The 144179-nt window shown below is 47.2% G+C and overlaps 2 protein-coding genes across 2 annotated transcripts; both read right to left on the minus strand.

Annotated features, from left to right (window-relative positions):
• Positions 1 to 4952: 4952 nt before the first annotated feature.
• Positions 4953 to 80490, minus strand: LOC142578471 (uncharacterized). Its single transcript, XM_075687855.1, has 5 exons — positions 80249 to 80490; positions 42963 to 43115; positions 10442 to 10792; positions 9284 to 9488; positions 4953 to 5193 (listed from the first exon to the last, which is right to left on the minus strand). The coding sequence occupies exons 1-5, from the start codon at positions 80488 to 80490 to the stop codon at positions 5068 to 5070; spliced, it is 1077 nt and encodes a 358-aa protein (XP_075543970.1). The 3' UTR covers positions 4953 to 5067.
• An 8112-nt stretch (positions 80491 to 88602) lies between these two features.
• LOC142578473 (uncharacterized) lies at positions 88603 to 143820 on the minus strand. The gene is made up of 6 exons (XM_075687856.1): positions 143735 to 143820; positions 133490 to 133831; positions 118301 to 118504; positions 101497 to 101639; positions 96246 to 96396; positions 88603 to 88623 (listed from the first exon to the last, which is right to left on the minus strand). The coding sequence occupies exons 1-6, from the start codon at positions 143765 to 143767 to the stop codon at positions 88603 to 88605; spliced, it is 894 nt and encodes a 297-aa protein (XP_075543971.1). The 5' UTR covers positions 143768 to 143820.
• Between the last annotated feature and the right edge of the window lie 359 nt (positions 143821 to 144179).

The following is a 144179-nucleotide window of genomic DNA, read 5'->3' on the forward strand; positions in this document are numbered from 1 at the left end:
TCTTTTTCTATAAGGGTACGTCCTGTAAATCTGAGCACAGGGCGCCGAATGGGGCAGGAATGTGGAATTTATTTGAAGCGCAACCAGGAAGCTTACAGCTGTTTTTGCGTCTGCGTTTCGCAACACATACTGATGCAAAACTATATGCGCAGAAATACAGACGAGATAAGTGCTGCGTCAAGAACAACAGAGAGAGAGAGAGAAACAACTTCATGTAGACGCCTGCAGAACGACACCATGACTAAATGGCTCCGTGACGCGGGCCCTGACGTCTTCTGAGCGGGTGGTCTCTACTCAACTCCAGCGCGTGTTACTCCCGCGGTCGGTCGCCCTGAGGGGCAACGTTCCGTCGGTTTCGCTCGGCCTTTGTCTTTCAAGAGCCGCCGAGACCTGCTGGACGGCCCATGTTTGGCTTTCGTGGTCGTAGCTTTCCGCCGCAGCCACGAGTCGTGGCGGAATCGTTGTACTTGTCGAAGCTTCGTCGGGGAACTTGGTGCAATCCCATAGGATGTGCGTCAGGGTGGCCCTCTCGCGCTGGCACACGCGGCACACATCACTCACATGTAATTTCGGGTATAGATGAGTCATTAACACTGGGGTGGGTAACGAACCAGTTTGCAGTTGTCTGAACAGCACCGCCTCCGCTCGGCTCAGCCCCGGGTGCGGGGGTGGGAAAGTCCTTCGAGCCAGGCGGTGGAACTGTGTAAGCTCGTTGAACGTCGTCATGGAGTCCTTGGCACTACACCAATGTTGGACGGTCGGTTGCAGTGACGCGGTTGGTTAGCGCTCGCGCCACTGCTTGTGCCGTCTCGTTGTGGTTATCATGCTTCTCCGACGCATCGTTGCCCGCGTGTGCGGGGAACCAAGGGAACCATGCAATAGTGGTATGAAAGCCGACACTGAGGCCTCAATGCAAGCGCAATCACTGAGCAGCATTTAAAAGAAAAGAATTGAAATAAAATTGAAATAAAGAAGAGGAAAAGAAAGACATGTATTCCGAGGGCATAAATACATGTAATATGCAATTATAAACACCGTTTGAGCTGTGTGAACGCATATCACAGCGCATGAATTACTACGAATGACACCTTCCGAGAACTATCGCCAGCAGTTTCCAACGGCATCCCCTTGATGCGGTCCAATCCACTTCGATCGCAGCGCCGCCACAGTATTTTACAGCGAAAGATGTACATGACTAACCTTCCGTAGTTTCTTGGGCCTTCGGCAACACAAACGGACTTAGCGATTTCTAACAAATCCATACGGGTGCAGTGCGGCGCAGATGTCAAAATGCAGAACAGATTAGAGTGCTCGCCGTGAATAATGGCGTGACGTCAAGGTTATCGCAGTGAATAAGCAGGAGAGGTATCGGCGCGGAAAACATCTGCGTTATCGATGGGGTCGACATCTATAGTTCGTACACACGAAGTGTGTACGAACTGTGCGCACGAGGAGTGCCAAAGGGAACCGCAACGAGAATGCAAACGGCACCAGCGCAGAAACGACCACCGACGAAGAACGTTCCCGCGATGCGGAATGAAAATGACAATCGCGAACCCGGGCACCTCCGAACGAGCAATGACGCCAGACTCGCAACGCAAAAAATGACAACCATTCTACTCTGTGAAGATGCAATGGCAGCGAAAGCACTTTGCTTTTCGTTTGAGAGCTCTGACAGTCATCAGCTTTCGTTGCCATTCCATCTTCAGAGTGGAATGGGTGTCAATTTTTTCGTCGTTGGGCGCATCACTGCAAAGGAAGCGCCGCCCCACCTGTTCGTCCCACTGAGCCGTATTCTGCTATACTAAACATAACGTATCCGACTTCACCGGCGGCACGCTGGGAGCGCTGGACTCGCCAATTTCGCTGTGACAGCTATGCAATCCTGCATGGCTTGCCACCGCATCTGCACCATTGCCCCCTCGTCGCCTTCCCCTTCGTGACAAATGCAGCATGCGGTTCCTGCTCGTTTCTCACGCTGCGCCAGAAAGGATTTCGTTCGGCTATTTCGACGTGTCCGATGTAGAAATACCTTGAAGATGGGGCGATCTGAAATGATCGCTCGAGAATATTGCCGTTGAATACAACTTACCGTTGAACGTTACCTTTGGTGTTCGTGTGCCATCGAGGCCTATAGTACTTCTAGACACCCCGAGAAATCGTTTGCTAAGCAGATTTTGATGGCTAAGTAGCTGCGCTGTTGAAATGTAGCTTCTTCACCTGCGCCAACTGCCGCTTACATGCATTGTGTGCGTTGCATGGTCCGCGTCGCACTAGCCTGCTGGGCCGCAGCGCACGCTTTCGCTCTGAAAGCTGGGACAGGAAAGATGTGTTCAGGCTTCCGCTACTCAGCGTTGTGCACGGCACAACACTTAGTAGCAGAACGCATTCTTGCCACAGCTAAAATTACGAGCGCAATAGGGAGAACGCACGCCGAGAGAGAAGCCCGTCATCTTACTAGTGATGAGCGAGCAATTCACTAGGTTGCTTAGGCGCAATTTGGCGCGACTGAGAGTTCAACACTTGTGCACGGTTCAATATTCGTCATATCCGCATTGCTACCGCTTTTCGCCATGGTGTACGCGTCACCTGCATAGGCGCGATTTATTAGCTGCTACTAACGAAATTAGGCATTTACCAGCTCTGCGGCTTTGCCAAACTACTATACGCTAGGCATTTGTGGTCAACTTAGCCCAAGCGAACATTTGTTGCAATTGGCCTTTTACGCTGGCGTCTCTCGCTGGACCAAAGTGAAATTCGCCCGCCGACGTCGTTCCCTTTCTGCGGCGCCTAGCGAAGCAGTTTTCTTAGTAGGTGCTATCGCAACTGAGCCAGTAGCCAGCGCGGAGGCACTTCTGATGCATGTTGAACCCGCACTCCGTAGGCGACAAGACGTCACAGTCTAATCGGACGCGAAAGACGTACCATGTAAGGAAAGTGCGTCGTCACCTCAGCGGAAGGCCTGTTCCGCCTACACCGGGCTACACCTCGTTAGAGCTTCTGCTGCGCCTAGACTACCGAAGCGCTCACTATCGGCGCTCGTTAGTGTCACAACGCAATACTTCGCTTTACCGCGCCTGGATGCCGGCGCCATTCCAGCTAAGACACAGCAGAATTTACGAGTACGTGCCGACATCACATCCGTTACAGGAAGCTGATGTTGGACTCCGGTATAAAATACTTTCATTAGATAATGCGTGAAACGGGAAGGATTCGTGCTGGACATTACCCAATTCGAAAAGCCTTCTCCTTGCCTGCCGTGTTCCGGCCGAGAAGTCTTCTGACACAGACATTTTGCCAGCTTTCAGCTTATTGCGCGATGAAAGTACGTTTTCTCTAAGTTTAAGACTCCGAAATTTCATTATACCCGAACAGCACTTTACATTTGAACGGGGCCCGATACGTCGTGCATGCTCGACTGAGTATGGTAGCAAGTCACGCAAGTCACTTCCCATCGCAGACGACAAGGTGGTGAATGTTTTCTGCTAGGTTTGGAGCAATGATTCACGGGAATTAAGTACCCTAAGCGAAATTAGATTGCAGTACGAAATATTATATTGCTTCACCTTGATCTCTCTTCCAAGTCGTCTGCGCGTGCATTTAAGGAATCTTCCAATTTTTTTCAATTGCTGCGGTGTCTTTTGAACATTTGCAACATCACTGGGAACATTGTCAAGTGTTTCAGATTTATTTCAAGTGCTTCAAGGCGGCACTTAGCTTAGCTTAGATTTATTTCAAATGCTTCAATGTCCCATACCTTCCTTGCGATAGCTCGTTGGCTATATTTGACGTCTTTCGCGTCCCATTTTAGGTGTCTAACCATTCGCAAACTCAGCTCTTGTTTTGTTTATGTTCTTAAGCATTTACGAGACCACACTAATCTCTTCTAGCAGCTTCAGCAACACTATTCGAGGCTGGAATGTCTTCGCTAGAATTTTGAGGTATTTTACGGAACTGTATCGAATAAGTAGTAATTAGGCGTTTTCGCAGTCTTATTGTCTTCAGCATCTAGAAAAGTACAAATGCTTCGAAATTTAGTTTATGAAGCCAGAGAAGGCGTAATAAACAAAGCCGCAACAACGTCTGACACCGCAAGCACGAGGATCAGACATATCCATGTACTGTCATTGTCATGGTGGATGAGCGATCGCAGCGCCAGAATTCCGCGTAGTAATTATTGTAGGAGGCTATGCACCTCTGGCTAAAGCTTAGCAAAGGTGGCCCTAAACCAAAGGTGGCTTGCTAAGTTAATGAAAGCATCAACTGGGATTTCTTAATGTTGGATTCTTCTTGAGAACCGGCGGCAAAATACATCTCGTCGCTATCACCACGACGTTGCAATTTCGTACTCATGTGGCGTCCTGTCCTCATTTTATGCTCGTGGCATTGTCGTTTTGTATCTGCCGCGTCATTGTCCTTTCATTTGCAAATAACGGCATGGAACAGCAGAGAACGGGGTTTAGAACGGACAGGCCCGTCTTCGCCAAGCCGAAATCTGCTGATGGGGTCCATTGAACAGTAGCAGTCGAGGAGGGCACTTGCGACAGCTTGATTTCTCAATGAAGTCATGCCAAACTGTAGAAAAATTCATGCGGCTACTTCCCGTCATTGGTGCTTGAATCACTGCAGCGCCAGATTGGGCTCTAGTAGTTCTAGTAGCAACCTCTGAAATAACGATCGAGTCAATGGACGTACATGAGCACTGTGTACTTGTTGAGCGCTCCAAGTCGCCGTGGACTACAGACGTTATCCGATACTCACCACGATGACTCCGTGGCCCAAGCAATTTGCTGCTGCTGAGAACAAGGACGCGGCTACAACTTCCGGTCGGGGCGGCCGTAATACGGCGGAAGTTGAACGCTCGTGCACCGCTCCTTTGTGAAACACAACAAAGAATTCCTGATCGTCAAGTCTAATGCGCAGACGATTGCCTCGATCGCATCAGCTATAAAGCAGGAAAAAAAATATACTTTTTATTCAATGGCGTTTTCTGGTTTGTTCCACCTCGTACCTTTACCAAATGGTATAATGTTCCTGTGACAGAACGGACTCTTGTGCGTGAAAATGTTACCACAACGTGCAGGTGAGACCCTGTTGTCCTTTCAAGTCGCACGAGAACGCGTCCTCGAACCCTTTCAGCCCCTGCGACGACGCCGTGCAACGACCCTGTCCACCACGTCGTGCGATGCAATCCTGCGCATAGGCTAATATTGGGGTTCACCCGACACACCTAGAGACACACACAAGCTTAAATACGAGGCAGTTAAACGCAGCAGATACGACAAAAGCTTACCATAATGTACAATAGAGACTATTTTTGAGAATTCAGGATAGATCACACAGGACTGCGAGCCTTACTTCGCGTCTGTAGTACTTCGCTATCACTGCCCATGCTTCGCCCCAAGGCGAAACTGCGGCTGTAAAGGTAGTGAGGACCCTTTATTCGAAACAATGCTGATATTCCCATAATAGTGGGGCAGGCTGACTGCTGAATGGTCGTCTCCGGTTTGTCAAGCGCCATCTCCTCACCGCCCAAGATCGAGGCGTGTCCTAGGTGGTGACATTACCACCCTTTACTCCGGCAACCTCTCATCTACTATCTACCGTACGGTGAGCTGTTTCGAACTGTCTGTTTCTCAGAATCACGGCAGCTTTAGTATTTCCAGCCCAGTGTTTGAGCAAAACGAGAACAAGGATGTTCGGATGTGATTTATATGCTTGAACGTTCCTTCTGTAAGGAACAATATATCGGTGAAACGGAAGAATCGATGAACGTCAGATTAAATGGACATCGCGCGGACACAGCTAAAAAGCTTCCCAAAGCCGTCGCCGAGCATATCAACCAAGCAGGTCATACCTTTTATGAACTCTATGTCTTGGAGTCAAATTTCCGTTCTGAACGAGAAAAAAATACAGTGAATCATACCTTATTAATAGGTTCAAGACATTGCAACCAATAACCGTAAACGTTTCAAAGGGAGCTTCAGAATCTATTCGCTATGCTAAATTGCAAGCTATAGGCAACAACACTTAGTTCGGTTCCTTAGCGTCATTTTTTTATTGTCGTTTTGTTTCCGTTATTTCGCATTTTATTAATTAATTTATTTATTTATTTATTTCAGTATATCCTTTTCTTTTTCAAGAGCACCTGTTTCTACTTTTTCGTCTATATCTCTGCCAGAGACACGATGGCCCACGACCACCAGCGAAACAGGTGATAGAGGGCTGCTGTGCACGTTGTTGACACGCCGGCTGACACACGGGCGTTGACACGTGATTGACAGACGGCCGTGGTCCTGGCCTTGTGCACAGCACTCCTTTATTCTCAATTCGACACCTTCGCCGCTAACACGCCTTCGCTCGTTGCCGCACCCGCCCTCCTTACGCCCTTTCCCTTTTAAAACCCCACCTATATATACTGTGGTGAGGAAAGCATGTGTCGCCTTGAAGAAGGCAAGTCCCCTTGACGAAACGTTGGCTCTTGCTTTCACCTTGTTTTCGTTTTGCTCATCGTCTTGAATTTCCATATCACGCCTTCTCCGTGTTTTCCCTAACCTAGTGCGTTTGTCATGTTTCTTACGGTCATGTGTTGTTGTAGTTTATATTTTTGTAGTCTTCTTAAATGCAGTTTTATTCTTGTAGTGTTCATAAATGCAGTTTGGTTTTCATGACGAGTTCGACTACTTTTCTTCCATCCTTTTCTCATCGCGCGGCACGACAGCCAAGTGTAACGAAAATCCCGTTATTTCTTTACATTGGTTAAAGGCATCAATTCGTCTCTCTGGGCTACGTCACTCACAGACATTTCACAATATGCCCGATGTAGCCTGGAAAGTCTGCAGTATATACAAAAGTGTGTATCAAATACACTAACAAACACAGGCAAGAGCGACTCTGAAGTGTGTACAGCATGCAAAATTTAACAACCCGCCGTGGTTGCTTAGTGGCTATGGTGTTGGGCTGCTATGCACGAGGTCGCGGCATCAAATCACGGCCGTGGCGGCCGCATTTCAGTGGATGCGAAATACGAAAACACCCGTGTACTTATATTTAGGTGCACGTTAAAGAACCCCAGGTGGTCTAAATTTCCGGAGTCCCCCACTGCGGGTGCCTCATAATCAGAAAGTGGTTTTGACAAGTAAAACCCCATAATATAATTTACAAGAACAGCTGCATTTTATAAAAGAGTGCTGTTGTGAGCACAACATAAGAGATAAATTATTGAGTTGTTCACATGATGCTTGCGTGTTTAGTGCAAGTTAGCGGCTGCCAGCAAGATTGTCGCTGCTTTTAAAAGCACAAGCCGACAAATCTGCGTTCAGTTTTTCAAGAAATTGCTATTTCATAAAGAGCTAATTTGAGAGACTGAAGATGGCGTTCCGTTGATTTTGCGAGCTCGCGGGGTGACAATCTTGTTTGCCTCAAATAATAGCTGGTGTCTTTTATTCAGCAGGTAATATCGAATTGTTCACGCTTCAGATATCGTAGCTGGAATGCCTCGAGGGGGAAACCGGGCTTAAACAATTGTTCACTTTACAGTGTGCTTAATCTAATAAAGTAAGGTTTCGTGTGGTAAAGCCCATGTAACATATCAACCCTGTAGCTCTTTCTTGCAATCCTAATAACAGGTTAAGGTTATTTTTTGACGTAGTATCCCGGACCACAAACCAATAATATAAGCAGCAGTGTTTCACAAGTATCAAACTTGAACAAGAACCGCTTTATGTAATTGCGCTTTTTCTGTAGAATCCTTTTCAATGCACCTGCGCCACAATCATCCTATATCTTCGTGGTCCACAGCTTCACATCCGCCATAAGGCGAAGAAAGAAACATTACTTTCACCATACTTGGAATCTAACTTACGCCCCAAACGGCAAAATACACCTGGGAGCTGGCCGTGCTATGCACCAAGCTACCACCCGGGCTTTGTAACCCACAAACGCACAATGGTGAAAAAAATTTCCCTTAATGAGGATCCGGGCTGAGGTAGCCCACACCTCTGCTGTCACCTGCAGAACGTCACCTGCCCAAACTGTACCAACCTCTGACAAGACATCGATGTGCACTACAGCGCAGCCGGAGAAGGTAAAGTTGCAGATATAATGCGCCTTGTTTGAATCGCATCTAAATTATTGTGCGCTTGTATGGGCTACCACCACGAAACGTAACCTTCATGCGTTTCTTCATATTCAGAAACTTGCACTTTGACATGTAGCGAATGTAGCTCATTTCCATTATACTGCGCAACTTCTTGATAAATATAACATAATTTGAGTAACCAGTTTTTATGAATACCGGCTGCTCTATCCTTTCTCCTTCAGCTCCAAAAATTGTAGACCTTTTTAAAGTAAATTATCTATCGCACTAACTAAGACACACCCTACCTTCACTGTTAAATAAATTTTGGAGCGAAAATGTTATCTTAAGAACCTTGACTGGAAAACAAATTAGAGCGTATTTTTGTAAACTAGACTGAATACACATTAAAGTGAAATGTAATTTATATTTCACATTCTTTATTATATGTAATATCCGCTCACACTCAGTATTTCATAATCCAATGTATCATAATGTTGTACGTCCTAGGCATGTTGACTCCAGCACTTACTTTTGAAATGTTGTCTTTTCGAATATATCATACAATATGCATCGTAGGTTTGTCGCTCACTAAGCGTAATTTATTTTTATAACTGCTTTATATATATCTGAAAAGATGAATCTTTACATGTCGCACATTTTTTATGCTACACGGTACTTGTGTATCCTAACAGATTAGTGTTTCGTATGTTGTACATTTGTCGATAGGAGACTTACTGCTGACATAATAGAGCCTTCGGGCACATTCAAACTGTATGTCGCACCTTTTCGCCTGGAGGACCCCGAACAAATTGTTGGAGATGAAAACATTTCTGATTGTGATAGAGGATGACTCTCTTTACAAAGCATGGAAGTTTCTGCATAATGCAGGGCTACATCTATTCATGTTTTTTTTTCATTGCGCTTGAAGTCAGGCAACTTCGAACAAAAAACAAGCGATCATGTTTGGTAACTTGTGCGGTGTGACGTGTGCCACGCATACTTCGAGAGCGGTGACACCAGTGCGCATATTTTGGAGGCCACAGTAGGCAGTATTGGTGTGTACGAAGAGGTGTGCATCGTGAAGCTGCCCTCGTGGAAGAAGTCTCGTGTGAATGCCTGCTGTTGTCGCACTGAGCGGCTTCAGAATCGGAGGAATCGCCGAGTACTACTCTTCGAACGGGGCCCTGAAAAACAGTCGCGCACCTTCAGGCAGCCGACGGTGTACATGATCGCCTCCGGCTTGAGCCCAGCGAGCTGAGGCAGACGGCGCTGGTGGCTTCCATTCAGCGCGGACAGCGCGTGACCAATGCACGAGTAGGCAAGCAGGTTCGGCAGGAGCCAGTCGGCTTCGCTGCCCGAGGCCGAGGCTTGGCACCCGGCGGGCAGGAATGAGTTCGGCACCAGGTACCTGTATTGTCAGGCAGACATTTCTTGTATTTCTTTCGTTTCTTTCAAGTATTTGAAGTTTCCGGTGTGTATATAGAACGGCGATATTGACAATGTATCACGTCCAATCAACAATTTCTACTTCGTTTGGGTCACTTCTCCTGCGTTCAGAATTGAATGGAAGACCCTAACGCAACCACCAACATTTCCAAAGTATTCACGTTACTCAGGCCACGATGCAAGATCCCGCACTCAAGAACTGGCCACGATATCTCGAAAAATTGCCATCCATCGCCGAGTATTACAGCAGCAGTATTTCGAGCACGAACAAACAATTACCGCGTGTGCCATGGTGCCTCAGTGGATGCAGAGGCCTGCTGCCTTGACTGAGGTCGCAGGTTCGACTCCCGTTGCGACTGCAACACCGACCGCACGAACACTCCTCAGTTCTCCGCACAGTTGCGATCACAATAATACAGATGGTATGCTCACAATGACAAAAAAGTTGTTTTCGTAACGGTAAAATCATACGCTTGTTCGTGCAGCATAGTGACTGTGCAGCACGGAATCGACTTTTAGGAAAAGCCAGCTGTTTTCAGTGTGCATGTTGTCGCTTCGTTTGTGTTAAACAATACCATTGAATCGATCCCTACCAAACGTGCTTGCAAGATACGTTTAATATAAATAAGCATGTATTTCAAAAGAAGCACCACATGTCTAACTGAATTCCGGCGTTCCTTCAAGCGTAGTTCAGGAGGACACGGGGACAATTTTGTTCATCTGCCGTAATTAATCGTACACCCAATGCGCGGTGCTCGAGCGTATTCTGCATTCGACACACATCGGAATGCAGGCGCCGGGATCTAACCAGGAGCCGAAGCGCCATTGGAGAGTTTGCACTCGTGCCTCTCCCCGCCTCCTTTCTTTTCCCTGTCCTTCGCGCTCAAAAATACCGTGAGCGTTGTTCGTGAGCACCTCTGAGCGAGCCGCCTGGCGATCAAGTGTCCGAGCCCGCCCACGTTGAGCGCCACCGGACCCTCAGGCACGAAGAAGGGCAGCGCGAACAGGGCTGCCGGCACGACGACCGTGCCATCGGCCCCCACGTCAACGTCCAGCCCGAACACGTCCACGTGGTCCTGGTCGGCGGACAGGCGCAAGGCGCGCTCGTTAGCCCCCGCCACCCAGTCGGCAAAGAAGGCGTTGGGCAGCTGCCGCGACACCGGAAACGTGGCGTAGAAGGCATCCAGCCGTTTCACGCTGTCGGCATACGGAGGAAAGCCCACGATCACCCGAGAAGGCGTCGCGAACGGCGATATCGAAGGAGTCCTGCAGAGGCACGAAATGCCGTTGAATGTGGTGTGTGGTAATGAATTACTCGAGGGCACTTTCTGTGGCAATGGAGGGAATGCTGTACGGAGGCAAACCGTGCGGAATATAAGAGCGCGGTCGAAAAAAGTACCACATTCTCATCCGCGTCATCTTAAGCTGAGGACGGAAATAATTTAGCACATTGTTGAGAACACCAGAATGAGACATAATACATCAGTGAGTGTTACATTAGACTTTTTTCTGCTTTTCTCTTCAGCGTCTGAGCAAATGTTGAACTGTCACACGTGGATGCTACACTACGTCAGTATTTCTTGTGCTATCTTTCGTATTGAAAAAAAAGAGTACACTTCAGCCTTCCAAACCAAAAACGCCATCAAGCGCTGCCGCAAAATTTCGCACAGTAACGCACGTCCAGAAGTTCCGATAGTTTGAATTTCGTAAACAGGTTTGATGTGCGTCTTGGATGTGCGTCTTGTACGTACGTCTTGGATACTCAGCCTGCCTCTATGCTTACCTCGACTACTGCTGTTTCATAACCACCCACAGCTATAGGCCTGCTTTTGTTCTCGCTAGTGCCATCAGCTCCGATCTAACGCCACAGCAGATGGGGCAGTTACTGGTGTTGTTATCCAAGCATACCGACTCCGACATCCACTCTCCTCTTCTGCGACAGACTTCTGCGACGGCCCATCGCATACACACAGATATTACTTCCATCGTGCGCCGGCGGCCATATCGCGTTTCTTCCACCGAACACCAGATCATGGTCGCCCACGTTGTCGACATGCTGAAACGTAGCATAATCCGCCCTTCCTCAAGCCCTGTCGTTTTGGTGCGTAAGAAAAACGGCTCAGTGCGATTTTGAGTAGACTACCGTGCCTTGAACAACATAACCCGCAAGGATGTAAATCCACTGCCCCGAATCAATGATGTGTTAGATTCATTCCAAGGCGCTGAGTATTTCTCCAGCCTTGATCTACGCTCCGGATACAGGCAAATCTCCATGCACGAAGCAGAAAAGGAAGAAAACTGCCTTTGCCACACAGGATGAACGTTAGGAATTTAACGTAATATCTTTCGGCCTGTGTAATGCTCCCGCCACATTTGAGCGGATGATTGACACCGTACTACGGGGCCTAAAGTGGAAGACTTGCGTATGCTACCTTGACGACATCATCATATTTTCGTCGACCTTCCATCAGCGCTTGCAGCGGCTCGACGAAGTCCTGACATGCCTCTCAGCTACTGGCCTTCAGCTGAATACAAAAAGTGACACTTCGCCAGCAAAACCATTAAAGTACTCGGACACCTTGTAAGCAAAGAGGGCCTTCGACCCGACCCCGACAAGATTACCGCTGTCCTCCGCTTCCCCAGGCCTCAACGCACCAAAGACTTTCGTAGCTTCCTTGGTCTAGCTTCGTATTTCCGGCGCTTCTTACGTAACTTTGCCACCATTGCGGCGCCGCTCCATCAACTCCACCCTTCTGGAGCTCCCTACGCATGGTCGGACCAATGCCAAACTGCTTTAGACGCCCTCAAGCATGCCCTCATGTCCGAACCTCTGCTTTGTCATTTCGACAACACCGCATCCACTCGTCTACATATTGACGCCAGCGGCCACGGTATCGGCGCTGTTCTTCTGCAACGTCAGCAAAATTCCGAAGAACGTGTGGTTGCATACGGAAGTCGTACGCTAACAGCTGCAGAGAAAAACCATACGATTACCGAGCAAGAGTGTCTCACCGTTGTTTGGTTTGTCCAAAAATTTCGGCCTTATCTGCACGGCCGCCACTCTACGCTCGTTACTGATCACCACGCCTTGTGCTGGTTGGCGACGCTAAAGAATTTAACGGGACGTCTCGGCCATTGGATACTTCGTTTACGTGAATACGACTTCGACGTCACCTACAAGCCTGAAAAAAATAACACCAGGATGCCGATGCTCTCTCTCGTTGTCCCTTACCACCCTCTTCAAACGTTGCTTGCTTACCACTTTGCGTAAGGAAACCGCAGGACTCGTCGCTTGCATTCACTTCGCTCGAAGCTCTCAACCGGCTCCCATCCAGCCATTTTCATACGTTTGCCTCTTGCCAACACGTAATGACTCCTACTGCCATTCCGTTATGGAACGTATTCGAGGATCATCTCGCACAGCTTTCACTCGGCTCCGTCGGCAGTTGAAGAAATTCAAGATCGAAAATTTAATATTATACCGGTACGTGTTTCATCCCGAAGGACACCGTTCGGTTCTTGTTGATCCCCGATCACTTCGGGCCCAGGTACTGGAGACCTTTCACGGTGATCCTACTGCCGGTCACCTTGGTTTGCATGAGTGAATTCGGAGCCGCTTCTGTTGGCCTGGACTTGCAACCAGCGTAGGGCAATACATGGCTTCCTGTGCGCTCTGCCAACACCGCCAACGATTGACCTCACCTCCGGCTGGACTCCTCCAACCTGTCCCGTGTCCTGAAGCTCCTTTCGAAGTCGTTGGTATCTCGCTCTATGTACCGGCACCCTTAACCACTGGCGGTAAACAATGGATCGCCACAGCTGTAGAGCACTTGGTACGGTACGCTGAAACAGCCGCACTATCTTCGGGATCCGCAGAGGAGCTTGCAGCCTTTTTGTTGGGGGGGGGGGGGGGGGAAGCCATCTTTTTACGGAACGGAGCCCCCATGTCCTTTTGAGTGATCGCGGCAGGACCTCTCTGTCTGAACTTCTCGAAGATGTTCTCAGTACGTCCAATACCACGCGTAAAACGACTTCCAGCTACCACCCTCAAACTAATGGTCTGACAGAGCGCTTTCATCGCACGCTGTCCTACATGATATCGATGTACCTCAATCCTGACTACACCAATTGGGATGTAATTCTACCATTCGTCACTTTCACATTCATCACGGCCGTCCAACGCACCACAAGGTACTCGCTCTTTTTCCTTGTGTATGGTCGTCAACCGGTCACTATCCTCGACGTTTATTTCTTCGGCATCCCCGTGCCCTCGCCCACATCAGTGTGTCAGCAGTTCGTTTCGCGCATTGCCCGGTGTCGCCAACGTGCCCGCCTCAACACTGACGCCAGTCAACAAGACTGCAAAATTCGCTATGATGCCTCTCACCGTGTCGTTTCCTTCCACCCTGGAGACGAAATGTTACTGTGGACCCCAGTTCGCGCTCCTGACTTGTGCCAGAAATTTCAGTCCCGCTTTGTCGGGCCCTACATTGCTCGGGAACAGACTTCGCCATTTAACTATCATGCCACTCCAGTTGTTCTCCCTTTGGATGGCCGCTGCCGTGCCACAGAGATTGTCCATGTTCCGCGTTTAAAGCCTTTCATACGGCTTTTGCCGTCATAACCAGTGGCCAGGTTGGCGGCTTCCACGCCCGGGAGAGATTGTGTGAGCATAATATCACCCCTTCATCTTCTTCATCTGTATATATTCATCATCATGACCAGCGTCCTCGTCTTCAGCGCGCGACCTGCTAAATAAAAAGTCGAGGCTTAACAGCTGTCTCGCACTATCTGTAAGTGGGCGCATGTCTTGTCGTATGGGTTCTTTGTTCACGCCTTTTGGATCTTTTCAGCTATTGAGTTCATAAAGTGGGATTCAGGAAGTAGCTCATGAAAGATCTTGCCGTCAATTATCAGAGTTGTTTGGTCTGTTTTAGTGCAAGAAAAAGTCTCAAAGTCTCTCTGAAGAAAATGACTGCCGTAGGACATGTTATGGGCTAGTTAGGGTTACCTCATGACGAAATGTAGCGCGAGGAGACGAAGAGATAAAGGTTACAGGCGCTTCTAACAACTTGTATGAAATGTTGTTACAAGTGCATGTGACGTGCAACTGTGTTTCATGTTTGTGGTTGTGCGCTTGTCCAACATTTTCTCATTAGGTTGGCACTACGAGCATTTTAGTTACCTTAGTGTGCGATGTGCCTAAGCATGCAGATAAATTGTCGACTAGGCCACACCAAGCGAGCTCACATTTCGTGACGCCGCGGGTAGCTAGTGCATCAACCACATGTGTTAACATCGCCAGCCGTCTTTCGCTTGTGACATTTTTCCTTGCTTACTCCAGCCTCATTACACAGCTGTTAATTGGTAAGCAAGACAAAAATTTCATGAACAATGTTCACAATTGCACTAAGGAGCGAAACAATTAACCTAACTTCGGCACCTCTCTAAAAAGACCACATAGGTTGCCTCTTGTATGCATTATAAGAAAGACGAAGCGCGCTTACGGATGAAGGAACAGCAAATGAGACGCAATGAGGAAGACGAGTAAACACAAAAATTAACCGTAAGAGTGAATGATGTGCCCTTTCGTCTCCTCGTTACAATGGTGCAGTAGACGCACAGGCAGGATTAAGGTGAACGAACCTTAAGCACAGAGCTTCGGAAGTCTCTTCCTACTCGACCGCCAGGTCTCTAAGGACCACACCATGATTCCACAGCTGCATGTAGTGCACGCCATCCAGGCAATGAATCCCCAGAGGGACGCTACGTCTCGGCTCGCTGACTTTGTCCTTGGCTCCTCGGGCGGATTCACAAGTGGACGAGTCCAGCACTACTCGCATCCACCATCGCAGCAACCCGCCAGAGCGCTCGGGGATGTCATCCAAGCCCGCACGGCAGCTTTCGATTTTGGAAACGCTGGGGACATTACTCAGGCGATCCCTTAGCTGTCACATCAGTGCAAGATATGGCCCACTGTTTTACTTCAGCCGTCGGTAACACAATACAACCCCTGCTGAAACAACAGTTCCAGGAATCCACGAATAGCAGGGCAAGCCTACGCTGTAGATGTGGAAAGTTCACTCCTTAGATGAGCGTAAAGCTTTGTCCGAGGACGTTAAAGGATTGAGTGCGGAACGGAAACTTCGGAATGCCGCCAAATCGTGGCATCTGCACAAGAGTAACACTTACTCTTAGTAGGCAGAATGCAGCACAGCTTTCGTAACTTACTTCAGCTGCTTTCCTTCCGCCTATCCCGATCCGTTCACACGCACGGGATATCGGCATCTAGTCCCGCAGGAAGACGTAACTTCATATGTTTACGACAAACTGAGCCTCCTATACAAATGCAACCTGGCAATACCCTCTCCTGCTGCTGGACAATACCTCTAGGCCTTCCACCATGGGTGTGTTCAGATGAGAGCCGACTTGGGGGGGTCCCGAATATTTTTATTTTTCAGCAAAATGAGGTGGAATTATTACATGAGGTGACAAAATGTCTCTATAGGAAAGAATATACCTTCGTTTTGCGCCACCTAGCATAGAGTTCTTGAAAAAAAATTGTATTTCTCAGGAGTTAGGAAAGAGAATTTTAACAGCTTGCAGATTTTACAAATTTCAAGGTCTATCACTCTGGAAATACGCATTTCTCCCCGCCAAATATTTTTCCGAAAATCTACACTCCTAATGCTTTGGCCCACCTTGGGAATTTTTTCTTGAACATATTGTGGGTTTGTTACATTTATCTTACCGTTGGTCAATATTACTAGTGGTGCAGATTTACGGAACACATGTTGGCGGTGTACAATACGTTAATTTGGAGTGATAGACTTTCTAATTTGTAAAGTCGGCAAGTTATTGAAACGCTCTTTTCCACCTTTAGCAAATATATATGATTTTTTTCAGTTAAATACGTGGTAAGTTTAGTAAAACGATGGTTGATTTCTTTTTAGAGAGGCATTTTCCCCCCTCAAAAAAAATTTCGCTGAGAACTGAAAATAGTCGGGACCCTCCTTACTCTGTCCTTTCCCACCCCATCCTCCTGCAGAAGCAAACAACATGAGACGCCTTTGCCTGGAAAGCCGCAGAGCTAGACCCCAAAGCAAGGCACGGAGGTAATAGTTCTGCGAAAACCTTCAAGGTGGAGAGACGTTATTAATAAAGGGAAAATAAGACATCCACCCGTTCATATTGCAAATTGATAGTCAAAGGGCGGACCAGGACGAATTTTCTTCCAACTGCGAGGCTTTTCTTTCGAGGAACCCGTATGGGTTTCCTTTGTAGCATTTGCTACGAACGGGTTGATGTCTGATTTTCCCTTTATTAAAGCAAGGCACCGTATGACTGGCGCTGTGCCGGACTATTGGTTCGTCGCAACTGCACGAACGGGGACACGCGATAGCCACGCCCGCAGCTACATGGGCTGCAGGCGTTCGCAGTAACACAGAACAGACTCCTTTCCCTTGCTATAAGTCCATGCCAACGGAATCGGCGACCTGTCTGCTCTTGTGGACACAGGCGCCGAACGGTCCACAATACTTCGGCGTCATATGCCATCCACGCTTCAGTCTCGGACGCAGTCCACATCGCACTCTATCAGGGACAGGGTTCTACCAGACGGCACGTTACACTTAACGATACCGACAGCTCCTCGCAGCAAGTTCATTCCTGCCGTACCAATCTTCAAGAACCTTCCTGCTGACGTCATCTTGGGGAATGACAGTTTGCGACACGATGATGCCGTGATCACCATTTCCCAAGAGCGTATCCACCTCAGCCGTCCCGACTTCAGTGCCCTCTCAACTAAGTGCCCGGAGAGTAAGCATTCTAAGTGCCACCACATTGACGATGTCCACCCTACCGCAGAAGCTAAGGCCACAGGACTCGATTGATGGCAACGTGTCGACAAACAGCAGGTCCTGCAGCTTATTCTCCAAAGCGAGCGTGTCCAAGGCTCAACAATATTTCACGTATTTGCTGTTATTTGTTCACCCTTCCATGAAGCAGGCAAGCAGTTAAAATTTGTTCAAGAAGGTGAAATTTTGTTCCATCACCAGTGGAAAATAACAAAGAAGAGCAGAGTCATCTTATCGTAATCCCTCGCTCTTGAGACTCCCGCGTTTTCAACCGTCACCCACACGACTCCAGATGGGGGACACGTCGGTCGGCAACCCACGCTTCGAAAGATACAGCAGTGATGTTGGCGGCGCAAAATGAAAAATGACGTCCGTTACTACATAGCCCATTGCGACATGCGTCGGCCGTGCAAGCTACACAGGGACAGGCAGGGACAGAGTCAGCACTATGTTTTCAGACCACCTGACCTAAGTTTGCGATTGAAAGGTGCGGTGTCGTCGCTTCCAGAATTCTGGAACGTGAAAGAAAAAGAGAGCTCGCACACAACGAGAGATCAGCGCCACTTCTGTCCTTCACGGGCGTGCAAGAAAGGCACAGAATTAGAACGACGTGCTAAGTGTACTGACCGAAAGCTTCGTGACAAGTTGGCCTTCGTGGTAAATGACCACCTCGTGGAGAACACGTAGCGAGTCCGCCGGCCTCGTACATTACGCCTTAACCAGGCGATAACTACCAGTTTTGCCAAGCACGGGTCACCCATCAAAACAAGGGTGCCTCCCACTGAGCGACCATCCTGTGTTTTTTTCCCATGTATTCGCAGTGTGGCCGAGTATAAGTAAGAGGAGGGGCGCATACGGATGGACGAACAGGGAATGAGAGACAATGAGGATGAAGACTGAACACAGCACTAAAAGGAAACAGCGCACGGTCTTGTTTCCTCACTATATATATATATATATATATATGTATATACGCGCACTCGGGGTGTGTCACGCATCTTGAGCCAAGAATTTTTCCTAAGTTGTTAACTATAGCTTATGGAAACCAAGGACATCTGGTTTGCCACCGTGTAGGCTCCTTAGAATATTTCTTATATTCCGCTTAATTAGTTAAGTATGATTCTTGCAGGAGGGGATTAAAAAACGACAGATCCAAATTTTCGAGGCAACAAACATGCTGCGCGGTAATATTTTTCCCGCGTTTCACGAAAGCTCGCGAAATGTCAAATAAAACCACGCGAGTGCGCTCAAACGCTAGCGTATTTCAGCGCTCTCAGCCATGGTTCGAGCGAAAGAACCATGCGCGTGGTCTGTGGCGACGTGAGTGGCCGAGGCGCAAAGCATCGGCTTCACAGCGCGTGAGCATCTCTGACAGTGGGCCTCTGCGATCATGCAAACTTCCGGTCTGGCTAGCCCTAACAGAACAGCACTTCACAGTCATGAGATCCAGCTGTCGGGGAGTCTCTCCGAGGTTTCGTCATTCGAAAGCTCCGTGACCGGCAGTCACTCTCCTGGTTGCCGCCGTCTACTCTTAATTACTCGTAGACAGCTCCCCTACCCAGCGAATTCATTAGCGTGGCCCCCTAAATGCTGCAGCCTCAGGGGCCACGTCGCCCGACACAACCATAACGCTTGCAAAGTGGAATCGCTGCCTGAGCGCATAGAACGTGTTCGCAAGCACAGTTCAGGTCACGCTCTCGCTCTTCGTGCCCCTCAACTGCTGTATTTAAGCTAGCTCATTGCCTGCGACATTTAAGCGGAATTGCCACGTGGACACAAGCAAAATCGCCGTCATGCCACCTCGCTGTTTACGCAGGAAGAGGCCGCCGGTATCTTGAAATTTCGTGAGACCATCTACCTTAGGCGTGTGTAGGATCAAGCGCGTTATACCGTCTACTAAACCTGCACGCCCAAAAGCAAACGCTCGAACTTGTCATAGAAGGGACCATCAAATATGTCGGCGAAGCTCCGATTGCATACGACTCCTGCTACCAGCATAAGATAGCCACGTACACTACCATATTGTCACCTGGTACTGACGGTGAATGATACAGCGGCAAAACTGAATGACGAAACTAACTTTTGATTGGGCTAACTTGTGCCCGCAAAAGCAAGTTACACTGAAAGCATAGCTATACCGGCGAGCACAGTCGGCGATCGTCGAAAATCTGATCTGCAGGCTGAGCGCATCGGCTTTTATGCATAAAGCATCGAAGGTACCAGAACAAAGACTGTTGCTCCCGTCTGTTCCGAAAAGTCCTACAAAATTCGAATCGCACATGCAGTCAGATTACGCGAGCATCGGTAACAACAGACAGCAGATAGAACCATCGAAAACATTCGTGAAACTTCTGATACATGCGGGCGCCTCCCGCACTGAGCGATAACATTTGTTAGGCGGTGAAAGCGGTCAGCCAAAAAAGGTCAACTAGTACAGGTTTCATTGCCGCCCTCTAAAGGAAGCATGGTCCCGATGCTACAAACATAACAGGGGAGCGAAATAACAAAAGGATACTTTTTGTACAGTAACAAAACATCCAAGAAACAGTGTGCAAAGTAATACAGTCCAAACAAAAAGAAAGCCCTAAATACCTCAGAATACTTAAATTACCTAAGAATACCTAAATTTAAGAAAACAAAAAGTTGTGCTTAATGGCAAAACATCCCGTGAAGTTGATGTGTCCTCTGGCGTGCCCCAAGGATCAGTCATAGGACCACTTTTATTTCTTATCTACATAAATGATATTTGCTCCGGTATTTCATGGCAAACCAGGTTATTTGCCGATTATTGTGTTTTGTACAGGAGTATGCATACTACTCATGACTGCAATGTTTTACAAAACGACCTGTACAAGGTAAATGAGTGTGCAACAAGTGGCACATACACATTAAAATGAAAAAAAAACCGTTCATATGCGTTTTTCGAGGAAAATAACCACTCATGACTTCTGTTACTCTATAAATTCCACCATGATAATATTGGTTAAGGAGCACAAGGATCTCGGCGCTTATTTCACACCTGTTCTTTTTTGGAACCGTCACATTGATCATATCACAACTAAAGCGTGCCGCGTTCTAGGTTTCCTGCGCAGAAATGCAAAAAACTTGCCACTGGAGACAAAGGCATCATTGTACAAATCAAATGTCCGATCTGGTCTGGATTGTGCGTGTGCAGTGTGGGATCCGTGGACGGCAAGTGACGTGCACAGTTTAGAAAGAATTGAAAGCATAGCCGTTCGCTTTGTTTATTCAAATTACACCAGAAATTTCAGTGTTTCAAGAGCAAAAGAAAGCCTCGGTTGGGAGCCACTGCAGCAACGCAGGAAATATCTCAGACTGAAACTCTTTCACAACATATTCCACTCTCGAACAGGTATAGATCCCGGGAAATATTTCTCCAAGCCTGATTAAGTTTCTCCACGGCTGTACGAGAAAAATAAGGTTCAAGAAATAGCCTGCAAAACTGAAGCGTTTAAAGTGTCATTTTTCCCAAGAACCATAAGTCAATGGAACAAGCTACCATCCGATGTCGCAACGATTCTCTCAAATGATGTATTTTCAAGCTCTATACGCCCACTGAAGATAGTGTTTTTGTGTGTATGGTGCGAGTACGAAAGCGTACCGGGTATGTGTTTTGTTCTGCCTGCTTTATTTATTGTTTCTTTGTTTCCTTCTCTCCCCCGCTGAATTGCCTACGGGCGCTATGGGTATTGTGATAAATAAATAATGAATGAATAAATAAATAAATAAAGTTCAGCTATGCAAAGTCCCAATGTTCATTAGCGCTGGTAGAATGGCGTAAGTCGCCCAACATGGACTATTTGAAGCCGTCAGTGGCGCCGATGTGATAGCGAACTGCCATCTGACACTATCTCATAGTCGAGTGCGCCAATGCATCGGATAATCTTGTGCGGTCCTGTATAGTGGCGTAAAAGCTTCTCGCTACGTCCTCGTCGGCGTGTTAGGTCCAAACCCAAACAAGGTCGCTGGGCTGGTACTCGACGTAGCGTCGTCGAAGGTTGTGGTGTCGGCTGGCGGTTCTCTGCTGGTTCTTGATTCGCAGGCCGGCGAGCTATCGGGCATCTTCCGCGTGCTGGAGATAGGTGGAGACGTGGATTCTCTTCGTCGGCGACGTGCGGCAGCATGGCGTCAATAGTCGCTGTCGGGTTCCTGCCGTAAACCAGCTTGAACGACGTGATCTGTGTTGTTTCTTGCTGCCGAGCCTCTTGCTCCAAGAGAAGAGGGTCGGCAGTGTCGGGACCCCCAAGGCTCGGTCATCTCGCCATTGTTATTCAACCTCGTTATGATCGGGGTGGCCAAGCGACTCTCTCGCGTCAAGGGCGTCCGGCACACCATCTACGCCGATAACATCAAGCTGTGGGTTCCGGGAGGCAGCGATGGTCACATTGAGAGCACGCTGCAAGAAGCCGTCGACTCGATTGAAGACCAGCTGAACGGTTCCGGTTTGATCTGCTCACCGAGCAAGTCAGAACTGCTGGTGTTACCACCGAAGTACGTCAGACGAGGCCATCAAGTTCGTGACGAGGAACGGCCACGTGATCCCGGAGGTCGACAAAATCCAGGTGCTCGGCATGATTATAGAGAAACGACGGGGCAACGGCGAGACTATTTCCCGCCTTGCAGCCAAGATTACCAACGCAATACGTCTCATCAGACGGGTTGCCAACCGCAAGGCCGGGATGAAGGAGGAAAGCTTGATTCGGCTTGTGCACTCCTTCGTAATCAGCCACGTCACCTACGTTGCAGGCTTCCATAACTGGATGCAAGGTAAAAGGAATAAAATCAACGCCCTGATACGCCGAGCTTACAAGGCGGCGCTCGGACTATTCGAGTGTACGAACACCAACAAGCTCCTGAGCCTGGGGGTACACAATACCCTCGACGAAATTGCGAAAGCGCAACGGACAGCCCAGCTGGAGTGGTTCTCTATGACCGAAGCCGGCAGGCGCATACTTCAATACTTGGGCTTCATGCCCGGAGCGAAAGCGGCGAGTAGCGACGTTTCTGTCCCGGACGGAACCCGACGCCGGATTCGGGTGGACCTCATCCCGAGAAACATGAACCCGGAGTATAACAAGGAGAGAAGAGCGGCGAGGGCCAAGGCCCACATCGACTTTCACGCCAAGGACGAGCACGCAAGGTTCGTGGATGCGGCAGAATACCAGAGAGACTGCGCGGCGTTCGTAGCTACCGTCATCGAGGCGTCGTCCGGCGTGACGAGGGCAGCGGCGAGCTTACGAGTCCGCGAGGCGTGTCAGGCGGAGGAGGTGGCCATTGCCCTAGCCATTGCCGACCCTGGGTGCCAGACGGTGTTGTGCGATTCGCGAAGAGCAGTGCGGAATTATGCAAAGGGCAAAGTGTGTGGTGAGGCTGTGCGCATTCTGTGCTCGGCTGACCTGCAACGACAGAATCAGTATGTTAGAATCAAGTGATTCCCGGCGCACGCGGGCAATGATGCGTCCGAGAAGCACGATAACCACAACGACACGGCACATGCAGTGGCGCGAGCGCTAACCAACCGCGCCACTGCAACCGACCGTCCAACGTGGTGTAGTGACAAGGACCGCATGACGACGTTCAACGAACTTACACAGTTCCACCGCCTGGCTCGAAGGACTTTCCCACCCCCGCACCCGGGGCTGAGCCGAGCGGAGGCGGTGCTGTTCCGACAATTGCAAACTGGTTCTTTACCCACCTCAGTGTTAATGACTCATCTATACCCTAAATTATATGTTAGTGATGTGTGCCGCGTGTGCCAGCGGGAGAGGGCCACCGTGACGCACATCCTATGGGATTGCACCAAGTTCTCCAATGAGGCTTCGACAAGTACAACGATTCCGCCGCGACTCGCGGCTGCGGCGGAATGCTACGACCACGAAAGTCAAACCTGGGCCGTCCAGCAGGTCTCGGTGGCTCTTAAAAGACAAAGGCCGAGCGAAACCGACGGAACGTTGCCTCCCAGGACGCCCGACCGCGAGAGTAACACGCGCTGGAGTTGAGTAGAGACCACCCGCTGAGAAGACGTCAGGGCCCGCGTCACGGAGCCATTTAGTCATGGTGTCGTTCTGCAGGCGACTACATGAAGTTGTCTCTCTCTCTCTCTTGCACCGCCGTGTTGTAAGCGTAGGTTACGTACGGCAGGACGCCATCCCAAGCCTTGTGTTCGACGTCGACGTACGTTGCTAGCATGACGGCGAAGGTTTACTCAGGCGCTCCGTAAGGCCATTCGTCTGCCGCCGATAGGCAGCTGTCCTCCTGTGGCTTGTCTGGCTGTGCTGCAGATGTGCTTGGGTGAGCCCTGCCGTAAAGGCGTTCCCCAGTAGGTGATAAGGACTTCTGGGGCACCATGTCGCAGCGGGATGTTCTTTAGTAAGAATTTCGCCGCTTTGGCTGCGCTACTTTTCGGCAGAGCTTTCGTTTCAGCGAAGAAGGTGAGGTAGTCCGTCGCCGCGATGATCCACTTGTTTCCAGATGATGTCGGAAAGGGTCCCAACAAGCCCGTCCCCATCTGCAAAAACGGTCGGCAAGGAGGCTCGATTGGCCGTAATAATCCCGCTGGCCTTGTCGGTGGTGTCTTGCATCGATGATAGTCCTGGCATGCCTTGACGCAACGGGCGACGTCGGCGGACAAGCGCCGCCAGTAATACTTATCCTCTATTATCGATAGCGCCAGGGAGTATGCGAGGTGCATAGCGGTCGGATCTTCATGTAGGGCATGGAATACTTCTGGACGCAACGTTGAGGGAACAAGAAGGTATAGTCGGTGCGGACTGCTGAGTAGGTTGTTTTGAAGCGAGAATGAATACAATCCTCGCTTTAAAAAATGCCCTATGGACAACATCGGTGTTCCCTTCCAAAGACTCGACGAGGCGTTATAGCTCCGGGTCGGCACGTTGCCGTTCATAGAAGCCTTCCGCACTTAATATACCAAGAAAGGCGTCGTCATCCTCGTCATCTTGCGGCGGTGGGTCGATGGGGGCGCGTGATAGGCAATCGGCATCGGAGTGCTTTCTTCCGGGCTTGTAGATTACAGTGATGTCATATTCTAGGCAGGCTGAGGCTCCACCGTGAAGGTGCAGGTGAAGGTGAAGGGTACTTTAAATTCGGTAGCAAAAACAACACGTAATGGTCGCTGACGCCTTTGAATGACTTGCCATATAGGTAAGGGCGGAATTTTTCTGTAGTCCAAATGATGTCGAGACATTCCTTTTTAGTCATACTGCGTTTAACACCGACCAGCTAGCGTAATATATCACCCATTCAAATGCGTATTTTGTCTGGACTAGGACGCCACCGAGGCCTAGGTTACTGGCGTCAGTGTGGATTACGGTATCGGCGTCCTCGCCGAAATGAACAAGAACCGGTGGAGACTGCATGCGTGGTTTTTCTTGAAATGCGTCGACCTGTGGCGTTTCCCACTTGAACTCGACATCACATTTAATTAGATGCGTCAGTGGCTCAGCGACGCGTGAAAAGTCCTTGACAAAGCGCCTGTAGTTGTCCCACATACCAAGGAATCTACGCACTACCTTCTTGTCGATGGGCTGCTGGAACTTTGCGAAGGCAGCTGTCTTCTGCGGGTCGGGGCGGACTCCATATTTGCTGCTGAGGTGGCCCGGGAACAGAAGCTCATCGTAAAGGAAGCGGTACTTTCCCGGCTTGATGACTTGAAGGCCTCTAGTACTGTCGTAGGCCGTCTTAGGTGATCGCCGAAATATCCAGCGAGGACGACGACGTCATCCGAGTAAACAAGACAGTCTGCCGTTCCAGTCCACCTAAAACCATGTCCACGACGCACTGGAACGTTGCAGGCGCCGCTCATAGTCTGAATTACATGATCTTGAACGCATAGAGACCGTCTGGCGTGATGAAGGTGGTCTTTTCGCGGTCTCTCCCGTCGACTTGTATTTGCCAATAGCCAGTCTTGATATTCATCAACGAGAAGTATTTAGCGTTGAAGAGCCGATGCATTCCCTCTTGTATCCAGAGGAGAGGGTTCCCGTCCTTCTTGGTGATTTTGTTCAGTCGACGATAATCGATGCAGAAACGCAGGGTTCCGTCCTTTTCCTTCACTAAGACCATAGGAGATTCCCACGGGCTTTTCGGTTGCTGCATGATGTTGCCGCGCAGCATTTTATTCATTTGTTGCCTTATAGTCTCACGTTCTCCGTGGAAACTGGGCAAGGCCTCTGGCGGTGTGGTGGAACGCCCTCTGCGGTTATTATGTGATGGTTTGCAACTGGTGTTCGTGGAATCCTGGATGACGTCGGAAAGAAGTCTTTTTCGGAGCTGTTACTGCTTACTCACGGGGAGAGTTGGCTTTATGTCGAAGTCTGGGGCGGAAACTATGGTCACCGGAGTAAATGCGGCAGAATCTGAGAGGACGAACGCATGGCTGGTTTGTTCAGTTTCTTCTATGTATATTCTGGTCGCGCCCTTGTTGACGTGCTTGAACTCCTGGCATCACTTTTGGTCAGCATCACTTTCGCTTTTCCTCCATGTAGTCGTACGATCGCTCTTGCGACGCAAATTTCACCATCGAGCAGAAGTTGATCACCCTCAATGACGCCTTCTATATCTGGGGCTGTTTCTGTGCCGACGGAAATTACAATGCTGGAGCGAGGTGGGATGTTCACATAGTCTTCGAGCACACTCAAGGCGCCGTGACTACGACAGGTCTCCAGCGTATCGCTTGATCTTCCGACAGCGTTATCGACTTCTACTTCAGGTCGATGATTGCGCCGTGTTGGTTCAGGAAGACTATGCCGAGATTGACGTCCCGTGAACACTGTTGGAGGATAACGAAGGTGGCAGGGCAGGTCCGGTCATGAACGGTACGAATTCACAAGGTCCGGTATGAATTCACATTGAAATATTTAGCGCGCACAAACTCATGTGCTGCCTGGGCGCCAAATATTGCACTATGACCTGTCATGCAGTCTTAAGTTTCTTCATCTGGGTGGCAAGGCGTCCACTCATCACGGAGTAGTCGGCTCCTGTGTCCACTAGGGCGTTGACTGCGTGGCCATCGATAAGGACATCGAGGTCCATGTTTCTTTGTGTTGCCTTGCAGTTAGGCCTTGGCGTCGCATCACAGCTGCGTCTTGTTGACTGTGAGTGGAATGTCACATCGTCAGGTCTTTTTTGTCACCGTATTGTTTACCTCTAGGCTTCGTATTGTATTGTATTGGGTTTTATGGCGCATAAGCAACTCAGGCTATAATGCGCCAAGCACATGGTATAATTTATTTCAAAAATTTCAGCAAGGACTCTGAGGAGCCCAACAAATCGAATGAAGACTTCAGCCTTCTTCTCAGGACTGAGAAAATGGGTGAAGTGCATAATAATATGCGTGAAAAAATCGGGTAAGAATTTTGAGACTTAGTAGTTCTGTGATACACTATATTTCGTTTAGGATCGCTGCGTCTTTCAAAAAACTAAAAGCAGATGAAGTTCCTACAAGTGGTTTATCTCCTAGAAGTAGACTGGGATGGAAGGGAATGCGTTGATTGTAAAATACAGCAAAATATTTTTTTTTCCTTAGCCGTTCCAGTTGTGTGCACGAGAATAAAATGGGATTTACAGTGAGTTCATGTCCACATTTCTCACATAAGGGTTTGTGCTGTTCTGTCAGTAGAAAGTTATGTGTAAGGTGTGTGTGTCCGATGCGTAGGCGGCATAAAATTACTTCTATAAAACGTTCCTGATGTCTGCATGATCTCCATTCTCCTAGAATAGGTTTTACTAAATGTAGTTTGTTATTTTCTTCGCTATTCCATGTACACTGCCATTTTTCTTTAAGCTTGTTTTTTACTAACTTCATGCAATCTGCATATGGTATATTTACAGTACTGACATCCTTATGGCAGGCTTGAGCGGCGCACGCGTCAGCTCTCTCGTTGCCTCTAATTCCATGGTGGCTTTGTATACAACAAAGCTTAATTTCGTGTCCTTGTGTTTGAGCAGTTATTATGTTACGGATTATATTCCCTATTAAAGGTTCCCTTACGTTTCTGGCTTTCAGTGCTGTGATTGCACTCAGCGAGTCCGTGTAGATAATGCTGTTTTGAATGTTCATCTCGACTATTTTTGATGCAGCCACCGAAATGGCATGACATTCGGCTGAGAAAATTGACGCGCACTGAGGCAACCTGACTACCTTTTCCCATTTATCTTGCACTACAGCACTTCCGACGTAAAGTGATGTTTTACAGCCGTCAGTATAAAATGCTGTGTGTTCTTTGTACTTTTCGTCTAGCGCCAAAAATTCTTGTATTATATGTTCACGTGGAGTTTGCTATTTATGAAATTGTGTCAGTGTGTAGTCACCTACACAGGGAAAGGTGTGCCAAGGTGGCAGTGGTTCGGGTCTCAGGGCAACATCAGGCAGTGTGTCTAGAATACCTAATTCCTGGCAAATTTCTTCAAATCGGAGAATAAGGGGTCTCATCGCATTGGGTTTGTTTTAAAAAGCTGCTTAGACGGGCACTTCATAACTATGGAGTAGCAGAGATGTTTTGGTAGTGAACGGGTTTTTAGGACGTATGCACATGTGAGCATGGCTCTTCTATCTCCGAGGGCTGGTTCGTTACATTCGACATATAGGCTGTTTATGGGTGATGTCCTCTATGCTCCACTTGCAAGGCACAGACCTGAGTTATGAACTGGATCTAATTGCTTCAGGTAGGACGGTCGAGCTGAGTTGTATACTATACACCCATAATCGAGGCAAGAGCGAACTATACTGCGGTAGATGTGTAGAAGCCAGGTCCTATCAGCCCCCCAGCGTTTATGTGAAAGCACCTTTAATATGTTTAATGATTGGGAAGTTTTCTTCTTCGGGTTCTTTATGTTTGGCAGGAAGGTCAGTTTTCTGTCAAAAGTTATGCCCAGAAATTTGTGTTCACTTTTTACCGGCAATTCCGCTTCGTTCAGGTATAGTCTAGGATCTGTCTGTAGGACACGTTTGAGGGAGAAAAGGATGGCCACTGTTTTCTGGGGGGAGAACCGGAAACCATTTCGGTCAGCCCACGTTGAAAGTTTATTTATTGTTAACTGCACTTGTCTTTCGCATGTTGCTATGTTTGAGGACGTGCAAGCTATCTGAAGATCGTCGACATAGATTGAATACATAATTGACCTTGGAATTATTTTACTGATTGAATTCATTTTAACAACAAAGAGGGTCGTGCTTAAAACACTCCCTTGTGGCACTCCATTTTCTTGAATGAAAATTCTCGACAGGGTTGAACCGAGGCGTACATGGAATAAACGGTTTGACAGGAAGTCTTTTAGGCAGTTCAGCATCCTGTCATGAATGCCAAGTTCAGCCAAATTGTGAAGAATTCCGTACCTCCAGGTTGTGTCATAAGCTTTCTCTAAATCGAAAAAAAAACAGCAAGAGATTGTTGTTTGTGTATAAAGGCTTCACGGACAGTATTTTCAAGACGAACAAGGTGGTCTGTAGTGGAGCATGCCTTTTTGAAACCGCACTGATGGACATCGAGAAGCTCACGGAGTTCTAGCACGAAAGTTAATCTCATATTTTCGATACTTTCAAAGGATTTTGCGAGGCAGCTGGTGAGCTCTGTGGGCCTTTGACTGCTGGGAGAGGTTGGTGGTTTTTCGCGCTTTAAAAATGGAACGATGATGGCCTTCTTCCAGGCTTTGAGTTGTTTACCCGATACCCACACCTTATTAAAAAAACTTAAGAGTGCCTCTACGGCAGGCTCAGAGAGGTGGGACAGCATTTGATAGTGTATTCCGTCAGGGCCGGGTGCAGTCTGTTTACCAGCGGACAAGACTGTTGATTTCTTGAACTGTAAATAATATATTATATGGTTCATTTGTATATCCACTTGTAGGGAGTCTTTGTTTCTCGGCTGCGTTTTTGTACGTAAGAAATGATTCTTTGTAGTTTGATGAGCTGGTAACTGCAGAAAAATATTCACCTAAAATGTCCTTCCTGTTCTTCGATGTTTGTCTGTATACCAGGGGCTGTTAGAAGGGGAATTGTGAAAGGAGAGTACTTACCATCTAGCTTTCGTACCTTCTCCCACATTTCTTTTGATGTGGTTGAGCTATTTATGGAAGTCACGTAACTTTGCCACAAAGTCTTTTCGGTTCTACGGCGGATATATCGGGCTTGTGCTCTTGCCTTTTTAAAGTCTATGAGATTTTTCTGCGTGGAGCACCTTCGAAAGTTTCCCCATGCTTTGTTCTGTTTCCTTTTTGCTAATCTACATTCTTTTGTATACCAGGTTTTGTGGTTTTGTTTCACCACTCCAGAAGATTGAGGTATGGCCAGGAGCGCGGCAGAAATAATGTAGTTTGGGACAATTTCATTAAGTTCATCTATACCTAAATTATGTGGATCTATTTTTTCTAAGCTGGCATTTTCTTGAAACAGCGCCCAGTCGGCCAAATGGAGCTTCCAACGTCGTGATTTTGTAGGAATGATTTGCGGAGATGATGTTATGTTGATAAGAACAGGTAAATGATCGCTACCATACGGGTTGTCCAAGACATCCCATTTAAAAGCATTAAAAACAGAAGGCGAAGTAAGAGACAAATCTATGGAGCTCCATTTTCCGGAGCTTGGAGAGCAGTATATGTGCTTGCCCCTGTTGAGCAGGCATATATTATTACAGAGAATAAAATCTTCTAAATTACGGCCTCTAGCGTCCGTTTGTTCGCTTCTAGGCTTCGTTGGGTTGGCGGCGTGTCGTTGATATATCGTCGAGATAGACTTTTCGGCGTCCTCGTCGGCGGCGGAGGATCTTCATGAGTTCGACGAATAGCAACCGCAGCTCCACTCCCTCGGTTGCTGCTTTTAGTTTTCGGGATATGGGCTCGCAGTCCGGCCCTGGGCTGGGCTAGTGTATGGTCTCTGTTGCGGCGACAGGTAGCGACCTGGTGACGGCGAACGGGACGGTCGTCGAGAACTTCACTGAGTGACGGCGAGGTAGTCGGCGACGTCATGAGGGCACTCCCGAAGCTGTCGATGCGGCACGGTGACGGCGAACCCTCGCAATCCCAAGTCGAGGTATGGACACCGGCGGTACACATGGCCAGCTTCTCCGCAATGGTAGCAGTGCGGGCGCTGTTCGGGGGCACGCCAAATATCTGTATGTCTCGGTGCGCTTCGCTGGCCGACCGGTGGGCGGGGTGGCAGCGGCGAAGATACCAGCGTCTGGCGACGGAATCGCGGCGTCATGGAGCCCTGGCAAGGGCGTGCAAGGGGAATCCGGCGGTGGGCGACGGTGGTGCCGGTCATCGCTTGCGTCTGAGGGCGCGTTGATTCGGGGACTCCAAGTGACTGTTGAATCTCCTGTCGTACGACGTTAGCAATGGATGCTAGTTGATGCTGCAATCTTTGGAACACCACATGAAGCTCCTCTCGCACGACCTATAATGGTTTCGCGCAGCTCGTCGGTGCCGACTGGTGGAACTTCGGCGTAGTTCGCTGGCAGCGTGCCTTGGCTGAACTGCCTGTTCCTAATATCGAGTGTTTTGTCGATGGTTGTAGCCTCGGAAGCAAATTCAGCAACTGTCTTGGGCGGGTTGCGCATCAATCCGGCGAAGAGCTCTTACTTGACATCCCTCATCAAGAAGCAAACTTTTTTATCTTCTGGCATATCGGAGTAGGCGTTCCTGAAGAGGTGAGTCAAATCCGTGAAAATCTGGATTTGCACTTGTTGAGAAGTTGCACTCGAGCTTCTAGCAGAGCTTCAGACTTTTTTCTTGCGCACCACACCGGTAAAGGTCTGCAAGAAGCCGTAACAGAACAGGTCCCATTTTTTCAGGGTCGATTCTCACTTCTCAAACTACGTTTTGGCGGCCTCTCCTAAGGCGAAGTATACATGCCGCATTTTATCGGGCTTCAAGCTGTTGAATGTGCTGATTCTTTCGTAAGCCTCCATCCAGGTTTCTCGACATTCAATCGATTAACCATAGAATGTTGCTGGGTCCCGAGGTTGTTGCATCAGAACGGCGGACGCTGGGGCAGCCATTGTGTTTGTTGACTTGGGCTTGATCGCTCAGGTCTTCTCAGGAAAAGGTCCGTATTCTGGTAGCAGTACTTGCTGCCTGTGGCTAGCTCGCTGGTCCTTGGCGGCGTTGGTGTTGTTTTCGCGTGTGGGGCTTAGATAGCGGCTTTGCTGGAGCATTCGGCAGGTGAGCGCACTAGCACCTCCACCAGATGTCACGTTGTGGTCACGGTGATGAACGCAGCCAAACTGTAACTAACAAAACTAGAGTTTCATTAGACGAACCTGTGCCCTCAAAAGCAGGCCACGCTCTAAGAAGATTGATAGCGGCGAATACGGTCGGCGATCGTCGAAAATCTTCTCTGCTGGTCAAGCGCGTCGGCTTTTATACACGAGTCATCGCAGGCTCCAGAGTAATCGGTGGTGCCCGCGCGTCTTTCCGAAAGTTCTACACAATTCGCGTCGCACATGCAATCAGATTACAGAAGCTTCGGTGACAACAGAACCGTCAATAACATTCGAGAAAATTCCGATACATTCGGGAGCGCCCCGTGCGGAGCGATAGCACTCGTTAGACTGTTAAAAGCGCTCACCCGCAAAATATAAGTCTACGTGTCAATATATTGTTACAAGCGTGAAAAGCTTGCACGATTTGGGTATGTGCGCCAGCAGTAGTGGGACACGGTGTAAGAGAGGAGAGAACAAGACGTTCGCCTAGTGATAACGGAACCTCAGCTAGCGCCCAGGACCGTCGGTTGCGTCCAAATAAACCCTCTCTAAGCAGAGAGTAGCCCTTAACAGAGTGGTGGAAGTGCGGGGTACACGCCGTCGCTGTACTAGGGAGTCGCAACGACTTCAACTTCGCCGGAGCCGCCGTCTAGCTGGTCTCTCGCCGACAAGCCCTCATGCCACAGAACGGAGGACCAGACCCAGTTGAAAATGACAACAGAGGTTGTGTTCAGTACTACAGAAATTTCTGTAGTACAACAGGATTTTTCTGTAGTAACTACAGATTCCTGATGGAGCGACAGACTTTTCTGATGTACAACAGACATTTGTTGTTGCTGCTACAGAAGTACAGTCTGTCGTATGTCTGTTGTTACAACAGAAAGCTGAAGCTCTACAACAGATTTTTGTAGTACTACAGAAAAATTTGTCATCACTACAGGCACCCTGTTATCCCAACAGAAATGCTCCTGAAGTAACCCGAAAAACTTCTGTAGTGCTACAGAGAGCTGTTGAAATACTACAGAAACCTATTGTGGAAACAGGCCCCCAATTGTCACAACAGAAGTGTTCCTGATGTAATGCGACCAACTTCTGTTGTACTACAGAAAAATGTTGTTGTACGACAGAAACCTATAATTGCAACAGGCCCCCAGTTGTCATAAGAGAAGTGTTCCTGAAGTAATGGACAAACTTCTGTTGTACTACAGAGAACTGTTCCACAACGGAAACCTATCGCCGCAACATGTACCCAATGATGACAACAGAAGTGCACTGAAATTGTGTGATGCGACAAGCTTCTGTAGTGCCCGGTTGAAAAAGACAAGAGGAATTCCTGTCGCAACTACAGAAATTCTGTTGTACGACAGAAGTTGTTGACATTTCTTAATTGGGAGACATTTCTGACGTTATGACAGAGATTCTGATTTCGCAACAGAAGCCTTCTGTCGCGACAACAAGAGTTCTGAAGTCGGAACAACAGCTTTATATCCTGACAGCGACTCCGACGTTATGACACCAATTCTGACGTCGCAGCAGAAACATTCGGTCGCGGAGGCCAAGAGTTCCGAAGTCGCAACAGAAGCGCTTTCCGTCGCGGTCCTTTAAAATTGTATGTTTTCGCATCGGTAGTGTACACTGTACTTTTCTGTTGCGCGGTATTGAATCGCGCTTCTTTGAAGCCGGCGATGCTGATGGCACCGACACCGGTATTAAAGTCGACGTGGCGAATAGTTATAATTGTGCCGTGACGACGCGGCACCAGCAACGCCCTACCGGCCTCCTCAAAATCGGTGGCTGATCAAAATCATACCATCTGCGGGAATGGCTGCGCATCCGTTCTTTTTTGGGGGGTAAGATGTGGCACACAGGCCTGTGGACTTACATGTGCTGTTACACTGACACATTAGTTAATTACCCAGGAATATTTCACAAGCTTATGCGAAGCGGAAAAGAAGATTTGGGTTGTTCCACAAAGTTGCGTGAAAAGCTGTCTCGCTCGGGTCTCATTAATCTGGTACAGTGCTGCCGTGAGAAGCCAGTATGCTGTCAGAAAGAACTCTCATCCACGAATGTTTATGTAGCTATTTTGCATTGAACACACGAATTATATGCGCGCTCAAAAGTGTAAAGAACGAGAGACAACTGTCGAAACTAGCAGTAACAACCCTAAAAGTCAACGTTGTCTATTTCTGAATTTCTTATTTAATATGGATATCGTACATCAAAATCGATGTTCTAGCACTGCACGATGTACCTGTCGATGGTATGAACACTCTTGCTCTTCTAGAGATGCGGCACTTGACGCGGTGGAGTGATAGCGGATCTTGGCTCTCAAAATGCAAATGTAAACATCAGCGCATCAGCACGTCGTACTATTCACATGGCCAAAACGTACACTCGAAAAGCATGGCAGGGGTGGTGCAGTGGTAAGATGCCGGGCTCGGAATCGTGAGGTCGCATGTTCGAATCCTAGGCGAAGACGTTTTTTTTTTCTAAATTTTATTTACTTTTATGTTTTTCTTTTATGTACTAACCAATTTACATAACCTTACGGACGTCTCTGTCAATTTTTAATTAAATATTGATCAAGAACTACAGAACTTTCTACTACAGGACGTCACACTACAGACAACAGAGCTACAGGCAACAGAACTACAGACAACAGAACTACAGGCAACAGAACTACAGAACCAACGTCCCAAAATACGACAGACTGCAAAAATTTCCTGTTGTGTTTTTCAACTGGGGACCCAGAGTCAATTGCTACCGCACAAAGGTCAACGCCAGCTGCTGCCGCACACCATTACATGGAACTACGCTCGTTCGTGGGAAAAGTGGGAGAAGACGTGGACGAGTGGATTATGCACTACAGTCGGCTTAGCCGATTTAATCACTGAAACTCGGTCACGAAGCTTGACAACGTCGTCTTCGTTTTGAGAGAAACCGCACTGATGTGTTACGAGAATCACGAAGGGTCCTTAACAACACGGGAACTCTTTGCGGAGGAAATAGGAAAATGTTTTGGCGATTCTGATGCCAAAAAGAAACGTGAGGTGAGAACACTTCGTCAAAGAGCTCAAACGCCGACAGAGACATGCACTACCTGTATAGAAGAAGTTCTCAAGTTGTGAAAGATCATAAACTCACGAATGTCTGAGGAAGACCGAGTCAGACATTTCAGAAACGAATCGCAGAAAACGTCTACAATTTTCTAATAGGTAGAGAAGACCTCGCGTCCGTCTCAGTTGTCTTGCGTCACTGTCGTACTTTCGAGACGTTGAACACACGTCGTATTGCGCCCAAATTCAGACGACGGTCAAACGTGGCGACTGTCGCCAGCGTCGATACGAGTCCGTCCACTGACCTTGCCTCTACTATTCAGGAAATGGTACGCGAAAAACTGCGGCGATACAATGAACTAGTGTGCCACACAGTTCAACCGCCGGCTGTGTACTCAGTATATCACGCACCACCCGCATCACCATGCGCTACTTTGGCACCGTCTGTTTGTGTCACGGACTTCGATGTGGCTGGAACAACGGAGCCACATCCGAAGACGCATCCGTCAGAACAGCGATATGGGCAATGCTTTCCCCCCAGCCGTGATGCACAGAGGCGGACGGCCCCTGTTCAGCGTGCTGACGTGTCGTGCCAAGTTCGACGACCTCTGCCGGCCGAGCGCTTTGAGCGGCAATTCGTCGAGCGTCCTCTGCCCTTCTGCTACAACTGTGGTATCGAGGGCCGCATCGCCAGGTACTGCAGCGTGGCCCCACAACGCCGCCAGGTGCCGAGGTACGACCGATCAACAATATCTGGCCAGCAACGCCTTGACCATCCGTACACATATCCACGCGGTATTTCCATCGAGACCCTGGGAAAGCTGCGAAACCGTTCACCGGCCTCCGATCAGAACTTGACACCACCGCCTGCCCTTCGCCTAAGCCGGTCAACGTCTCCCCGGCGCCGCTAATCCTCGCCTTCGCCGGGAAAATAGTCAGCGCGGCCGTTGGAGGTGAGCCCGCTGGAGTCTTCGATTATTACAGAAATACCTCCGCCAATTTGCAAGGTTAAAAATAAGGTTTGTGTACATGTAGACGGCGTCTCAACAATGGCCTTAGTGGACACCGGAGCGAGCGTTTCCGTAATGAGTTACGCATCGAAACGCCTTCCAGGACGAAAAGTGCTGTTTCTTGCGACCATTTCGATGTGCTTCGCGTAGTGAGTGCAGAACTATTGTGCCTTGTAGGTGTGTGTAGTGCAGCAGTTAGCTTGGGTTGTGAAACGTTTAACGCGGAATACGTAGTTTTACGTCATGCTACACATGACGGGAATCTGCGCCTCGAATTTCTTAAGCTGTGTGCGCCAATGTCGATTGCCGAAAGGGAGAAATCACTGTAGAATCGAGCCTTCCTGCCGTATTTATGGAAAATTCGCGGTGTTACGAAAGTGCCCTTTGTGTGCCCGCAGATACCGTCGTACCGCCGTTGTCTGCCAAATGTGTCCCAGTCGCCTGCTCTCCTGCAACCGTCAGAACATTTGACGCTACCGTAGTTCACCCTAGTTGCATTAAGAAGAATGTTCTAGTGCCGCATTGCACACGGTCGGTTATCGATGGTCTTATGGACAATAACTTGATCCAATGAATCCAGAATACTACCGGAGGGTCTGAAAATTGCGGCTATTCGTGAGCATCAAGAATCCCCAGATGGCAAGGATGAGCTCCATTCAGAATGCATGTGCGACGGACACTTCCGTGATGGCTATGATAAACAAATCGCTCAGTACTAACCAACGTCAGAAACTGGCAAATATTCTACGAAAACACATCGCAGTGTTCGACTTTTCCCAGCAAGAGGCTCCGCCATTCTTTCCCTCTACTCATGTACGGCATGGCATAGACACGGCATTTTACCAGCCTCTGCGACAAAAGCCATACCTGGTGTCACCTTCAATGTCATCAATGACCAAGTCCGTGACATGCTAAAGAAAAACGTTATCCAAGAGTCGAGTAGTCGGTGGGCAGCCCCAGCAATTCTAGTCAAACAGCAAGATGGCACATGGCGATTTTGCGTTGTTTAGCACCGCTTCAACGCCGGTACCAAGAAAGAGGTATACCCTTTGCCACGGACTCATGATGCTATAGATTGCCTTTCTTCGGCCTCCTACTTTTCGAGTGTAGACTTGCATTCCGGATACTGGCAGGTTCCGATGCACAAGGCAGACAAGGAAAAAACGGCATTCCTTCCACCAGATGCACTTTTCGAATTCAGTGTGATGCCGTTCGGGCTGTGTAATGTGCCTGCAACTTTTGAGCGCTTCATGCACAACATTCTGAGTGGTTTGAAGTGGGAAGTCAGCATGTGCTATCTGGATGATGTCGTGGTTTTCGGACGCACGTTTAGTGAACACAACACTCACCTCACTCTTGTACTAGAGTGCCTAGGCAAAGCACGCTTGGTAGTAAACTCCAAGAAATGTTGCTTTTGGGAACGCCAAACACTAGTTCTAGGCCACCTAGTGCGCAAAGAGGGCATAAGACCGGATCCAGCGAAAACGACTGCGGTCGAAGCCTTTCAGAAACTTCGCTCAGTAAAAATCTATGAAGCTTCTTGGGTGTTTGCTCACACTTCCGTCAGTTTATTCGCGGACTTGCTGACATCGCGCACCCGCTGACGTGTCTTCTTCAAAAAGGCGTTCGCTTTGACTGGACCCCAGAATGTGTGTGTGCTTCTCGTGAACTGGAGTTCCGTTTGACGTCCCATCCAGTTCTCATACACTTCGACCCCTTGGCTCCCACAGAACTGCACACGGATGCTAGGAGTATTGATGTAGGCGCTGTTCTTATTCAACGCTTCGACACCAAAGAACACGTCATAGCGTACGCGAATCGCTCTCTAGGCAAGCCCGAGCGCAATTACACCATCACAGAACAGGAATGTCTCGCAGTGATTTTCGCAGTGCAGCGCTTTCCGTCATACCTCTATGGACGCCCTTTCAACATCGTCACAGGCCATCACTCTTTGTGCTGGCCCGCCAACCTGCGTGATCCATCTGGTAGGCCTACACGTTGGACACTCCGTCTGCAGGAGTACAACTTCACCCTTTCCTATAAAACCGGTCGACGGCACGCCCACGCCGACTGCCTGGCGCGGCTACCGCTTCCCACGACGGACTGTGACGCGAATAACTTTGACTTTGCTAACCGCAATACATTGAAGACTGAGCAGTAAAACGATGACATTTCAAAACAGCAACTAGCGCCCCAACAGAAATCAAAAGTGAATCGTGTTTGCACATGAAATGAACTGCTATACAAGAACTATTCTACGACAGATTCACTACATCTATTGGTGGTCCCGAAACGTGTGCGCACTTCTATCTAGCGGGCGTTGCGTGACGAACCAACTTCCGGTCATTTGGGAGCAGCTAGAACGCTTTGCCGTCTTCAAGAAAGATTTTACTGGCCTAATATGCATGAGACTTATCAGGCTTATCAGACGATAGCTTACTGGTATCCTGTCTAACGGTAACTCCGTTAGACAGGATAACAGTAGGCATCGCAGCAGACCGGGCAGATTGTAGGCATCGCAGCAGGATGGTGGGCAGATTGTTCTAGAAAAACTGGCCACACTGTATACACAATGTCTCATGACCTGGAGCCTAGGGGAATCTTGGAAGAACGCTAGCATAATCCTAATCCATAGGAAAGGGGACGCCAAAGACTTGAAAAATTATAGACCGATCAGTTTACTGTCAGTTGCCTACAAAGTATTTACTAAGGTAATCGCAAATAGAATCAGCAACACCTTAGACTTCTGTCAACCTAAGGACCAGGCAGGATTCCGTAAAGGCTACTCAACAATAGACCATACTCACATTATCAATCAGGTGACAGAGAAATGTGCGGAATATAACCAACCCTTATATATAGCTTTCATTAATTACGAGAAAGCGTTTAATTCCGTCGAAACATCAGGAGCGATGGAGGCATTACGGAATCAGAGTGTAGACGAGCCGTATGTAAAAATACTGAAAGATATCTATAGTGATTCCGCAGCCACCGTAGTCCTCCATAAAGAAAGTAACAAAAGACCAATAAAGAAAGGTGTCAGGCAAGGAGATACGATCTCTCCAAAGCTATTAGCAGCGTGTTTACAAGAGGTAATCAGAGACCTGGATTGGGAAGAATTGGGTATAAGATTTATTGGAGAATACCTTAGTAACTTGCGATTCGCTGATGATATTGCCTTGCTTAGTAACTCATGGGACCAATTGCAAAGCATGCTCACTGACCTGGAGAGGCAAAGCAGAAGGGTGGGTGTAAAAATTAATCTGCAGAAAATAAAGGTAACGTTTAACAGTCTTGGAAGAGAACAGCAGTTTACGATAGGTAGCGAGGCACTAGAAGAGGTAAGGAATACATTTACTTAGGGCAGGTAGTGACCGCGGATCCGCATCATAAGACTGAAATAATCAGAAGAATAAGAATGGGCTAGGGTGCGCTTGGCAGGAGTTCTCAGATCAAGAACAGCAGGTTGCCATTATGTCTTACCAGTACTCACGTACGGGGCAGAAACCTGGAGGCTTACGAAAAGGATCCTGCTTAAATTGAGGACGACGCAACGAGCTATGGAAAGAAGAATGATGGGTGTAACGTTAAGGGGATAAGAAGAGAGCACATTGGGTGAGGGAAGACAGCAGAAACGGGTGAGGGAACAAACACGAGTTAATGACATCTCACTTGAAATTAGGAAAAAGAAATCGGCATGGGAAGGGGGAAGGTAACCCATGTTCATTAAGGGTTACGGACTGGATTCCAAGGGAAGGGAAGCGTAGCAGGGGGCCGCAAAAAGTTAGGTGGGCTGATGAGATCAAGAAGTTTGCAGGGACAACATGGCCGGGGTAGTTGGAGGAGAATAGGATAGGTCTTTGACCCGCAGTGAGCGCAACCACGCTGATGACGATGATGATGATGCATCAGACCACGCGGCAATACGTGTCAGGCTGCAATGAAGGTCAACGTCGCAAAAGTCTCACAAGTACTCCTCCTGGTACACTACACCCTGTACCACCCGCAAAGACTCCATTCGAGCAAGCCGGCATCGACCTTCTCGGCGCGTTTCCACGGTCCTCTAACGGAAATCGCCAAAATCGTTGTGTGCACTGACCACCTGAGACGCTACTGTGAGGCGGCTGCAATATCATCTGCTACGGCACCCCATGTGTGCTTTTTCTTGCTACGTTTTATTATTCTACGACACGGGCCTCCTAAAGTCGTTATTAGCGATCGTGGGTGACAGTTTACTGCAGATATTGTTCAAGAGAGGCTTCGTCTATGTTGTTCAAATTTTCGACACTCTAGGCCGTACCATCCGCACACAAACGGCCTTACGGAACGCACCAAAATTCTCACGAGCATGTTGTCCATGTACGTCTCCACGGATTACAAGAACTAGGACAGCGTTCTACCTTTCGCTACTTCTGCACTTAATACCGCCCAGCACGAAACTACCAGCTACAACCCCTTCTTTCTCGTTTACGCTCGACCGCCATGTTATGCCCTTGATACGATCTTCGCATTTATGAACCACAATGATGCCTGCATATCTGAGACCATCTGTCGTGCAAAACAAGCCCGCCGCCGTGCTAATTTGCGCACTCTTGCTTCACAAGATTGCTCCAAGGCACGTTACGACCGCCGACACCGACCCGTCACATATGAGCCAGCTGACTTAGTGCGGCTGTGAACGCCTACCAGAAAACGTGGGTTGTGCGAAAATCTACTGGGGCGCACTATGTTGGACCTCGCGTTGTCTTAGACCGTATAAGCGAATTGACGTACCGCATAGCGCGTCTCCTTTCAAATGGTCGACGCTCCTCAAAGACTGAAGTGACTCATGTTGCCCGCTTGAAGCCCTCCACCGCTCGAGATGCTGTTTGACTTACCCGCTGGGCTTCGTCTGCGCGGGGGGATCTGTTATAAGCGTGAATGTTGTGCATGATTTGGGCATATGCCCCCAGCAATAGTGGGACACGGAGTAAGAGAGGGGGCAAGAAGACGGTCGCCTAGCGATAACGGAACCTCGGCTGGCGCTCAGGACCGTCGGTTTTCTTCCAATAAACCTTCTCTACGCGGAGAGTAGCCCGCAGCAATATATCCCGTTGGGAGATGTCTGTACAGTCGTGCATTTGTGTTTTTTTTAATTTTCGCCCCACCGTACCGTGGTAGTATTCAGTAGACTAGGTGGAGTCTACTCAGCGTGAGAAAAAGGTTGAAATGCAGTAGCTTGTTATATACTCTGGATTCAAATAACGAATATTAAAAGGAATTTGCGCGGTTAATAGCAATATTAGTCTTTAGCATGCATGCTAACAACGAGAATCCATGGAATTGGCAAGCCGTGACTTCTTGCCTTATGCACACAACTGGAAAAACTTTGCACTTTGCAATAGCGAGATGGTTTTGCATTTATACCACGATTGATCACTTGTAAGCACGGTCCCTAGAGTGGACTCTCACAAGTTGCAAAGACAATGAGGTCTGGATAGTGCTACTAAGCTTAGATATTTAGAAGGATATACCTAAGCTCGCTTCCCAAAGGCTCGCCAGACGCTTAGGTTGGTACACAGGCATACATGCGACAACTTACTATAGACGCTAATGAGGAGGAGCCACATTTTTTAGAAGCCCAGTGCGTCACATGCCAGCTGCTGCGGTTTAGCCCACAATAATCCGCGCCATCAGCCGAGAGAGCTGTAAACCACGACTAAAGAAATCCTCGGCGCGGCAGCCTCGTTCCGACCCCTTATCTGTTCTTCCACCGTGATTGAGAACGCTGCGATACGATAGCGCATGAGGGCAATCACATGGTTTTATTTCGTATTTCTCGGACTTTCTTTTTAAACGCCGGATAAATTACCACACACATTCTACGTTGCCACAAAAAATAGGATCGGTCGTTTCTGAACCCCCTATAGAATATCACGAAACGCACTTGAAGCTAAAGTGAATATAACAAATTTCAAATAATTGATCCCAGCTAAATAATTATTCGGAATATAAAAAAATATTTTGAGGAGCGCCACAGGATGGCAAACCATATGTCGTTGGTTTCCCCCAACTGCGGTGCGGAATTTTTTTTAATTCTTGGTTCAATTACGTACCAAACCCTGCCTATACACATTCCATTACTTAAAGCCTTTCTCTCGCTCGCTCTACTTCTACACATCGCAGTTTCTTGAACTACGTTTGCTAGAGCATTTAAAGCTGACAAATACGACATATATGGCTTTGCAGCCCGCGAGAAGTTGTTGCATTGTTTTCTGAAGTTTAGGAAGACTTATATTTAGAATATTTAGAATTTCTTGGCATATTTCTGAGCGTATATGCGAGACATCACTAATGTCCGCTCCAGATGTTTCAATAGCTTCAGCATATAGAACTGTGTGTGTACGTAACTGTAAACTTGATATTTAATCAATCTTTAATGAAAACGGTGGCATCAGTTAAAAATGAGTCCCCTACAGTTGGCATATTTTCACATTACTTTTAAAGACAATTATCTTCGTCAATTTGCTAAAGTAAATTGCAAAAATAAGAACAAACAAAAATGATGTCACCGTTTCGAGGAATACCCCGGATGCTTCTATTTAGACCGTACAGAGTTTTTCACAATCGCCTGTGACACCATAGTTCTAGTCAATTAGCTGGACTACTCAAAGAGGCGGTCATTTCTTGTGCGAGAAATTGAAATGCATACTGGAATAATTAACAAAGATTTAGTAATTACCTTAATAATTGATTACTTTACGACACATAATGCTATTTACGAATTCTAGCCGGTGAATTCGCAAGGCCTGTCCGCTTGAAACGAATTTTCGGGATGACACCAGTTTTGAGATATTAATTCGCAAGGCGTGGGGGGAAATACATACGCCTTCCAGTTACTTTCGTGCTTGAATACATAAAATGATGGTTTGTTAAAGAGTAAGCGGAATAATAGGGCAATTTTACGGCAAGTTTCGTGGCACATAACTTGAAACCCATGTGATTCGCATAATTTCTTTCAAGTGAGTATGCCTTCAATACTCACTAGCCACAATTGGTACACAGCAAAATGTGCCGTCCACTAATTAGGTAAAAAGTTAATTAGTAGTTCTTGCTAATTAGCAACATATGCATCTCGGTTTCTTGGGTGAGTAAATTTCTCCGCTAACATAATTACAGTTGCCACAGCGGATATTTCGAAATTCTGCATGATGTCAAAAAATAACAACCCACATAAATAGGAAGTTTTGTTGAGAACTATCTTAAAGTATGCGTGGCAGAGAGTCCCTACTTACTTTTCCTTGAGGCAACTGGCGAGGACGTTGGTCATTGTGGTTATCTGGTGGCGAGCCTTGTCCGTGACTTGTGACAAGCGAATGAGCGCAGCCAGTGCTGGGGCCATGGTGTGCGATACCATGTCAACGCAGGCCAGACCGAAGGATATGGCACTGATCGAAAAAAGAAATTATTAAACCACAATGTTATGGCCGAACAGCGCACCAAACGGTGCTAAAGTTGATGCACGTCAGTAGTAGGCTAATGCTGCATGTTAAGAGGAAGCCCTACCTCGTAGTCAACTCGTATTTCTATATAGTGCCCAGGAATTAGAATGGATAGATAAATGTATGGATACTTGATAAAGAGATGGATGCTATGCACGTCCCCTTCGAAAGGGGCGGTGAATTGCGCCACCAAGCCATATCTTTTTACAATTTTCAAAATGTCTTACCTATCTTATTATTTTTATCATTCACCAAATGCGCAGAGTAATTAAAAATGGTGATAATGAATACTTATTGGCATCGGCCCTCAATCGGGGCGGTGACAAGTATTCACCCAGCCTGCTTCTGTGAAGAGGAAGCTTTAGCTCGGGTCCAGCTCTGATGCGACAGATCCATATGCACGTGAAACAGTTTTCTAAGATAATTCCAAGACCGATCTTAATGGAAGTTGTTGCATTTCAGAAAGAAATTTAAATTCTAGTGACGGCTGAAGAGTAATCTCAGTTTACTGCCGCAATTTTTTAAAAGGAATTTTTTAAAACTGGTAGCTTTAAAAAATGAAGCACGATGCTTGCAAATTTATAGGGCTGCACAAAAAAGAGATATCGAAGTTGTTGGAGCTGCATTAGTTACACAATCCAAAGCGCGAAAATTTCATGTGTCAATTTATATCATATATTTATTTTGTCGGTTTTAGATGTATTCTAAGGTGTAATTTACAGAATTCTGATATACTTTCCCATTGCTGAGCTAAACAGTTGTAAACATGAGAGGTTTGCTTCCTGTGCATTTACAAATTTTTCAAAATCGTTATGAAAAATTGAAATGAATAAAAAATTCGCAAGCCGGAGTCATTAGATTTTAAGTTAATCTTCTAAATGCCACCAACTTCATCAAATTTGTTGCAGTAGTTACCAATTAGTAGAAAAACGATTTAGCGAATTGACGAGTGCAAAAACGATTTCTCAATTCCCATGCAGTTGATAAAAAACCCCGAGCTGACGCTTCCTCTTAGGCAGGTATCGGATAGGTACATGGTACATGTTTCTCTGAGACAGGTACATGCTTTTTATTCTAGAATTTCGCATGCATCTCGATAATCGCTTTTATCTTCCTGAAAACATACACATCGAGTTTTTAGATCTACCTATGGCTATGACAAATACAGTGCTATAAATTACTTGCTCGCTATTTTTCCACTAACGGATAGATGGACGGATGCTATGCGCGTCCCTTTCCAAACGGGGCGGTGGGTGGCGCCACCACGCTCTTGTTCATATTTAGCCTAATGTGCTACCTATTTTGTTCAGAAAAAAATAACACACAATGAATTCCCCGAACCAAACTTTCTGAAAAACTATGGGGAACTTTGTTTTTGTAAGGTTGTTCGTGGTCTCCCTTCTTTTGGGTCACCAAACCTCCGATCGCCTTTTGCTAATCTCCACTGCGGACATGTTTACTTACTCCTTGCAATTCGTGAACGTAAGCGCTTCAAGGAGGCAAGCTGAGCCTAAGCTGACATTTGGGTGGCTACCTTCGCATTCTAATAAAAAATTGTTCATATTTCCCTAAATTTACCGCATCAAACACAAGCTTCTTTTTTCGTTGTTTACCTCGCGTTTTAACTACCCGTTCTCAGGTATCCTGATGTCGCTTGGAAAAGTAAATGGCTTCCCTTTGAGTTTTCATAAATTGTTTCTTTCCTGATTTCGATTTTGCCTCTTGTGTACTTATTCACAACAGGTTTTATTTCCATTGCCGCAACCGAAGAGATTGTCTCAGCCTCTCTGTCCGACTGTGCGTTTGGCGTTTTTTGTTGTCATGTTGGCCACTATAGCGGTCGCATACTTCCTGGTAAGCATCCTGGTTGTTTTCTCGACTATGCGTCTATGTTTTTCCTGTACAAATACCTGAACATTTTTGCGACCCATTAAGTTGCTTTCATGTTCCGCAGTCGCTCTTGCAAATCAATTTTTCTATGAGGTTCGCTCATTTCAAACTTGTCCAGTCCACATCACTCTGTGTAGCTTGATTTGTAGTCTTCCTGCGAGAACCCAATTCAAGGCGTCCCACTGACCATTGGTTGCCATCCAGTCCTGATTGTAGCTCCGACATTTACGCCTGATTTGCTCGCTCCTCCCTAAAGCTTCGCGAAGCTTCGCCTCTAGCGGCCACTTCTACAAACATGCACGTTTTATATGGGAAGGCGTCATTTTCGTCGAATTAGTTTAATCACAATCGCCATCCTTCACAAATCTCCCGACGAAATATGTTGTATGTGCCTAGATAAACGACGTCTGCAAGCGGTACCGCATTATTCACAACATAAAGCTCGTTCCAGTGCGTGCGATGCTTGAGGTATGAGAGTCTGTGAGAACATTGAGACTTTGGACGCGTTTTTCATCGGTAAAAATCAATTTCCGATAAAACTACTACAGCGATTGGTAAGTTGCCGGGTATTTATCGACTTAAATGATGTAGCTTTCAGCTAGTTACAGTAGAACCTCTTCAAATGAAAAAACATAAGTCGTTGCAAATTATAATATTTCATAACATGGTTGGAAATTCATTTGGTAGATATATAGACTTAGTTGCATCGGCAGTCACGCATAAAAACGATAGCCGAGCGTTTTTAACCACCGTGACTCAATATCACCGCCATCGCCAGTCGACATGTAGAAGCGCGGCTGCGCCTTTCATGGTTCTATCACTTTTTCACAGCTTAGTTCGGTATACTTCAGCAAGGTGGCGTTACCTAATGCATGTAATTTAGGGACAGATCTTGTTTTGTTTCTTTCTCTCTGCACCAAATGTATCGCACAAGAAAATTGATGCCTGGTTGCGTGAACCGGGAACGTGCTTGGACACTGCTTGTTCTCTTCTATATATTGCTACGGAACAGCCGCCACAGTGTGGCTGCACTGAGGAGAAGGAAGACGACGTGGCCACCGCTTGATATAGCGTCGCCATCATTGCCACCGCTTGTCTACGTGTAAATATATTGTAGACTCGTACGTCAGCTACACGTAACATTAATTTGGTGGAGGTGGACGTTCCCCGTACCCGTCATGGAGCTTCGCAGCGGTCGCAACGGCGACAGTGCAACTTCGGCTCCTGCTGGCAGCACTTCCTCTCCGCAACCGTCTCCGCCTGCAGCCCCGACCTACGTCGCCATTTCCCCGCCTCGGGATCCTGGTGTTTTCAACGGAGTCGGCAGTCCTGATGTTGGCGACTGGCTCCGCTTATACGAACGTGTCAGCACCAGTCACAGGTGGGATTCGACTATTATGCTCGCGAACGTTGTTTTCTACCTCGACGGAGCTCCACTTGCATGGTTCCAGACTCACGAAGAGGAGATCTCGAGCTGGGATCTCTTCAAAGAGAAGCTCCGCGACCTTTTTGGCAATCCCTTCAGTCGTCAAGTCAATGCCAAGAAAGCCCTAGCCACACGTGTACAGACGTCGACCGAGTCCTACGTGTCCTACATTCTCGACGTCTTGGCCCTTTGTACCAAGGCTGACCCGACCATGTCTGAGGACGATAAGGTAAATCACGTCCTCAAAGGGATTGCTGACGACGCCTTCAATTTACTGGTGTTTACCAACGTCACCAGCATCGATACGATCCTCAAGGAGTGCCGCCGTCTTGAGCATGCTAAAAGCCGCCGGTTATCCCAGTACATCACGCGACTTCCCAACACAGCTGCTACGTCATCCTGTGACGATCTCTTCCACCAGCCGTCGCGATGTGACAACTTGACCCGCTTTATTCGTCGTGAGGTCGAAGCGGCACAACCGGCGGCCCCTTCATTTCCGTCACCTGATCATTCTCCGGTGACAATCTCCTTGATCCAGGCCATCGTCCGTCAAGAGTTATCAAACGTCGGCCTGCACTCCATTCGTTCCGCATGCTCGGAACCTCTCTCTCCACGCACGGCCCCACCGCGCCCTTCTTACTCTTATGGACAGCGCAACCCCTCCGAATGGCGAACCGTGGACGACAAGCCGATCTGTTTTAACTGCCGACGCATTGGACATGTCGCTCGCCACTGCCGCAGCCGCTGGACTTCCCCCACACGCTATTCTCCTAATTACCACCCTCGCCCCTCTAGTGCGTCCTTTTCCTTCGCCCCTTCTATGCCCACCCCATCATCTGACCCTGCGACGCCTTTGACACGACCCCGCTACTCCTGCTCGCCTTCTCCCTCCCGTCGTCAATCTCGCTCGCCCCCGTCTCGCCGTGCTCCTTCTCCGACCTACTCGCCGCTCCCCCGACCGGAAAACTAGACAGCGCAGCTTCTGGAGGTGAAGCTGCAAAGACGACATTGGCTCAAAATCCTCGCTTCACCTTACCGACGAACAAGAATCTTTTGGACGTTCTCGTCGACAATGTTCCTGTGTGCGCGTTGATTGACACCGGGGCGCATGTGTCCATTATGAGTGCTGCTCTTCTCCGTCGGCTCAAGAAAGTTCTGACGCCTGCCCCGAACCGACTTGTACAAGCCGCCGACGGAGGGACTGTCGCTATTGCTGGCATGTGCTCTGCCCGACTCACCATTGCTGAGAGACACACCGTCGTTCTCTTCACCGTCATCGAGCATTGCCCTCACGAACTCATTCTCGGTCTGGATTTTCTTGCCCATCATTCTGCCCTCATTGACTGTTCGGCCGGCTCACTTCGCCTTGACTTGCCTCTTCTTGCCGACCCTGTGGACCCGCCTCCCAGCCATCTGAACTGCATAGATTTTATTTGCCTACCACCTCACTCTATGACACACGTTGACTTGTTGTCCTCACCAGCTGTACCTGACGGCAATTACGTGGCCGCACCAATTCCGGCCGTTATGCTTACACATGGTGTTATCGTGCCGCACACTGTGCTGAAAATTACTGGTAACCGCACCTGCCTTCCACTCGTCAATTTCGCGCTAACCGCGCAAGTTCTGCCTCAGGGGATCTCCTTGGCTATAATTCGCGCTTTGCAGGATGATGAGGTCGAGCCATTCACAGTGGAAGATCGTTACAGCTCAGCCCATACCGTGACGTCATCGCACAGTACTGACGTCGACATGAAGAAGATGGTCTCCTCTGACCTTACACCTGCTCAAGCTGCAGCCCTTTGCCGCGTTCTTCAAGGCTATCGCGACATTTTTGACTTTGACAATCGACCCTTAGGTCAAACGTCCGTCGTGACCCATCGCATAAACACTGGCGATGCGAACCCTATTCACCGTCGTCCATATTGTGTTTCTGCGTCAGAACGAGCTGTTATCCAACAGGAAGTCAAAAAGATGCTTGCAAAAAACATTATCGAGCCTTCCTGTAGTCCCTGGGCTTCTCCCGTCGTACTTGTCAAAAAGAAGGATGGAACGTGGCGTTTTTGTGTAGATTATCGCCACCTGAACAAAATCACAAAAAAGGACGTGTACCCTTTGCCACGTATTGATGACGCTCTAGACTGCCTGTACGGTGCCACTTATTTTTCTTCTATCGACTTACGGTCCGGGTACTGGCAGATATCCGTCGACGACATGGACAGAGAGAAGACTGCATTTGTTACCCCTGACGGCCTTTACCAGTTCAAGGTGATGCCTTTCGGTCTCTGTAACGCGCCCGCCACCTTCGAACGAATGATGGACTCTTTGCTTCAGGGGTTCAAGTGGTCCACCTATTTGTGCTATCTGGACGACGTCATCGTTTACTCACCCACATTTGACACGCATCTAGACCGCCTTTCCGCGATTCTTGACGTGTTCCGCCGCGCCGGTCTCCAGTTGAACTCGTCAAAATGTCACTTCGCTCGCCGCCAAATCACCGTCCTTGGACACCTCGTGGACGCCAGAGGCGTGCGACCTGATCCGGACCAGATTCGCGCCGTTACGACCTTTCCTGTTCCGAAGTCTACCAAGGACGTCCGTAGTTTCGTAGGGCTGTGCTCATATTTCCGACGCTTTGTGAAGGAATTTGCGACCATCGCCCGTCCCCTTACCGACCTCTTGAAGAAAGACGCCCTCTTTTCTTGGGGACCTGACCCTGCCGCATCTTTTTCGCAGCTCACTACTCTCCTTACCGCGCCTCCAATTCTGGCCCATTTTGACCCGTCTGCTTCAACGGAAGTTCGAACTGATGTCAGTGGTCACGGCATAGGAGCAGTATTAGCACAACACCAGCGTGGACATGATCGCGTTATAGCCTATGCCAGCCGACTTCTATCACCCGCCGAGCGCAATTATTCAATCACAGAGCGCGAGTGCCTCGCTCTTGTGTGGGCTGTTGCCAAGTTTCGCCCATACTTGTACGGACGCCCCTTCTGTGTCATCACTGATCACCACGCGCTCTGCTGGCTATCCTCGCTCAAGGACCCCACGGGACGACTCGCTCGCTGGGCGTTACGCCTGCAAGAATATACCTTCTCCGTGGTATACAAGACGGGACGCTTGCACCAGGATGCCGATTGTTTGTCCCGCTACCCCGTCGACGACCCGGCTGATGCGGACACCATCACTTGCGTTTTCTCTGTGTCCAAGTCGCTCGAAATCGGCAATGAGCAACGCCGCGATCCTTCCTTACGAGCCCTCATCGTCCATCTGGAGTCAACGCCTGGCGACGCCTCTCTCCGGATGTTTCTCCTTAAGGAAGGGACACTATACCGCCGCAATCTCGATCCACACGGCCGTGACCTTCTGCTCGTAATTCCATCCCACTTGCGGTCGACTGTCCTCCAACAACTTCACGACGCTCCCGTGGCTGGACACTTGGGCGTCTCGCGCACATACGACCGTGTACGCCGTCGCTTCTTTTGGCCGGGTCTCGCTCGCTCCGTGCGACGCTATGTTGCCGCTTGTGAGCCCTGTCAGCGCCGGAAGAAGCCCTCCACACCTCCAGCTGGATGTCTTCAGCCGATCGACATCCCACCGGAACCCTTTTTCCGTGTTGGTCTAGACCTTCTTGGACCGTTCCCTCTCTCGGGCTCCGGAAATAAATGGGTCGCCGTCGCTACTGATTATGCTACGCGGTACGCAATCACCAGAGCCCTCCCGACAAGTTGTGCTACTGACGTTGCTGACTTTCTGCTCTATGACATCATTTTAGTGCACGGTGCCCCGCGCCAATTACTCACTGACCGTGGCCGCAGCTTTCTGTCGGCAGTCGTCGAGGACATCCTCCGCTCCTGCTCGACTAAGCACAAGTTCAGCACGTCCTACCACCCACAGACCAACGGCCTCACGGAGCGCCTCAACCGGAGCATCACCGACATGCTATCCAAGTACGTCGCGACCAACCACCACGACTGGGATCTTCACTTACCATATGTGACGTTCGCGTATAATTCATCGCGTCACGACACCGCCGGCTATTCACCATTCTATCTCCTATATGGCCGAGAACCCGCGTTGCCCTTGGAAGCATTGTTGCCCTCGGCCACACGTTCAACCACTGAATACGCCCGCGACGCGATCGCACACGCCGACCACGCGCGCCTGCTCGCCCGCACCCGTCTCGAGGCCTTGCAGGAGCATCAGAGACGATTCTATGATTGCCACCATCGCGACGTACAATTTACTCCGGGTTCTCTGGTGCTTCTCTGGTCCCCCATTCGACGTGTGGACCTTTCCGAAAAGCTGCTGTCCCGCTACACTGGCCCATACCGTGTGGTGCGACAAGTGACCGATGTCACGTATGAAGTCATCCCCACCAGCCTCTCAGCGTCATCGTCGGCTGCAAGTGACATCGTTCACGTGGCGAGACTAAAGCCATATCACACACCTTTCGCCGCGGATGTGTAGATTAAGCACCGGGACGGCGCTTCTACTGCCGGGGGTGATGCTACGGAACAGCCGCCACAGTGTGGCTGCACTGAGGAGAAGGAAGACGACGTGGCCACCGCTTGATATAGCGTCGCCATCATTGCCACCGCTTGTCTACGTGTAAATATATTGTAGACTCGTACGTCAGCTACACGTAACAATATTAACTACTTTAGATAATAAACACAGACAACGTGTTATCGAAGGTTTGTTTCTCTCCTAGGCTTATATTTACGAAGATATCAGTAAGAAATATTTATTTTCTCTGGAGCTAAGATCTTGGGAAATAAGTGTCGGCTGCGATTCTTTTGCGGCTTTAAATGTACCGCGGAAAAAAGCTTCGTATGCAGGGTGACCATTTAAAATATGCAAAAGTAGGAAAACCGCCAGCAGCCGCGCATCTAGTGTTCATAAAAAGTTGTATAACTGAAGCTACGTTTCTGACGGAGTCTGCGTAGAATCAAAGGAGTATTTTCCATTCGTGGTCTTCGTGCAAATGATAGCTACACGGCTTTGTTGCCGAAGTATTTTCGCGTAGTACCGAGACGTACTTTGAAATCTCGAATTGTTCTCCTGAGTAAGCAGCGCATGTGTGTCATCGTTTGTACCATTGGTATGTGTACATAGCTTCCGAAAAGTTAAGAGCTGCTGAAGGCCGCCATCTCATTATTCCACAACAAACGCAGAAGGGTATTGAAAATTCTGGGAATAGACCCAGGGGCGTGGTAATGTAGCCGATCGTGCAAAAAAGAGTGAATAATACCAATCGCAGGTGTTTCAAGTTCAACCTACACAGTTCTGCCTGAACGCGTTGTCCTCGGCTACAATCACCACATTTGCTCTTAAATTACCCTGTTTCGCGTTGGACGCACTCTGTTGCTGAGTCAGGTCAAAGCGCCCTGACGCAACAACTTGTGCATTTCTCCCGTAATTTTGGAACAATATTGTTATGCCGCAACCAAAAGTGGCGCCAGTCAGAAGCACACTATTTCACGTCTGGAAAGGTAAAATGGATCTCGACAGTCATCTTGTTTATGCATCGTTGTTTCTCTTTTAAATGCTGTAAACACATTTTTATATGTGACTTCTGCAACGTAACAAATTGGTGGAGGTGAGGTGCTGGGTACCCAAGAGAGAGAACGATGCATAAACAAGATGGCTGTCGAGACCAATTCCACCTACACACGTCAAATCGTCTTCTTCTGAGGGGCGCCATACTTGGTTGCGCCGTAACAATGTGCTTCAAGCCTTCTGTACAGTGTTTGACTGATTCAAGAAAATCGGAAAGTATCCTGAAGGTTTGCTAGAAATATGCCTTTATTAGAACCGATTAACCCGGCATGGTTGCTTAGTGCCTATGCTGTTGGGCTGCTAAGCACGAGGTCACGGGATCGAATCCAGGACGGGGCGGCCGCATATCGATGGGGCCGCAATCCGAAAACACCGGTGTACTTAGATTTAGGTGACAAAGAAAGACGTACATCGACCAAGACAAACCGATTAAAAGACAGGATGTTTCCGCTTCCATACGGAAGGCTTGTTCCCATCCGATTGTGAACATCCGAACATTGATTCTGCACGGACGCCGAAACGTCGTGTCTTTTAATAAGTTTTACTTAGTCGGTGCGCATCTCTCTTTGTCATGTCTCATCCCGAACAGACGGTCTTCCGTCGAACTCTCGATTGCTTAGATTTAGGCACACGTTAAGGAACCCCAGGTGTACCAAATTTCCGAAGGCCCCTAACACTGCGTGCCTCATCATCAGATGTGGGTTTGGCACCTAAAACCTCATTGTTTATTTTCAGGATTCTTTATGTCCCATCGGTAATGTGCATTTGTCATGATCACGCCCGCGTCCAGTGAACAGTATCTGCCATTATTTCTACTGTCTGTCGATAAAACTGAATTCGGTCGCTCGTTGTACGTCAGTAACACAACGGCATCGGGTACATTGACTTGGTACGTCCAAGTCATAAACATGCCTGTTCTGTTGTAGCGCCGCAAGACATGGTAATTATTCCACTGGAAATAGGTCAGGCCTCTTAATTTCGTAGTAAACTGGCGTTTACACGTGGCGAACAGACCGAGTTCTAAATAATCTTGATTGATAATTGATGTGCATTTTTAGTGGCTCAAAGGCCAGATATGGCCAAAGAGCGCCATGCAGGTGGTGGTGAGTGGTCAAAAAATTGTTATTCGAATAAAGAAATGAATTGCGAATGGTAGACCTGGCTGAAAAATGGACTAAAACTGGTCGCTGCAAATTAAGTAAAATATATCAAACGAAGAGAGCGAGTAGTGAGGCGTACTGTATCCATAAAAGTTTTGTTATGAAGGGATCATTACGAGAACTTATGGCTTCCAGTAGAACTAGTTCCTCAACAAGACCCTTGAACCTCATAACTGGAAGGCACGCACACTACAAGAATGCTCACATTGCAGCTAGAACATCTAAGGGGAGGATTGCCACAAATAACCTGGTCAAATGGTTTACGGAATAGTTGTTTCCGCTAAAAAGTTTAACGCCGTTCTAAAACAAGAAAGCGGTTCATTGTTCAGAATGGTGAGTGGAGAGGTATGTGACATGAAGTGCTGTGCCACACGTGTCAAACATGATTCCTTCTTTTTATGTTACGTCATAGGCAAGCAGCCTATATATATAGTTCGCTATCACTGAAATAAAACAGTGTGGTACGTGCTCTGGGATCGTCTCCGTCACTCTGCCACCCGCTACAACAGTGGCGACGAGGGTGACCAACCCCCGCCACGAACAGTGGCGTCTCGGAAGCGCTGCGAGTCCTGCTGGGTACTGAAAGCAATCGAGTCTACGGAGCATCGGCGGTCATGGCCCTGGCTACGAACCTCGGTACCCCAAGTTTCGACTAAAATCAAGATAAGTGGGATATCTACTTGACTCGACTGGGGGCGTTTTTTGAAGCAAATGATATTAAGACAGTTGATAAGAAAAGGGCGCTCTTGGTTTCGACACTATCAACGAAGACGGTAGGCGTTCTTGCTGGACACTGCGACCCCCAGAAAGTAAACGCCCTGAGTTACAAGGACGCACTTACCATCCTAAATAACCACTATGCGCCGAAGACTAATGAGGTTGCCGCAAGTTACAAGTTCTTTACAAGGGATCAGACTGCAAGCGAGTCGGTCCGGGACTATGTTGTTGAGCTACGCAAGCTTGCGGATAATTGTCACTTCGGCACTAGTTTGGATCGTATGTTATGGGACCGCATTGTTTGTGGCATGCGGAATCGGGCGGTGCAGCAGACGCTACTTGAAAAAACTGAGCTCACACTTGCCCAAGCTGAAACGATTGCCATAGCGGCAGAGACAGCCGCACTCGAAGTAAGCGCCATGACTAGACCTGAAAATGAGGCAGCGGTGTGCACTGTAGCGACTAAATCGCGCCGATATCAGACCTTCACCAAAGATAAGCAAAGCCATACTGAGTGCACACGCTGCGGAAACTACGATCACGAAGCAAGCGACTGTCCGCACAAAAAGGAGCAGTGTTTTCGCTGTCGAAAGACTGGTCATTTCGCAAGAAAATGCCGCTCCCAGCCGGGGCTCCGGGCTGGTCGTAGGCGCGATGGCATCGCTAACGCAGTTCATTATGACAGGGCTGTATCCGAAACGGAGGAAGGCGATATTTCATAAGTCTTCACATTGCAGGAATCACGGGAAAAGAAATCTTTGCTCCAGGCTTTCCGCAGAGTTATCCACTGGGATGGCGTGCCCTTGAACATGATTATTGACACGGGATCACCGTTTTCTATCATTCCGCAGGATGTGTATCTAAAGCACCGTCTGAGTTGGCCACGCTTATCGAAATGCAAACACACGCTCAGCTGATACTTGGGCAAGCTACCCATTGTCGGTGAACTGCACCTTGAAGCCCATTTTGCGGGGACGACTGTACCTGCCACATTGATAGTTACAGGCTGCTCGGGTCCCAGCCTTTCCTGAAGGGACTTAATCCAAGCGTTCTCGCTTTTGCCGCCGGGTTTCTCGCTACGGTCCAACGACGTCAGCAGATCCCGACAGCTTCAGGACCGAGTTTCCTGCGCTTTTTCAGCCAGGACTGGGAAAAATTCAGGGGCCAACTGTGAAATTCCACATTCGAGAAGGCGCCCAACCGAAGTTCCACAAGGCGCGTCAATTCCTTATTCTCTTCGTGAAAAAGTGGAAACTAAGCGGGAACGTTTAGTAGAGCAAGGCATATTATCGCCCATAGTACATTCTGAGTGGGCGGCGCCAGTCGTACCAGTACTGAAGAAAGACTGTTCCCTTCGCATCTGCGGCGATTTCAAAACCACAATCAATGCTGCGTGCATAACTGAGCAGTACCCTTTACCAAACATTGAAGACATTTTCGCGTCGCTACGCGGGGGATCCGCGCGAGACCACCACCAGGCACCTTACTGAGACGGGGAGGACTCTGCGGCCGGAACAAAGCCTCCCTTCTCCGCCGGCCAAGAGGGGAAAACATGATTTCCGATCGCTCAAGGTTGCGCGGACCTAGTATAGCTCTAGCGTCTAGGAAAAGCTTAAACAGGTGCGAGGGCGGCACGCATAGCGTGGGAAGCTAGCCGCCAGAATAACTATCTCAGGGACTGCTGCTGGCGAAGGCGAAATACCTTCGTGTAATTATAATAACCCTAATAGGACTAATTTCAAAGAAAAAAAAAAGGAAACGGCAAAGAGGGCTATACTACGACGCTCGCGCGGACGATGCCCTCTCGGTGAGCGCTTATTCCCCCTAATCTCTTAAGAGGTTCAATACTTACAAGCATTTGTCTCGCAAACCATATTTATTTCAAGGTTGTTTTCCACGTCTCAATAATTTCTCTCGTCGTATTCGAGTGCTGATTGCAGTGTTATAGTTTGTTAACGAAGTTTTCCCTCCAGTCTAAATATTTTAAGGCAGTTTGTCGTGTGCGTATCATGGCCACGCACGCTTATATCACCTTCCGTTTCTCTGCCACGGTTGCGCTTGAAAACCACGGCGCTGCAATTTTGTTTCAGAGGCTTTCCTTTCCTTCCTTCTTCTCAGCCCTTAAACTGGCTCTCTTAACTACTACACGCAGAGACAAAGCAACAGCGCGCGCATTAGATCCCGTAGATGAGATGAATATTTACAAAAAAAAAGCGACTATCGCGGACAACTTCAGTCCCTTTCCACGTAAGTATGAGGCTCGGAGCAGGAGCTATGGCGCTTGAAAGTCACCTGGGGCCTGACGAACCAACCGACTGAGCTATCTTTCCAGGCAACATCCAAGGGTCACGAGTTTAAATCACCTCTTATGTTCCTTTCTTTCCCCCAATTTTTTTCTTTTTTCTTTTTAATGTCTTTTCCTTTATTTTATCACTTTACGGGAACCCTCCTTCAAATATATATATATATATATATATATATATATATATATGGTCAATTATATATGGCCACACATGTGCAGGTCATAAATACCAGGTTCTCTAGCCGAGTGCCATCCGTGCGGCATAACCGAGCTCAGATTGGTCCAGCCTCTAACCCTACAGCTAGAATAGAACTGGCAGAACTTTCTAAGTTAATCAACAAGCGTAAGACAGCGGACATCAGGAACTATAATATGGATAGAATTGAACAGGCTCTCAGGAACGGAGGAAGCCTAAAAACAGTGAAGAAGAAACTAGGAATAGGCAAGAATCAGATGTGTGCGTTAAGAGACAAAGCCGGCAATATCGTTACTAATATGGATGAGATAGTTCAAGTGGCTGAGGAGTTCTATAGAGATTTATACAGTACCAGTGGCACCCACGACGATAATGGAAGAGAAAGTAGTCTAGAGGAATTCGAAATCCCAAAGGTAACGCCGGAAGAAGTAAAGAAAGCCTTGGGAGATATGCAAAGGGGGAAGGCAGCTGGGGAGGATCAGGTAACAGTACATTTGTTGAAGAATGGGGAGCAGATTGTTCTAGAGAAACTGGCCACCTTGTATACGCAATGCCTCATGACTTCGAGCGTACCGGAATCTTGGAAGAACGCTAAAATAATCCTAATCCATAAGAAAGGGAACGCCAAAGGCTTGAAAAATTATAGACGGATCAGCTTATTGTCCGTTGCCTACAAAGTATTTACTAAGGTAATCGCAAATAGAATCAGCAACACCTTTACATCTGTCAACCAAAGGACCAGGCAGGATTCCGTAAAGGCTACACAATAGACCATATTCACACTGTCAATCAAGTGATAGAGAAATGTGCAGAATATAACCAACCCTTATATATAGCTTTCATTGATTACGAGAAAGCGTTTGATTCAGTCGAAACCTCAGCAGTCATGGAGGCATTACGGAATCAGGGTGTAGATGAGCCATATTTAAAAATACTGGAAGATATCTATAGCGGCTCCACAGCCACCGTAGTCCTCCACAAAGAAAGCAACAAAATCCCTATAAAGAAAGGCGTCAGACAGGGAGATACGATATCTCCAATGCTATTCACAGCATGTTTACAGGAGGTATTCAGAGGCCTGGAGTGGGAAGAATTGGGGATAAAAGTTGATGGAGAATACCTTAGCAACTTGCGATTCGCTGATGATATTGCCTTGCTTAGTAACTCAGGAGACCAATTGCAATGCATGCTCACTGACCTGGAGAGGCAAAGCAATAGGGTGGGTCTGAAAATTAATCTGCAGAAAACTAAAGTATTGTTTAACAGTCTCGGAAGAGAACAGCAGTTTACGATAGGTAGCGAGGCACTGGAAGTGGTAAGGGAATACATCTACTTAATGCAGGTAGTGACCACGGATCTGGATCATGAGACTGAAATAACCAGAAGAATAAGAATAGGCTGGGGTGCGTTTGGCAGGCATTATCAAATCATGAACAGCAGGCTGCCACTATCCCTCAAAAGGAAAGTGTATAAAAGCTGTGTGTTACCAGTACTCACATATGGGGCAGAAACCTGGAGGCTTACGAAAAGGGTTCTGCTGAAATTGAGGACGGCGCAACGAGCTATGGAAAGAAGAATGATGGGTGTAACGTTAAGGGATAAGAAAACAGCAGATTGGGTGAGGCAACAAACGCGGGTAAATGACATCTTAGTTGAAATCAAGAAAAAGAAAGGGGCATGGGCCCATTTCTGAGGAGGGAAGATAATCGATGGTCATTAAGGGTTACGGACTGGATTCCAAGGGAAGGGAAGCGTAGCAGGGGGCGGCAGAAAGTTAGGTGGGCGGATGACATTAAGACGTTTGCAGGGACAACATGGCCACAATTAGTACATGACCGGGGTCGTTGGAGAAGTATGGGAGAGGCCTTTGCCCTGCAGTGGGCGTAACTACGCTGATGATGATGATGATGATGATGATGATGATGATGATGACGCGGGGGATCATTTTTCACAACACTGGACCTTAAGGATGCATATAACAAACTCCCATTGGATGAGGAGGCGAGGAAGTTGGCCGTGATAAACACTCACAAGGGGTTGTTCTGCTATAACCGTCTTCCGTTTGGGGTTGCCTCGGCTACCGCAATTTTTCAGCGGCGCATGGAAGCGGTCCTGGCCGGTCTTCCAGCCGTGCAGGTGTATTTGGATGATGCATTGATAGCGGAACGTCAAGCCGATAATGGCTCAGTGCTTCGGGACGTTTTGCGCAGGCTTCAAGAAAATGGTATCAAGCTGAAGGCCGAAAAATGCCATTTTCGCAAAGACTCAATCGTATACCTGGGCCATCGCATTGACAAAGACGGCTTGCATCCGCTTGAGAAGAACCTAGCAGCAATACGCGACTCGCCACGGCCTACGAATGTGAACGAACTGCGCTCGTTTTTGGGTCTGTTGACTTATTATCACTGGTTCTTGCCTCAAATGCCAACGATGCTGGCGCCGTTGTATCTTCTGCTTGAAAAAGAGCATAAATGGCACTGGGGAACGGAGCAGGAAAATTCGTATCTCAAGGCTAAACAAACACTTCTGAGTTCGCCTGTTCTGACGTATTTCGATCCCAACCAACCTGTGCGCTTGGAATGCGATGCGTCACCTTCGGGTTTAGGTGCCGTAATCTCGCACCGAATTGGAAAAGTGGATAAGCGCATTGCCTTCCGTTCATGCACGTTAACACACGCCGAAAAGAATTATTCTCAGCTCGAGAAGGAAGCGCTCGCACTGGTACTCGGAGTAACAAAGTTTAGAGACTACCTGCTGGTCCGCGAGTTCGTATTGGTCACGGACCACCAACCACTGATGGGCCTTCTACGAGAAGATCGACCTGTGCCCCCAATGGCGTCGGCACGTATTATGAGATGGGCTCTGTTTCTAAGCCTATATAGCTACCGCATAGAGTACAAGGCCGGCAAGGAAAACGCCAACGCGGACGCACTCAGCCGCTTGCCCGTGCCGATAACAGACGTTTGTCGATCGGCCACCTTACCAGAATACGTGTTGTCTTCAGAGATCCTTGACAGCTCGTTCGTGCCAGCGGATGCCATACGGGCGCTGACGAAAGGATATGAAAACCTTAGCGTTGTGCAGCACTTTGTACTGAATGGATGGCCTAAACGCTTATCACCGTGTCACAATCACCTACAACCTTATTTTTGCAGAAGACTGGAGCTATCAAGCGTAGAAGGCCTGCTCTACTGGGGTCATCGCATCGTCGTACCCCGCAAAGCGCGAGTCTCCATGCTCGCTGAGCTACATCGGTCACACCAGGGTGCATCTGCGATGAAAAGACTGGCTCGGACGGTGTTCTGGTGGCCTGGGTTGGATGGTGAGATCGAAAGCCTTGCACGTTCGTGCATCTCATGTGTACAAGCTCAGCCAATGCCCCATCGACAGGTTCCTATCTGTTGGCCAGAAACAGGCACCAAATGGTCAAGGCTTCACATTGATTAAGCCGGACCGATAGAGGGACGCATGCTGTTGATAGTCGTCGACTCGCATACTAAATGGATTGAGGCACTTCCCGTCAAGTCGGCGACCACAGAAGTCACAAACGCGCGGCTTCGAGAATTGTTTGCGCGTTTTGGCTTGCCGCAAACAGTTGTATCAGATAACGGGCCTCAGTTTGCAAGTCAGCAGTTTTCCCAATTCATGACTGTCAACAACATAACTCATCTACGTAGTGCGCCGTACCACCCACAATCTAATGGTCTGGCAGAGCGTGCGGTCCGCACAATAAAGGATGGCCTGCTTAAGCACTCGATGGTGAACGATCTCGACATAAAACTAGCGCCAGTGCTCCTAGGCCATCGACGTACTCCACTGCCGTGCGGCAAGTCTCCTTCAGAGATGCTGCTGAACTACCAAATTCGTTCGCGCTTGGATACTTGCGTCCCGTCTCTACCTCGAAGTTACTCGCAGCCTCCCAGATTCAAGTCCGGCGACCAGGTGTGGGTGCGCAACTTTGGCCAAGGGAAGCGTTGGCGTCCCGGCATCGTCAAGAGCACAGAGGGTTCACGCCTTGTAACGGTCGACCCTCCAGATGGCCTAGCCAGACATCACTTCGACTAAATTTTCCGTCGCGTATCTGTGTCACCCGTGACGCCAAAAGCGGAGGCTCCCAACTCGCTTCAACCCAGCTCGGACAACATGAATCGGCCCACGTCCACGCCAGACGGCCGGTGCAGCCTGGCCACCCCAGAAGCAACTGGCGCTGCGCCTGTTCCTTCGACAACACCTCCAGCGTCCCTCACAGTCGAACAGGCTCTCTGTCCGCCGGTCTTACGGAGGTCTACCCGACAACGAAGACCCGTGCAAAGACTCCAGTTTTAAAAGAAAGGGAGAAGTGATATGAAGTGCTGTGCCACACGTGTCAAACATGATTCCTGCTTATGTTACGTCATAGGCAAGCAGCCTATATATATATAGTTCGCTATCACTGAAATAAAACAGTGCGGTACGTGCTCTTGGATTATCTCCGTCACTCTGCCACCCGCTACAACAGTATGCGCTCACAATATGCGGAAGAGAAGTACTTTTGATCGCAATCATGTGGACACTCCAAGCGCACATTAGCCGTCGGTGTCGCCGTCGCCGTGATCTTGCGTATGAATTTCAGGGGCGATAACACGGTCGCCACGCGTCATATGCTATATCTGCGAGTGAAGTCGCGCGAGGGGAGCCAACGATAGTGGGTCACTCAGTGAAGAAAGCGGAGAGCAGTTTTCCCGTCGCGCGAAAGGCCGTGAGAAGGTGGGAGGGAGGGAGGGAGGGAGAAGGGGCAGCGTTGTGTTCCAGCAGCAACTGAGCATTTCGCGATCGGGCGTATGGGGAACTGATGACCAGGGCTACTAGATTGTGCTATCATTAGCCGAATTGGGCTTCCTATTATGCGGGTTGCCATAGAAAATTCTGAGTTGGCTACTTGACTGTATTTGGGCTATTTTCGTCTTAATTACTTCTGAGGACCACGTCAACACTGATAGAATTCCGGGACGCCGCTTTAGGAAAACCCAAAGCTCATTGCTGCTTGAAAGATACGTAGGCGGTAGTGAAGGTTGTGTTTTTAGACAATGCTGCCGCTTGGAAGACGGCGTTAAGTCGTGGCTGCCATGTTTGCCGCCATTCCAGCACTGCGCTCTCTTTTTGGTTTGGTTTCGACGCGATGTGCTGCCCGTTCACGCGTGGTTCAGTAAGAACTGACATTTCTAGAGTACCTGTTGAGTACGAGCTGTTGAGTACGTGGCTGTCATACAGTAAACTATTGTGGACTTACACTAGAGCTAAAGTATAAAAAAAAATATAGGGTTTTACGTGCCAAAACCACTTTGATTATGAGGCACGCCGTAGTGGAGGACTCCGGAAATTTCGACCACCTGGAGATCTTTAACGTGTACCTAAATCTAAGCACACGGGTGTTTTCGCATTTCGCCCCCATCGAAATGCGGCCGCCGTGGCCGGGATTCGATCCCGCGACCTCGTGCTCAGCAGCCCAACACCTAAAGTATAGAGCTGCTATACAACAAAGTGCCTTGCACAACAGCTCAAGTATATATGCACGCATGTAGTGGCGCGTAATTTTCGTCCGTGGTCCTTTCAATGTTTATCAAGGGTTCCTCGTAGCCTATTGCTTGGTTTTCCTGCAAATCACTGCGTTATTTACTTACTCAGTAACTTCACAAAAAATTATCAAGTGGCTTTATGAGGGAAATGTTCCCCTTGCGGTTTGAGCTTGCTTTGTCCCTACTTGCTCTGCCTGTTTCGAACGCAGCCGTCAACACTGCGTTAAACCAGGTTTCGTTGACAAAGAATTATTTGACAAACCGCATGTTGAATGAGACACAGCAAGATCTCCGTCACGTTCAGTTGGTCTGGCAGAGAGTGGGGACACGTGCAAAAATTTTGAGCCACATGAACAGTTTCAGTCCTGTTTCCACTCTGCAGTTCTATGTGGGCCAAGTGGCTGTGGAAGTGAATTCAAAGAAGGCTAGACCCATATTTAATCCATTTGCGTAAATACCCAGCCTCAGAAGTATCAAATGGGACTTCACGCAATGCCTCTAGGCAAGCAGCTTTGTATTACATGAAAGTTGTGATTGTTTCATGGTACTTCTTAACGTGGCATATTATTACAGTGATAAGTCTGTAACTATATGAAAACGATGTTCGTCCACAGGGACGATGTCAAACAGGTAGTGGCTCACCAAACCTTGGTGAGTGATTTTCTTGCCAAGGTCAGGATGTTAACTCGTCGGTTTTCATACCGTGCTTCTGTGACAATTTTTTTTTCCATTTGAACTATGTGCGTACGAATAACTTCGATTATGGCATACTTTTTATGTGCACGTACTTTATGATCATTGTAATTCCTCTCTGTTCGTCTTACTAGTCATTACATTGTATTTGCTCACGCGTTTTTCCCAGCTGTGCTAAGGAAAAGAGACTGCGTTTGATATACATAATAGGTTTTTGTGGTACTGTTAATGTGTTCGTATTTTATTTCTTTTTCACACACTGCAAGGGTGGCTCTTGCCAGGTTGTAAATATATATATAGTCTTGTACTGACTTCCTATTCCCATGGCCCCTTCTTTCTTTTCTCCCCACTCTCACACTCTTGTCCCCATCGTCTTGGGAACGACGCTCACAGACGTCAGGTGACAGCGCTCATTGCCTTTGAAGTCTCTCCCTTTATAACCAACCACCACCGACAACATCCGCACGTGACGTCACTGCACTAACCCTTTAAAACTAACATGCCGAGGCTGACGAGGCCGCCTTGACGAAGATAGGTCCTCCTATGGAAACGTTGGCCAGCCTTTCTATGGCACCTTATCTCTGTTTACAAACTTTATTCCGGTGTATGGTGCTTTCATTTTGTTAGACAAAGAGGTTTACTTCGTACTATATGACAGCCGTGCGCGACCCATAAAATCCATTTTGTGTGTTCCCTAATAAAATTACGCTTTTTGTTTTTCATGCTGCACTGAAAGTAAGATACAAAGCACTCCCCCCCCCCCCTTTCGCGAATTTCGCAACCCACGCATTCGTGCATGCATTTACAGGAACTTACATACACGTTTGAATATTGCACAAATCTTGCAAGCGAATCCCTATTTAAATACTAATCAGTTCTACTCTTTTCGATACTAATACCACCTGAATTATTGCCAGCGCCGTAATCCAGGTGGCAAGTAAAACTATAAACTTTAAATCGCCTGTTCTGTTATGGGCGAGCAGGTCCCTTCTATTTGATCTAGCTCAAAGGCGAATTACAGTCACAACTGCCGCTTCTTATTTCGAGAAAAAAGCGAGAAGGTTTCTTGTTTTCTCAAGAGTCAGGTGTGCCTTCAAGTGGGAGCGGGAGCTGCTTACATGTGGAAAATACAAAACGGAGAGACAAAGACCGAGAGCGGGAGAGAAATGAATGTTTATTTATTAGTTGAAGCTAAGGGAAGGCATCCCTATTCCAAAATGCCTTGAGCTCGGGCCGCCTATCGGGAACTACATCGTACTGATCCTCGTGGTTGGAGCTGACATTATTTTCACGACTCTCATAGAAAAATGCCTCGGGTAAAGCGAGACATGAACTAAAGTTAGCTCAGAACGTGCTTTAGTAAATACCAATAACGTGAAGAATAAGTAGGGAAAGAAATCCTTGGGCGCATTGTTACAATAAGTAGTGTTCAAATCCACGTCGGAGTGGCAGCTCTCACTAGAATTCTTTACGCAGATCTTGAAGCCAGTGTTGTGCTGGTTCCACACAAGGGAAGTCATATTAGAGCAGGAAATACGCGGTCAGGTTTGCACACTATCTATAGGACACCTGCAGAAGACCACCAAACGTTTTGGCTTTATTGTGGCCAATTTTCGCTCACGAAACATTTCGGTCTGGCTATTTTTGGGCTACATTTTGAGGTTATTTGGCTGTTTCTTGTCGGCGTCATCCGGCCACCTTGCTGATGATCGCGGCGCAATCTCGTGCGCCATATATGGAGTGTTGTAAAATGGGTGGCAAGACCCCAGGGTAGCGTTGGCCTGGCGGCCTGGGGCACAGGTGGAAGCATCCGAAGGTCCTGGCAAAGCATGAGTCGACTGCTAACAGAACAACTTGTTTATTCTAGCATCGCAAAAGAGCGGCCGGTCAGGTCGACCGAAGTGGAGAAACGGGAGCCCACGTTACTCGACTGAATAAATCGAAGCTTCTTTCTTGGCGTCCGGGGGCAGCTGCTTTTATACTCTCGGAGGCGAGGGCAAGAAGGAACGGCGCGCAAGAGACGCACGTGACGGCGGCGCATGGACACGTTCTGACAAGAAGTGACGTATCCGCCGGGCCGGCGCCGGTCAGACCTCCTCGATTCACAGTTGGGAGCTCCTCTCCCCGGCTGCCGCGCTTTGACAAGCGTGGGCACCAACATGCACACACACACACACACACACACACACACACACACACACACACACACACATATATATATATATATATATATATATATATATATATATATATATAAAGACACGTGGCATTGAAACATGCCTGGACGCGCACAGCAGGAGGCGTTGGAACAGCGCTGAACTGGCCAAAATGTCCGCCGCTGTGAACGAAGCCCCGGCGTCCGTTGCATCCGCGTCGGCTATACCGCACGACGGAGGCGAAACGTAACAGGAGGCAAGCGAAAAGGCAGCGCGGCAAGTGTGTGCTGTGTGCGGCCGCGTGTGGTCGCGCGCGCCGTACCTTGTAGATGATCTGCGGGCGGCTCATACCTTTGTGCGCACTGTGTGCTCGCCGCTCTTGCGTTGAAGCGGCAGACCGCGCGAACGTCACTTCGATCGCGGCTATTACCGCGTTGCTTACGTAAGCGTTATCACAGCGAGTGTCCGCGCTAATGGAGTGTGATGCGTCCATGTTTGCTTGTGCGCGCAGACACCATATGCTTCTTCATTCAGTTAGTAAGAGAACGTTTCCAAGTTTATGGCACCGATAAAACTACTATCCTTACTTCGTATAGCTGGGCTCTAATTTGCTATCAAGATCGATGCTTCGCCTTGTGGGCGAAACTGCGATTCTTTTGTCTCTCTCCTATTTCAGAGCCCTGAAGAACAAAATGGGTAATCCTAAGTCTATTGCCACACCTACTGCATGTTGGAAGATCGCTTCCAGTTAATGGGTAATAGTGAGTACCTTACGTATACCCAACTCTTAATCGACAAAAAAATGCACTGCCTTGTATCTTGTGGCTGTCTCGAATATCTCGTTTCCTAATATGGGTTTGATAATGTGTAGCTAATTCAACACTTCAGAATTCCACTGCCCCTGCCAGTAACTCAACTTTCGGCGTAACACGGCTTAAGATCTGTGGCTGGTATATGTTTATTCATGCCTGTATCAACAAAAGCTACTGACATAGCATTTTGATCTGCAGTTACATTGCCTTTTTTATTCTTCTATGGCCAGGTGCCCAATATGAGACAATTCTTTGGTTTCACAGATCTGCTGAGCATAGGTATTTGTCAAGCTCAATAAAAATAGTGTTTGTATTTTCAGAACATCATTAGGGCTCCTACAACACTTAATCAGTCGGCGAAGAAGATACGATTATAAAGATTTGTATTGTTTTATTTGCTTCAGGGGTGAAAGTATCGCGTATGCTTCTGCAGTGAAAATACTTCTATTTGGGTTTATAAGGCCAGACGTCCAGTTCGATGTCCCGAAAGCTGTACAGACCACATCAGCGGGTGATTCGGAAGCATCTGTGTAAGATTATCTGCAGGGGTACTTCACCTGACTATCAAGGAAGCGTAAGTGCACATGTCTCTGAGGGGCACGTTTTGTTATTTCAGCAAGATACATACATATCACAGTCTATGGCTCGTCATTGCAAAGGCCGTGGAAGGTCAGCCGGAGCCATTCTTGCACTTGTGGAAGTGAGATGCCTATTCATTCTGCCATTGCTTCGAAGCGTACAGTGGAAAAGTCGCCGATAGTTGAACCGCATGGATCTTAGATATCTGATTTTATCTTCATGCAATAGGGGAGACTTAAATATATTTGTTTGGAGACGTAGATACCATTCGTAGAACTCAACATACAGACTTTCGACTGTTATCGTAATCAAGGCACCTGTCGCCAGGCGAATACCGAGGTGGTGCACTGGTTCTAGAATCTTCACTGCACTGTGTTTTCCAGAATAGTGTATTGCGGTGCCATAGTGAAGGCATGAGCGTATAAGAAAGACACTTATACGAACTAAGAACTACTGCTTTTTGTTGATAAGTTGGAAATGTCTCAGATTAGTGGGAACACCTGTAAATATGTCCGAGGTGTGCACCTCGAGTACCAGCTTGCTCTCTGGGTGTGTCTACGTCGGTATTTACCAAAAGTAGAGGCTGAGAGTGCCGGCCTTTTAATTTTTTGCTCCGTTCAAGGCTTTTCTTTTTGGCACGATGGCGCGTTCTTGTACCCAAAGGCTTTGTCTCCTTGAAGTTGGTGGGATTCTCTGTAGTTATTGAGTCACGAAGGTAACTCCAAGCCTTTCATTAGAATGAGTCTCATAGGCGCCCGTCTTTGCGCCGATTGTCGGTGTAACTGAGCCAACGAGCACAGCGAAGGATGAAAGAGCGAACGGGAAGCGCCGCGAGAGATAAAAGACGCGAGGTGGAAAGGCGAGGAGGGTGCAGCGGAACAATGAGGCGGTGAATTGACGAGCGCATAATGAAAGCGTGAGAAGAAAACCGTATGCGGCGGCGATGGCTATAAGATGGCGCCAGAGTAGCGGCCGTCGTCTGGGAGCAGTGTCAGCGGCGGCTGCTGTGAATCGCGCCGACGCGCCATCCGCGCGCTGCCTCTCGCGGTCTCCAATTAGCAAGGCAGTCGCGTAACATTTCACGCCGTTGTGGCGCACAAGACAGATTGTCCGTGCCAGCCCATATATCGCGAAATGAAAACACATATAGAGGTGCCCTCAAATTACGCGTTAGGGAGAATGGTAATTGTCGGTGAATTTTTTTTTCTGCGTGCTCCCCGATACTCATCCTTCCACTAGGGAATACGGCGTGTTGAAGGCGACCCATTTGTTTGCGAGGCAAATATCGACGCTGCATCAATCAGAAATGCGTTTAAACATGGTATTTTTTATGAAATGTAGAGATATCATCCCAGGCGAGGTGAAGGAGTTCTTTAAAACTCCTTCAGTAAGCTGAGTCGACTTTCCACCGGCAAGCATGCGAAGAACAATATTATAATTTTGTATTGTTTAAAACAATCGGGCGATAGTAACTTCCGTATGCGTTTCCAAACTCATTACACTCCAGATAGAGGGTAAGTGTACTCGACGTGATGATTAAATGTGTCGAGGGAAATGCGTTTGCGCAAGGCGATGGAATGTTGCTTCGTTCTGGCTTAGTAAGCAGACGCTTGAGAACAGGAAATTCATGACGTGCACCCTCACATCACAACAACAGTCTCTCCGTATGTGCTGTGCGCGTTGAAATCTCCTAGAACTATATAAGGTCCAGGAAGTTCAACAAAATTCCGAAAGTCTGATATATATTTGAGCGCTCAGAGGGGTGTATGTGTGAGGAGATAATGGTGACTAGCTTCTTACAAAGCGACTAAGAATAGGGCACACATACAGTACACACAACTACTTGCTTACTGGTAATGAACCTCCTACATGTGGTAGATGTGGTAAAAGACTGATGGTCATCCACGTCCTTGTGGAATGTAGGGAAACAGAATACGAGAGGAAAAAGCACTTTCCCTTGGCGCATCGACACCATATCCCATTACATCTCGCACAGTTTCTCGGCACGAACCCATTATTCTACATCAAATCCGTTTTAAATTATTTATATGATATTCAAACATTGCACATTATCCGACCAAATGTTACGTAGTAGGGCTTCTTAAAAAAATTACCGATGATTACATTACTTCCTAATGCGAAATTTGAGCGCAGCAAATAAGCTGTTTCACCTTTTCGATAGATTGAGGCAAAGAAATCGAGCAACACATGTATGCGCTATCAGAGAATTTTTTTTTATTTTTCACACGTGTTCCTTTAACAAAGACTCCACTAGGTAAGCTTCTGCTTCGGCGGCACGCACCTCTGGATTCTGACGGCGACGGCGCTAGGCCTCTGCTCTGGCAGCTCGTTTAGCAGCAGCAGCAGCAGACGGAGGACTTCCATCGGTCGTCTCGCTCATGGCTCAGAAAGAACTGGCAGATAATTTCGCAGTGGCGAACGGCAGCGGCAATTTCGGCTCGGGCGGTGCACATATACAGATCCGCCGCCACCGATCTGGCTCTCTGATTGCCACCGCACAGGGCGAACGGCAGCGGCAATTTCGGCTCGGGAGGTGCACATATACAGATCCGCCGCCACCGATCTGGCCCTCTGATTGCCACAGCACAGGGGTTGCATTGGAGGAGGAGCGAAGAAAGGAATTAAGTTCGAGCCGGCGCTTTGACAACCGGAGACTCGCAGGAAGAGGGGGGAGGGGGGCGGCGTGTACACCCAGCGGCAAACGATGGGGGCAGAAGCGCGCGCAGCAAGCGGACAACACGATAAAGGGAGGAGGGAAGAGATAGCAGCGACTGACTGATGCCGCCGACGCCGATAGTGAGTCAACCCCAGCTGCGGAGTTGGTTTCAGGGACAACGCCGCCGATGCCGACACAAACAATATGATACCCTCGCTTCCGCAGTGCTAAGAACCAGGTCTAGCCGTGGGAAGGTGGTCACGTATTCGTCGACGTGCCGGGGCCTACGTGAAATAACCGGCGCGTCGGCAACTGAAGAGCACCCTATCCGCCACACAAGAACAGGGGGGGGGGGGGACCCTTTCCTCCTCTTTCTGCATGGCGGCGACGGTGTTCTATGCAGTCACGTTATCTTGACTCTCTAGCGGCGTCAGCGGCATCCAGCGGTATCAGTCGGTCGCTGCTAGCGGTGGGGGGATTAAAGGGGGGCGGAGCTGGTTACGAGGCCGACGACAACGCCGACGACGACGCGAAACCCAGGAACGGACGCCAAAGAGCTGCGCTCTAAAAAGGCTGCTACTGCGTTCGTTACATTTAGCATAACACGTGTCTCCAGGCCCTTCCATTCAAGGGCGCTGTTGAGGCATCAGTGCTCCGTCCATTACACGTTCTAACATCCGTGCGTAACAAGACACTGTCATAGTTCACATCTCTAGTCATTGTCATTGTTTTAATACCTGTTTATTTTGCGCAGTCTAAAGCAACTGATTTTAGGCCTATTTACAGCCATGCCGCATCCACCATTCGAAGTACATTTATCCATTTCACGAACAATTCCTTGAAAACCGATCACCATGTGTATGGCGCTGTTTGACCACATCTGGTCCTTGCGCCATAAAACCCCTTACATCATCATTCTTACAAAGCACCGCTCAGACCGCATTTTCTAAAGCAGCGTTTGCAGCAGCAAATGCTGGGAAGTAAATCCCTCATCTGCGAGCACTAATAGGGCAACACCACTGGACGGCGCGGCAGCGTGGCCGTGGTTTTGCAGTAAATGACGTATTGCCGGATAAAGTTTGTCTGTGTAGGTTGAAGGTGTCTCTTCAACAAATGCCACCTACGGACTTAATTTTGTGGGAGTTCTTTAATATTATTGATGCTGCGAAGTAGACCTCGTTGAGCCGCTCAACTCTCAGACGGGCAGAATAGGCGGTGTGACGCACTAAGTATACAAGCAATTTCTCGGCTGTCTCTCGGCTGTCTCTCGGCACGGTAACTGCCCGCGCGTGAAGCGCTCGACTGCAGGGATTTTTACCTTCCCATCTCTACCCATGAATGCGGGTGCGTTAACACGGTCGCCAGAGGGGGAGAGGGGGGGGGGCGATAATGCCGCACGCTTTTTTGTCAGGTCTACATGCCTACGGCAAAAGACCCACAATGGCAAGCACCTTTTACGCGTTCTTTGACCTGCGAGGTGCTGCTGCCAAGAATTCCCCAATCTAACGGCAACCTAATCGTCAAAAGCTCATTAAAGCCACTTAGTTACAGCGCAGGATTCAACAAAAACGCTCCTTTAACGAAGTACTTGTCAATTGGCGGATGCGCCTGCCACTTCTGGTATTCTATTGAAAGCGGGTCTGCGGAAAAATCACGCAGAAACGTGACCACTCCAATTAGAGGCACCCCTGCAGTGAGTAATCGGTAAGAGCGTGAGTATAGTACAGAAGGAGCCATGACTGGAAAGAGAGCCATACGCTTGCCTGATGTCTAACAACTTTGCTAATGAGATTAGGCGCAACCCGGTAGGTGGTGGCTTAAGTTCAGTTGTAATCGCATTGGTTAGCGGAACGTGGAAGTGGGGGAGTAGTTGCCACCTCACTTTTTTATTGTTTACTGAAGCGTATTTCAAGACTATGTGGTATTCATTCCTTCAAGTCTAGCCTGTAATCACAACACTGTAAGACTCCGTGCGATGCAAAGCTAGTCTTGGCCGTAACCACTTGGTCATCGAACATTGAGACTCGGTTGGTCGTATGTAGGGTCAATTGTCCTAGGCTCTAACTTTGGTCAAGTAGAAGAGTAAGGCGCTGGTTCAAGAAGAAAGAACACATTTTGCCGGTGCAGTCGTACAGGATTCGGCAAACTCTACAACGCCAAATGCTGGACCACTGGCGGGAAGATCAATAAAATCATCGAAAGGCCACCTCCACCACCATCCAGAACATCCCACAGTAGCCGAGTCCGGCACAGCGGAGGAGATCCGGCGATGGCAGTGCATTCAGCAACGGGTGAAAATCATTTCTTACGTCTTCCTCAACTTTACATGGCAGTTAATGCATACAGCACATGCTGAAGACACGCGGGGGCGCAAGACCATGGAGTCTAATCGAAATCAAGGCACCATTATTGAGGGAATAGATCAAATCGTGGTTCATAAGATGACGATGTTCTAAATTCTGTTGAGTCAGATAAGGCAAGAGTGCCCACACAGAGCAGTAATCACCGCAGGAGGCATCTCAGCCATTGCAGATTCTGAACGATACGAGAACGCTCGAACTTGAAATTCAGACTGCTTGTGTGCAACTTCAATTTCAGCAGGAAAGGCTGGTGCCGACAATAATAAACGCTGAACGTCTCAATACCACGTTCTGCAGCACTGGGTCGGAGCATGGCGATCGAGAGAAGCTAATGCATGAAGCAGTGAAGCACGGACAAGAGCCAACTCGATGCCACACTCTTGGATGAAAGAGCATGAGCGAGCAGCTCACAAGCTTAGAGGAAGTTAGCACCAGGCTAGTTCCCCACATTTGAAACAAACGATGATACAGTTTCTACGACGGTTTTGAACAGGTGTGCGAGAAAGAGGGTGTCTCCCGATACTTCTGGACCGAGTAATTAGAAACACTGCTCCCGTCCAGTGTCGTCTGTGTTATGAAGTGCTTGTCCTATAAAACATCGCGAAACTACGATATGAGTAAGAAGGCTTCAGTAAGGCGCTTAGATGTTGCAAGTCAAACTGACTGCAAAGGCCAAGAAGACCGTCACAAAGCCAGGCCTGTCATTGATGAAATTATCACTCATACAGCTGGTTCAGAGAGCGTGGAAAATGCGGTGGTGCCACTAGATCACACAGGCCGTCACCAGCGTAGAGAAACAGTTGTTTCGCCATTTCGCGCGGCTGTATAGTGGAAGCGCAGGCCGACCTCGGAGGCCAACGAGAAGTTTTGCATGCTGTCGGCGGAAGGTACGCTTCTTGATGAGCTAGCTAGCTTGCTCAAAGGTCAAATTTTACCACGCCCTACTACAAGGCCAGATGCATTGCGAAATCCAGGGGAGCAGCGGAATTTCGCGTACGTGTGCGGAAGCCGCAGGCTATGGAGCCGAGGCGTTAATGATCAAGCATTAAAAAATTATGGGGTTTTACGTACCAAAACCACTTTCTGATTATGAGGCACGCCGTAGTGGAGGACTCCGGAAATTTCGACCACCTGGGGTTCTTTAACGTGCACCTAAACCTAAGTACACGGGTGTTTGCGCATTTCGCCCCCATCGAAATGCGGCCGCCGTGGTCGGGATTCGATCCCGCGACCTCGTGCTCAGCAGCCCAACACCATAGCCACTGAGCAACCACGGCGGGTGATGATCAAGCATGCGAAGCGACAAGGAGTCATATGTGAATGCGCAAAGGTCAGTCCCCAGTGAGAGAGGATGAAAACGCGAAGGATTGTAAATACCAAGAACACTCGGGCGGTTACCAACTTTTTTTTCAAGTTGTGCAATGCTTTCTGGCAACATCAGATGGCGGCTAACCCGCTGTTGGGGCGTAGCTAGTGCCGCTGACGTTGTGGGGCTAAGCTTGAAGGCGCTGTGGTGGCTGTGTTTCGATAGAGACGAAATCCAAAAACGTCCTTGTACAGTGTATTGGGTGCACGTTAAAATTAACCCGGAATTCGCCGCTAAGGCGTGCCTTATAGTTACAACGTAGTTTAGCACGCATTACTCACTTTGTTCTCGGTTTCAAAATCGACGGACTTCTTTAGCTTCAGCAATAGGCTTTCAGTCTCCATTGACAAAATAGCTATTGAATATGCAGCCCTCGAAAGACGCTGCAGTTGTCAAGACTGCTCTTTATTCTGTGCCATGATAGATAATAGACACAATGAGCAGTGCACAGAAAGGGCTTAAATGAACGAAGCCCCTTTACCAGCTTTATGTAGGCGAATATAAATATGAACAATACTTACTTCTTCAGTGAGTGGGTGCAATTCCCAGGAAACGTGATCCTCAGTCAAGTTTAGTCCGAGATCACGAAATCTTCCGAAGTTATCTCAAGAGAATCAGGCGCAGCGTCCTTCAAAAGATGGGCAGCCAATAGCTCTTTTGTCGACGGGTGCTGAAAGGCTATTGCACAAGCTGAAGTAGCCTGCCAGGAGGCAGGCCAGCAGAGATGTCTGGTCTTTGCAAGGCTGTGAACGGTGACCACTCTGAGCTTAAAGACACACCATTTGCGATTTCTGGAATGCGTTGATGAAGCTGTCTATTCCATTCGGATGACCTCCGGAAAAATGCATAATGACCAGAAAGGCAGGTGCTTCAATCAAACTTTGAATGAGCACCAGTACGATGTAACCAGGCTGATGTAGGCCCACATGGAGCCACAGTGCCGAGAAAAACAGCCCGAGAGATAACTGAAGCCCGCCTTATTGCATCATTAATGGTATGATCAAGTAAGGAATACGTGTATCTGTCGATGGACATGGCATGACCATTTGTGGTAGCTATCGGACGATGATAGTGCGGTTGGGCGAGTTTGATCTTGACCTAAATTGGCGAGCAGCTGCTCTCAATCAAACTTCCCTGCGTGCACATATGTTTTACCGGTACAACGAATGCATAACCAACCAGCCCGCGAGGAAACAGTGTATGTTTTATAATAAAGAACATATAAGCAAGATGCTAGACAGCAATACATAAAGCAAAAGTTAATACCTCAAGCGGGCTGCTGAATGTTTGCCACTAACCCGTTTTAATGAAAATGGCGTGAGAAATGATAATGATTATCGTTTAGATAATGCCTGGCGGCACTCCGTATACGCCTCAATTATACGTAGAATAGAATTTGCAGGGCTTTTAAAAGGCAAGAATCTGTTGCCCGCAAAGCAGTAACTGGTAGAAAGCAAAAATAACTCAATAACTATCAGCCTGTTAATAATATTTGGGGTTTTACGTGCCATAACCACTTTCTGATTATGAGGCACGCCGTAGTGGAGGACTCCGGAAATTTTGACCACCTGGGGTTCTTTAACGTGCACCTAAATCTAAGCACACCGGTGTTTTCGGATTTTGCCCCCATCGAAATGCGGCCGCCGTGGCCGGGACTCGATCCCGCGACCTCGTGCTCAGCAGCCCAACACCATAGCCACTGAGCAACCACGGCGGGTAACTATCAGCCTGTTCTTATCGCATGCTTGTCACCAGTGTTCGCACTCCATGGCTCTGCCGTCACCGGTCCCGTGATAAAATCCACAGCCCAGCGTGGGCTGCGCCGACAGCTGGCGACGGAAGTCGAGATTAAGTACAAGGTGAATAAACATATTCGGTAGCATAGGTCGGCATGCTTACTGCCGCCCCCTTCCCTGACTGATACCGGTCGCAATCAATTCACAGCTGTGCGATAGAGCGTCAGCGAGTGAAGAAGCGTGCGAGGGTAAACGAGAGTGAGCAGAAGAAGTAGCAGGAGTGAGTGCCGGTCAAAATTAATGCGATCGACAGTTGTCATTGACGGCAATATTAGGTCGACGTGAGTATACCAACGGGACTCAACTTTTGGGTGAACTGCGCGAGCACGGGTCAAGGAAGGAAACGAACACGAACGCAGAAAATTGACGTTTGATTTATTTGAATATACACAGAGCATATGTACTGACGTCAATGCACGCATGATTAATCGAGCAATGAGTCTCTATCTGTTATGCGAGCTATTCAAGCTCCTTATCTGTCAGATCGACTGATGGGGAGCTTACGCCATTGTCCGTTCGGTGGATTGCGTGGGCCACAAATATTTGGCACGTGAGGTATTCTTGTACGTCTTTCATAAAGTACTATGCGGAAAATCTTGTTTTCGACCGCTGCACGTCGACACGTGCAACGCCAGGTAACTTCCTTGGCCGGCTCTGAGCGAGCCTCAGTGCTCTCTGACGCCCCGTTTGTCTTATATTGGGGGCGAGCTCCACCACTGGAAAAGCTGGCGCCACCATCACGTGTCGTGTAATGAGGGATCACGTGGACACAGCGGCCACGTCGGCTGCTTCGGAAGCGCCGAAGTCAGTTGAAAACGAAAGTTTAAAGTCCCATCTGCGCCGTGGTTCTGATTAAGTGGTGCGACTTTACTGCCTTGGGTGTCTGCTTGACAACATTTGAAAGTACTATAATAGGTATTGGCTGCATTTGGAGGCGTGCAGCATGGTAGGCTACAGCTAGGTGCCGCAGTGCCGGACGTACGCAACGGAGCCCAGTGTCAGCCTTACACGTACCGCAGCACAAGGAGCTGCGTGAAGGTTGGCTGGCGAGACTTAGAACCGGCAGACAGCCATCGGCTACAACTCGGGTATGCAGCAAGCACAGACGCGGGGAACATTTCTGCTACGGCACCGGGATTGCGCCATGTTCGGTGAGCAGCATAAAACGTGCACTGCAGGAGACGCTCACCCGCGCCCGCTGCCCGGCTAATGTCATGACGGTTTGGTCTATGAATTTGTTGACGCTAGATACTGTCAAGTACATTGGAACGGAAAGGGAGCGGTAAGACGCACATTAAAAAAAGGCATGGCATATGGACATATTTGCGTTATGAATTAATGCACAAGATTACGAAAATGAAGCAGAGGGAAAACGCACGCTGAGAAGTCCGATAAATATACAGTGCGACGCAACTTGCGAAATACTATTGAAATGTCCAAGAATTTAGCAGACAAAAAAACATTAAATCGTCGCGACGGCACATCACAGTCGCCGGAGGCGTCGCAGTCTCTATAACGAGATTATTTTTGAACAGTTCTGATAGCGTCCACGCCATAATTGTTGCTAGTGTGCTGTCAAATGCTCATGTGCTGCGGCCTAAAGCTCACGGCACGGTGCGAAAACGCGCTCACAGTGAAAGCCAAACAATTGCATGCGGACGTGCATGCAGACGCGCAGACTCGCTGCGAACACGTGCGATCGCTGCATTGAGGCTTCATTCTGTTATGCCCTGTTTGGTTATACAGACAGCATAATATAAGAACATATTTCGCATGGTTTACTCTCAGCGTTTGCCTACTTTTCACGCGAGAAGCCGGTTCGGGAGACTCCATCGCGACGACCGCGCGCAGTGGCATTCAATGTGCGTATTGGGTAAACAGATAGCATCTGTATCGATTCTGTGCTTCTAGTTCGCCCAAGATTATTATTTGGACAGCAAAAAAATTCCCTCGTTTTGAGAGTACTTACACATATACCCAGGTTGGCTGCCACGTGGTGTTTTCAATGAGCGCCGTAAGCGAAACCTATCAGGAGCGCACCGCGTGATCCCTCATACTACGGAAGGCAAGCGCTTCCAACAGATGGCGACTCCGTAACTCCTCGCCCCAATACGAGAGACTACATGACAGAGCAACGTTGTATGCCCGGTATCGAAGCTTCCTTACAAGCCCATATGGTCAAAAGATGGTGGTTCATTGGCAGTTCATGGAGTTTAGCGCCGTCTGTGTGATGACGAAACACTTCGGAAGGAAATAAAAGATATGGGGCGCCATATACGCTAAAAATGGAAGTGACGTCATTTTTGTCATCAAAAGCATGAAATTTCTTCTCGTGACATGCCATTTGAGCTGTACTTTGAAATGCCCCACAGTTCGACTCAATGGGCATTCCGACCTTCTAGCGCGCAAAGCAATGTGGTAAACCGTCAGTAATGCGGGTGTCGAAGTCTTACCCAGACACAGAACATCGTTTTTTTGTAGACCAATGAAAACTATGGTTGTAGGTTAATTGCAGCATCGTGGGATGCCAAGCCCTTCGGTCAGCGCATTCACACAAAGCCAACTGAAGTAAACAATTATTTGTTGATCATTGCTCTTTACTTTAGACTGAACACTTACCACTATGAAACACCAGTGCCCACAGAGCGCCACAACACTTCGGAACAACGTTGAGAGCCTAAGCAACACAAGGTTCGAGGTGGGCGAGGTTCAAGGTATGGGCAAGGTTCGAGGTATGATGTGAACTTCACGAACACGCGTTTCTCCGCCTCTCAAAAGCTACATTGTTTGCACGTGATGACATCGTGAACACCCCATTTTTTAGCGGGTGCTGCAAAAGAGAGTCTAACTAGAGTTTATGAGAGTTGTTTATTGTGCATAATAATAAGGTTACATATGGGGATTATATATACATACAGAGGAAGGTCCCATAGTTAACAGGCTGCACAAAGGACCTCCCATTAAAAATGAGTAGGATATGTAAATACAAAGCAGCTATATGGAAACACAAAAAAACACCATATTAAGTTAGTCACTAGCTCACGCTGTAAAATATTTAACGACACAGAGCATTTATTAATATAATGATAATGATCAAATTGTTATATTGAGGGCAAATTTTAGGAAGGTTTGATTCGAATGTGTAAAAATGAGGTAATATCTTAATATGACACGGTAATGAGTTCCAAAGCAGTGTGGTTAAAAATTAGTAGTAAATTTACCATAATTATTTCTAGGTTCTGGTAATAAATAGCTGTTCGTAGAAGTGAAACGGGTAGACGTGGAATGTGGATACTGGCTGTTACTAATTATAGGGAATGGGAGCTTTCCGTTAACAGATTTATAAATAGGTATGCCAAGTGAGTATTTATTTAATTTCTGTAAAGATAAAATGTCGTTAGATCTGAGCAGTGGAGATGCTTCCGATGTGTAGCTGCTACGTGTGATGATGCGAATTGCTTGATTTTGGGTATGCCGTAGTGGATATAAATGTGTGGGATACGTGTTTCCCCATGATGATATGCAATAATTAATATGCGTGTGAATAGAAGCGCAGTAGAGTGAAATGAGTGTCTTCATATTAAAGAAATTGCGAACTTTAATAAACATTCTAATTCCATATGCTGCCTTCTTTGTTAAGGATAAAACATGCTCGTCAAATTTTAGGTGTTTATCTATTATGACGTCAAGAAACAGTACAATATCAGTAGGGATAAAGTGCACTGGAAGCAAAGGTTAGCGATGGATACACAGAGATGTGCTTTTGTTTAGCTGCGAAGATGACGAAGTTAGATTTGGCAGTAATAATGTGTAGTCTGTTTAGTTAGCACCAGGCAACAATATTACCAGCGTCGTGATTAAGCTTACACATCAATGATACAAGACTTTTGTCTGAGGAGAAGATGGTGGTGTCATCAGCGTAAAGGATACAGTCGGAGGACTTTAGGTACTTTGGGAGGTCATTAATATATATTAAAAACAAGAGAGGTCCTAATATAGATCCGTGTGGTACACCAATGTTAGTTGTTTTAGGGTGCGAGTAAGTGCTGGAGATTGATACAGTATATTATCTATCTTTCATATAGTTAGGTAGTAATTGCAGTGCCGGGCCGGTTATACCAATAGAGTCTAATTTAGCAAAATGGATGTTATGAACAACTGAATCGAATGCTTTAGAAAGGTCAATAAATAATACGCCAGCAAAATTTCCAGTGTCAACTGCCTGTCGAATCTTGTCTGTTAGAAATAATAATGCCAAATCAGCTGAGTAACCTTCCCGAAACCCAAATTGATTTAGTGATAGGATACAAAATTTTGATGAACAGCTTGATAAGCGTGTTACGATTAGTTTTTTGACAATTTTACTGAAGAATGAAAGTATAGCAATAGGGCGGTAGTTAAATGTTAGACGCTTATCTCCCTTCTTGAAAACAGGGATTATTTTGGCTTTCTTTAAAGAACTTGGATAGATTCCTGTTTTAAACATAAGGCTCACTATGTGACAATATTTCAGATATTAGGTACGCTATCATTTTTATTAGAGATGGGCTGAAGTTATCGAGACCAGGCCTTGTATTTTTATACTGTAAATGACTGTGACTATGTCTTCAGGTGTTGCGGGATGAAGGAAAAAGCTATGGGGCACACGGGGGTAAGTCTCGGTCAATGAATCCTCATTATCTGCACAGAAGGAGTTAATGAAAGAGTTTGCAATGGCCAAGGAATTATCAAGGAGAAGATACCCCGATTTTATGATAGTTATATTGGAATTATGATTCGATCGGACCTAAAAAATAGTTTAATACTTTCCATTGCTTTCTGACATCATTACCTGCAGACAATTTCATTTTCATAATACGTCGTTTTAGCCTGTTTGAGTAGTTTTCCTAGAAAGTTAGAATATTTATTATACCTTTCGTGAAGTGCTGTGTTAAATGGCTGTTATTTTTTTGTTCTCTAAAGGTTATCTTTTTTCCTTGAGCAATTTAGCAAACTGGTGGATAAGCATGGGTTACGGGGAGCTGAAAACGTTTTTTTTAGAAATCATTAGTACCGTGGAATCTGAAATAGCTTTAGAAATTATTTGTGAGAATGTATTATAGGCACCCGCCGTGGTTGCTCAGTGGCTATGGTGTTGGGCTGCTGAGCACGAGGTCGCGGGATCGAATCCCGGCCACGGCGGCCGCATTTCGATGGGGGCGAAATGCGAAAACACCCGTGTGCTTAGATTTAGGTGCACGTTAAAGAACCCCAGGTGGTCAAAATTTCCGGAGTCCTCCACTACGGCGTGCCTCATAATCAGAAAGTGGTTTTGGCACGTAAAACCCCAAATATTATTAATGTATTATAGGCAGTTTCAGCGTTATCACATACCATTACTGGGGAGCAGTCTGAAGCGGCAACTAATTCAATAAAAATTGACGAATTAAACTTCTTTCTGGTGAAGCTTGCATCGGTAGAAATACTGACTGCATATTCGAGTAAAATTTATGCTGATCGCAGAATAAAAGGGAGTTCTCTTTTCTTACACGTATATAGAATTGGCGAGAAACTTTATTTTCATTCCCTGTAGCCAAACTATGTCTTACTTTATTTATGAAGCGTTTTCAATGTTTCTTCTCTCCTTAAATAGTCGCGCTTCAATCACTGTTCCCATAACCGCTAATGCTTATGTGGGTGACATTCGATTGTGGACAGCTTTCCACGCAATGCTTCGCGGGTTATTTCGATTGACCTTACCAGATGGGTTTCTCTGAACTCGTGCGCGATAATAACAGATTCTCGTCCATCGTGCAAGTCTCCCTTACACAACAGCGTCCGTGATACGCGTACCTTCGCGTGTGCAGGGCCACCGACGTTTCGACGAAAGGAGCCAGCTCGTCGAGAACGTACCAGCTCGTCCACAGGAACAGGTCAGCGCCGACGGAGAACTCGCGCCACACGCTCTCTAGCAGCGTCATCAGCTGGCTACTCTCGAACACGCTCGCGTCTCGGCGGTAGGCCGTCTTCGCCTCGATGGCGTCAGCGAACGCGTTCGCGCTCACTCCGGCGAACTTGAGGTCCTTCACCTGCATGCCGGCACAAGAATGCGCTACCTTGCAATGCGTCAACAACGTGCGCAAATAGCGGGTGCGGTGCATGTAGGATGCATCATCAAATTCCACTTCGAACAACCACCTTGTACTGCCGTCAAGACGAAGCTTCATTGATGTTTACGGTTTAACAAGTAGCCGCAGTCGTCGACGCTAGCACACAGATGACCGTAAATAACAGCTATTTTCTTCGCCACCTCAGAGGAGTACTTAAGAGTGCAACTTCCAGTTTTATTCCTCTTGGCAATGTGCCACTGATAAGCTCGTGTCAACCGCGCCTGTTATCGAACTTCTGCTGTATTCACGGTCCCCAACGGTCCGTGAATAGCGGTCTGTAGAATAGCCGCCCCACGGTCTGTATTCCCCAACGACGTCATTCGTCATTTGAATTTTTTATCGATTTATTCGGCTCTCATGTCGCTATTGCATCCTTTTCTTATTTTTTTTTTATTCAGAAAGATCTCACGAGCCTACGAAGAGGCATAGCGTGAGGGGGCACATGGTACAGTTTATTACAAGACACAATCGGTAAAATGATATCGATGCAAAACGAATTCATACATTGACACGAAACAATGAAATTTATATATGTACTGAAAGATTTCAAAAACAAAGAAAAAAATTAAAGGCAATTAACAGATAAGCATCGCGTAAAAACTGCAAGGACAGTAAGAAGTATTACCTAAAAGCGGCAGGATACTTTACGTTGAGACGTTACACGCAGCGGAATGTTAAATAAGAACAAAAAACAAACATATGGCATAACGCTTGCCAATACATTGAAAACGTAAACGTAATGTGATTCATAGGTACCCATGTACTAACTCAACCCTACGCACAGTGTAGAGAAATAATGTTTGACCAAATTACTGCAAAAGGCATCATGATTTCTGAGCGAAGCAATGCTATCCGGCAGGCTGTTCCAGAGAGGGATAGCGCGAGGCAATGTTGAAAAGTTAATTATTTGTGTCGTTCCATTACGAGGACATAGCTACAACTATTGCGAAATCTGCGCGATGTGAAATCGTGGTGCTTGAAGCATGGTAGGAATAATCGGTCAGAGTGATTGAATTCACAGAATAATGACATCTATGCAATGCACACGGACAGACGGACGGACGGACGGACGGACGGACGGACGGACGGACGGACGGACGGACGGACGGACGGACCGACGATACTAAGAAGAAGGAAAATAAAAGGGAAAATCTGAGCTATAACACTAATGCCAATGCCTTGCTGTTTCAGGCTCGGGCTGGTCCCCTAAGGATAAACCGTGGCACATATTCAGGCATCTGTACGCTGCCGCAAAAAATTCACCAACGATTATTATACGCCCTAATGCGAAAATTGAGCGCACTCTATGCGTGTTTTCATTTCGCGGTATGTTGAGGCGTCGCACCGATCACCGCATCGACTGGCAGGGCCGCAATGCGCGGCGCTATACATAGACCGGCCACTCAGAACTGCAGCTTATACATCCGTAATCTTTACATGGAAACGCTTGCGGCAAACGCTGTGCGAGCTATCACTTTCTGTTTTCCGATGGTCGGCGCCTCCATGGATGGACGGATGGGTGCTATGAGCATCCTCATTGGAACGGAGTATTTGGTTGCGTCACCAAACTCTTGTTCTTATATTGCCTAATGTTTTACTTATGTTCAAAAAGAAAAGGAAAAGGAAACCTATGGTGAATTCCCCTAATCAAACTTTCTGAACCCCTATTGCGAACTTTGTTTTCTACACCTTCGTTGTTTGTCGTTTCCCTACTTTTCTTCCACCAATCTGTAAGTGCCTCTTACAAATCCTTAGTGCAGACATGTTTACTTTCACCCTCCTCTTGCTTAACCCAACGGTTTCAAGGAGGCCAGTAGTGCCTAATTCGACCGTCGGGCAACAAATCATGCTCCATCTTTCCCCTAGCCTTACCGCAGTTAGCACACGCTCCTTCTTTTTCCTTGTATCTCGCTTTATAAATGGGCGTTCTAAGGCATCCTGATTTCACTTCGAAAAGTAAAAGCTTCCCTTTAAGTTAAAATGAATTGCTTCTTTCCTGATGTCGTTTTTTTCCCTCTTAAGTAGTTGCTCATACCAGGTCTCTGACTTTCCGCTTGACGTTCTTTGTTGCTGTGTTGCTCACCCTACATGCCGCATACTTGCTGGTAAGCTTCCTAGCTCTTTTCCTCCAATGTGAACCAATGTTTTTCCTGTGCAAATCTTGAACACTCTCCCAGCCTATTTATTTTTTTCCATATTCCTCAGTAGCTCTACATATTTAATTTTACTCTGAGCTTCCCTAACTTCAAAACTTGTTGAGCTTATATCACCCTGCGCAGCTTCAGTTCTAGTCTTCTCGTGAGTGCCCAATGCGAAGCGTCCCACTGACCTTTTGTTGTCATCGAGTTCTGATTGTACCCCTGAATTTAAACAAAACCAAACATTAATCAAACATCACAGGATGCTTAGGAGCGCGCACAAAAAGCCTTCAACAGGCTTGGCCTGGTCCGTGCCTCATAGAAATAGCCTACAGGGAGATGAGCGCGGTTAACTAAACAGGCTACAGATTTGCAGTACGTATGCATTGACAGTAAACATAGAAAATCATGTTCGTCTAGCTCAAGAATTCAGACAGCGATATAGCAACTATGCAAGCAATCACAAATATCAGTTTGACCAGTACATATGAAAGAACAACAAAATTTCAGGCAAACAACCCCATTTACATATGTGAGTCCTCGAACCATTACGCATTCCAAAAATCCCAGGAGCATTTGGTACCTATCGTATCCCCATAGCGCTCTGGATTTCATTACAGTCGCATTTCTCTTCCTCTCTACCGTTATTGTTTTTTCCTGTATTTCCATATATATATTGCCTTTATCATCTGTATAACTAGGTATTTATATTCTTTCACGCGAGCTATTTCCTGGCCCTGTATTGACACTGTCTGTTCACTGTTTTCATTGATTATCCTAACATCTCATTTTTAACGCTAAACTTCAGATCTAAATTATCCCTTTCCTGGCCAAAGATATCCAGACGTTGAATATCACTTTGCTTACCAGCTAGCAACACAATATAGTCCGCATAAAACAAACCTGGCAGTGGTTATTCTAACACTGTGACCGTCTGTTTGTACGAGAGATTAAACACGATATTGCTTCCCTCTAGTTTCCTTTCCATCCTCACCATGTACATCACAAACAGAAGTGGACATCAATGGCCCCCCTGCCTTAGTCAGTTTTTGATATCAACATTGTCCTCGCTCCTCATCGCTTCCCATTCAACGCAAACAATTTTCTAGGTAAATATCTCTCAAAATCTGTATAAAGTCGTTGTACAAGTCTTCTCCTTCCAGAATATCCCACAAAATGTGGAGATATAGGTTTTCATACGCTCCTGTAATGTCTAAAAATACACAATAACGGTCTGCTTTCTACTCTGTATATTGCAATGCAGTGAGTAAGGACAAATCGATTATAATTCAAATGCCTACCTATTCTCGGCCCATGCTTGTAGCTTTAGTTGGATTGCCTACGTCGCTAATCTGTATATTACGGACGTAATGGCCAACGGTCTATATGAGTAAATTTTATCTTTCTCCTCACCTCTATAAATTAAATTCATTCTGCTTTGTCGCCAACTGTCTGGTAGTCGTGTACCTTCTAAAGTTTTTGTGTACTTGTCTCAACATAGCTTCGTTGTTTTTGGTCTAAGTTCATTTGTAAACCTAACGCGAACATCGTCTAGCCCTGTGGCTGTGTGCTTAGGAAATTTTTCAGCACCAGCTACCTTTCCATCTGGTTCTCTTTGATGCTCTTTTTTACGTTAAGTGCAACCTCGCCATTCCCTTGGAAAGATTCGGCTGTTATTATTGGGGTGTTTTTAAGGCCACGTCTCGTCTCCATTCACTTTGTTTCCATCTTCGTCTAGAATATGTTTTGTTCCAGAAGGGGGGGTTTAACTATAGTTTTTAACGCGATAGCGTTAAGGAGCTCGTGTCGCAGAAAAGCCGGTGTTGTCGGCGTCGGTGTCGGCGTCCGCGGCGTTGGCCGTGAGCGATAAATCACGGCAGGCACTTCATAAATAAAAAGCAACTTCCAAGATGAGCTGGGTGGGTATCGAACCAGGGTCTCCGGAGTGTGAGACGGAGACGCTACCACTGAGCCACGAGTTCGATGCTTGAAAGCGGTACAAACGCGCTTCTAGTGAACGCGACGTTGCCTTAAAAACGTGCCGTAGAAAGTTATACTGCGGTGTATATCGGTAATTATGAGCATGTAACTTACAGAAGTCGCATTTACACGAGTAGCGAAGTACGTTTCCGCTACATTTCTTCTGCGCTTACCGCACACGCAGAGCCATCTTGCGGCAAACATAGAAGACCACCTCCTCTCAATTTACGGCGCTGCCCCGACAGGTGGCGCGCCATGCGCGCATTGGGGCTGTGCGCGGACCGGTGCCAGGCGCGTCGCGGCCCCGACTCCCTCTCCCCTGACGACGCTTCGCCGTGCTCCCACGCGGGTTGCAGAATCAAGCGCCGTTCCTTTCTTTAGATTACTATCTATCTATCTCTCTGCCCGTGCCGATCATGACGTTTGGCTGGCGTAGATCGTTTCCCCCTCCGAGACACCGAGTTCTTTGGTTCGTTCCGTTTGCTCAGGCGCACGTTTCGTTGCCGCGCCGAACGCTGCGTTGCTGGACGCTCTCCGTGTGATAGGTGGGCGCAAAGTCCGATGTGGGGCGCCTCGTAAGTGATCCCTGCGCCGTAGCGCATTGTCTTACAGCCCTTGGCGGGTCGATGGGAACGCTGTCGCGTTCCACTCTTGAAGGCGAAGCTTAAGCGTCCTCCAATTTTTTTTCCCACTATATTCCCAATTTTCTGGTCACCTTTCTGGTGGTTTCTGTCGTTAGGTGATCGCTTCTTGCATCTCTATGTTCCACCTGCTTTTGGTTTTTTTTTCCTGTCTATCGAGCATGTCAAATCGAATCACACTTTATTTCATCTCTCAATAAAGAGAGAAACGGGGGTGTCGCGAAAAAACTGCATTACTGCAGCTTGACTAAGCCCGGACCCCTGTGATACAGTTCGAAAGTGCGCATCAGTTACATAGGTACATGACAGGTTGACATAACATGTTGCTCCTCTTTCCGTATTTCTGTCGTTATTACACTTAGAAGATCACTATTCACACTATTTGCTTAACCATTTGCCGAGCTCTTCTACTCTTGTGACTATAAGTTATTTGTTCAGCGTTTAAATTTTACCTGGCCATGTTGCGCTGCTTTCCCTACTACATATCCGATTTTCAAAAGGATGCGTTTATGTTCACTCCCTATGCTGCTATACCCTTCTTCATCAATGACCATTTCTCTCAACTTATCATAATTTCCTTCTGTCATCAGACCGTAATCAATGGTCGATTGCCGGTTTCCCACTTCCCAAGTGGTCTGCCCGTCACACTAAGGCCCTGTATTCACCATAACGAGGTTGTGTTGCTCACAAAGATCTGGCGTTGACTTCCCGTTGTTGTCAGTACAGCCATCTAGATCCTGTATGTGGGCATTCATGTCAGCTAATAGGATAAATGGCCATTTCATTCCCGAAACCCTTATTATCAGCACTTAGGCATTCCATTTACTTTTGATTCTTCTTTGTGCAACTATTTCCAGTCCACAAATACGTTACGCCTGGCCAAGTTTTCTTTCCACTTATTGTACAGGTTAACCAAATATGCTCTTGACATATTGAAATCTCCTCTTTTCCATTTGGCTCACTGATGGATGAGCATTTCGACTACCCCACCCTTTCTTTCCCATTTAGTTCTAGTGCACCCTTCGCAAACATAATTATCAATCACTGGCGGCTCTTCCGAGCAACTAAAGTGTGTTTCTGTATCCGCATGTACCCATATTTGTTATCTATTTAAGTGTTCCTCCATCTCTACCCACTTCCCTTTCTTCTGCCGCGCTGCATGCTTATGTAGCTTATTTCATGGCGAGGTCCGTTTCTCGTTTTCCTCCTTTTTTTTGTTATTGACGCCGATGCTATTGTGAGGTTCCCCTAGGGGATGTTCCAAAGGGGACGCTGATACCATCCATCCACACATCCAACAGACTCTCTATGCGCAGTTAGTGACAGCAGATACAAAATAATTAAGAGTTCATTGCATTAGAATTGATATTATTGGCTAAGGAAATTGTGCCAGGTGGTATTGGTACAAGGTATGAATTAGTACAAGAAGATTTACACGGATGTACTTAATATAATGGTTCTCAAGAGCTGGATCTAGACAACAGGGAGAAAAAGTGTCATGGACAGGTAACGTGACGATGCGGAAACACAGTCAAGTATCGACTGCGCCTTAGTCTCAGAAATGGTCTACGAACAGCTATACGAAACGATAATAAATGAACGTGAGAATAATAGCCTGGGCTGCGTTCATGAACGTTTAACCTCAAAACACGAATCGTCATAACATCACAATTTCTAACATAAATGAAAAGCAAATAACAAATATCGCAAAAGACAGAAGAAAACCGAGGCATTTTCTACAATAGTCTGGGACTATAAGGAACTGGTAGACGTTATGCAGAAGGAGATAAGACAGACACAGTAAATAATGTTGGACTGGAAAGAGGAAACCGCGTAAGTAGTACAACACGGAAATAAAGCAAGCTATAGAAGAGTATAAGCAGGCTTCTAGTCATCATGGAGAATTCACAAAATCGGGATTACAAGACGAGGTGATGTTCTTTGCATGGAACAAATACCAAGAAAACTAAGCAGTAGCGAGTGAGCTCACCCAAGGGAAAATTAAATGCGCAAGTGGCCGTTGGGTGCTTAACATTCGCAAAAACCACAAAGGCGAACGAAAAAGATTTTGGAATTGCATGAGAGCACTCGGAGCTCCAGCTAAATATTTTCAAATGGTTATCAGAGATGAAGGCGGTAACATCTACTTTGGAGACGATGCGGTGCGATACATCACAGACGATAATAGGGGTAACTTAGGCACGAAGGAACGGGTAGTTCAAACTCAAAAAGTTTCCCGCGCAACAGAGAAACCAGAGAGATCAAAGCAGAGGATGTATAGCGTTAGGTTGGAAAAGGCAGAAAATGTCGGGAATAATACTGCAGCAGGACCCGATGAAATTCGAATACAGCTAATCGAAAAACGTCGGTTCAAAGGGAGAGAGACTGCTGACCAATGGCATGGAGCCAGTCGCTGGAAAGAAGAAAATTCTATTTGGATGGCGGGAAAGGAAGATTAATTTCATCGGCAAAGACAAAGGTGATAAGGATAAGACAAGCTCGTAGAGGCCAGTTACAGTAACATCGGTGGTATCGGTGGCGTATAGAATGGTAATCCGAGCCATAAACTTAGAACTGTCGAGGGCGGTGTAGAAAAAAATGATGTACTGGGGTACAAACAGAATGGGTTCAGACCAGGCAGATGCCTGTTTGTACTAACCTTTCACTTAGTACAAACAGTAGCTGGAATAGGCCTTTATCGATAGTATTTCTAGATATTAAATGAGCCTACGACAACGTAGACACGAAATAGTTAGGGAATGTTTTGAAGTACAGAGGCACTGATGATGATTTCGTGAAGCTTCTGAGATGTATAGAGACAACGCAGTACACGTTGTATTGGAAGTCCAAAAATGTAGTAAACTGTGGAAATTCACCAAGGACTAAAGCAAACATGCGCTTTGTCTTCCTTGTTGTTCACGCTTTATGTTGAGGGCATAGAAAGAAAACTGGAAGGCATACTTAGAGTTAGATTGATCCCGCATGCGTAAAGGACAAATGGTGCAACATAAGGTGCCCGAACTGATGAATGTGAATGACGTAGTGGTGCTAGGCGACAATGGAACCGTTAAGAATATCACTTACGAATAGGAATAAGAATACACACTTAAGAACATATGTGGCAACGCACAGACAAATCTTAGCCTAAAGTTTGGCACAGAGAAATAGGGAATTATGATTTTAATGAAGAGACCAGTAATTAGATATCTTCAATTCAACAGCAAGTCATACCCATGGTCAAGTTCGTCGGCGTATACAAAAAGGAATGAAAGACTGGCTTAAGCATCCACCAAGATAATCTGAAAATAAAGGGGAAGAGGAATGCAGCAATAATGAAACATAGAACATTCTGGGGCCACAATTAGCATGAAGTGGAACATGGATTCTGGAATGGAGTCATGGTGCCAGCGCCGACGTTTCACAAATGTCATTCTGCACCTAAAATTGTATGTATGCTTGGTTTTGGAAAGTAACGAACAATTGGTGGGCCGGTTGGCTTAGGAGCCCACGCCAATGAAGCAGTGCAAGGGGACACGGGATAAGCCTCGTTTCAAATCAGACAAGTGCGGAGTAAAATTAGTTTTGAAGACTCAGGAACATGTATCAAAATAAATAGGCGGCTAAAGTGCACATTTATTTGTGCCTGAGAAGCTGTGGACACAGAATGTACAAAGGAGACTAGAAAGTGACCAGCCATGTAAGGGTAATGGGAGCGTATAGACAACCAGGAGTGATTAGAAAGAAAGTGAGAGAAACAGATACAGCGAATTGGATGCAAAGAATTCAAACAAAAAAGACCTTGGTGGATTACCAGAATGGGAAGAAATAAACTAAAAATTAAAAAACTACGATAAACCGAAGGGCCGTCCTTTGCTATTTCAGGCTCGAGCTCGTTGCCTAAGACAAAGACATGCCGGAGCAACTACTTGCGATTACAATAAATATGTGTTTGCTACAGCAAAATCTATGGACCACTAAGCACATCTCACTGGAATGCGAAGGGGTTCACCCAATGAGACTTGAGGTAACGTACACCTTCCAGAAGCGCTAAGATTCTAAGTGCACCGCAGCATAAATTTGACACTAGTCGAGATAAAGAGATGTTTAGAGTAATTATGAAACAAAAAGCAGGGCATAGACAGATATGGCCGGATCTGCCAGAGGCATACTTAGCAGTACAACGTAAATAAGTTTTCAAGAAGAAGAAACAAATTAAGGAGATGTGTACAAAAACTGTAGAATGAAAAGCATCTTTAATTCCGACCGCGGCAATACCTTGTTTCCTTACAATGGTTCAGTGCTAAACGCATTACCTCAGATATATACTCTTCGCGAGGTGGGTTCAGCCAGACGTTTTAGAGCGCAGCTAACGGGCACCCGTTCCTGCGTTGAGTGTCGACGTACCTCGGAGTCACCGGCATACCTCGCCGTAACCGAGCGAACAAGCACAGCGAAGGATAAAAGAACGAACGCGGAGCGCAGCGGCGGATGAAAGACGGCGATAGCGAAAAGAGCGAGACCAAGAATGCGGAGGAGGAGCGTATGGCGTAAACCATACTCTAGACGCTCTGCGGTTCTACGGGGCCTACACTACGGGCTCTGCGGCGACGACCGCTAAGAAATGGCGCCATAGTACTGCACCCTCTAAAACCGCTGAAACTTCGCAAAAGTAGCGACACCATCCTCCTCCGCCTTCGCTTCTCCTCGTTTCCCCACTGTTTCGTGCTCCCTCTTCGACCGTGGCGCCGCCTACACCGCTCGAGCGTAGCAGACGACTTTTCGCAGCGTGAATGCATGCATAGGAAGGCGTGCGCTTTAATTGTTGGCGTTGACTTTCTAGCTCGGAGTAACTGTGTGTACAACATAGAATTTCTATGCGGACCATTATACATAATTTATGACGGGAGCTTTTTTTTGCTGTTTGGATAACTGTTTTTGAAACAGTATCTGAACGAGCGTTAATGCTGTGCCAGGGCAACTCCGAATGTACCCCGCCGGCTACAATTTGGTATGCAACATTTCTCAAGCGTTTGTCGCAAGATCTTGTTGCAATTTATAAATAACGCGCTTGAGATTGAATGCTAACATCCTGGCCAACAGCATGGTCTCAGTAACCTAAATCTATCCCGTCGTCCTTGCCATGAGAATTCTCGGCACGTATCAACTATGACGTACAAAGGCTGGCAGAGGGCACGATCGCTTCTGTGAAGGTTCGATAGAGTATTACAATCTACAGTGCCGGCAACGTCCGTAATTGCCAATCTTCTAAGCACGCACGAGGGCGCGATGTGGGCTCTGGTCCTATTATACTTCTCATACCTACAAATCGGCAGAAATACGCGCGGCCGATCATCGAGTCTGAGTACATAGGAAATGAAATCAATTTTTGGGGATTCGTTCGCGAAGCGGGAACGCGGTAACAGCGCTTCATTCAGGTTCTAACAAGAACATAGTGAGCTTACGATGAGTGAGTTATTTTTTTCAGATTGAAATGAAATGACGCACAATGAAATTTCAGAATGAAATTTCATTGTGCGTCAGTTCGTCGGTTCACGAAGTGACGTACTTGTCGCGGAACGAGTTGCACAAGGTGCATGCATTGCGGACAGTTGCGCTGGCTCGGAAATAACATTCGCGAGATATGACTTTAGTGAAGTGATCTCCGCGCAAAAGATTGCCGCGCTATGATGCGGCCGAAATTGCGGTATGTAAAACGATGCAGTCGTTGTTATTGAGACACCATTTGTTGTCTCATTACGTAATTAAACGCACCATCCTAAGTGCCCTACAGACACATAGTGGCCATACGCACTAATAGTTGAACGAGCGAGCACGAACGACGACTAAACCATTCAGGGAACGAGTGGGCGACCGCATGCTTTTTTTTTTTCGAATGCCCCACCGCCGCATCTTAACCTTGACACACTCTAAAGCTAACGCGAATTACCACATACGTCTCAAAGACCTATGACGCTGTCGTTTGGCGACGAATGCGTCCCGTAACTCGGTTTCGGGAGAGCACGCACGCTCTTCCCTCGTATCGCAAATGAACCGGGCTACCTCCAACGACGAACACGAACAAAAGAGGAAAACAAAGCAATTCGCTCTAAAGCAGGCTGGTAAGTAACCACAAGAGGCAGAGAGGTGTTTTCCTTAGATGAGTTTTCACGTCCGAGTCTCTAGCTTTGTCAAAAGAACTGGGCTGAAATTTAAAGCTTTCATAATCACGTTTGCGTACGCAGCCTCGCGTTTCCGCGAATTCAAGTCTGTTGGCGTACAAAACGATTAAGCGCACCAAATACGACCACTTACTGCTCGTATAAACAAAGTACAAGTCGCTTAAGAATCATCCTTAAGCGTGCAGCTAAATGGCAACATGTTCAGCGAACTTTGCAATAAGGTGTCAATTCGATGAATCCATTCCTTGTTTAACCCGTCGCACCGTATGGAGAAGAGCTTCTTGCCTTTGCAGAAACTATATTGGCATACGAAGGCGCGGCAGGCCATGGCTATGGAAAATGCCGTGAACCGACATCGCGCTTGCCACAAAACTTAGTTCAAGACGTTCGCATACCAAAACAACACAGAAGAGCAATGGTGTCAACCTAAACATGTGGTCCTCGCCAGTCGGTAGACGCTTCTCAAGCGAGAATGGCTGTGGAGCGCGACTGTAAACAAACGAAGCCGGCGGTATTCTTCAAAGCGTGCGCTACTTTATGAAGTTTGAGGGTCTTTAATGCCGTGGTCTGTTCACCGAGGATGCCGTCGATAAGGCATGTGGGGAGCGCGTCCACCGATACCATATATGGGAAGAAAGCGCTGCATGAGCGGAGCAGTGGCGTCGCCAGCAATATCGTTCGGGGGGCGGGGGGGGGGGGGGGGGGGGAGGGGAGGGCGAGGTCTCACGCTGCAACTCAGCCTCTTCCTTATAGAATTTGTCGAGGGATCAAACACACTAATAATAACTGCATTGCCATTGCCAAAGATTCTGCAAACGAATTCTTGCAGGCTACACACTGTCAAGACAAGTAAAATACGTATTTTTTTGTAAAATACTGTACTCATATGTCTCAAATTTTTCCCGAAATAACTGATGTCAATGCTTCCATGTCTTCTGTCTATTTAACAAGTAAAGAAATCACCACACGAAATTTAGAACTATATAATTTTGAAGCTAGCAAATCAGTGCACGCCGCTAATATAAAAAACGTAAAGGACATGAAATGAGCAAGTTGAGGACAAATATTTTATTGAAACGTTGTAATTCAAGAACCTTGTTTACATATTTTTACATATTCAACGGCCAAGAAAAAGTCTGAGTGACGCCGTCCTTTGTTCCAATGTATTGCGGAGAAGCAGCTGTCGCCGGTTGTGTATTGTGAGTAATTGCACATAAATTATAGTCGCAACAAAGAGCACATATAAAAAGCAGGATTTCTGCCAAATATGGAAGGGTGACGAAAATGCAAGTGAGCCAACGCGAATATATGACAAACGGGGTACTTTATTTAAAAGTAGTCTCCATGAGCATTTAGACATTTGTCCCGCTGACTAACGAGTCGCGTGATTCCCGTCTCATAAAGATCCTTAGGTTCCTGCTTCAAAATGTCTCTAACTGACTCTTTCACGTCATCGTCCTACACGAGTCTAGTTCCTTTGAGCTGTTTTTTTTTTTCAATTGACCCAAAGTGTGGAAGTCGCAAGGCGACAGGCCTGGGCTGTATAGCGGATGTTTCAGCATTTCACACTTGAACTTTGCCAGTTTTGTGTTAACCACATCAACGAAGTGCAGACGGTCATTGTCGTGCAGCAAGATGACCCCATTCATTAATTTTCCAAGTCGTTTGTTCTTGATTGCAACCCGCAGCTGATCTGGCGCTTCACAATGTCGGAAACAATTGATGGCCACTCCAGGTTTAGCAAATTCTATCAGTAATGGCCCCTGACGATCGACAACCCATTTTCCGACGGCAGTGAATTTGTATGTTTCCACTATAAGCATTGTCATCGTGTTTCAGGCTCGTAATAGTGGCACCATGATCCGTCCCCCGTGACAATTGCAGATATGAAGTTGTCACCCTCATTGTGATACCGGATCAGATGAGTGAAGACAGCACCGAACCTCTCCTGCTTCTAGCGGTAGTTCAAAATTTTGGGCATCCATTGCGTACCAAGAGCCGATAACCAAGATGTTCATGAAATGTGGTGTGACCGACCGTGGCTGATAATCGCACGCTCTGCCAGTTCATCGATGCTTATCCTCCGTTCTTGTCTAATCAGCTCATCAGCCTTTGCAATTGTGTTGGGGGTGATTGTACGGTGGCTTTGGCCGGTTTTGTGTCGTCTTTGCAACATTCACGTCCTCCTTTGAACCGTTTGCTCCAATGCTTCACAGTGGCCAAAGAAATGCGATGTTAAACGTACACGGCACCGATACAGGAAACGCCTTTGGGAAACGCCTTTCGACAAGCACTTTCAACTGTCATAAATCTCACGACACCTCGCTGTTCAACTTCGGGAGTGTCCATTATGTCACGCAACCATGTTCAACTCAGTGTATGAAAGCATTAAAGGACATTTATCCTCACCCCTGCGTGTCACTTGTAAATGAGAGGTGCCTATGTGCTATGCGCATGCATCGCAGATAACGAACAGAACAATTATTGCGCGGGGTTGGTTGACTCACATTCATTGGACTCTCCCTCGTACATTAGAATTGCGAAGATACAATGGAATATACAAATAAGAAGTTACAGCTTAAAAAGGGCAATACAAGTGCCATTGGAAACAAAGTTCACTGCACGTATACACAAAACCTCGCAACAAGATATTTAAATATAAGTATAAGCCTCCAATAAATCCACGCATCTAAGAGAAAGTCACTGTATATAATGTGTCAAACAAGGCAAATGTGCTGCGCAACCACAGTTTCACAGACCACAGACCTCCCTCTATCCACTCCTCCTGATGACAGGAGGCGGCGCGCTTCCTTCCCGCTTTGCTCCTTCGTGCACACAAGACTGAGCCACCATCGTCGGCTCACCCATGCCCCCCCCCCCCCCCTTACGCTGTCACTCGCACACACAGCATGCGGCGCCCAGTCACGGTGTGATCGCCCTTGGACTTTATTTATACGGAACATGAGGGCGATGGCGACGCCAGAAATGCGCCTGGAGTGCCAATATAATTGAATAATATAATAAGAGTGTCCGGCAACTGAAGCGTCCCGTGGTCCATTACTTTCAGCAAAAGAAGAAGTAACAAAAGCGAACTTTCATTTTGCGAGAATTTGCTGCGCCGGAACAATGTCTTTCTTTTTTTGTGTGTGTGGGGCGGGGGCACGGAAATGAAAAAACGCAAAGGAAAGCATGCTGACCACCACAATCGAATGCCTACTCTGGGCACCTAATCTGGCTACCGAAGGAATACCGAAGAAAAAGTGATACGTTTGGTCCACTGAGAACCATGCGCATACTGCTCGGTATCCTACGCCGGCGAGACAAAATTTTCCGGAGAGGTTGCACTCAAGCGAACGCGTTGCGATCCTACGAGTCCCCACCGTGATGGCGGCGAGCGACCGCTTTTTGTTCTTTCTATCGCCTACTATCCAGAAAGCGTGCAAAACTCTCTGCCAGGCGAAAATCCACTCGGCCAGAAAAAAACGAGCACGCGTCGAAGTGCGCCGTGCGGTGGTCGGAGCAACATGAGAAAAACGCACGCCCTCTGGCTGGCTCTTGCAGCCTCGGGCAGCGAGAACAAAACAAAAAAGAAAAAAAAGAAGAAAAAGAGGTTCAATGTGTCCTCGCCAACAAAAGTCAAAGTAGAAAAATAAATGAGAACGTAGTTACCTTTGCTGGACTTAGTGTATTGAAATGAAAGCTTTGGCGCGGTGAAAAAAAATGCTGATATTATTTTATGTGACATGACGGCAAATTTAACCACAACAACGCTTCGTCTCATCGGACCTCGCTGCGTGCTTTGTCAACTTCTCTGATAGTGTCTTGATTTGGCTTGTCTCGTTGTATGGTCCGATGTACGACTTCAGAAAAGTCAATGCACCTTCGGCGTCAAATGTTTATAACAAACCCACAAGGTCCGGCATTTGAAAATCTAAAGCACGACTTTAGAAACGCCAATGCACTTTTCGCATCAAAAGTATATGAGAACTTTACACCCATAAAGTTTCAGAATTGATATCTATGCGCTCCGTAGATTCCGCGGCCTCCGCGAGACGCCGCTATGAGCCCGCTCGCCATCAAAATGCCCTTGAAACTTTGTGCTAGGATAGGGCTCCGTGCGTTATGGGACTCCCGGTGCATGGGCGTTGCAGCGAAATCCAGCCAGATTTTGCTATGTCCGCGCCGAAATGTCTTTTCGGGCATTAAAAGGACCATTCTAGACAAAATCCAGAATGATTTCCGGCGCCAGGGGCTGTTTTGCATGACCGCACCAAAAAATTTCCGGGGCAGGTGGTGGGGGGGGGGGGAGGCTGACACCCCTTATGGTATTGTTTTCACGTTGCCTTGTATAATTTCTCGCATCACATGTCTAGGGACCATTCGCGTACTTGCGTGGACGTCCAAAGGAGCCGGGAGAAGCTACTGGCTGAGAAGTTTAAGTCGAAGGATTATCGAACTCAGCGAAATCGCCGCACCGACTTGCAGTGGGCAAGTTCAATGAGCACCTTCGTAGATGGAGGGACAGTATGGGTACGCTGGCATGGTGAGCGGCATCGTAGCCAGCTGTGGAAGAAGACGACGAAAAGCGCGCGAGCAATGGCACAAGCGCTTGTCTGTGGCCAGATGACTTTTTGCATCATCTCCGGCCACGCCACCATGCTTTCCGCTTCATGAGCCATATTATGCTTTCGCATTAAAATATGTCTGCAGTAATACTGGGTGGCGCCAGTGCCCGCCCTTGCCTGTTTGAGGAGCGGTGATGCAGCCTGAGCAGAGGTGTAGATCGCCGCCGTCGCCACTGCCTGCTCCATGCTATCAAACAGGCTCTTCATCAGCGTCACCAAACTGAAATCTCTCCTCACTCCAGCTATGGTAGCCAGGACCAAGGGGTACCTGCGGCAGTGGAACGGGCAATCAGAAGATATCGCGTGGCCATCTTTACGACCACTAACGCGATAAGCCTCTTTTCAACGCAGCTTTGACGACCACGAGCGCCAATATGGGCTCAAACTGACTCGCGGTATCGAGGATGCGCTCAAAGAAAACAAAAGTGGTTTAGTAAAACTGGAACCACTTGGTAAGGCAGCGTGGAGACATCGCAGGAGTTTAACTTTCAGGGAGACTTCGCCACTCGCCGCTCTAACAAAACTCTTCGGAGAGAGAGTACTCCGCGAAGGAAAATGAACGTTGATGTCCGTGTACAGCAGGGTCTCGTGTCACAGCCCTTCCGTGCTTCTTGTCTGATGTATCCAGACAGCTTGGGCAGGCTGCTATGCGGCACCACACAACTTCCACAAAATCGTTCGGGTTGCTTTGACGCTGACATTCTCGTAGTGTTGTTCATCATGGAAGTGTTCACTTGCACTGTAATGATACTGTTAACATGCAATGTAATGAAAAGACAATATATGTACTTCTTCTAGCTATAAGATTGTTCTGCGGCCGTGATATCAGTCACATCAAACATTTGGAAAAAAAATATCAATAAAGAAGCTCATTGCGCTATGCTCGCGCGTATACATATGCTTGTGGACAGATGTATATGTCGATGTGTTCAGTATGCACGAGTTTTCGATTTAAGACCATTTTTCGCGGTAAACTGACACCCTATATTGTTGATGCCCTGATACACACCTTCATTTCGTTTCATTTATTTCTCCTGAACGAATTCAACGCATTAAATAAGGGAAAACATAAGTGCGGGTTTTCATTCCGCACAAGAACTAAATACAAGCGAACAAACGGTAAACAGAAAGATAATTTGGTGTGACATTAAAGGCAATGTACAAGAACACTTTTATGGGTAACGGTAATTAGGTTATACGAACGCTAGTTAGCTTCCAAAAAACAGGTATTGAGAATGATCAACCTACACTCACAAAATCAGGGAGAGTACCGCAGTAGTAAAGGGGCCGATTTACACTTCAAACCATTGTTTTATTTACTCTCGCAAAATGTCGAGTGAAGTGAAGAGAGGGAAGAGAGTTGTAGGGGCGCTTTGGCATGCGCTTATTGTTTTGGACATGCCTGCGCATTTGCTAATATGAGTTGGTGAGCCAGTGTTATGTCATATGAACAGTTAAATCACCCTTCCCCTTGGGGTTACAAGTGTAATCTGTGCATTTTGCTATTGCATGGCAGATCAAAATGTGTTTATCCCTTTAATATACTTAATAGAGAAATAAAGTATTAAAATGAAACGTTGGCTTTTACGGGTGTCACACGTACACTTGTGGTCGCGGTCGGGGCCGATCTGGATCGAAATTCTCGACGGCGATTGGTTCATTGTGCATTTTGCGCGAAGGAGCCAATCACGACCGAGAAATTTGATCTGAATCGGGCTTGATCGCGATCAAAAGTTCGCCATGTGACATCCGTATAATTCTGTGTTATGAGTCGCCCGTCAACCAAAAAACAGATGTTGTCTCATAAACTAATTACTGTGGTCTGATGACGACTTTTATATGCCTTCAAGAATGTAAAATCCTAGAATTCAAACTGCAGCAATAGTCGAGTCTGTGAAAAATGAACTCCACTGCATACCTTATAAATGAAAGGAAGTTAGTGCCTTTTAGTAAGCTTAGATGCAAGCCGCAGTGAACTGTTTCTTGTTAGTCTTGAAATGTGGATAAGCTTGCCATAACAACCCTTGTTGCCAATTCTTGTACGCACACCCAGTAATATTCGTTGAACTAAAGGACCATCTTTTCATCCCTACGGAGCATAATGTTTGCAGATATGATCATCAAATTATGGCTTGAGCAGTAGCCCAACCAGAGATGGTGCGGGTGGCACACTGGGCACGTGCTTAGAATGTGACACAAGTGGTGTCTGCGACACACCACACTAATGATAGATTTATTACATCTGACAATAATCAATATTTAATTTAGACAGGAGTATTGTAACATTGGTGCTGAACGGGGATGAACTGTCGGTAGTTTCTTGTTTCATTAAACCCAAAAATTGAAGTTAGTTTAACAGTTCACTGTTACGGCCACTTAGATGTTTCGCATGCATTTCAGTAGGAAGACTAAGAGCTAAGACTTTCTTTTAGTGCAGTGAGCTTATTTCTTCACTGTCCTGAAGTTAACGCCATGTTCTCGTGTCGACGTCTGCGCACGATATTTTTCATGCAGTCGCTTTACATAATACAAGAAGGCAGCTGCAAGGACTCAACGACGTCAAAGAGCCAGTGCAGCACCCTTCCACATGGTGCAGAAGAGCACACTCCAAAGAATCAAAATATACTGCCATGCAATTTGAACTAGAAAACTATAATGCGGGTTTAATGGGCGTACCATTTGACTAAACGTCCCCAAAATTTTCAAAACACAGTATGTCACACCAAGGTGAAACTTCTCACTTGATCAAGGCAGTCATCTTGACATTAGAGACATTTGTAATGTCTCTAATGGGAAAGTCAGGACTAGGTATTCCCTCTGGAGACAAATACCTAGGAGCAAGTGTAATGAAAACGTTAGAAATGTATTTTAAAGAAAAGCTGACCAGTTTGGTGAGAAGCGAACGCTTTTTGTCTTGCCTCTCAACAGACATATCCATGTGACAAAAAGAAAATAGTGGTAAGATAGCATTGCAGATTTGCTTAGCGATATAATACCTACTTGTACTGAGATTGGTGCCTATAATAACTATAACTTTAAACAATGAAAATGGTGACTATAAAAAGCAACAGCCCACGCTTGGTTAGCTGCTGACATAATTTAACAGCATGTAAATGGAAGGTTGAAAATACAAATCACTGTCATTCTGTTTTAAGTACTGACATCAAGCAGTCAGATTTTCGTGTCTTCCCTTCTGTCTATTTTTTACACCTAATTTTAGAAGTATTGCTTCCTCCTGGTTTCCAGAAAGGGGAAACATTTACGGAAGACTACCCCAAGTGTAGGAAGTCATTATCGTATACGTACAGGCTCACGGAACCAGTTCATTAGAACCACTCGCGGCTCCCGAAGCAGGAGCAAGGAGCAAGGCCTTTAATGGTGTACACCATGATGGGCACCTTACACCTTAATTAGAAGCGACCGAGTCACTTGCAATTGAAAAATTAATTCGGCATATGTAAGATTGTGGTTTCTCCTTGTGTAGTTGCGGCAGGCATTTGAGATATTTATTAGCGTGACGCAATCTACTTGACAGCCAAATATGCTAGTGGAGGCAGGGATGTGTTACATGCAAAGAACTGGGAGCATCTGCGTGGAACCCTTGTTCATCAATTGGCGGGTTTGAACCTATAGTGTTAATCAAACAAAAGCCCTTTAGATTGATGGCTTCTGCAGGCATAATTTTTTGTAAGGCAGAATAAAATTAAAGTGCTTGTGCGCATAGTAAAACTCTGGACTTAAGATAGAGTCCACAGTGGAGGACCGTATTTGCCTTCCCAGACACATGTTTACTTGTTTTGAAACAAAGAACGTTCTGTAAAGGGCGATAATTTTTTTTTTACTTTAGTGTACGTTAACCACATCCGAAGGAAAAAAGGTTTGGTTTCAGGTAGTTGCCTCATTGCGCAATTATAGGCATAGCCGCATGCAAAATCCACGCGCATGGAAGGGATATGTAAAGCAGGATGGTGCCTTTCTAAATTTATCGTGCCCTGCCAGGCTTGTACTTATGCTTATGTTGCCTTTTATGCGTCATATTCATCACATCTGATGAATATGACGCATAAAAGGCAACATGAGCATAAGTTGAATAGCTGAAGCCATGCTATATTCTTGTTAGATTGAGTTTTCAACTGGTCACAATAATTGATCATGTAATTATGCAAGCTGCTCCTCAGAAGTATAGCGTTCATACCATAATTTGGAATCAAAAGCTACGATATCTGACAAGAAATTATGCGCCAGCATTTAATGTCAGTTTTTCTTGCAGTTTTATACTCGTTTGCTACACACTAGATAATACTGTGTATTTAATTTTATTTATTTGTGAGGAAGTGCAACGGATCAATACCAGCAGCACCAGGAAACTACTTTCGTGAAGAGGCCCACCGAATGAGAAATATGATACGCCTCTATACCGCTTTCCGACCGGGCAGGATACATATATTGCTGCAGAACGACAAGACACACGCTTAGATACAATGGGGTGCAGCCCATACATGAGTAACTATGTGTGAGCTATTTATAACCAAAGTAGACTAGTGGCGTCGCATGGGAATATGACGCATTTCTAACTGCACTGCGTTCTCAGTCAGGAACATCCGTACGTTCTGGCCGGCTCGGCTTGTTTCTTGGATGTCAGCGCTTTGTTCCTTTATCTGTCCGGCTCGGCTTGTTTCTTCCTTTGTATGTTGCGCTGTACCAGTGTTTTAATGCAATATCAACTCCCCCAATCGTCAACCCTAGTGAACTTCCATCCTTAAAAATGAAGCAACTAGGCCTACAAGATATTCCGTTCAATGATGATTGTAATAGCGGGAAATGAATCGACTAGCTAAATTTTCGGCTGACACCCGCAATTGTGATTAAGTACTTGTGATGAGAAGACGACATCAGGCACGCAGACTCGACCTGCCGGTGGGCAAATGTTAAGAATGTTAATTTCCGTATGTTAGAGCGGAAGTTAGGCAAGTTACGACAAACGTACACCAGTGATTTCGGAACCGTTTGCGCCATATAATTGGAATCTCCTACGGTATGTCCCTTGACTTGCAATGGCAAGGAGCGACACATTTTTAGTGAGCATGCAAGATGGTGTGCCGAGACGACTGAATTGGGCGTTTGTGTAGATGCAACAGCTCTAGTTCCTTGGACAGTTCGGCCTCAATGGAAAATCCATGTACTTATCTTTGATTTAAAAGCCCGAAAGATGGTGAAGCGCCACCATTTTCTGCCAGTTTGTTTCTACCTATGGTTACGCATGACGTAAGAACTGAGCTTTCTTTCGCTTAAGCGCCAAGTTTAGACGTTTTGGCACCCGGTTTGTGGCAATAGCGCCAACCAGATTTATAAAAGGTTGATGACTCACGAAAGATCCCTCTGTCTTTTCAGCGAAGCCGTCAAGGCTACGCCGTCCAACTCCACCGAGAGAGAGCGTGCGAGGCTTGGCCGAATGCGCAGCAGACCGCTCACCCCGTACGTGTAGGACAGCTCCACGTGCAGTGCCAACACCTGAGAATAGCATCATGGGAATATATTGTCATGCTGTAGTGATGCTGAACAACCGAAGTGGCGCAAATGAATTCAGGAAGCGAACTGTTCATTGGGCGAATTCGAGCCTAGCAAAACAAGTAGCACAGTGATAGCGGCGAGCGCGCCCGTCAGCCGTCGAAATCATGGGCAGAATCTTGTAACGGTTCTCAAAGTTAACGGTTCAGTTGGCCTCGTGTTATTCCTCAGAATTGTGATAGCGTCACCGGCTGCTAGAGACAGCGTGGCGCTACCGAGAATTATAAACACGTGACGCTTCTGTTAGTCATTTTCGAAGCGAAACCGTCGTCGGCTAAGAGCGTAGCCTTTGAGAAGGCAGTTCCCTTCGAGTTCAGTTGCTGTAGCTTGGCTGCTGGCTAGTGACCCTGAACGCGCGCGCCTGCCGTGCTGCTCCGGATACCCGCGGCCAACGCATGTACACCCGTGAGCAAAAGTATAACTCGGGAAATAATACACTTAAAACGCAAAACGCAGAATAAAACGATTACGCAAAAACAAACAAAACCCAGCCCAGGTGTCCAATTTGCGTGCTCAACTAAAATTAGTGTTACGGGAATCTAAGCAAAAGTACTTTAACATAACGCTTCCTGGGTTCCTGAAATCTTCGCCACAAAAGTTTTGGATGCACTTAAGGGATAAAAAAGAAGAGATACACCAGATAAAAAGCGGATCTCAAATGATAACGGAAAAAACGCAAATAGCAGACTGCTTCAACGTATTCTTCCAGTCATTATTTACGGAGACGAGAACAGAGCAAAGAAACAATGAGCGCAGTGAATTGGGCGCCTGCGCAATGCGCCCCCTAGAAATCACTCAGTCTGGCATATTTCAGCAATTGCTTACGCTTGATGCCAAGAAAGCAAGCGGGCCAGACGGGATCCCAAGTGAATTTTTACGGCGATATGCTGAATGGGTGTCATTTTACTTAACCATAATCTTTAGAAAATCCTTGGAAACCAGTTCACTACCTCAAGATTGGCTTAGCGGTGTTGTGATTCCGGTTTTTAAATCCGGCAGTCGAAATCAAGTCAGCAACTATCGTCCCATATCGCTTACTTCTGTGACTTGTAAGCTTATAGAGCATGCAGTAGCAAAGCATATCATTCTTTTCCTTGAAGCCAATAACTTTTTCTTTTCATCACAACATGGATTTCGAAGCGGATTATCCACTATATCGCAACTCATTGAGACGGTTCATGATTTTTATCTAGCTTTGGATGCCGGCGAACAAATTGACGTCATCTGCATAGATTTCGCAAAGGCCTTTGATAAGGTACCGCACGGTAAATTGCTTTTTTTAAAATCCAGAACGCAGGTATTGCTCCAGACATTTTGAACTGGATTGCAGCCTATTTGAGTAGTCGTGTACAATCCGTCCGGATTGAAAACATCTTGTCTGATCCACTAGAAGTATTGTCAGGGGTTCTACAAGGGTCGGTATTGGGGCCGCTATTGTTCTTGATTTACATCAATGATATTTCCAGTGTTCTGGAATCACCTGTTAAAATGAAACTTTTTGCCGACGATTGTTTGCTTTATACGACTGTGGCAGATAAAACCGACCAAAGGAAAATTAATCGGTGCCTCCAAGGTTTACATGACTGGTGCATAAAGTGGGGAATGCTAATAAATTATTCGAAATCGCCGTTTGCTCATATCACAAGAAAGAAAACTGTGCCTTCCTTTGACTATAAAATTGGTGACAACTCTTTGTTGAATGTACGTAGCTTTAGGTACTTGGGGGTGATCATTAATCATGACTTGTACTGGCGCCCCCAAGTGGAGGAGGTCTGCTCTAGGGCTTACAGGAAATTCTTCTTTTTGAGAAAAAAGTTGCAGCATGCACCAACACATTTGAAGCTCACTGCGTACAAAACATTTGTTCGCCCGGTTTTGGAGTACGCCTCCTCAGTTTGGAGCCCTCACCAACTGTACTTGCGAGATAAACTCGAAAAAATTCAGAGAACCGCGGTGCGTTTTGTTTGTTCGCGTTATCGGAGAGCCGATTCTGTAACACACATGTTGAAATGTTGTGACTTGGAATCGCTAGAAACACGACGAGAAAAACAACGCATGAAATTATTTTTCAAGATAACCAGAAATCAAATAAGAATAAACAAAGAAACATACATTCGCCCCCCTTTAAAACACAGTGCGCGTTTAAACCACATTACTAGTGTACAGCCTTACAAAACACGCCTTGATGGTTTTGAATATTTGTTCTTTCCTTCATGTATTAATATATGGAATGGCCATCCGGACGGCACTGTAACAGCAGAAGATGCTAACGAATTTTATAGTCTATTGGAATTGTATTACAGGCAACGGGTTAATTAAGAATTGATCATGAAAACTGTTATTCTGTGTATATTTGTTCATCCTGACTGTAATTTGTGTTTGACAATTATGTATAACGTTGTATTCTCGGTGTTGAAATTTTTATATTTTTCCTCTCCTGTAATGGCCCTCAGGTGAGGGCTACAGTATTCTTAAATAAAGAAATAAAATACGGACTAGGGGTTGCCCGATAAAGCCAATTTCTTCCTCTCGCTATGAATACAACTTGAACTTGAGCACTGCAATCCAAACTTGGCATTGTGAACTTTCAAGTGTACTCGACAATTTCAGTCTATGCATGTTACAAAGAAATTTAGTTTTTTCGGCGACCCTGTGGTCCATATACTTTTGCTCCCGGGTGTACGGGTGCTGGTTGCTTCGGAGGCGGTAAGTTGCCCTTGTCGCCTGTTCACCTTGATTTTTCGGTATTTACTACGCCTAGATTTAGCTGCGATATGCATTCGCAGAGATGACTAGGAATGATTGGCACCGTCGCTGTCGGCGTCATAAGTAGACCTTTTTGCTGGCTACGCTACGAACTGGAGGAGGCTTGGCTGCAAGCGTGTCAGCGACCATTCCCCAGAAATGAAGGAATTGTGCGCGCCGGTTCCTCGCTACAGGCCTGCAGCTTCCAGAGGTCTGACGGAAGCGACGTACTCATCGGAATGGCCCAGGCTTCTGTCGCCGGCGCTGTCGACGAAGCTGCCCTCGCATTACTCTCGTTGGGCGGTAGAACAGCTGGGTCAGCTTTCCTGTGACCCCGGCTATCAAAGCAATTTACAAGGTGACACTTGTGCTGCTGTCACTAGCTTTCGTAGCACGCAGATCGCCATTCAGCAGTCAGAATGGTTCAACCCAGGTAGCTTCAGCGCTTTGTTTGTTCTGTTGATAAGGTTGCAAAGTTAGAACGGGAAGACTGCAGAAATCTTTCATTTGGCTATCTTTTTTTTTTCCTCTAGTTCTGGAGTGCCGCACTTTCGTCATCAATTTCTGAGTACAGTGCACGCCATCAGCACCATGCTCTTTGACTTTATTTCGCGCAGGCAGCGCAGGGCTTGCTTATAGGAATCTTAAACTTCGGTTTTTTTTATATATCACTTTTCGTGCCAAGAGGTTGATCTCAGTGATCGAACAGCGCGGCGGCGTGCGAATCATTTTCGAGGTGATTACGAAGACAGCAAAAACATGAAAAATTGATAAAAAAACGTTAGTAAAGGTGGCCCTAGGAGCGAGTTCACGGTTTTCTTGCACTCACTGCTTTAGGAGCGCTGGTAGGGCATGCATGGTGCTTGCATCGTTCAAGCTCCTAGCAGCAGACGACGTGGCGATGCGCTCCGCCACCTCATTTACGCTTGCGGCACTAAATGAGAATATTGCGACGCTAGAAAATATCGAAGTTATGTTAAAGCAGGCAGAAGAATCTATGTTAACTCTAGAAGAACTAGGCTCTAAGACTGTCGGCTTGCAAAGCTCTGTCCAAAGTCTTGAAAGAAAACGGGTCGACCTTGAGGATAGAAGCCGTCGCAATAATCGTATCTTAACTGGTATTAGCAAACAGGTGGACGAAACTTCGTCTTCACTTTATGAGACAGTGGGGAACTTATTTCAGGTCAAGTTGGGCGTACAGGTCTCCTCGATAGTGAGAATCCATAGGCTAGGGCGCAAACAAATCTCGGTCAATAATTCTTAAACTGTTCAATCACTTCGAAAAAGTGAATATACTTAAACATTGTCTCAAATTTAAGGGAGGGGAAATCTCCGTGTTTGAGGATTTTTCTGCTGCTGCAAGGACAATTAGAAAAAAAAAACACTGCGCGAGTGCAGCTGAGGGCAGAAAAGAAGGCAGGAAAGTTAAACTTGTATGCGATAAGATTCAGATAGATGACGACATGTTTCAATGGGAAGGCACTTTTATGAAAAGGGTTCCAATCGTTTAAGAAAGCCGCAGCCAAAACTAACACAATAAATGAATGATTACCTTAAAAGGACGTTCTGGTGCATCAATGTGAATGCCCCAAGAATAGCGAACGAATTAACTGGCTTAGACAGCACTATCTTAGCACATCACCCTCACGTTGTAGTAGTGACGGAAACGTCGCTACATCCAGATATTTATGACAATGAAGTAACACCGTGTAGTTATAATATTTTCCGCAGTGACAGAAATGGTCGCGGTGGTGGCTTCGCAATAATATAGAAAGAATATCTGCGCCTCCAAGTTACCAAACATTGACGGGCTAGAAAGTATAATAGTCAAAGTGTTCCTTGAGGAATTTCATTTAATCGTTGGGGGATTTTATCGCCCCCGAACTCCAATATTACATTCGTAGAAAAGCTTAATAAATCCTTACGATACATGGAAATTCGTTCTGCTAACTTGTTGTTGACAGGGTATTTCAACTTTCCGTCAATAAATTGGTTAACCTATTCTCCAGAGGCTTTCACTAGTGCCTGTCAATCATTCCTCGACGTGGTGCTCTTGCATCATCTGACTCAGCTAGTCACTGAGCCCACGCGCGTGCAAAATTGCTCATAGTCCACCCTGGACCTCTCCTTTGTTACCGCGAACCTGCTACGCCGTAAGCCCTATGTGGTTGTCTTAGAAAGAATATCAGACCACAGCATGCTAAATCTAGCCTTGGAACTGCGCATTACACCAAAGCTTCAGAAGAAAGAGGCAGTTATTCCCTTGTTCTCACGTGCAAGTGACGTCGATATGTTAGATGAACTATACAGATCGCTTTCTCTTTTTTCTTGTTTGTATGAATCACAGAGTTCTTCTGTTGAGCACATGTGGGCCTTCTTCAACAACTTAGTTTAGTGATGCATAAATGATTTTGTGCCAAGAAAACGGAAAACAGTGCGCATCAGCAATCCATGGATGACAAAAGACATTGCGCGTCTGGGGCGTGAAGTGAAAAAAAGCAAGACGTCAGCATACAAAATGTCTTTCACCGACCACAGCCGCTAACATTTCCGCACTACGCCAGTCGTTACGGAACTCTATCAGTAAGGCTAAACAGTATTTCCACACTGTGCGTATACCCGCCGTGGTTGCTCAGTGGCTATGGTGTTGGGCTGCTGAGCACGAGGTCGCGGGATCGAATCCCGGCCACGGCGGCCGCATTTCGATGGGGGCGAAATGCGAAAACACCCGTGTGCTTAGATTTAGGTGCACGTTAAAGAACCCCAGGTGGTCAAAATTTCCGGAGTCCTCCACTACGGCGTGCCTCATAATCAGAAAGTGGTTTTGGCACGTAAAACCCCAAATATTATTACACTGTGCGTATGAAAAACTTTCTTGTCGTATCTCCAAGTAAGTTCTAGCGATATCTCGCGCCACTAAAGAAATCGTTCCTTGGCCTCCCTACAGATAGCGCGACTACGCACAACAAGTTAGAAATTGCACAGGCGCTCGACCAGTACTTCAATTCGGTATTCACACATGACGATGGTTTCACGCCACAGTCCTATTCCATTGTTGATTTCCCTCCAATCACTGCCATTTGTATAACTGAGGAAGGCATGCGAGCTCTTCTACTCAACTTAGGCAGCAAAAAGTCGCCAGGTATCGATGAAATACCCAACACCTTTCTAGTCCGGTATGCTGACTGGTGTGCGAAGTACTTAACCTTAGTTTTTAAGAAATCGCTAAAACGGTCACAGTTGCTGTGAGATTCGAAATTCGCAAAAATCACTCCGATTCTTATAGAACGAAACCCGTCAGCACCTTCTTCCTACAGGCCGATTTCTATTCTGTGCACTTCCGTAAAATTGCTGTAACAGATCATCTGTAAACACATAACCAATTTTCTCTAAGAGGATCACGTTATTGATAACCGGCAGCACGGGTTCCGTCGCGGTCTTTCCACTATTACGCGATTGATTGCAACTATACACGACTTGACAGCAGCATTAGATAGGCAAAGTCAAGTCGATATCATTTTTCTTGACTCCTATAAGCCGTTCGACCACGTATCATATCACAAATTATTGCTGAAATTAAATTCCAGATTAAAACACGATTGCCTTCTCTCCTGGATTGAAGCCTATCTTTCGCGCAGGCGTCAAAGTGTAGTTGTCGGTGGTGTCCTTTCTGATGCGCTTCCAGTGGATTCCGAGATTCCTCAGGGCTCTGTCTTGGGTCCCCTTTTCTTTCTAGTGTCCATTAACGACATTGCTGAAAACATACACGTTAAAATGCGACTGTTCGCAGATGATTGTATAATTTATAAAGAAATTTCTAGTCCTGACGATCAACTTCTTTTAACCGATCCCCTATCTGCAATAGAAAATTGGTGCTCGACGTGCCAATTGACTGTGAATTCCAAAAAGACCGCAGAAATGACTGTCACACGTAAAAAGAATCCTTTAAGTTTTACATATCGCATAGCCAACGAACCTCTCCTAGTTGTAAATACCTTTACATGCTTAGGAATTCACATAACCTCTGACCTTCGATGGAACGCGCATATCTCGTATAATGAAAAAAATGCCCTAAGAGAACTGCATTACTTGAGGAGAACACTAGCACCATCTACTCAAGAAATAAAGCTTTTAGCATATAAAACCAATGTACGACCGCCATTAGAATATGCTGCGGCAGTACAAGGATCCCTGGACCGAAAGTAACAAAGTGAAACTAAAAAATGTCCCACGCACGGCAGTCAGTTTTATATTTACTTGTTATAGCTTGAACATATGCCCAACAGCCCTGCTGCATACCGCAGAACTCGAGCAGCTGGACATGCGACGTCACCGCGAACCAAAAATTATTTTACTTATATAATCATAATAAAACTAGAGGAAGGCATTTTAGTTGAGCCCCTTACCCACCACCCTACGCCTTCCTATCATTCTAAAAAAGTCGGCGCATTTTTGTGTAAAACAAATGTTTTTAAATACTCATTTCTTCCCTGCACCATTGTTCAATGGAATGGTCTTCCTGGAAACCTGGTCAGTTCTGAAACGGTGAACTTGTTTCTACAAAGCCCTGAGTGAAAAATAGGACACACTTGTAATTTCTTTCGGGTGGAGTCTTTTGCTTTTGTACTCGATTTTACTGTGTTTTGGACTGTGGTCAAGTCTCGTTGTTTGCTTCTTCTGTTGCAATGTACGTTTTCCCTGTTTTTATTATTTCTGTACCGCACTCCTGCGTAAGGCTTATAATACAGGCAGGCAGTATTTGCTAAATAAATAAATAAATAAATAAATTACTTGAGACATTGCGTAAACGCCCGGCACTGCACGTTTATGCTTTAAAGGTTGCAAAACATTTAATTTGTATTTCATATTCGATTACGAAGGAGGAAGATTGTGCAGTTCGACTAGCGCGCAATATGATGAAGCTCACTTCAGAGGCAGCAACCTATTGTATATTGGCCGCACCCTCGTCTTCTTTCATCTACGGCTTTGGATTGGCCCATTTAGTGACGCAAGCGGCAAACTGAAGCGTTCGCTTTCCGAACCGGTATAAGACTCGGACCGTGATCTGTGGGTCAAGCGCGTCGACTTTTATACACTACTCGTCGAAGGTTGCAAAGTAATTACTGGCACTCACATACAATTGCACAAGGTCCGGCGAGAACGCAAACAACAAACACAATCACTTATACCATTCGAATAAGAACCGCATCATGCGTGTGTGACTTGCACTGAGCGATAACTTCAAGCTGTTAGCGAATGAAAGGCGGTGCCCAGTAAAAGACAAGTACATGTACCAATATGAGCGCGTGTTGGATTACAGTGCTCTTTTACAACAATAACAGTTCCGGATTCTAATTTGAAGCCATTGTCTGCAGCTACAGCATCTAGGGGATCTCAAATCGTTTCGAGGTTTCGAGTAGATAACCGCGAGCTCTTGCTCGGGTGCACCTTTCTAAACACATGTTAAAGGGACACTAAAGCGAAACAATAAATCAGTTTAGACTAAAGAAGCATTGTTTGAGAATCCTGCAGGCAGTCATTTCAATAATATAATTTGGTTATTAGATGAGAAAATGAAGGTCCAAGTATCAGGACTCCGAAAGTTTCGGCCACTTGGCGATTTTTATCGTGCGCCTAAATCTAAGTACACAGGTGTTTTCGCATTTCGACCCCATCTAATTGCAGCCGCCGTGGCGGCGATACGATCCCGCGACCTCGTGCTCAGCAGTCCAACACCAAAATTCAAAAAGATTGAGGTCGGGTGACCTTGCCGGCCACAGGACAGGTCCGTTTCTCCCTATCCATTGCCCTGAGAAGGTAACATCATGCCATGCTCGCGCTTGACTGCAGCTGTGGGCTGGGGCTCCGTCGTGCTGATACCACATTGCGTCAAGCTGGGCTAGCGGCATGTTGCAGCAGAAGTCTTCAATCGGCCCTTTTAGAAACTCACTCTTGCCGGTCAGAGTGTTGTTAAAAAACACTGGGCCAATGACTGTGCTAGCGTATATTCCGCACGAAACGTTAAAAGACCACTCATATTGGTGGCGGGATATTCCTAGCCAGTGGGAATTTTGCTCATTGCAATAGTGTGCGTTGTGGATATTTACTTGGCAATGTCGGAAAAAGTTCGCCTCTTCATTGCGGAAACCTTAGTGAGAAAGTCAGAATCCTGCTCCTCCTGAATCAAAATCCAATCGTCGAGTGTCTTTTGGAGATCCCTTGACTCTAGCCATTGATGCAACTGCAGGTGATAAGGGTGCAGTCCAGCTGTTTTCAAAATCAGCCAGGCAGTTGAGTTGGACACACCGAGCTGTGCGCTCACGCTGCGGGTGCTAGCATGTGGATTAGCTGCCATGAAAGATAAAACGTTGGGGTGAACCGCATTATTTATGAGTGAAGCTCTCTGCCTATTTTTTGTAAAGCTGCCGGCTTGCTTCAGCGACTCATAGGTGTTGAATATTGTCATCGAGCTCGGTCGCGTACCCGGGCGCCAGCTTCGAAATATTCTTTCAGCCTGCCGTCTCTATCCGCCCGCAGCTCCTACGGCAATGATAATGTCTGCTTTTTCTTCATTGGAAAAAGGAATCGCGAAATTGACCGGGCTTTAACAGCCGATGCACGATAGTCTGTTTATCGCTGTCTGGAACTAACACCTATCACCACCACCACGTCCATCAGTCGCTTTACGCAGCGCAGGAGATAATTGTTGCTAGCTTAAGGGACATTAAAGCGAAACAACAAATCAGTTTAGACTTATGACGCACTGTTTGAGAACCCTGCAGGCAGTCAATTAAAAAAATAGTTTGATTATTAGATGAGAAAATGAAGGTCCAAGTATCAGTAGTTGAATTTCGCGCCGAAACCCCAGCGCCGGTACGTCAGCGTGACGTCAGGGATTCCAAAGTATGTTTTCGCATTTGGGCCGCGTTGGCTGAATAAAGCTTCCCGAAACTTGCCATGTTTAATATTTGGTTCCTTTAGAACACAATGTAGTCAATCTGTATCGCTATATATAATTAGTAGGCCCTAGAAGATGCCATCAAAATCCAAGAAGTCACAGCCCCCAGGTGCGGGAACTTAAGTAGGCGTCGCCACTCGTATTTCGTTCTTGCGCTTTTTCTTGTTTACCAAACGTCTTATCGTTGTAAGAGTGGTGTTTTTGGTGTTGTAGAAGGGTAATTTACTGATGCAGAACAAATCACTTTTTACTTTAGTGTCCCTTTAACAAAATATTGTTCCGACCACCATCCACCGAACAAAATTTAATAATGGTTGTTGCCTATAAAAGAAGAACTTACAATCCTACTGATTTCAAGGAACAATTTTCTTTTCGCCCATGCGATGTATACGAATACTGCCGAAATCAGAAAATTCTGAACAAACCGCATCACGATCAATACTCTGCAACTCGACAAGAAGGTACGGTATCACAATCTGCAAAGCTCATCTCTCGAGACACCTACATAAACTAGACAAAATATATTTTACACTCCTCTGAATCACCGGTAACAGCTTTATCACAAAACTCGCGTACACAATGTGATGAACTCTGTGGAGCAGTGCATATGCGTTCTTACTGATAGTTACAGCACTGTAGGACAATGAAGTGCTCCTCAGCGTTTAATGGAAAATAAGTGCAGTCCGGCACGAGTTTGGACAAATACTAGAGAGCTTTAGTTTAGGGGACGCAAGCGGCTTGCGTACGCAAGAACTAGAGGCGACGGTACTAGGCATGCGCAGACCGCTACGTCTACTTGCGTCCTTGGGGTTGTTGGGGCGGCCGAAAACATCGCTTCCCCTAAGTGGTCACGTTACCCACGTGGCTCTCGCTGTGTACGAGAACTTACGAGTAGCTAGCAGGTAGATAATCTTATCAATCTTTCGCCAAGTGTCAACAGACATCGTTTTTATATATATTATAGAGGTTTAGCGTGTCCGGCATTTGGGTAAACGCAGGCGGAAGGGGCGTTGGGGCGGGGAACTAAACGGGAGCGGCCTGTATGCTGCAATACCTGGTGGCGCAAAGCTCAAACGTAGAAAAACAGCTAATATTGCTGTAACTAAGTATATTCTACTTCGCTACTGGTGTAAATCTTCGGCACTGGCGTAATCGTGTTGCTGCCAAAATTTGCAGCCGCAGCAAAATAAAATAAACTTGTTTGCTACAATATTAGCTGTTTTTTTTTCTGTCTGAGCACTGCGCCACCAAGTGGCTGCACCATGCAGGCCGCTCCCGTTTACGGCTCCGCCCCAACGTCCATACCTGCGTCCGCCTGCGTTTACCCTAATGCCGGACACGCTAAACCTCTCTATAAACTGCTTTTAATTAGAATAGCTTTACGTGCTTTACTTCACATGCTTGATTTCATAGTTTAAAGAATGATAACGCAGCAAAGATCAGACGTCGTTGGCGCTGCGAGCGCACGCGACCTCACTGCGCCTTGCGTTTGGGGCCGCTAACATATAACGTGTTTCTGCTTGCGTACGCAAACGCAAACGCACCCAAGCGCTAGGGGCCCTAATGCCTTGCGTCCCGTAAACGATAACTCTCTACTGAACAAACATGGCTCCACTACTACTCCATACAGGGTGTCCCCGCTAGCGTTAGCCAAGCTTTACGATAATCACCAATGCGAAATTTTTCATTTTTCATTTTACATGTTTTCAGTTCGCGACATATTCACTGGCGCTGACAATCTGTCTCGCACGGCACGTTGCAAACAGCGAAGTGGGGTGCGACGCGCCGTTTAGCTTGCCTAGCTAATCGGGAGATCGCAATAAGCAGCACGTGGGTGACAGGTGGGCGCGATTCGAAGCAGCCGCCGCACGGAGACCTCCACTCATGCGGTGCTTTGTTTCCATATATGGTGTCAGTGGAATCATCGGTGAGCAGGCACGCGTGCTAGCCAGGCGCCATGCACCTCGCAGCCATCATCGTCCCAGAGCCCGTCTTGTCCGGCCCTAGGCTTTTGTTCTCACGCTTTTGCCATTCCCTACTCCTTCGCCTCAAGGTTCCACTACACCCGCCTCCTCTGCTTTCCCCCTCGCGTTCTTTTTGCTATCGCCGTCTTTCCTCCTCCGCTGCGTTCCGCATTCGCTCTTTCATCCTTTGCAGTGCTGTTTCGCTCGGTTACAAAGGACACGGACGCTCGCCTCTCTAAAACAGCTGCTCTCTAAAACAGGGCTCAAGGGAAATTTTTCTACGGTCTTCTGTCACCAGACTTCTGAAAAGCGACTACCGCAGGTATTATAATTGTATATATTGCAGCGGGGTATTTTAATCTTCCTTTTCCGTTGAACTTCACCAAGGTTAGCAGGGACTCACGGTACAATACTGGAGTTAAAGGACAACCACAAACGAAATTCGCTTTGGCGGAATATTTCGTAAATGACTAGCCTATACCTTAAACACAAGCATAGAAAAGCCGCATGGCCCATAATCGCAACGTTTTCACAGTAGCAGCTTTTAAACTGCAGCAAAGCAGAAGATGTGCACACCTGCTGGTTGTCGCTATGACGTAAGTCCCACCGAACCACCTCCCAGATTTTCCGAAGCGCCGTGGGCGTAGCGTTACCTCGGAGGCCACGCCGAGGAGCCGTGTGCTCCAAGTTATGCGTCATTTCCGCCAAGCAGCGTTGTTTCATTTTTTTACGTTCTGGTTTCTGGTTTCGTGACGTTTGCGCTGGTATTCCGCACATCAAGTTCAGCGCGAGGGCTCCTTTACAGGGTGTTCTTTTATGCAATACAGATCCTTTTACAATAACGCCACAAGCGCAGCGAAGGTGGTATTTTACAGAAGAGCTCCTAGGTGAAGCGGAGATACTTTGACGCAGCGGGACGCGCTCATTCTCAATATTGCCGCAATTTGACCTTCAATTTCAAATGAGCACTATTTCGAATTCGTGTGATTTTTTTATTTCTAAGAAAGGCACATGCCATAAATGGTGACGCTGTACAAGTTTTTCATATAAACTGCCCTCGATCTAATAGTAACAAACCTAACAATTTTTTTTAATTAGTCTCTTCGCAGCCGCTTGAGGTACGGTAAATTATTTCCACCTCGCCGTAGCCGTAAGCTCATAGACGTTTTATAAAAAAAACTGTATTGTATAGAAAACACCCTGCATGTCTACACAGACCTAAAATAGGCTTTTTACGCGGCCCAAAATTTCGTTTCAGTTGACCTGTAACACATCTGCGTGAAATTCAAGAAATTTGACTGAATTTTCCAATCATCTAACACTACACTGCAAGTTGACATGCACGTTATGTCCACCTGTTTAATTATGTAACCCAGATGCTGCAGTTGTGTCATCTGCTAGAGAATCAAGTCTTTATAAGTCCATGTACGACCGCTGAATCTAATTTCAGCTTATGGCAAATCACATATGCGCCACTTGTCAACGTGCAGGAAGCTTCATGACAACCACAATTGCCTTGAATCTAATTTCAGCTTATGGCAAATCACATATGCGCCACTTGTCAACGTGCAGGAAGCTTCATGACAACCACAATTGCCTTGAATCTAATTTCAGCTTATGGCAAATCACATATGCGCCACTTGTCAACGTGCAGGAAGCTTCATGACAACCACAATTGCCTTGAATCTAATTTCAGCTTATGGCAAATCACATATGCGCCACTTGTCAACGTGCAGGAAGCTTCATGACAACCACAATTGCCTTGAATCTAATTTCAGCTTATGGCAAATCACATATGCGCCACTTGTCAACGTGCAGGAAGCTTCATGACAACCACAATTGCCTTGAATCTAATTTCAGCTTATGGCAAATCACATATGCGCCACTTGTCAACGTGCAGGAAGCTTCATGACAACCACAATTGCCTTGAATCTAATTTCAGCTTATGGCAAATCACATATGCGCCACTTGTCAACGTGCAGGAAGCTTCATGACAACCACAATTGCCTTGAATCTAATTTCAGCTTATGGCAAATCACATATGCGCCACTTGTCAACGTGCAGGAAGCTTCATGACAACCACAATTGCCTTGAATCTAATTTCAGCTTATGGCAAATCACATATGCGCCACTTGTCAACGTGCAGGAAGCTTCATGACAACCACAATTGCCTTGAATCTAATTTCAGCTTATGGCAAATCACATATGCGCCACTTGTCAACGTGCAGGAAGCTTCATGACAACCACAATTGCCTTGAATCTAATTTCAGCTTATGGCAAATCACATATGCGCCACTTGTCAACGTGCAGGAAGCTTCATGACAACCACAATTGCCTTGAATCTAATTTCAGCTTATGGCAAATCACATATGCGCCACTTGTCAACGTGCAGGAAGCTTCATGACAACCACAATTGCCTTGAATCTAATTTCAGCTTATGGCAAATCACATATGCGCCACTTGTCAACGTGCAGGAAGCTTCATGACAACCACAATTGCCTTGAATCTAATTTCAGCTTATGGCAAATCACATATGCGCCACTTGTCAACGTGCAGGAAGCTTCATGACAACCACAATTGCCTTGAATCTAATTTCAGCTTATGGCAAATCACATATGCGCCACTTGTCAACGTGCAGGAAGCTTCATGACAACCACAATTGCCTTGAATCTAATTTCAGCTTATGGCAAATCACATATGCGCCACTTGTCAACGTGCAGGAAGCTTCATGACAACCACAATTGCCTTGAATCTAATTTCAGCTTATGGCAAATCACATATGCGCCACTTGTCAACGTGCAGGAAGCTTCATGACAACCACAATTGCCTTGAATCTAATTTCAGCTTATGGCAAATCACATATGCGCCACTTGTCAACGTGCAGGAAGCTTCATGACAACCACAATTGCCTTGAATCTAATTTCAGCTTATGGCAAATCACATATGCGCCACTTGTCAACGTGCAGGAAGTTTCATGACAACCACAATTGCCTTCCATGGTAAACCAGCCTTGCGCTAATTCTGAAAGGCGAGGATGTTTCAGACAAGAGAAAAGCGTTATCCGCCCAGAGTGTGTCCACCCGAAAGGATACTAACGAAGGCCGTATACTTTCTTGTGTAGCCTCGTGATCCTTTCAGTAGGACGACTATTCATCATTGATTCTCTCAATTTCAGCCTACATATGAAACGATGTTGGTTTCATCTTGTGCGTGGTGCTCTTCACAGAATGCCGCGTTACCAGTGAGGTGGACGGCAGCAGGGCTAGTGACACCTCGTGGCGTTTTAGTGCATCACTCCACAGTAACGTTATTGTGTCGCGTAAGTGTTCTCGTCAAATGAAAGTAAGCAGAGATGTGTGAATATTCGATAATTTGAATGTTAGCTCAATACACCTTGTTATTTCATTCGTGTTCCATTCGACCATTCAGTATTCCAAATTGTCTAACAATAATTTTATTTTCCAGATACACGGAATAACATTACTGCTTCGAGTTGCAAGGGAGAAGAATTAAGTTATGCAAGCGGGGCTGTTCCGAGCCAGTCAGCAGCACGACAGTCGCAGGTGCTGCAGAAAGCCAACAGGAACCGTCTTCACAAAGCTTCTCTTTCATAAGTGCTTTGTCCTAGGCCGGCCGCGGACGGAAAATTTTCGTTACGACTGAATTCTAGCGTTAGAGCTCTCTGTGAATATGCATACCCAGTTTCTCAGTGAAAAAATGGAACTGCCAACTGCTGCACATTAGGTTTGTCATTCAACAGAATTGCCTCTAAATTAACCAGCCTTTGCATTTCCAGTAGGAATTCAGGCAAATCATTTTTAGAGCGATTATTTATCTTCCAGCGCTCCCAGACTTTCCTGACCGTGGCAACTGGAAGAAATCTCAGTGACGTAAAATCAAGCCTTCTTTAGGAGACTAGCTCCACCCAAGATTTACATTTCACCTTGTTTTGTTCAACTGTCGTTCTTCTCAAATACCTTCATAACATTCTGTTTGAAATTTTCACTATTTGACAACCATCAAAAATAAGAGCATGAACGCTTATTCAGCTGTTGATTTTCCACTCTAGCCGGTAACGAAAATACAGTTGTTCGCTGCAATTCAAGTAAAACTCTTGCCTGGGCTAGTTCATTCATGCTTGAATGACTAAAGGCAAGACGCAAAAGACCAGGACTGAAGAAGGACGTAGGCGCCGGTCCTGTCGTTTGTGTCCTTTTTCATTACTGGTATTTTGCGCCTTGCCTTTTCTCATTCACTGCAATAGGAGATTTGCGTCATCAGGTTGAACTCTGCATCACGAGGTGGCATTACAAAGCGGCTTCCCAGGCTTACATCTATGACACGACGGTACTCCGAAAAACGTAATAGGTCATGCACACAGGCTTAAATAGTATAACAGATTTTTATCTTACGCGTAACCGCATACCCACTTCAGGAACCCAGGATTACCAAATAGGTGTACGGTATCAACAACGCTGGTAGCGACATCTGGTAACGCAAGGTTCAACCACGGATCACAGAAAGCTAATACTGCGGCCACCTTAATTTAGTTCAGTTATATAAACAATTCAATGGAGGTTTTTTTATGTACAAGAACCAAAATCTAATTGTGTGGCACGCTGTATTCGAAGTCTCCAGGCTAATTTTAATCAGCCACCTATTCTATTTAACTACCACATGTTAATTATTCTATACACTCTACTTGACTGCTGGCGTAAAGCGCAGGTCGCATAATAATCGTGAACGTTCATTTGTTTTATGAATTTCCTTCGACGAGAATGGTGGCGCCGCGCGAAGACGTTAGAAACGCATCATTGTTGGACAAATCGTCCTAAGATGTTGCTACCAGCGTTGCGCTGACCCGTAATCTGTAAGGTTTACAGACGAGCTAAAGCTCTCCCTAGCTGAACTTGATCCGGTTCGACGTCGCACCTTACCTGGTCTGACGCGACGGGCGCCGTCGCAGGCGGGCTGTACAGGAAGAGATTGAGCCGCTTCATGAAGTCCCGCAGTGCCTGGTGGCTGGACGTGGTGACCGAGTAGATAAGCAGGCACTGTCTCAGCAGCTGAGAGGCCTTGCCACGTGCGCCGGACAAGCGGTGATCTGCCGTCCTCATCACCTCCATGTGGGTTCGCCACGACTGCTGCAGCGAAGTACAGAGACGTCGCCAAAGGCGTCAGATCCGTGTGAAAGGCGCGTCCGAAACGTACCACTTCACCCGTTAGGATTTTATCCAGCTTGTTGGAAACTTGATAAAATCTCTGTTTAAGAGTACTTTTATTTAGCGCAATTATTCACATCGGGCTCTAATCATGAAAAGGAAATATACATTAGACAAACTCGGGCACAACCCGTATCCCGATGACTGTCGACGGTAATGGGTTCATCATTCAATCGATATAGCGACACAACGTGTTGCCACCCTTGAAAGGAGGTACGTAGGAGGCGTGTACTGCAGCGGGACTCATCTTTCGCATTTCCCTAAGAACACTCGCTGCCATCTAGCGCCGCTGCCGCGTAGCCTGCGCGTCGCTTCAGAAATGCATGGCGCACGGGTGCATGCGAACGCATAGAAACGCGACATGCTGCAACTCGGCTCCTCTTTCGCGCTTCTTTCTGGACGCGCTACGCCTTCTAGTGGCACTGCCAAGGAGTCCGCGCATGGCCTCCAAGACGAGAAGCATTGCGTGCTGCTGCCTGCGAACACTTGCCTCACGCCTAATGGCACGCACTCACTGACCCAAGCTAGCGAGAGGTTATTTGAAAAGCGCCACATACCCACTGCATTCATGGCGCAGATCGCTAAATCGTTGGCGTGAAAGACGTTCATTGAAAAACCGCACATAACCGGAGCATTTGCGGCGCGGCCTCCTAAAGCATCGGCTTGCTGTCCATGAGGAACCGTTGTGACATGGGTTCCAATCCACTTTGCATCGGTGAAATTTAAGGGATATTCTCTGTCATTGTAGATTGCCACATTCCCAGTAGCCCATACCTCGTCACCCAAGTTGACGTGAAAGAGGCTCGTTGGGGAGCGGCACACACTAACTGCCGCATAACCAGTGACCCAAGTCGGCGTCAAAGAGTTTCATGGAACAGCTGTACCTACCCAGTCCCGCATCTACACTGACCCATCTCGGCGTGAAAGAGACTCATCGCAGAGCGGCACACATGCACACACTGCCATATAGTCAGACGCCCAAATCGGTCGTTTGGTTAGTTTCGAAACCTGTTGCCTAAGCACAGCAGCCTGATGCACTGCTGATTCGACTATAGACGACCGAGTGACCGAGGCAAGCGAGAAAATGGTTAAATTCAAAGAAAGGAACGTGGATAGTATCCGATAAGTGCGTAAAATACCCCAAGAATGCTACCGCATTAAAAGATGCCGTAGGCACATATATAGCAAGTATTAGCAAGTCAGGGGGAAACGAGAAGAAAGGACATCGAGGTGCCCGATATTTATTAATCATAAGAATCCAGTAAACGAAGACACCAATATAGAGAAAATTAGTTTTAGTTACTAATTGAATTAAAGAAATGATAAATACGAGGGGAAATCAAAGCGGGTGGAAATTTCGTCCACTTTTATTTCCATTAATTTATAATTTATGTTATTCAATTAGTAAATACATGTAGTTTCCCCTATTTTGTCCTTGGTGTCTTGGTTTGTTGGTTTCCTATGATATTTCATGGAGTGTAGTTTTACGCTATTCTTCTAGACATGAGTGTAAAATCATTGCGTTCTACCGCTACTGACATGTACAATGGAAACTTGGAGGGAGCTTAACAAAGCAGCTTGAAAAACAGCTACGGACAGCGCAGCGAGGGGCGAGGCACATATATACGACTCACATTAGAACAAAATACAGGAAGACAGTGGTGCAGACTAGAGTACAAATGGGGTAGCCGATATTCTCGGTGACATTATTCCGTAACAGGGAACTCGAGTATCGACCGATTCCGTGTGGTAATTACCTGGTACCAGTTGAAATCCAGCTCTTCTATACTTCCGGCCCACTAGGAAGCAAATGGTCCCAGTTGGAGCCTAAATGGAGCCCCACTGACTCCAGTGGGGGTCATGGTATTTCCAGGCACAGAAAAGTTGAGAATTAACGGGTTCCAATTGTAGCTCACGTGAGAGAGAAGTGGCAATGCTTTGGAATTACCTGGGCATGTGAGACATCCAGGTGGCATCCAATGGCTTGCTGTAAATTGCAAATGTTTAATTTCTACGTAAATGAACCAACAGTTATAACCAGCTGAAACTAATTTCTCCATTTGGGAGGCAAGTTCAAATATATATGAACGTGTTCTTGTGATGCAAATGAACCGAGGAAATCAAGTTGCAATCAACTTGAAAGCAATCTTTCTAATTGTTGGTCAACTCAAGTTATCGAAGAACCTATGCACATTCTGATTAGCTACATTTTCTCTTTTATTTGGTCATTTTCTGCGCCCTAAGGCAAGTAAGTGACGTGGTACTCAACGTCGATGAGCTTGAATTGCGAAATTTAGAAATCTAAGAGACTTCTAAATGACATTCAGGTTGGTCGAGGCTGAGTATCCGCTTTACGTACTTGCCTCAATTGCACAGAAGCTGGTCAAAGAAACCAGAAAGTCTACTAAGCCAGGAAGTAGTCAAGTGTGTGGAAAAGTGCACACGTAAAACGAAACCCATAGTAACTCTTACTTTGGCGCCATTTCACATAATCTGAAGCGGACAGGCCAGCGTCTCGCTGTCAGAGCTGGTCTTACCACGCCAGACAATTTGAATAGATTATTTAACAAAGTTTACAACCCAACAAAGCACGAAGCTACATCTACAAAGAAACCTTTGTCCCAATTTGTTCCTTGTGTTTCGAACATGATCAATTGCATCCTTCGGCATGTGTAAAACATTATATCGGCCAAACTAAGCAGGACGATCTTTGAATCAGAGGCTTCGCGAACACCTTTACAACACGTCGAAAACAGTCAGTGGTCATATGGACATTCATTTCAAGAAGCATAGTTGCCAACAATATTTTCATAAGCGTGAAGGGTTAACGAGAAAGTGTTGAAGTGCGCGAAAATTCCCAGTCTCGAATGCGACTAAAATATTACACACTATTTCTATACAAAAAGGAAGTGTTCAATATTTTCCAATACGAAAAATACGCTGCAACTACCACCTGCTAGTCTCTTCACAGTTAGCCATCTGCTAAATAAAGTGTCGAAAATCTTCACAAGTGATATAACGAAAACAAAATTGTGCGAAGCAATGCACAAACAAAATGTGAGATGAAAGCTTGGTTTAACGTTTCGTGGCGAAAGCCTTCGACACTACCCTCTTTTGCTTGTAGTCTGAAATTTAGCGTTTTTGGTAATCTATTCTTGGTAGCAGTTTTATTTTTTACACTAAAATTATTGATATTTTTCATCAAATGGGTCCTTTTCCGTATTTTCCCCCGGACAAGCTTTTAAGGAGCTTTTTTTTTCTATTTCTCTAATTGCTGATCTCTATCGGCAACGATTTAGTTAGCGTTCTTGGAGAGCTCTTCCTACAGACACCGTTCAAACTTAGAAAGCTTGTTTGTGACAAGGTGCTAAAGATGTTAAAAAGTATTCGTGAAGTTTTTTTAAATGCCAGTTATTTATCTTTAAAACTCATCCTTCGTCCCTGATGGGTATGTCTTTTTTGCACTAATCAGTACAAGCGTGGTGGCTAATTATACCGAAATATATATTCGTGTTGTAAATATATGTGTGTGCGTCTGACTATTTGACATTCAATACTTACTATTGGTATCCGAAAAGGTTGATATTCGCCCACCTCCAAAACACAGTAACGAAACGACTCGTGAAATTATCCAAGCTCATAAAATATAAACCCTGAAACAAAAAAAAATCACCGATGCTTACGATACTCCCAAATGCAAAATTTAAGCGCAGCTCTATACTTGTTTTCATTTCGCGATTTATTCATCACAATCTGTCTCGTGCAGCACGGTAAAAACAGAGCGAAGTGTGGCGCCACTGCTCCGTTAATCGGGAGATCGCGAGAGACCACCCATGTAGCTCTAATGGCGACCGCTCACGTATCGCTTTGTTTTCATATATCGTATCGGTGGACGCGCTCGCCGCATGCCTTACCGATGGCGTCATCGGTGAACAGACGACGCCCGCTACTCTGGCGCCATCTCGTAGCGATCCTCGCAGCAAAGCACGTCTTGCGCGGCACTACAATTGTATTCTCCCGCTTTCGGCATGCCCTCCTCCTTAGCTTTCCGCCTCGTGGTTCCGCTGCACCCTGCTCCTCCGATTTCCTCCTCGCGCTCTCTTCGCTGTCGCCGTTTTTCATCCTTCGCTGTTCTCGTTCGCTCGGTTACGCCAAGAGACGCCGAAGACCAACGCAGGAACGGGCGCTAACGAGCTGCGCTCTAAAATGTATCGGTGCGTAATCTATATTACTACTTGAAAATAAAATTGCTTACTTGTCTAAAGCCCATGACCCTGCCAATTTCCTGCGCGCAGGCTGCATCTCTATACGTGAGCCCTTCAGATCTTCTAATCAGTAATGGTTTTATGCATCTCTATACGTGAGCCCTTCAGATCTTCTAATCAGTAATGGTTTTATGTGTTTAACATTTAACGATGCGTTCCGGTGTACTGTACATAGCTATAATAGAAGCAGCTGTTATAACACCGTGTTGTGTCATCAGCACTGTTCTCACCCGGATGTCTGGAACCATCTAGCCAATGTTTAAACTCGCATTCACACGCTTGAACGAGGCCAGTGGCTCCGATATGTATATACCTGGATAAAGTGTTCTATTTATCACTTTTTGCATTCTAAACATCACCATAAAATTTTCATTTCTGTTATAAGCTTTAAAACTTTATTTAATCACGCGCTTGAGAACTTCCACCAATACAACTTAGAAGAACTGCATCACCCACAGTAGTAAGATCTTCTTCAATGGGTTTCCTACGGCGTAAAAAACAGAATCAGTATGTCAGCATAATTCACTCCTCTTGCCATTGGCGCAAATGCCGTCAGCTTAGCTCGTATGGGAAGGCAGATCAATGTCGCTTCATAAATCGCAGAGGACATGTGCCGTAAAGGCCATCTCGGGCGCCTTTTTCTAGCTTTTGAATACCAAAGAGCGTTCTAGAAAGTCATTATTTAAGCAAACTTCATACCTTTAATGTCGATAAAAAGGTCGTTCCTCGTTCAAGAGGGTCATTTGTCCGTAAGCAAGCCAAAACGTCGCTAACTCTAGCGACTAAACCGCTAAAATAGCACCACAGATTGGCATTCCTTTAATATGGGGCGGTGACAAACTGTCACTAGCCTGCTTGAACTAGTTGAGCTTTACGATATCTTTCGCTGTCAATAGTCCTGAGACAACGTAATAATTCAGTACAAGCTCCTTCCACAAAAAACGCAGTGCAGATGCCCTTCACCTCTCAAGGGAGGCCAGGCCAGGTGGAATTGAATCGCAGATCAATGACTGTTCTGCTAACGTGAACGCTAGGCTATCTGGCAAATAGAAACATCTTGTTTCGAGATAAAATTTCAACTTTGGATTAGCGCTATTATCAGTGTCCACCACAAAATTTGCCAAGGCTTTCAACTTTGTTCCTAAAACCAGTTACGCAAAGACATACCTGTATGCAGAAAACAGTAATTTTAAATACGCAAATCCGGTTGACGAGGCGGAAATAAGTCGACCTAATTGGCTGGCAGATCATGCATAAAGACTTTTGTACTTAGGTTGTGAACGACTATTATTATAGCATTTCCACATCTGCCGTGATCGTTTCTTTCGTCACTAAAACCAATATATCTATACTGTACAGCTAACTATCCCTGTAGAGACCACGTTTCTATCTATTCATTCCCTGTTTCTTGTCTGCGTAATTATCAGAAGGAAAACAAGATCACACGTTCGTAGCAATCGCTACAAAGAAAACCCATACGGGTTTCTCGAAAGAAAAGCCTCAGAGTCGAAGAAAAATTCGTCCTGGTCCGGGACTCGAACTCCGAACCACCGCCTTTCCAGGGCAGCCACTCTACCGTCTGAGCTAACCAGGCGGCTAGCAGATGGCAGGGCGAAGTACAGTTTATCGACAACACGAAGCAAAGGCGAGTGTTTGAACGTAGTAGTTGCTACGAACTGGTGGATGTCTGATTTTGCCTTTAATTACTTGTCTCCACCTTGCGGATTTTCGCATAACTACTGCGTCAAAACACTTATCCACCTGTATACTTCTCTATAACGTATCTCCCCTTCTCCCTAGCTAATGCTTCCATCTGCTTTGAATCCGAGCGTTTCGCCCAGCGTTCACACAGACATATACAATGGCTCTTGCTGGCAGAATATCTTGGTATTCAATTACGATGTGCTGACTAGTTTCAGGACCTTTGCAGCAGTATACAAAGGGGTCATCATGTTACGAATATTTGCTCCAGTATGTTTCTTTTCTTAAGGCAGCTACCTCGGGCCTCAAATAGCCCCTCACTGTCCTGTGTCTAATCGTGAAGATTTTTAGTCTATTTCTTTTTTGGAGTGTATCTAAATCTCTATGGTCGTTTTTATTTGCATTCTTTCCACCTAATTTACCGCCTGTGTTTCTTTTCCTTATATTGTGATGACTTCTGGCTTACCCATTTACATATTCAATTACACTTTACTTGGTCGTCAACTTTTTTGACATTCTCTGCATTCCGTGTCCAGCCTTTTGAGTAGAAAGATTTGTGTGCTTCAGCCACATATTTAGACACTCTTAGATGGCGCTGCCATTAAATAATAATGATGACGATGGTGATGACGATGATAATGCTTGGCTCGTATCATTTCCAAAACGCGGTGATGGCAAATATTCGGGTAGCCTGTTTGAGCTAATCGTGTAATGCACCAGGTGTCCCGTGTAACTCGAGCCAAACGTGTAAAATATGCAACGCGACAGCGTTGAAGCCCCGTAATGCAGGAAATCTGACGTCGGCGCGCGGCTATCCGCGTCGACCGTCTTCTCGTGAAAAAAAAACATTTCGAACCTCCGTCCAGCGCAAGGAAGTTACTGAACTAATTGAATTTCTTAAAGTAAAATGCGTCAGAAAAATCGTAAAGCCTGACCTACACACAGCCAACGGACATTATAGCGTCGGACTGTAATTTGAATAAAAGGGAAAGCATATTTCTGTTAGGCAGAAACTCAAATGCAAACCCCTGTCCCAGCATTTCTACCATTCATGCAGTGGCGCGCACGCTTCCTTGCAACAGCTCCAGATGGCGCTCGCCTCCGCGCATAGAAAAAAAATTAGGAAGCTTACGATCAAGTATACGACTAGCATGGTGAGCAACGCGGCAACAAAGAACATCGAGCGGAAAGACGGTCAGAGAGGCTGAGATAATGTCATCGGTGGCTGAAATGCAAAATAAACCTGTCACGAGTAACTAATTAAGTACAAAATAACGAAATCAGGAAAGAAATAATTTATGATAACTGAAATAGATGCTCATTACTTTTCGAAGCGAGATCGGGATGCCTTAGAACACGCACTTCTAAAGCGAGATATAAGAAGAAGAAGCATGTGATTGCTGCGGAAAAGGTAGAGAAACGATGGGGCACGTTGTTTAGAATGTGACGGCATCTGCCGAGCGATGGATTTAGGAATCTCTGGCCTCCTTGAAGCCATCGGGTTCAGAGAGAAGGGGGAAAGTAAACATGTCGGCAATAGAGACTAGTAAGTGGCGATTAGAAGATTGGTGGTAGAAAAATAGCGAAACAACAAACAACAGAGGCATACAAAAAGAAAGTTCACAATAGAGGTTCAGAAGCTTTTGTTATGGGAATTCATCGTGCTTTTTTTCCTTTCTTTTTTTTTCAACTTAGGTAGGGCATTGGGCAATAAAATAACAAGAGCTTGGTGGCGCAACCCACCACCCCATTCCAAAGGGGGCGCTCGCATCATCCATCCAGCCATACATACTGTCGCAGCCTATTAGGAGACGGATAGCCGGCGTAGAGGACGTGTAAAAGCACTTTTATGTGAGCAGTCAACGCGACGTTGTTGTCGTCTCTGTTTTTCCACTCGCGCGCCACTTCAGCGTCGTTCTCATCGCCTGGCACATACCCGCGGCGACCATATAGGATGTGGCATTTGCCCCCCCCCCTTGAAAAAAGAAATAAAAAGGCATCGTCCCGATGCACCAACCGCCGAAGGCTGTGCACAGACGGTGCATCCCGAGGAAATGTAGGGCTTCATACGAAGCACGTGCACAACCTCGGGCAGATGCCGCCGGCGTTTGGAGCAGTTATGGCTGTCGGGGACAACTTCATAATTCACATCGATCTTCGCAGGAGCTTTTCAAACAGCCCCCGCCGACGAATCGGAGTCCAAATCCACAACTGGTCACCGACGTTGTATGTGGCGGGTCTGTGCCAAAGATTGTAGTGTCGGGCATCGTATTCCTGTCGTTCGTGGATTCGCAAACGCGCAAGCTGCCTGGCTTCCTCGGCGCGTTGCGTAAACTCCTCGGCACCAGTCTCTTCGTCACCGCACTCGTGTGGCAGCATTGCGTCCAACATTGTTGGACGCAATGAGGACGTCGTGGCGTAAGCAAAACGAAGGCAGCCCTCTCGCGAATAACCTCGGCACGGTGCTTGTTTTTCCCTCTAAGTAATTGAAAAGAGGAACCAGTTCTGCGTCCTCGCGTTTGTGGCGTGAAACGTCGACAGTATCTAGCACGCCTAGAAAACCCGCGTCATCATCGTCGTGGACTGCAGTCTCAACAGGAGACCGAGAGAGGCAGTCGGCGTCGGTGTGTCGTTTCCCCGATTTGTACACAACCGTGAAGTCGAACTCTTGGAGCCGAAGACTCCAGCGCGCAAGCCGACCAGCTGGATCGTTTAAATTAGTCAGCCAGCAAAGTGCATAATGATCACTGACAACGGTGAAACTCCGACCATACAAATATGGGCGAAATTTCAGGACGGCCCACACCAGAGCGAGACATTCGTTTTCTGTAGTGGAGTAGTTAGCCTCCGTCCTGGATAGCGTCCTGCTGGCGTAAGCAATCACTCTTTCGGTGCCGTCCTGCCGCTGTACAAGCACTGCGCCGAGGCCGACATCACTAGCGTCGGTATGAAGAATCGTAGCAGCGTCTTCATCAAAGTGTGCGAGGACGGGAGGCGCCTGCAGCCGTTCCCGTAGATCATCAAAAGCCCGTTGCTGGTCGTCACCCCACACAAAGGGGACATCTTCTCTGGTAAGATGGGTCAATGGCCATGCGATGCGCGAAAATTCCGCAATAAACCGTGGGTAGTAGGCGCAAAGGCCCAGAAAACGTCGCACGGCCTTTTTATCTGATGGCGTTGGGAAATTAGCAACGGCAGATATTTTATCAGGGTCAGGTCGGACACCTTCACGACTAACAACGTGACCGAGAAATTGAAGTTCTTCAAAGCCAAAATGGCACTTTTCAGGTTTTAAAGTTAGACCAGCTGAGCGTATTGCTTCGAAGACCATCTTTAGTCTCCGTAAGTGTTCCTCGAACGTTACGGAGAAAACAATCACGTCGTCGAGGTAGACCAGACAGGTTTCCCATTTGAGGCCTGAGAGTACAGTGTCCATTAGTCGTTGAAACGTTGCCGGCGCAGAACACAAACCGAAGGGGAGCACCTGAAATTCATAAAGTCCGTCGGGCGTAACAAAAGCGGTCTTCTCACGGTCTCTCTCATCAACTTCTATTTGCCAGTAGCCGCTTTTCAAATCCATCGACGAAAAGTAACGTGCGTTTCGTAGCCTGTCCAGTGAATCGTCGATACGCGGTAGCGGATAAACGTCTTTCTTTGTGATCAGGTTGAGTTTTCGGTAGTCGACGCAGAAGCGCAGGCTACCATCCTTCTTTTTCACCAATACGACAGGCGATGCCCAAGGACTCTTAGACGGCCGAATAACGCCGTCGTCAAGCATCGTCTTCACTTGTGTTTGGATTGCCTCGCGCTCTTTCAGTGCTACACGATAAGGATTCTGCCGAATTGGTCTGGCGTCGGCTTCGGTGACAATACGGTGCTTAGTGAGCGGCGTCTGGCTAACTCGTGACGTGGATGAGAAGCAGCTCTTAAACTCATTGATGAGCTCAAGAAGGCTGCTGCGTTCGACGGGTGATAAGGTGGGACTGATATCGACCACAGGGCAGGCATAGCCCCAATGAACGTCGCGTGCTCCACTGAGAGGCAGTCCTGTATTGATGTAAATTCGTCGAAGTAAGCAACAGCCGTGCCTTTAACAATGTGTCGACGTTCCCCGGTAAAATTCGTCAGCAGGAGTTCAGCACGTCCGTCGTGTACGTTAATTACGGCCCTGGCGATGGAAACGCTTTGACTCAGTACCAGTGCGTCGATGTGTTCAGCGACGCTAGTGGCAGTGTTGAAGTTGTCGCAGATTACAGGCACGAGGGAACAGCTTCGCGGCGGAAGCGTGACGTCGTCGTCGGCGATACGTAAGTGGGGTCGCTGGTGCTCCGCGGGGTCGACGTCGTCTGAACTCGTAGAAAATGTGACGACGAGGTCACGGACATTAATCACTGCACCATACTCTCTCAAAAAATCTATCCCCAATATAAGTTCTTTACAACACTCAAAGAGAATGACGAGGGTGGCGACGAAGGTTGCGCCGGCGATTACTATTCTGGCTGTGCATTTTCCAATCGGCGTCATCAACTGGCCGTCGGCAGTTCGGATGTTGGGCCCGGTCCACGGCGTCTTCACTTTTCGCAGCCTGTCGGCCAGCTTTTGACTGATTATCGAAAAATGCGAACCAGTATCGACGAGAGCGGCCACTTGATGGCCGTCAATGCAAACGACAAGATCGGCGCTGACGGCGTCGGTTACAGGAGGTGTGGTTGGAGTCGTCGGAGTTGTAGAGTCGTCGATCGTCGGAGAGGGGGGCTCTTGGGTAGCTAGCCGGTTTGCAACCTCACCCCCGGAGGTCGCTGCGTCTAGTTTTCCCGGTGCGGGCTAGGGGACCTGCCCCTAGAGGCGTCAGAAAATTCGCGACGGGTCGGTGGGGTGTAACGAGCCGGAGAGGGGGAACGCGATCGAGGCGTCGTTGAACCTTCTGGCCGAAAGTTTGTAGAATTTCCGTCGCGGCTACTTGCAGCATCAGACACAGGGTAACTGCAGCTGGAAAATTTTGGATACCCAGCCGCGCGGTAGTGGCACGCGCGGTAAACATGTCCTGCTTCGCCGCAATGAAAGCATAGCGGCCGGCGGTCAGCGGTGCGCCACAAATCGGTCTTTCGAAGCGGGTAGCCGGCAGAGGATTCATTGTAGAAACGAGGCGCAGCGATCGACTGGCGGCGATACGGCATAGTTGGCGGCGGCTGTGACTGTCGAAAATAGGGCGTCGGGGGTGGCGGTGATGGCTGCGTCGTAGTGGTCGACGGTGTCAGCAGCATCGAAGTGGCAGGAGGTGGACGGCAGACAGCTTCCGCGTAGGTCAATCGTCGCGGCACCGCCTGCCAGTCGGGCGACGAAAAGGCCTCTCGAACTTCCTCCCGAACGATATCAGCGACAGAAGCCACCGCTGGTGCCATGGGAGAGATCCCGAGCTGCCGGATCTCCTCTCGCACAATCTCTCTGATGACTTCACGTAGAGACGTGCTGCAGCTCTCAGGTATAATGGAGGCGTTCACCGGCGAACTCTTGCGATCATATTGGCGGTACCGTTGCTGTAGTGCCCGTTCTATAGCGGTAGCCTCCTTGCTAAATTCGGCCACTGTCGTTGGTGGGTTCCTCACGAGCCCGGCAAAGAGTTCCTCCTTCACTCCGCTCAAGAGATAGCGCAACTTCTTTTCTTCGGCCATCTCAGGGTCTGCTCTGCGGAAAAGGCGGGCCATATCTTCTGCAAACATGGCAACGCTCTCGTTTGGTTTTTGAATACGGGATTCAAGTAGGCGCTGCGCGTTTTCTCTTCTGTCGCTACTAGTGAACGTGTCTAGCAGCTGGGTGCGGAAGGTATCCCACGTGGTCAAATTTCTCTCCCGGTTCACAAACCACGTCCGCGCACTGTCTTGAAGCGCAAAATAGACATTAGACAGCTTTTGCTGGGAGCCCCAGTCATTATAACTGGCGACATGCTCAAATTGGTCAAGCCAATCTTAGACATCCTCAAAAGCGTCGCTGTGGAAACTTTCTGGTATCTTAGGATTCTGCAGCGTCACCTGCGATGGAGTTGCAGTAGCCATGGCGGAAGTAGGTTGACGCGTTCCAGCAGGGTCCTGCAAAGGGCTGAACTCGGGCGTCAGGCCTAGCAGGCGGCGACTGTACCGGTGAACAGGAGTTTCGATGAACGAAGGTGATTCCGCTTTCGAGGTATGGCTCCGCGAAGGGGTGCCGAGCATGAGACAATCCTACCCAGCACCTCCACCAGTGTCGCAGCCTATTAGGAGACGGATAGCCGGCGTAGAGGACGTGTAAAAGCACTTTTATGAGAGCAGTCAACGCGACGTCGTTGTCGTCTCTGTTTTTCCACTCGCGCGCCACTTCAGCGTCGTTCTCATCGCCTGGCACATACCCGCGGCGACCATATAGGATGTGGCAATACATACCTCCATCCATGCATCCGCTGCTCAAGCAAGCGCCCGCGTTTCTACCAGAATGCCCACCTTCGTGCACAGCGTTAGCCGCCAGCATTTCTCGGTAAACATTAGGGTTACATATGCTGCAGTTGCCGGAAAGCGTGAGAAGCAGTCAGAGATTTTCGAATGCTATCGTTTTCCACTCTTAAAGGCAAAGCTTAAGCGTCCTGCAGATTTTTACTACTGTAATATAGAACGCTAGCCCTGGTATCAGAAAAGTTTTGCTGGATAACTTATACCTCGTTCATCATGTCACGGTCTGCACGGACGATTTGTAGATCATATGCAAACAATTATTATCAAGGGCATTCGGTTTGCGAATCAAGCGGTTTGCGCCCCGCTTTTTTCCTCGTTTTCATTTATATACACGTCTGTCGGCAAGATAGTTTCAATAAAGCGTCCTAACTAGCGCAAATTTTCTTCCACGCATTAAGTTTAATACACAAGACAACATAAACAGGCTTGCCATATATCGACATTACTTAAAAAACAACGAAAATCAATTTTTAACTAGGTCACAAAACTGCTGCATCATGGCTACCAAAATCAACGCGATAGTGATAAGAACTAACTGTTAGTTTATGAAATGTCGTTCAATAAATTTATCTGAGTAGTCGTCCGTGCCTCTTTGACAAGAATAATTCGCTCGCATTTTATGAGCTGACAGAGAAGGCAAGATATCATGATTACTGATTTCTACGTGATAGCATGAAGCTTGAGGCTGCAAATAGCTGTACAAGCCGACTACCGCTAGATCAAAAGTGTACAGCTGAAAAAGGGCTGTGATTTCAGAATCAGAATCAGAAAGACTTTTTACATTCCTCAAAGAAAAATAATAAGCTGCTCATGAAGCAGCTTGACGAGGTCTGGGGCCCTACAGGCAGCTGCAACAGCGGCAAAACAGCAGTGTATGTCGCACACCTGTACAAGAAAAAAAAAAGCAACACGCGAAACAAAGAAAAAAAACTGATCGCGCCAAGCTGTGAAGAACTAGAAAAAAAATTACGTATAACATGCACCCATACAAAACTATATCGTACACTGACTTGTTATGCTCCCACGTACGCGCGCAAACACCCGTAGAAGTGGCGCGCATAATCGTATATATAAGCACATATATATACATATACATACACACGCATATACATTCAAATATACACACGCACTTGGAATATATACACACCACTCTAGTGCACACATGTATACCTTCAAATTAAATATTTTATGAAGAATGAACTGCTGCAAGAACGGAGAGCGAGAGAGAAAAAAAAATGGAAATTAGACCAATGCCTGCAAAATCATTCCAAAATAATCCACACAAAACAACGCCCAATGCCGAATGTAAACTACATGATATAAATCAGCTGCCGATTAAGCAATTCTGTTTAAAGGTATTGCTTTAAAGCACGTTTATTTATTGGGGGGCCATCAATTAAGATTGTATTAGCGTTCAGGGTGTAAGGTATTACATACTTTAACATTTGTTGATTGTTTCAAGGGCGGGGTACACTTTATCCAAACCACCATAGTCCAGCAAGCTTAAAGAACATGATTTCTTAGCTCTACGTGCCGCGCGCGGTCGTAAAGCACCCCGGAAAGCAAGAACGCCAGTACCCCGCTGCCGCTTGCTGTACGACTGGTGGCACCGCGGCGACGGCTGGCTCAAGTGGGCCACTCGCAACATTTTTAGGCGCCTGCAACAGGCTGCACCTGTGCCGTTTGACCGAGTGGCCGTGCAGACGCATATATTGACCTATCATTCCCAATTTGTTTTATTGAAAAGTGTATCAAGAGATTGCTATGGTGAACTACCACTATAATTTTTGTTTATGATGTGTAAATCACTGAGCGAGCATAATTTACCATTGTTACTTATACTGTGCCTTTTCTGTACATCATTTTTACCTCCCTTATGTTGCCTCTCCCCTCTATAATGTACACTTACTCTGAAGGTACTGTAAATAAATATCTGCTTGTGGCTTCAAGCGTTCCTGCGATGTTATTACGCTTTATCCTTCTAAATTTCTTAACAATATAATTTTGAAAACATCACGGCAGTAAGACTCCGAGCAAAAGCACAATCATATCCTGTGAGTGTGTTACGTTTAAGAGAGCAAGATTTCGTGGAAAATGATCGATCTGCAGAAACCCTGAGCCGTTTGCGGCCACAAGGACGAAGTTCAGGTGAATCAATGCACAACCAACCATTCCAACGCTGAATTTCTACTCTCCATATAGTTGAATCCCGCCGTATTTTGAGATACTGTAATGCCGGTAATTCGAGCCAATCAGAGAGGTCGCGGCAGCCATCTGCCCCAATCAGAACTGGCAAGATGTAGAATTGATTATTATGGTGGAATTTGATGATGCCCAGAATAGCAGCCTGGCTGAACCGCCACACTTGCAGCTTCCGCAGGTGCTAGCACTGGAAATGTTTTGCAATGAAAATTGTTTACAGCGAAAACTATAGCACACTCGGTAGCATACAGTACCAGCTCCACGAGGCTATGCCCGGGTCCGTGGAAGCGCCCGCACACGTGGTCCGTGAAGTTGCGGCACGGCTCGAGCAGCGGGTTAAGCTGGCCACGCAGATATTCGGCCGCGGCCAGGCATTCGCGCGAGTAGCACACGGTACCGTCGTCCCTCTCGCGTGGCGCCTCGGGCAGCGTGGGCGCGGCTTGAAGCCCCAACACGTACGAGATGACGTAGAAGCCGAGCGCGCCTGCCGAAGCACCGACGATCCCGCCGATCAACCAGAAAGCCGTCGCGGCGGCGAGGGAGACACCGTCGCGCACAATCACGTCACCCCGCTGCTCCTGGCGCTGTGCTGGTTCCTACGTTAGAAGGAGCGAGCGTCTGGTTGATCGGACGGATTGGACTGCTTGAAAATTAAATTGCGGGGTTTAAGGTCACCGAAACTGCAATGTGGGGTATGAGAGATATTGTACTGCTGGGCTCTAGAATAATGTTGACCACTTTAGGTTCTAAAACGTGCACCCTTTGCACGGTATACGAGGGATTTTGATTTCCGGCCGAATTAACATACGCTAACCGTGGCCAGAATTGAACCCACGACCTTGTACTCAGCAGCACAATGACATAGCCATTGAGGCATACAACGGCAGTTACCGAATTGACTGACTGCACTGACTGATCGAGTGATTTAATTGTTGATAGTAGGAGTGACCTTTTTATTTACAAAATGATTATATTTATTTAAAAAATTCACAGGGTCTCCTATGTTATACCTAAGACGACTTAAGGCGAAAGCACAAGTGCCCATTCATTAAAGACGGGAGCATGACGTACACATCCCCCTTAATCCGCTTAGTGTACTTCGCTTAGTAATCTTTCTTAATTCCAAAGGTCGAGGGTTCGACTCCCAAACAAGGTCGCGAGTTCGAGTGCCTTAGTTAATGCTGTCCTAGTTAACTGCGCCTTAATCAATATCGCATTCATTAACACCAAAGGACGTGTGTTGGACTCCCACCAAATGTTGTAAATTCGAGTGCCTTAAGTAACTCTATTATAATTACCTGTGTCTTAATCACATTCACCTTAATTACCAAGGGTGATGGGTTCGACTCCCACCAAAGGTCGAGGGTTCGATTCCGATCAAATTTCGCGGTTTCTTGTGTATTTACTCGATTTTAATTAACTGTGCCTGAATTAAGATCCCCTTCATTAGCACCAAAGGCCGTGAGTTCGAGTGCCATCGAAGGTTGTAGGTTCGAGTGCTTTAATTAACTAAACTACCAACAAAGGTGGAGGGTTCGACTCCCACCCAAAGTTGTGGGTTGTAGTGCGCTAATTGAGTCTATATTAATTACTTGTCTCTTAATTAATTTCGCCTTAATTACCACCAAAGGCGGTTTCACCTGCCACCAAAGGCCGAGCATTGGCTTCCGATAAAAGTTCGCGGGTTCGAGTGCATAAACTTCATCTTAACTGTGCCTTGTTGCGTTTCGCGTGCGACACGTGGTTTTGCCAGCGCGACTGCGGCGGGGCGGCAGACATTTTGGCCCGATCGTCGTCGCCGCAACGCTCATCGCCAGGTGTTTCCAGGCGCGACTGCGGCGATGCGACCGCAAAGGATCATCCTCTCATTACAGTCATTGTGCCCGACCGGCAGCGCTACAACAGGGTGCTACGAGATCGTGCTCGACATGGTGCTACGGCAGCGCTACGACAGTGTGCGTCACCATTAGCCCATTGTACATTCACGTGCTCGTCTTTTGAGGGGTTCCTTCTTGCCCTCAACTGCGAGAGTATAAAAACAGCTGCCCCCGGACGCCAAAAGGAGGGCTCCGATTTCTTCTGTTGAGTAAAGTGCTCTCCCGTCTCTCTACTTCGGTCAACCTGACCGCCAACTCTTTGCGATGTTAAAATAAACAAGTTGTTTTGTTGTTACCAGTCGACTCATGCTTTGCCGGGACCTTCGGATGCTTCCAGTTGTACCCCAGGCCGCCAGGCCAACGCTACCCTTGGGGCTTGCGACCCAGGTACAACCACGGGCGTCAGCGCCGAGTTCCCAACAGATCGTACCAGCGGTGCGATCCAAACATCTGGTTGGCAGCGGTGAGATCGCCTCCGACTTCAAACAACTGTCTGCCAGCGGTGAGATCGCGACAACGGAGGCCAGCAGCGAAGAGATGCAGTTGACGGTATGCTGAGCAGCTCAACGACGATCCGGGAGCAGTGCAACGAGCCCTGTGTGACGACTGGTTGCCTGCAGCGGAACGACTGCGCGGAATTCCTGCCTGCGAGGTTTGGTGAGTGCGGGACTTTCTTCTTCTGAGCTTTGCCAGGCTTTTTGTTAGTGTCAGAAACAGAGCTGGTAATTGTGGTTGTCGTTGCTGCCGGGTTAGTTGCGGCAAGACAATAGTAAGCAGTAGAGAAAGCAGCATTCAGAGCAGCCATGGATTTGAAGTCGTTGCGCAAACCGAAATTGTTGGAGCTTGCAAGAGAGTTGGGTCTGGATGTCTCGGACAAACTCAGAAAACCAGAACTGCTAAAGGCTATTCTTGAGTTAGAGGCTGAGGATGACGAGCTGTCGGAATGCCTTGAGACTATTGAGGAGAGGTCAAAAAGACAGGAGCGCGAACTTAAAGAGCAAAAAGAGAAACAGGAGCGCGAACTTAAAGAGCGAAAAGAGAAACAGGAGCGCGAACTTAAAGAGCAGAAAGAAAAAGAAGAGCGCGAACACGCTTTGGAAATGAAGCGTCTCGAGATAGAGATGGAACGCGCTCGTAATGGAAGTCAGGCACACGGTGCAGGAGAACGCGTATTGTTCAAAATGACTGACCTGATGCGGCCGTTTAAGCTTGGAGAGGACATTGGTTTGTTCCTGGTTAACTTTGAGCGAACGTGCGAGAAGCAGGGGTTCTCTCGGGAAACGTGGCCACAGCGCTTGCTCACTTTGTTACCCGGCGAGGCGGCCGACGTAGTCGCTCGCTTGGATAGAGAGGAAGCAGAGGATTTCGACAAAGTAAAATCAAGTCTGCTAAAAAAGTACCGGCTGTCTGCGGAGGCGTTCCGTCGGAAGTTTCGGGAAAATGAGAAAGGCAGAAGTGAGTCATATACAGAGTTTGCGTATAGGCTTATGTCGAACATGCAGGAGTGGCTCAAAGAAGAGAAAGCGTTTGGTGACCACGATAAAGTTCTGCAGTGTTTCGGGCTAGAACAGTTTTATAGTCGGTTACCGGAGAACGTGCGATACTGGGTCTTGGATAGGCCAGACGTTTGTACGGTGGCTAAAGCCGCTGAGCTAGCCGAGGAGTTTGTGACGCGTCGGGCTCGCGGAGCTAAGGACGGTCAAAAGGGTGAATTTGGCTCCAAGTTTGAGAGGCCGAAGTTCACGCCCATGAGATTTAAGGGGGACACGCGTAGTGAGGATGCGAGTGAAAGCAGTCCGACCAAACGTAAAGAGACGGCGGCAGCCAAACGCAGAAAGCGGTTCGAGATGAGACGAGCGGGCGTTTGTTATACGTGCCAGAAGCCGGGTCACTTTTCGGCGCAGTGTCCGGAAACAACACCAAAAGTTGTGTTTTTTTCAATAGGCAGCACTGACGAGAACATGAAGCTTCTCGAGCCTTACATGCGAGACCTCCTCGTGAACGGGAAAGAGTGCCGAGTGCTTCGCGATTCCGCAGCTACGATGGATGCAGTTCACCCGTCTTACGTAGAACCCCATATGTTCACGGGCGAGTGCGCATGGATCAAGCAAGCCGTGGAAGCTCATAGCGTGTGTCTGCCGGTAGCAAAAGTGCTTATTGAAGGACCTTTCGGAGCGCTTGAGACGGAGGCGGCAGTGTCATCTATGCTGCCCCCCCAGTACCCGTACCTATTTTCAAACAGGTCCGATCACCTCCTGCGCGAGAAGGGGCTTTTGTTTGGTGAAGCTAGTGTTCAGGCCTTAACCAGGTCGAAGGTTCGGGAGCTCGCTGCAAAGGCGGTAGTTGCGGGGCCGACGTTATCAAACAACGAAAAAGGGTCAGAGGCGCAGCAAGCTGATATTCCGAGCACGCCCGAACTGAATAAACTTGAGTCTGTAACGTTAAAGGCGCCAGATACTGGAGAGGAAACGCCCGACGCGGGAAAGTTAGAAGAGCTATCTACTGATTTGCTCATCGCGCCTACGTCAGACGGACTTGATAGGTTGCTAAAAGTCAGCCGGTCGGCTTTGATAGCCGAGCAAAAAAAGGATGGCAGCCTGGAAAACGTGCGCTGCAATGTCAAAGAAGGTATCGCCAGGAAAACTGCGCGTTTTGTGGAAAGAGGTGGAGTCCTGTACCGGAAGTATCTAGACCGCCGAGGAGTGGAGTTCGATCAGCTGATCGTGCCTCAATGCTATCGTCAGGATCTGTTGCGCTTGTCACACGGGGGTTCGTGGTCCGGACACCTTGGAGTTAAGAAAACTAAGGACCGTCTCTTGCAAGAGTACTATTGGCCAGGGTGTTTTCGGGACGCAGACCATTTCGTGAGGACATGTGACACTTGTCAGCGGGTGGGCAAACCAGGGGACAAATCGAGGGCGCCGTTGAAATTGGTACCTATCATTACGGAGCCTTTTAGACGGCTCGTTATTGATACTGTGGGACCTCTGCCGGTAACAGCCACGGGGTACAGACACATTTTGACTGTGATCTGCCCAGCGACAAAGTTCCCTGAAGCAGTGCCGCTTAAAGAACTCAGCTCAGTTGAGATAGTTAATGCACTACTGTCCATATTTGCGCGAGTTGGTTTCCCTGCGGAAATCCAATCAGATCAGGGCACAGTGTTTACTAGCGCTTTGACGACAACTTTTCTCGAAAGGTGTGGGGTAAAGCTGTTACACAGCTCAGTGTACCACCCACAGTCGAATTCCGTTGAGAAGCTCCACTCCGTCATGAAGCGCGTGTTGAGAGCGTTGTGTTTTGAACATCGAACTGACTGGGAGCTGTGTCTGCCTGGGGTGATGTTTGCTTTAAGGACCGCGCCGCATGCGGCTACGGGGTTTTCGCCAGCTGAACTGGTGTACGGTCGCTCGCTTCGATCTCCGCTTCGCATGCTTCGAGAATCGTGGGAAGGTAGGGGCGACGACCCAGTCGTGGTGGAGTACGTACTTAAGCTCCTCGAACGCTTAAGAAGGGCACAGGAGTTGTCAGGTGAAGCAATGACAAAGGCCCAGCAGAGGGCCAAGGTTTATTATGATCGGACAGCCAGGGCCCGTCGTTTTGAGGTGGGCGATGAGGTCATGATATTGCGCACATCGCTAAACAACAAACTAGACGTGCAGTGGGAGGGCCCAGCACGAATTGTTCAGAAACTGTCGGACGTTAACTACGTGGTAAGTCTGCCAGGAAAGCGGAAAGCACAGCAAGTTTACCACTGTAATCTGCTCAAACCTTATAGACAAAGGGAAGCAGTGGTGTGCATGATGGTAAACGTTCCTGAAGAGCTTCCGGTCGAGCTTCCGGGACTAGGCTCAGTGACGAACAGGGAAGACACCGGTCAAGTCATTAGTGACCTTATCAGTAAAGCACCGCTGTCGCCCGAGCAGAAAACCGAACTACACCAGCTATTACAAGAGTTTCAAGGTCTGTTCTCTGAGAGGCCTGGTAGGACTTCTGTACTTACTCATGATATAGAACTTACCTCCACAGAGCCAGTACGATCCAAGGCGTATCGGGTGTCACCCCGCCAGAGCGATATTATGGAGGCTGAGGTAAAGAAAATGCTACAGCTCGGTGTTATTGAGGCAGGTGAAAGTGATTATACCTCCCCTTTGATTTTAGTTGAGGTACCGGGCAAGGAACCTCGTCCTTGCGTCGACCAGCGCAGGCTTAATTCCATCACTAAGGATCAAATTTATCCGATCCCTAACATCGAGGAGCGCCTTGAGAAAGTTAGTAGCGCTCAGTTTATTTCCACCCTAGATCTTGTCAGGGGTTATTGGCAGGTTCCACTTACAGAAGAGGCTAGTAGGTATGCGGCGTTCATTTCACCAATGGGAACATTCCGTCCTAAAGTGTTGAGTTTTGGTTTGAAGAACGCGCCATACTGTTTTTCAAGTCTCATGGATAAAGTGTTGCGGGGACAGCAAGAATTCGCTTTACCGTATCTAGACGACGTAGCGATATTCTCCGCATCCTGGTCTGAGCATATGGCACACTTGCGGGCAGTGCTAACCCGCCTGCGCGAAGCGGGCTTGACAGTCAAGGCTCCTAAGTGCCAGTTAGCACAGGCCGAGGTTGTCTACCTCGGTCACGTGATTGGTCAGGGTCGTCGCCGCCCCTCTGAAATAAAAGTGGCCGCTGTGCGAGACTTTCCGCAACCGCGCACCAAGACCGATATTCGGTCGTTCTTGGGTGTCGCCGGCTACTATCAGAGGTACATCCCTAGGTACTCTGATATCGCGGCTCCCCTGACGGATGCTCTAAGAAAAACAGAGCCTCAAACAGTCGTCTGGGACGAGACAAAGGAAAGAGCTTTTAGCGCCCTAAAGAGTGCCCTAACAAACCAGCCTGTGCTACGATCGCCAGACTATACAAAAGGGTTCGTTGTTCAGTGCGATGCTAGTGAGCGAGGCATGGGCGTTGTACTGTGCCAACGGGAAAATGGAGAAGTAGAACACCCCGTCCTGTATGCTAGTCGTAAGCTGTCCAGTCGTGAGCAGGCGTATAGCGCCACCGAGAAAGAGTGTGCGTGTCTCGTGTGGGCCGTTCAGAAATTGTCATGCTATCTAGCCGGCTCAAGGTTTATCATTGAGACGGATCACTGCCCTCTCCAATGGCTGCAGACCATCTCTCCCAAAAATGGCCGCCTCCTGCGCTGGAGCCTCGCTTTACAACAATATTCCTTTGAGGTGCGTTACAAAAAGGGGAGTCTCAACGGTAACGCCGATGGCTTAAGTCGAAGCCCCTAACGTAGGAATCAGCCTCAAAATTGTTTGTTACTGATGTTTTTCTTCCTGAGGCAGGATTTTTTTTAACATATTGCTTTTGTTTAGTGTTTCAAAGTGATGATATGCTTTCTAGTGCAATTTTTCAATTTGTGGACGCGTTCTGAGTGATGCTAGACTACTGTAGGGAACTAGGCAGTGGTATAAAAAGGGGAAAGAGCCTGGCAGGGCTTAGTGAGGGTTGTGCCGTGCTTGCTGACTGAGCGGTTGAGTTTCAGCGTAGTTCTAACGCTTGCCGGGAACGAGAACAAAAATGTGAACTCTCCCGAAGTCACTTTGCAGTGTCCCGTGCGAACCTGAACGAGAGAACGAGGCCTTCTCTGTGCGCTGCGCTCAAGAAACGTCGAGGGACGCCCGACTTCGGTTATGAGCATCATCGAGCGACATCCCTCCGGACAGCGGATGCAGTCCCCTGTCCATCGGGATCTCCTTCCCCCGGCGGGGCGGTCTGTTGCGTTTCGCCTGCGACACGTGGTTTTGCCAGCGCGACTGCGGCGGGGCGGCAGACATTTTGGCCCGATCGTCGTCGCCGCAACGCTCATCGCCAGGTGTTTCCAGGCGCGACTGCGGCGATGCGACCGCAAAGGATCATCCTCTCATTACAGTCATTGTGCCCGACCGGCAGCGCTACAACAGGGTGCTACGAGATCGTGCTCGACATGGTGCTACGGCAGCGCTACGACAGGGTGCTACGAGATCGTGCTCGACATGGTGCTACGGCAGCGCTACGACAGTGTGCGTCACCATTAGCCTATTGTACATTCACGTGCTCGTCTTTTGAGGGGTTCCTTCTTGCCCTCAACTGCGAGAGTATAAAAACAGCTGCCCCCGGACGCCAAAAGGAGGGCTCCGATTTCTTCTGTTGAGTAAAGTGCTCTCCCGTCTCTCTACTTCGGTCAACCTGACCGCCAACTCTTTGCGATGTTAAAATAAACAAGTTGTTTTGTTGTTACCAGTCGACTCATGCTTTGCCGGGACCTTCGGATGCTTCCAGTTGTACCCCAGGCCGCCAGGCCAACGCTACCCTTGGGGCTTGCGACCCAGGTACAACCACGGGCGTCAGCGCCGAGTTCCCAACAGATCGTACCAGCGGTGCGATCCAAACAGCCTGTAATAATGTCGCCTTCATTAACACCAACGGTCATGTTTTCTACTCCCACCAAAGGTCGAGGGTTCGTAGATTTTTTGTACTGTTCGTCTACGACGCGTTTTCATCGGCGGCTGACTGACTCGTGAGATGTACAAGGTTTTCGCCTTAATAAATGCATTCTTGAAATAATGATTGTTTGACTAGATTGATTAAGTGATTAGTTTTATGGCTGGCTTGCTTAATCGTAGATTGGTTGGCTTGTGACAAGGTATTTCGACTCGTCCCACGACGGCCAGAAAAACATCGGCAGCAGCGACAGTTCTGCTATAGATCGGCGAACGGGCCGCGCGACACCCGATGTAGACGGAACTTTCCAATGCCATTCCTCTTTCTTACAATCAGCCCCTGGCTGAAAAAGAAGCCATCCCCGCGACCTACGGCGACCATGACACGATGGGCTCATGCTGAGGCTTGAGCCTCTCTACATGAACTATTTCACGTCCTCGGCGACTGTGGTGGCTTGGGGCATTGGTGTCTCAGCGATGTAGTTCACGGGCGAGATCTGGGCTATGACGCGATATGGACCATCAAATTCCAGCAGTAGTTTGGAAGAGCGGCCAGGGCTCGTGGGCCGTATCCAGAGCCATAAAAGGGATTCAGTCGGGAAGGTAGGAGCGGGTCAGCCCTCACCATCTCAAAGCTTTTGGCAGGATTGGTCTCCAGTAGCGAGTGAGCGGGTGAGCTGCAGACATTCCTTGGCATGCTTAACAGCGGTGGAAACCGGAGTGCACTCTGAACCCTCTCAATGACATGGAAAAATTGTATGCATGGTACAGGAAGGTTCGCGGCCATAGAGAAGGAAAAACAGAGAAGATCCTGTTGTGGCTTGTTTGGCGGCGCTGTAGGCGTATGTTACGAACGGTTGAACAAGGTCTTAGGAATGATCCGAGGCGACATACATAGACAGCGTGTCGCCTAGAAGACGGTTGAGCCGTTCCGTCAGACAATTGTTCTGGGGTCGATAGGTGGGGTCTTGCGCTGTATAATGTGGCACTGATGAAGCCGGACTTCACTATTTTAGAAAGAAACACGCGCGCTCGGTCACTCAAGAATTCAAGAGGAGCGCCGTGGCGAAGAACGAGGTGATGGTGGATGAAGGAAGCGACGTCGTCCATTGTGGACACTGGGAGTGCGGCGGTTTCCGCGTGCCGCGTCAGGTGATCGACCGCGATTGCGACTCAACGGTTGCCAGCAGCATTACATAGGAAAGAACAATAAAGATCAATCCCGACACGGCCAAAGGTGCGAACTTGGCATGGAAGTGACTGTAATGGTGCGGCTTGATGACGAGCCGATTGGCAACGTTAGTAATCGGGGCCACGAGTGGACGCATTTGCTCACGTAATTATACATGCCCCGCAAGTGAGATCGAAGTCGAAGTCGCGTGTATATGTGTCTTGGATACACCGCCATGACCATACTGCGGAGAATGATTCAATGTCACTGGTGGACCGGTAAACTCAATGCGTGATTGGTTGGCTGCTCATTCGAACGTCCCGAAGTAAAGTAAGTAAATTCTGCGGAAATTGCGCAAGTTCAGGGAGTTTCATTATAGAGGAAGTAAGGCATCCATGCACTTTGAAGCACCACGAAGCTACCGAGGAAAAGCGTTTGTTTGCTTATAGTTAAAATTAAAGTAGATTTTGGGGTTGTGCCTGCCAAAACCAGGATCTGCATGATTTTGAGGCACGTCATAGTGGGGTACGTGAGGTTAATTTTCACCAAGTGGGATTTCTTAAAGTTCACATAAAGTCAAAGTGCACGAAGGTTTTGTGCATATGGACCCCACTGAAATGTGTCTGCCGCGGCGTTCAGCTGCGCAAGACTATAGCCACAAAGCTATAGTGGCAGGGTCCTGTAGAGTGCTTCCGCGCTTCGACCTATGGATTCATTCGCCATCGCCCTACAGCCTGCTGCCTGCCTTCTTAGCTGTGCAAAGCAACTGTGCCAGATAGCCGATGATACCGGTTTCATTCCCTGGGCGGGCCGAAATTGTTTTACCGAAGCATTGTCGCAGGAACAACTACTTCGCAGCACCTTTCGAAGTGCAATGGATTATAACTATCCCGCAACTGTCTACCCATCAGAAATGGGGTCCCTAAATCGCAACGGACAATTACGTGTTATTGAAGTAACGTTGCTTACTTGAACGGCGCCTTCCGACTGCTCAGAGGGCATGGGATACGCGCTTTTGCGTGGAGCACGACGTAGCCGTTAGAGGAATCTTCTTCTTCTGCCTCTTCTTCTGATCCTTTTTTGGTAGCACATGATGATGATGGCGATGGTGGTGTTGGTTCTATTTTATGGCTCGTATCCCACCTAGGGGGATAGGCGAAGAGTCGGCCGGTAGTAGGGAGCTCAAGAAAATTCTTATTCGAAGAAGAGAAACGCAAATTAAAAGGAAAAACAAAACGCGATACCACAATAATTAGACTGGAATGTGAGCGAGCAGTGTAAGAGTTGGGGTCTGTCATGTAAAAAGTGGTAGCTGGCTCATGCCGTCGTCCGACTCATCTACGCTGAACATGTGATAACAACCACGCCCAACTAATGGTGAATGTCAGTTACCCACCACCATTATCCACGCCAA

The sequence above is a fragment of the Dermacentor variabilis genome, chromosome 4, assembly GCF_050947875.1.
Source record: "Dermacentor variabilis isolate Ectoservices chromosome 4, ASM5094787v1, whole genome shotgun sequence".
In the NCBI taxonomy this organism is placed as follows: Eukaryota; Metazoa; Arthropoda; class Arachnida; order Ixodida; family Ixodidae; genus Dermacentor; species Dermacentor variabilis.

Bases quoted from the DNA above. Each gene is read 5' to 3' on its own strand.
- LOC142578473 (XM_075687856.1), bottom strand. From the start codon at position 143,767: ATGCCCTCTGAGCAGTCGGAAGGCGCCGTTCAA. The intron at 133,832-143,734 runs GTAAGCAACGTT...CTTCTAACGTAG, and splicing joins AGTCGGAAGGCGCCGTTCAA to GAACCAGCACAGCGCCAGGA. The intron at 88,624-96,245 runs GCAAGGGCGGGC...CTTTATTTTCAG, and splicing joins CATCACCGCTCCTCAAACAG to ATTATCTTGGTGGATGCTTA.
- LOC142578471 (XM_075687855.1), bottom strand. From the start codon at position 80,490: ATGCAGGTGAAGGACCTCAAGTTCGCCGGAGTGAGCGCGAACGCGTTC. The intron at 9,489-10,441 runs GTGCTCACGAAC...CTGACAATACAG, and splicing joins GCCAGGCGGCTCGCTCAGAG to GTACCTGGTGCCGAACTCAT. The intron at 5,194-9,283 runs GTGCGCGACTGT...GCCTATGCGCAG, and splicing joins ACACCGTCGGCTGCCTGAAG to GATTGCATCGCACGACGTGG.